The sequence below is a fragment of the Phoxinus phoxinus genome (genome assembly GCF_949152265.1).
Source record: "Phoxinus phoxinus genome assembly, chromosome: 4".
Taxonomy (NCBI): Eukaryota; Metazoa; Chordata; class Actinopteri; order Cypriniformes; family Leuciscidae; genus Phoxinus; species Phoxinus phoxinus.
Genome location: NC_136879.1, coordinates 20,647,615 through 20,791,793, shown reverse-complemented (window position 1 = coordinate 20,791,793; position 144,179 = coordinate 20,647,615). Strand labels below are relative to the sequence as shown.

Below are 144,179 nucleotides of genomic sequence, written 5' to 3'. Positions count from 1 at the left end.
ATGAATATCCCCCAAGACAAAACGGAATATTTAAAGATACGTTCAGGCAATTAAAAGACGGCTCTAAGACAGGATGGTTGAGCAAATGATTCAGTTGATTAGTTTGCCCTCAGTGCAGCAGATAATTGTACTATATTGGGGTTTTTTGAGACGTATGTGAAACATATAGCAGAAAACTAGTGAATGTTGAGTTATGACCACAACTGTGAAGTTGTTTCAAAAATAAATTCTTGACAGTAAAAAAACAACTTGGGTTTTGTTGGAATTTAAAGGGAATTACATGAACATTACCATGTAATGAAAATCCTTTCAACAGTCATGTTGTAGGCTATTCATTAAGTTGTCTTGGTTGTGTATTAATAAAGCATGAGAACAAGAAGAGCAGGAAATGATCATCATTAATGAAACTGTAGAAAATAAACTGAAACTATATGTGTCCTCACTAACAATAATACTTGACTTTTAAGAATATTATTTTAATATCTTACACTTGTCTCATGATAGGGAATTTCAAATGAACAGAAAGTCAAGCCAGGCTGTTGTTGTATGTAAATCTAAATAGGGCCAGAGTATTACCGGTACCCATATAAATATGTTTCACTTCATTTCCAACCTAATGTGCCAGTGAGGTAAATATTTGTATCCTGAACAGACGCTAAAGCATTTGGATTTTAATCTACCCATTCCTATGAGGCCAGAAATAACCATTCCTGATATATCATACCCCTCAATATGTCTTTTCAGATTGCCTGCTTTTTGGCTTGAAATAATGCATACTTCAAGGGCTGAAAAAATATATGTTTTACATATATGACATATTATGATGCCATAAAAACAACATCATAGAATAATAAAAATATTTTTTTTAAATACACGTCACTTTCCTGACACTAGCTATGTTTCCATCCACAAGTTTTTATCCAAATGAAGTGATATCTAATGAAAAATGCCTTATGGAAACCATAAGGTTGAAAATCATGAATATTGACTCAAATGAAATGCGTTCGGTCTCATCGGATTTTATCTTGATCGATATATGGCTTATGCGATAAACGTTGATGGAAACGTTATTTGCCGAATAGATAATGAATCCATTTTGTCTAGCAAAACTTAGTTCGCAAATGTTGGGCGATTCAGTGCGAAAATGAATGGAAACACTTTAAAATGTCCCAAATCAATTCGATATACCAATTTGATCGCAAAACACTTTAACCAGCTTTATTCGCATGAGTTTTTTTACCGAACTTCAGATAATTCGATTGACAAGTGGATGGAAACTTAGCTACTGCTTGACATCTGACCTCAACTAATCAAACCCAACAACGTTTTCTCCAAGAAATGTAGCATTACATAACGAAACACTTTTATCAGAATACCTTTAGGGTTGGTGGGAAACAGGATTACACACGAAGTATAACAATGTCTGTCTGTGGTCATGTTTAGTCTTGCTGTAGCATTTCTTATTACTAAGGTGTACTGTCACAAAGATCCCCATTCAATAAACCCCAAACAAAATGTCTTTTCAACCAGGTTACATGGAACAAAGTGCCAGACACACCAGGCCAATAACCTCCTCAGGTTAATAAGTTTGAAATTGCAAGACAGAAGATGAATCACTGCTGAATGAGATGAAGGTGGGATGACACGGTCACACTGGATTGAAAGAAATGCAATGTGTAAGTATTGGTCCGTCTGACATCATGGACCTGAGGTCATTTGGATTCACAAACATCCTCGTAATAGAAGTCTCATCATACAACTAAGCAGACAAATGTGACCCTGGACCACAAAACCAGTCACATGGGTCAGTTTTTTGAAATTGAGATATACAATTAGGCCTAGGATACATTATCTGACAGCTGACTAAATACGTTTTCGATTGATGTATGGTTTGTTAGGATAGGACAATATTTGGCCGAGATACAACTATTTGAAAGTCTGCAAGCTGAGGGTGCAAAACAAAACAAACGAAACATTGAGAAAATCACATTTAAAGTTGTCCATTTATGTTTGCGACTGTGCAGCATACACTCACACAAATCGTTTTTTTATATATAAATTTACAAAATATCTTAAATGGAACATGACCTTTACTTAATATCCTAATGATTTTTGGCATAAAAGAAAAATCTATAATTTTGACCCATACAATGTATTGTCGGCTATTTCCACAACTATACCTGTGTGACTTATGACTGGTTTTGTGATCCAGGGTCACAAATACAAAGATAGGTCTAACAGAGGTTTTTGTTATTGTTTAAAGTAAAAAAAAAAATACATTGACAGTTTCACATCGCTTGTGACACAAAGCGTTCCCCTTGTTGACGGAATTTTCTGGAGATCTGTGTATTCACTGTTATAAGGTAGGGGGCGCTATTACACATCTTCTGAAAGAGTACATAATCTCTGGAAGTAGAAACAAGTGAAAGAAGCATTGCTTATGCACATGTAAAATAACGTGATCATCAAACATTGAACAGCATCACAGCAAGTCAAAACTGCCAAACATATAGCCTAACTGAATGAAATGTTAAACCCATGAAGGGGTGCAGGACTGTGAAGCTTTGAGGGTGTTGATGAACTCAATCTATGTGTTTGTATCATTGTTCTGAGTCTAATCCAGATGTACTAATATATATATATATAGTATGTTGTTATTTCCCTCTGGAGTGAACTTTGAGCTTTGTAACGTTGCAGATCGTTTTTTTATGCACAAACAGCAACATTACACACTAACAGAAGTGGAAAAGCATAATAGGACCCCTTTAAAGCTAACACAAGAACCACAAGCAACACAACTTCAACTTTGATTTCATGGGGTCTGCAAGTATCTAACTTTCATAACACAAACCCAAAGAGAACAAGCCCTCTTACATCACAATATACCTGTTTCAAGTAACCAATGACGGAAACACATTTGATCTATTTCTAAATAACAGCTTAAAGCTATTTACTGTACAGTATGCCTCTACAACATCCTAGCACAAGTGTGCATTCATGTCTGAACATCACCTAAAACCACTGATTCCAAGCTGTGTAACAAATTAGAGGAAATACCATCCATTCAGTTTCAGTAATATATTTAGATTCTAGTTATCTGTTTTTCTCAGATGGAGCAGATAACCGCATGTCTAGGGAGAAGTGAACAGCTGAGAATGTACTACAACACTGTGGGCTCAGTATCATCAGTCCAGATCACAGCAAACAAACAGCCAACCAAGTCAAAATGCCATGGAAGATTGCACAAAGGGGAAAATGAGAGAAAATCTGTCAAAAGAACAAATCTAATTAATCTATAATGTTGAATAGACAAGATGCAAAGTTTTTTTTCAATAGCGGCAACACAAACAACTGCATTTGTAAACAGTAAATACATGGGCTACTGCACTTGCAAAATACAGAACAATTCAATGATAATTGTAAAATACAACTAGGCCTAGATTTAAAAAAAGAAAAGAAAAAAAGAAAAAGAGGCATTTCAGGATTTTGCCTATAAAGTAGGAGAGCATGACACATTGTTTCATTCTCTCGAAAAACTTGGAAATTGTAATGCAATTATTGAAAAAGTTACATTGTGGTCTATTCAAGACTTACAGTTACTGAAATAAGCTTGTCTGCGGAAGCCTGAAAAAAGACTAAATGCACAGGCTGTTCTGCTTTGAGGATTCTGGCTATCAATTTGAAACAGCCCTGAGGAGCAGAAGAGATCCCAAATACTTGGAAATATAGGTGTGTTAGCTTTAGCAGGAAAAAAGCCCATCGAACACATTACCTCCCCCTAATGAAGCGAAGTTCCCATATCTGTTCATGGCTACATCCATCTTATTCGAGTCAACATATTTTGGTAGTTGGTTGCATGGTTAAATGATACAGACAGCCAATGCATCAAGTGAGCGAATAACCAAAGAAATGATTCATCCTCACTAATCTATTTATAGGACATGCATATCCATTATGTCTTTGCTTAAATTGTGATGGCAAGACAAGAACCACAAGGGAAATTATTGGCTTTAATAAATTACCAGTGTTATTTGGGCTTTGAACATAATGTATATGAATCACATGGAAAAGGCAGATCTAGATGTCTCAACAAGGGATTCAGAAGGATAATATGGATTATATTACTTAATGTGTCAAAACTGGGCGTGTCTCTTGGCTTTTGCTTCCACAAGCACAGTGTTGCTGTAGGGTTAGGTTTGGTTTATATGGTTTAGGGTTAGAGCTTTGTCATAACAGAAAAATAACAAACAACTGAAACGAACAATCTGTGGATTTGACTCGGACCACAGCGCCGCACTTTAAGAACAAGGAAGTGGCCATAAAGAGCCATGCCTAAGCCATGTTGCGTCAAGATTATCAACATGATCAAAACCATAGGATGTACACAATCTTCTACATGCCTTCTGTCATCTGATTAACAAGTAAAAATGTCCACCGTCAGGTTGCGTTACATCATGTGTGTCTTTTTGCTGCAAAATCTTTTTGACTTTTATAAAGTAAAGAGTCTTTTTTATTTAAAGATGAACATTTATCACACTGAAGCCATTTTGACCATAAGACCATGCATTTATGATATGTACATGCCATGTTATGATATAAAAATGGTATACTGTTATAAGGATATCATTGATTTACGGTATATTACAAGATATCAGAATACATGGACCAAAAAAGGTGATGCATCAATATGATGCAAACATAGCCTAATAAGCATTTAGCCTAACCTTTTCTTTTTTTTAGTTTGTTAATTTTATATTTTGTGTAAAATATTAAACTAAAAAAAAAAGTTTCTGACTATCCATGTCTAACTGGTTATACCAGCAGCTCTGTTTGAAGGTTAAACTGGTCTGTCTGTTGCACACAGACATACATTTACTCACAAAAAAAGACCTTCTTCACTCAAATATCAAATTGTTCCACTTTCCTCAGTGGTATGAGCATCTGGACACTACTAAACATTCAATGACATGGACTCAGAGTTAGATATCTTGTTAAGATAATCTTTTAAATGAACGAACCATTCTCGTTCACCTCCATGAACTGGACTCGTTCATGTGTTTATTCAAACGAGTCAGTAGGATGAATCAAAAGCCCCACCACTAAGACAAGACCAGTGGTCGATGAATGATGGCGTAAGACTCGCACAGGACCTACTTGAATACAACATCACACATCAACCGTATGATAGGCTACACAGTCAAATTTACATATTCAAGTTGTGTTGTCATTTTTCTTTGACACGATAACGTTTATGATTGCGAACAATAAAGTTGACAACAATAGGGTGAATTTGTGCCGAACAATGGCACTTCAGTCAAGGTTAAGAGATTTAAAAAAATAAGATAAAAAAAAATTAAAAAACACTTACACGTTCATACGCGGCGGAACTCATGTTACTTCAGCAAACAGGCACCAAACTGAAACTTAGATCAGTTTATCCAGGCGCTATTTCTGCGTCTTGGGTGAAATATTCAAATAGTTATAGTTGTTTGTGGACCGTTCAGAGTTTGATCCAGTGAGTCCCGCGGCGTCCTCTCTCTCATCTCTCACACCTCACCTGAGGGCTCGTGATGACGCTGGAGTTTCGCTGACAAAACTACTTCCGTCACTAAACTCAGGCGTTTACAAAATACTTCGTTCTTCTTCTTCTGTTGTTTAAATGGCGGTTGGCAAACCAACTTTAAGGTGCATTTCCGCCAGAGCTCAATGTCGCAAGAGTAGCAGTGTTTTTTTATTAGCCTATTTGGTTTCAAACTTGGTCAAAATTGTTAAGAAATTCTGAACTCCAAATTAATTTTGATTTTGCTGTTTGGTAATCAAGTGAACACGCTAGTATTCCGACGACGAGAGGTGTTATTGAATATAGACTCCAGCTACCTGAAAGGTGACAATATAGCCTATGTAAATATCTGGCCGGGGCAAGTTGTCACATGTTTAAATGTTAAAAAATATTATGTCCCTCTAGCGACTCAAGCCTGAAACTACACATAAGAAGTTAGTAAAAGTAAATTAGTGAGGATCAACAGCGGCTGTAAAAGCCATTGAAATAATAAATTGTAGGCACCAAGAGGCATTTAGATGGGTGAAAAGTATAAACTAGTATGCCTACGTATTTCTCCCACAGACTTCGTTTAACCTCTTCTCTTCTTTTCTCACAGGCGTCCACACTGCATTTCTATGGATGTCCAGCAGGGGCCGCTGTTCTTCAGCAAATGGACGCCCACCCTCTGCGCAGCCCGAGCGGAGGAGGGTTTGGTTTTACAGGGGGAGCCGCAGCCGACTGTCATTCACACCGAGATCTGCGGACACAGGAGATATCTCAGCCTAACGCCGACCAGACCAGCTCGTATCCCGCAGCAGACCTGTTCAATCCCGTTGCTTTTTCTTTTGTAAATAATACAGTAGTTAAAACAGGCATTCAGAGAAATCAGCAAAGTTAAATACCAAGAAGAGAAGGACGAAGAATGGGGCAGAAAACGCCATTAATATTGATGACTTTATTGTCTTATTGCGTCTGGAGAAATGAGGTAGGATCCGAATGCGGATAACACATTTATGTCTTGTTCTAATTGTCATGTACTTGATTCAGGTTAACCTTGGGAATACATCTTTTTTTTTGCCCCATTTTTTTTTTTTGCTGGCTGTTTTTTATTTAATTATTATTATGCAGCCACATTTAAAATATAAAAACAGTGATCGTACAAATAACACAATTCTGGGGCCAGATCTGATATTTATGAAGGTTTGTCTGCGTATATTTGTGTGTGTGTGAGAGAGAGAGAGAGAGAGAGAGAGAGAGAGAGAGAGAGAGAGAGAGAGAGAGAGAGAGAGAGAGAGAGAGAGAGAGAGAGAGAGAGAGAGAGAGAGAGAGAGAACCAATTGGGACCATGGCCTGATAAATGGAAAGATAAATTAGCTGAGCATTTTTATTTCTTAGGGTGGGGCATGTTTTTTTTTTCATTACAGAATGGATGTTTAGTATAAAGATTGGTATCAATCTATTAGATTTAGTATTGCTTACTTGCATTGGTGAGGGAATTGCTGTCTTGTTGCAGATGTCCAGTATGCAACTTAATGAGTTGCCATGCATCTTAGATTGTAAAATTTCAGTCTCTGTTTCGCAGCTATAGACTATTCGCATGGGGACAATCCACTGCATCAGCAAAATGAGACATCTAAAGTGGTCTTTCTGATCAAATAGTTAGAGAAGCTGACATTAAGCAACACAGACTGTTATAGTTCTGTTGTAACCCTGATGGCTTGAATGATGTCTGGGGGTTGTTGATTCGGTGCTATTAGATATGCTGCAGCCTCGGCCTGCAGTGCTGACGAAGCCTGCTGTACCTTCAGGCCCAAGATGGAAAAATGATGTTACTCAGACATTTTTATGCCAGACATCCCATGCTTATTTATTTTTCTGTTGTTGTTTTTTTTTGCATAACGATAGGGAAATATTATTGGGTGATGAAGCGTTTTAGTGAAGGGTTGAAAATCCTTCTTGGAAATAGACCGAATAAGGGGGCAGATTTATTTATTATATAAAGACTTTATGTAACATGATGCTAGATGTGGCCACATGCAGATCAAGTGTTGTTGCATGGATCGGGATTGTGTCTGTCTGCAGTGCATGGATGTAAACGTTGTAAATCCCTTTAACCTCTTGTGAACAAATCAGGGTATAAGATCAGGAGAACACATGTCTGTAATTTCACTACATCCGAAGGGATTTTTAGTGCCACCGTTTTAAAGCGGGAAAATGTTTTAGCAGGCGATATCGGTATGATTTAAAATAATCCTAGCATGAACGAAATGTAGCATTTGTCTTCAGTAAACAAAAACAAACAGTTGCACTTTACAATGAAGTTGTATGTGTCTTCTTTATAACGCAACACAATAGTTATCATTAGAGGTCAACAGATTTAACCGATAAATCGGCACCGATAAAGGATTGCTGGAACATTCGTTTATCGGCAAAAATCCATAAAATAGTTTTTCCGGGGTTGCATCCGTTGCTGCAGCGGCTGAGAAGGGTCCGCTGTCATTATACAGTACGAGAGCGCCCCCTAGAGGCGAAATAAAAACTATCACTGACGCCTGGTGGAGTTTGTTTTGACACGTGAGACTGTGCGCTGCACAGATCTGGGCACTTCAGAAACGGATTTAGATATAATATACATATGTATCTCTATTTGCAATGGCCTTTGTATATATATTTTAAAGAACGGCAACTTTAAGCACGAATGTTTGGATTTATATGAAATAGTAACACTTTACAATAAGAGTCCATTTGTAACATTTATAAGGATAATAAAAGTATTGCTCATTGTTAATTTCAACATTTACTCATATGTTTTAACATTTTAAAGCACTGTTTTATTTTTTTATGTTATAAAGTTCAGCAGTATTTTATGCATTAAGATTGTTTTCATTCAGTATCCATTTTAAAAACTATTGGTTGATTAATCGGTTATCGGGCCAACATGGTCCAACCTAGTTATTGTTATCGGTAAAATCCACTATCGGTTGACCTCTTGTTATCTATCTATCTATCTATCTATCTATCTATCTATCTATCTATCTATCTATCTATCTATCTATCTATCTATCTATCTATCTATCTATCTATCTATCTATCTATCTAATCTATCTATCTATCTATCTCTGACTGTCTATCTATCTATCTATCTATCTATCTATCTATCTATCTATCTATCTATCTATCTATCTATCTATCTATCTATCTATCTATCTATCTATCTATCTATCTATCCAACCTTATTGTAAGGTGTTACCTGGACTGCATTATATATTTGCAGTTTTTCTTTATTGTATTTTGTTTAGTTGTTTATTCAATCATTCACAAAGCATAATCAATGACCAATAATCAATCAGCTCTGAAACGGCTCTGCTGTTAATATGAATCCCCTTTATGAAGTCACATCCTGTCTCCCAGGATGCAATCAGTTTGATTGAAGTCAGTGAAAGTAAATCTTAACTTATAGATACAAATCCTAATCTTCAAATGTCTTTAGAAACTAAATTTGATATAGGCCTATATTGTGTTAGTACTCTTCTCCGTAACCTTGCCACATTTTAAGCTAGTTTGTAGCTCTGTTTATCGATGAGTAGCTTCTAGCTTGGTGTATATCTAGCCTAGAAAACCTGTATGTAGGGCCATAAATGAAAGCACATTGGTATATCACCAGGCCATCACCAGCTCAAAAGAAAGCAGTGAGCAGAGGGAGAGGGAGGGAGAGCGGGCTGATTCTTCTGTCCCCCTCCTGCTGTCTGAATGCGTCAGCACTCACCTCGAGCTGCCGGTCCACAGATGCTGCCGCCGAGCCTCATGGGAAATGAGTAGCAGAGTCTTTAGGGTGTGTCTAGGAAACCCACTGTCACCTTCATCGTGCAGTGACCCGGTGTGTCCGTACAGTGATGGCAGAGCAGGCTAGATAAGACGGGTTTGTGGCGAGGCAATCGTGGGAGTCTATCAGGGGATACCCCTTTCTTTGTTCATGTTTATTACAGCAGTGCCGTTCGAAATGTCTGTGCACTTATAATAAAATATTAAAGAGAAAGGAAATATGATGACGTACAGTACTACAGAGTGAAGGTTTTTTTGTGGCCAGGTGTGCAAATTCAGTTCCACTGATACTCTGAGACAACTTAGCAGCACAACTGTTTTCAACATTGATAATAGTGATAAACATTTCATGATCAGCAAATCATCATATTATAATAATTTCTGAAGGATCATGTGACACTGAAGACTAGAGTAATGATGCTGAAAATTCAGCTTTGACATCACAGGAATAAAGTTCATTTTTTTAAAACATATTAAAATAGAAAACCATTATTTTACTTTTTTGTTCATGCAGCCATGATGAGTTGAGACTTCATTTGAAAGAAATTACTTCTTTTGAAAAAGTTTTTTTTCAATCGGATAAACTTGATGATTCGAAATGTTTAAAGCAAAAATAAAAGAGTAAAATGTAGTTTAAAATAATCAATACATTTGTTCCACATCGTTTTTCACTTAGAACAGAATGACAAATACGTAATCATTCATATGCACTGACATAACAATATTTATGTAATAATCAGTGTTTACCTTTGCTAAAAATGTAATATGTAAAAAGCCACAAACGTGAAGATGCTAATGAATGTATAAATGATTCTTTTGAAGTGATTCAATGCATTGGACTGATTCAGAGAAATGTACTTCCTAATGTTGTTGGCATCTTTAATAATATAATATAAATATTTGATATTGGCATCTATAATATAATATCATATCATATCATATAAATATTTGATATTGACATCTATAATTTATATAATATAATATAATATAATATAATATAATATAATATAAAATAATATAAATATTTGATCACCCAAGTCTGCTGGTATGTCAATAGAAACATTGTGTCTAATTCATGACATATGAGTGACACACATTTTAGTGTAAATGATTTGTGAAACCATTGTTCAATCCAAGAGAATGTTTTTACATTTTAATTTGGCTTAGTGCTAAAAAAGAAAAAATGATATTACGTTCACATGGATATTTTTCTTTGATTAACCATGTATCCATTCACAAATAGATTACACATGTAGCTCCATTGAAGCACACCTGCATGAGAGATGAAAGCTGGAGGGATAAGTGTGAGAGTCTCTAAGGTCACCTTGTCATGTGAAACAGTGAGCATAATTCCATTTAGCCATAATCTGGATGAGGTGCAAATCCCATCTTTTGTTATTCGAAAGTGGGAAAATGCAAAAAAAAAAGTTGACAGTCATATCCTAAGAGGATTATATACTTCTTTATGTATTAACCACCAGTGAAGATTGCTTAAATTTATTAGCCATAAACCCATCTTTCATTGTTCAATTACGCTGGGCTGGTAAGAGCATTACTGGGATTACCGTTGCTGCCAGTAACTCTGTTGTGCTGTACAGTCAGTCTTGGGCTTCATTGGTTTTGCCGTCACGATTGAGCGTGTTAGATTCCCCCTGTTTGACTCGCAATAAAACCACTTCTTAAATTTTCACCCTGAATATGTGGTTCTCAAAAAAAATAAAGCACAGTTTTTTCCACCGCACCTTACGATGTACCTCACGTAATCTTCTCTGGGAGTTGTTTCCCCTCATGAAAGCAATGTTTAGACTGTTGTGAAGAGGTTGTTTGTTGATGCTAGAAAGCAAGGATTATTCTCCTGCTTTTTTGAGGGTTTTTGAGTGCCGCAGTGCTCTTTCGTACTGTGTTTATGCACGGGGGAAACAGCTGAACTGTGGCAGCCTTGAGGAGTGTGAGATTCCTTTGAGGACATTTTGATATTGGATTTCTATAGCAGAGGAGAGACTCCACATTATGGAACCTGAGACCTGATGAAGCTGGACTGCGAAGCCCCTCGGGGACCGTAGCATGAAATGTTCCAAAAGTTGAAAATTATACAGCACATCTGGACTGAGTTTTTTTAGCAACAATGTACATTGCATTTTGATGATTGTAGGCTTCCTGGTTTATTAATTTATCACAATGGTATTTGCTGTTTATATATATATATATATACAGTATATTTTTTGAGTATATATATATATATATATATATATATATATATATATATATATATATATATATATATAAGAAGCAAATATATTTTATAACATTTATTATATATTAAAATAACATTTATTGAAAAGCCTATTGTCCAATAAATTGGTAAATTATATACATTTTATTAACACAGTTTCATATATAATGCAATTCATTTTAGGAGGATGTTTAGAATATAATTTATATCATTAATATTTAAAAATAGAACATAGAAAATATTAAATATTAATTCAACTAACTTTAATTCTAAAAACGTATTAAAATAATTACATTTTAAAATATTACATTACTATTTTTATTATTACATACACTACATATTATGTATTTATTTATTTATAATTTTAGTATGATTTTTATAATATCGCTTACATCATTAATACATTAAAATTACATAGAAAATATTAAATAATAATTTATGATTTTTATAATATAATTTGTATAATTAGAAATGTAGAATTACATAGAAAATATTAATAATAATTTAAATAACTCAAACTATATTAACTATATTTGTTAAATATTACATTATATTATTTTACCGTTAAATATAGTAAATATTATGTATTTATTTATTTATTTAAAATGAATTTTTGAGTGCTTTTTATATAATTTATATAATTAATAATTATATTAATTTTATGAATACATACATTTCATATATAATTTAATGAGCAATTTAGTATGATTAGTAATATAATTTATATAATTAATACATTAAAATTGCATATAGAATATTAAGTAATAATTAAAATATATATATATTATTAAAATTACATGATTAAAATATAAGATTATTAAAATTATAACACATTTTTATTTATGTATTTATTTATTTATTTATTTATTTAACAGTCGCTTTCAGTCCTAAAAAAGGGTCCATGACGTCCTCATGTAGTGATTGTTAGCGGAGGGTGGTGGAGGGGTAAGACAGTGTTAAACAGGTACAGAGAGAGCCACAGGGGGGAGGGAGGACCCTTGGGTGGGATGTGCTTGAATTTGTAAATTGCCCAGCATGCTCAGCTCTTCCCAGTAGACTGTGGCCTTGTCTGTACAGAGGCACTGCGGCTCTGGCTGCAGGGCAGGGGATTTGTTGAAACAGATACGAGTGTACAAGCCCCACCAGATTCCCCCTCTCTCGTTTAATTAATTTCCGAGCATGGGAGATAATCAGGTTTCACTAATGTTTTCCAATGTGCTTTGCTCCGCCATGTGCATTTGCTACAGGGTATGAAATGCACCATTTCAGTGCGTCATTCCTCTCCGCTTTTTGTATTCCTTGTCAGTGCAGAGATGAAACGTGTTCTGTGACTATGAAAGAGATACACTGCTCATTTCAAATAAATGCAGCTGAAACCCATTAACTCTCACCCATGACAGTTTGTGCATTTCAGCAATCTGGCTTATTTGGCAGCCACTATCACTTGTGTTTGTTGATTATAAAATCCAAGGCTGGTGAATTCCAGCATTTTTTTTTAATGCATATTCTAATGAGGGTCTGGCAAAAAAAAAAAAAAAAAAGCATACTAAATGCAAATGTTTAATTTTTTAGGATTTTGTAGATTGAAATGCAGGCAAGTATGGATACATCTGCAAAAGACGCCAGATCCAAATAACACAATCGTCTAAATAAATACTGAAGATTATGACTGCCTTGATTAAGCAGTTGTGAAAAAGTGTTGATTTATTAGTTTTGCAGTAGTTGAGCATTGTAAACCAATCACAGACCAGTTGTGTGCATCAATGACATTTGTATCTGTTGCTAAAAAAGAGGGACGTTTGAGCAGTATGATGTGTTTTACAATACACTTTAAGGCCCACAAAAAGTCAGTGTTGAATAAATATCACCAGACTCAGGCGAAAAGCTATTTGCTAGATGTCTTGCTGTTTGCTTGCAGTAGAAAGTGAAACACATACAATGCAATCAATGTGAAAAATCTTTAATGCTCCCATTAGGCTGCATGGCACATAGAAAGCAAGAGATTTATTGTGCAGACAGACATTTTTTTGTGCAAAAAATTTGAATTTTGCCTTTTGTGCTGCCAAGTGGTCAGTGTTCATCAAATGATGTATATAATAGCTATTCAGTTACACAGTTCTCTGCCACACTGAATATATATAGGCTGTATATATATATATATATATATATATATATATATATATATATATATATATATATATATATATATATATATAAATATATGTAATCAATAAGTTATGACAACACGTTTTTACATTGCTTTAACTCATCAAAAGAAGTTAAGCAATTTTTACTATAGGTTATACAAGACTCAACTCGTTTTTAAAGCTACACTGTGTAATTTTTAAGTTGATTCTTAGCAAAAAACACTTTGTTCTTTCACTTTTACCAACTAATCAAGTATTCTCGTAAGCGTAGAATCTGCCATTTATAATACATACGAGCGAGTCGCTTGAATGGCGGCAGCCATGTTGCGCCTCCATCTTGAAAATACATTAGCCAAAGAGGGACATACCTGGACATTCAAGCTTCGCCTTTCTCGTTTTTTTTATATTATTCGCGACTGCCAGCAGATTTGAAATAATACGGCCACCGTAGGAGTTAAAACGTCCTCGGAATGGGAGGGGCTAGAAAGTAAGTATTCAGTTGGTAGTCATATACAATTTCACAGATGGGAGTAATTCCTACACAGTGTATCGTTAAGTCAGTTTAATGTGATTTAAGTTAAAATGACTTAAATATCCAAGTTAAATATCCAAGTAAGTACTTAAATTTAAGGCAGCATTTTCTTTTTACATTGGTGGATGTGTAACCTACATAAAAAAAAAATGGCTGTCGTTGCGCTACATAAATAAGTATTTTAATGTCAATTGAATTCATTCAAATAAACACAAGTAGCTATTTTTAATCATAATTGTGCAGCCTTATGAGTGAGAATAAAACCCAGTGCAGATTTCTTGTCTGTGTCTTCAGCCTGCCCAGGGAAAAGCCTAATTGGCTCTGGTTTCTGTTCGAACTTTTCAGAGATTGCGAGGCAAAAAAAATTAAGGCTGAAGTTTTGGCTTCCCAGTTGGAGGCTTTAGTCAGACAGCCTATGGAGCTTCTGCAATAAATTGATAACACTGCTAGACTTTTGCTGGAGGGGGGAAAAAAAGTGTGAAGAAAGAGCAAGAGAGAGCGAGTTTACATAGAAAGATACAGTAATGGCAGATGAAACTGCGAGCCAGGGGATGGGAGGGGAGTGTAAGGAAGATAGAGCGATATTAGCTTTGGGAGAAATCCTAACCCTGCTGGCCCCGGTTTGTTCGCCTGATCCGATTCATCTCTGTCAGAGATCCGCACACACGTTCGGCCTGGTGGGAGATGTCGGTCAGTGGAGAGATGTCCCGAGCCTGCAAGTCTTCAGAGCACAACTCATATTATATAAAAACCATGCCGGGCGTTTCAAGGGACCAAGAACCGATTCCAACAGCGATGGGAGTTTGCGATAATGAATGAACAGCCAATGTTGGCCTTAATATAAGTATTTCTGTTGTAAATGTCAGTGGTTTTGCATTGGCAAGGTAGACCAGCGGCTAAATACAAGAGGGCAATGCAAACTGGGCTAAATGAGGAGTGATAATAGATTTATAGCAAATGGAGCAGGCAAATGGCTGTAGGCAAGATAAGATGGGATTTGTGAGAATGAAGACAGATTTAGGGCAACCTTGGAGGAATTCTGTGGAATAAAAATATATAGTCCTATTAGTCTTTCATGTGAAATGTGGGTTCACAGACTTCGCACATACCACTGAGACTCCACATGAAATAAATCCCCCAGGAAACATGTTGGTTAGAGCTGAAGCGTCATCAAACGTGTCTTGTGGAGACGGCAGGTCGATTCCATGTTTACGGAGGGCCCCTTTTTTGTCCATCGTTTGCTGGTGCAGAGTAAAATGCAAAACGCGTGTGAAAATTATGATGTTTTGCCTGTTGTTTGAGTATCACCTGGATGTAAAATGTCAAATCTCATATGAGGAATGCAGTGATTGCCAAACCTCTGTGCCGTTACTCATTATAAGGATGAAAACTGTAACCACAGAGAACAAAACAAACTTTTGCACAAGCAAGAATCATTCACATTTTGTTTAGAAATGTATCACTCGTATGTCATGAATGAGGCCCAATGTTTCTATTGACATATACCAGCAGGCCTGGGTGATCAATTATATTATATTATATTATATTATGTAGAAATGCTGAATATATTTGTTCTAAAAGATGCATTGTCTGTCTGTGTTTATTGTCTAACCACGAGTTTGCATTAGGGTTTGATGATTTGATGGAAAAAGTCAGGTGACATTAATTCTTGCCAGTTCTCTTGTCTCTGGGTTTGTGGCGTTCCGTTCAGTGTCTGCTGTTGAGATACACTCTAAAAATGCTGGGTTGTTTTAACCCAATTTTGGGTCAAATATGGACAAACCCAAACGTTGGATCAAAAATGCAATTTAAAAATGTAACCCAAAAAATGTAATTTTTGATCCAACGTTTGGGTTTGTCCATATTTGACCCAAAATTGGGTTAAAACAACCCAGCATTTTTTAGAGTGTATGGAATAATTTCTGCCTTTAGATAATTCCCCTTTTTTAGATAATTCCCGTCATCACCATCAGTGGGGACTTTTGTAGTAGAGTGGTATTACCAGGGTTGTGCACCATTCAGCATGAAAAAAATGTTTTCAACGTTAATAATAATAATAAGAAACGTTTCTTGAGCAAAAATCATATTAGAATATTTTCTGAAGGATCATGTGACACCGAAGATGCTGAGAATTCAACGTTGACATCACAGGGATAAATTATATATTTGAAATATATTATAATAGAAAACAGTTATTTTAAAGTATAACAATATTTCAAAATATCATGATTTTTACTGTATTTTTAATCAATAAATGCAGCTTTAGAAATATAGCCTACTTCTGTCATAAGCAATAAAACATATTCCCAACCACTAACATTTGAACAGTAGTGTAGATAGATTTGTATTTAAATTTTGATAATTGTATATAGTTAATGTATTTCATCGTGTTGAAGAACACTTAATATCCCTAAATGCGCTACCTCTGTTGAATTACAATGAAGTAAAGTCCACTTCCTGTCATTTTAATTCAAATTCCAAATTGATCTTCCTGCGGGGTGCGGCCAGCGCACTTCAAATTCACACTCTCGAATTGAAAGAGATACAGTTCTTCAGTTCTGAATTTTGCAGCACGCTGTTATATCAAAAACCCAAAATGTAGTTGTGTGTGACACTCGGCACATTTTAAAGCAGAAGATGGCTGGCTGCTGCAGCCCCATCAATAATGTAAGGCCTGGGAAAGGTCCGGACTCTTGCTTGTCGGATCTGCTTGTTCCTCTGTCACGCTCTCCTGTTCTCGAACGTCCCTCGTTCCACCGCCCTCTTCTCTCCTGACACCCCTTACGTTCATCCCCAGCCGACCCGCCGCTGCTTTTCCCCTCTTTTTTTCCATCATCTCAGTTTGTTTTGCAATCAAATATTTATCATCTGTGCCCACTTCACTCATTCTCCATCTGTCCATCCCCGTCTCTTCGGCTACTTCTGTCAATCTAACGGCTCTCCTGTCTCTAGAACTCCTTTCTCTCTCTCTCTCTCTCTCTCTCTCTCTCTCTCTCTCTCTCTCTCTCTCTCTCTCTCTCTCTCTCTCTCTCTCTCTCTCTCTCTCTCTCTCTCTCTCCAACCATTGCACCGCAGCATTATGGTCTATCTCGGCTTGTTCATCACTTTTAAAATGTTTGCTTTTCACAGCAGCAATTCATTTTTTCCTTTATGCTCTCTCTTTGCGGTGTGATCTTTCATACAATGTGTTTTTTTCCCCCCACAATCTTTTATCGGCGGCATATTTCACACGGGCTGGAAGTCTCAAGGACGCAGCAAGAAAATGTCATTTGTAAACACTTGCCACTGTGAGCTGAGATGAGTTCTGTAGCTATCACAATGTTACACAAGCTCAGATAATTGAATGAATTGTTGAACTGTGGTTCTCTATTCAGGACAGATTACAGAGCATTTTTCTCTTTTCAGAAATGGGAAAGTATTAAACCTCTAGGCTCGGTCTGAAGAATAGATTGGTGTATATATACTGTATACAGACAGAGGTTTTTATGTTTGTCCAATCTGACATGGTTCGCTCAGAAACCAAGCCTGACTAACAAGGTACAAATTAGACATGGACAAAATGATTTACTCTACCTTATGTTTTTCCCAAACCCAATTTTAGTTAGTGCATTAGCTAACATGGATGAGCTATATTTTTGTTAGTTGAACAAACAATCAATAATTGTAAATTGTAAATAAATATTCACCCAAAACACATATTTTATCTCTGAAACACAAATTAAGACGTTTTTTAATGAAATCCGGGAGATTTCTGTCCCTCCATGCACCAATACTTCTTTTTTTCAATAATCTATTTCTCTTGCATGTTCATCACCATTATGGATGGAAATATCTGCCGCTGTTTCCACTACATTGCAACTTTAAGATGTTATCAGTGTTATAGTGTTATTTTAGTATTTATATGCTATTCAATTATTTATAAATATTTAGAATTAACTTTTATTTTTTAATTTCCAGTGTAATTCCAGAATTCTTTTACATTTTCATATGTGTTTTTGTCATTTATATTAGTTTTTTTATTGTTTCTTTTTAGCTTTAATTTATATGTATTTCAGTTTTAGTTTTAGTAATTTTAGTACTTCAACTATTTTATTTCATTTAGTTGCCAAGCCAACATTTCTCATTTTCATTTAAATTAAGTTTTTCACCCAATGTTTATATTGTATTTTATTTCAGCTTTATTTCAATTAACGAAAATTATTCTTAATAGTTTTAGTTAATGACTAACAAAACTGCCTCACAGCTTACATGTCTTGTATAGTCAGTTGTTAAAAAACAACAACATAGTGTTACATTTTAAATGATAAGGGCTGAATCCATGCATTAATACTAATGCTAACACCACTGCTAAATCTCTGCTAATAGCAGCAATTACACATTGCAATTTGAGCCATGAGTAATATCACTCGCTAATGGTCTGTGATGAATATTTATATGAATATTAAAGGGTCCTGCGGTAGGAAGGATGAAGCGGATCTCGTATATTTCACGTGTAATGACACTCTCAGAGAGAAAGCAGGCTTGGAACGATCTGCGTAACTTAATAGGCTAATTCCCTTTTTTAAAAGGAAAACTGCGAGATGCTAATTCCAAGCATCGGACATGATGAAGCATTTAGAGATGCGGAGATTTGGGGGAAAATGCATTGGACCCATTTAGACCATTGAGATTGTTGGACATTATCTGATTTGGTTGCTCGCTCTTCTTTAATTATGTCATGAGCCATTGTGTCGAGGCGACATTAGTCACATGTAAATGTGTGTCTAAGCATCTTGAGAGGGAGCGATAGCGTTCAAACAAACAATATCAATGGGTCTAATGCTCTGTGCTCATTTACTGGTTCTTTGGGCTATATTTTTGACCTACTGAATATAAAGCATACAGGAAAGCATATTTCAGTTCAATTATGGAAAGCAGAGTGAGAGAGAGAGAGAGAGAGATGGAGTGGCTCATTTGGAATCCTGCAGGGAACCAGTTGCTACGGTAACAGGGAAGGTAGCCAGCTCCGTTGGGAGATGTTGCCACAGCAACCAGCCTCAGTGGCCAAGTGATGCTGCCGAAAGAGAGCGCGAGGTAAAGAATGGGGGAAGGAGTGGCAAAAAATGCACGCAGAAGTGTTTGATGTGAGTAAGAGAGATGGGGGAAGGGTGGCCTGGTGACGAGATAACATGGAAGAGCTGATAATAAAAGCTTTAAGTGTGTTATCGCGCGTGCCGTGATTCGAGGGAGGCTTAATTGAACCTCGCGGAAATTTCCACAACAAAGTGAACAGAGGTAAACGGTGAGAACGAGGAAGGGAAACCCAGTGCTTCGCTCGTCCGCTGAGAGCGAGATCATGCTAGCCTCAGATTTCCACAAGTTCTTCATAACCACAACAGCTCAAAGCCCGCAGACAGCAGAGCTCAACACTGGCGAGAGTTCAGATTCCTACGGTTTGGCTTTAAATCCACGAATCAAAGCATTCACATAATAGGTATTACTGAAACTATGAAGAACTGTAAAGACTGAGGAAGTCTAGAAGTCAAGTGTCATGATGAAAATAGGGGATTCGATTGCCACAAAATAAGATGGAATGTTGAGGACCATACATTCGTATGTTCTTATGAATGAAACATTTCTTTAATAATACTTTCTCATAGACAGCGATGAGATTAGATGGAGAACCAGGTGTCTATTTTTCTCATCTTTCTTGGATTTATGGTGACGCAAGTTTTCCAAGTACATTGCATGCTGGCCATGCAAGGAGAAAAAACATTCCAGTCCACCAATCAGAAATTAGCTTATATTAGTTTGGTAATGCTGCACAATTATGTTCAATTTTGATACATTATTTATTGATTTTGGTATCAGGAACTATCAGTTAACTTTTTTCAGAATGTTTAATATAGGTTAATATACAGTATTACATACAAACAAATTGGGGTCAGTAAGACTCGTTTTAATGTTTTTGAAAAAAGTCTCAAGCTGCAATTATTTGATTAAAATAGTAACAGTAGTATTCTGGAATATTATTTTAATTAAAAAAACTGTTTTGTATAATATAATTATATTATTATATAATACAGTATTATAGATAATATATTTTAAGATGTAATTTTCTATTTCATTTTCAGCATCATTACTCCAGTCTTCAGTGTCACATGATCCTTCAGAAATCATTCTAATATGATGACTTGCTACTCAAGAAACATTTCTCATTATTATCAATGTTGAAAACAGTTGTGTTGCTTATTTTATTTTATTTGTGTGTGGAAACTAATATAAATCTATTAACATCTTCATAAATGTATTTACTGTCACTTTTCATCAATTTAACATGTCCTCGCTGAATAAAAGTATTAATTTATAAAAATAAAAAAAACTATTTTGATCAGTAGTGTATATCAATACACAATTTAACATTTTGGATAAATTACAATTGTTTACTGTATTATAAATAAACATGCATTAACAATAAATAATAGTATTTGTATAAATTAACTTTAATCTATATTTAAAATTGCTGTAAAAATAAATATTTTTAGTTCATGATACCTTATGCATCAACTAATGTTAACAAATTGAACCTCTGTGCTCTCACTGTATGTCAGCAGTTTCCTCATTGCGCTCTCTTTTACTCTGGGCTGTTTCATAATCTTTGCCCATAGCTATTTTTTTAGGATGAAGCTCAGTCACTGAAACGCATAGACATCCGTCCATCCACGCTCACTGCAGTGGCTTTACACCCGCTGCAGTTGGTCATCATCTGATCTATAACACACACACGTACCTTATGCAGAAGAGATCCAGGGGACAGCAATTTGAAGACAGCAACCTGCCGCATACAAACCGAACAGATGTGCGGAGAAGCGAGAGAGTGAGGAAAACACAAGAGCAGAGAAGAAAGCGTAATAATGAACCTCACATGCAAATGTGCTTTTAAGAGAGGGCACAAGATCTCAAAACCTGTCGGCGACTCCTATATTAGCTGAAGAAACATTATTAGAGGCAGAAAGGAAACCAGTGGGGACCGTTTCAAATGTAGCAGGACGGTATTCATTTTACACACGGGTGGTTGCTGCACCAAAACAGCCTTGAGAAAAATTGCCTGAATCACGCGGGTCGCACATTGTCCTGAAAAATGAAACAGAACAGACATGCATGTTTTTCTAGTTTGCGTGTGGTACGGTGTTGACATTTCCACAGTCTTTTGGGGAAAGCCTAAAGAGCAATTCCATAAACAAATTAACTTTACTTCCACATTTCCTACAATCCATGTGTGTGTGTGTGTTTTCTCCCCATTTTTCCTTGGTAAGGTCAGTCCAGTACAACAGAATTGATAAGTTCAGTTATTTTGAGATTTTTCGAATGATAACTCTCCGAAAGAGGTCTCAACAATGTTTTAAACATTTCTCATCAAATTAGTTTAAGACTAAATCTGAGCCTATCCACATTAATTTTATAGCTCTATTCTCTTACTGGATGTTAGGGATTGTCTTATTAGTAATCCATCTATCTATCTATCTATCTATCTATCTATCTATCTATCTATCTATCTATCTATCTATCTATCTATCTATATCCATCCATCCATCCATCCATCCATCCATCTATCCACATTTATTTGTATTGGGACCAGGCCCGGTTCAAGGCATCTATAGAAGGGTGGGCTGGCAGATATCCTGGGTGGGCTCTTTTTTTTTTTTTTTTTTGGTGGTGGTGGTGGGGGGTGATAGATAGATAGATAGATAGATAGATAGATAGATAGATAGATAGATAGATAGATAGATAGATAGATAGATAGATAGACAGATAGACAGATAGATAGATAGATAGATAGATATATAGATAGATAGATAGATAGATAGATAGATAGATAGATAGATAGATAGATAAACTATTGATTTATAACACCATGATCACCTCTCCATGACAAGACCATTTTTATCTTATTTTCAATTTAGAAGTAGAGTTTAATAACCTTGCTGTGTTTTTAATTGAGAGAAGGTACACCGCCATCTTGTTGCAACGAAAGAGACTTGAACACACCAAAAGGTTGTGGTGGTAAGTGATGTGACACAAACCGAAGAAAGCCAAGAGTAGGGTTTATGGGGGTAAATGTTAGATTTTACTGATGATTTCCATGCTTAGGAAGATTGAATAAATATTCAGAGGGATAAGAGCTCAGGATATTCCCCCAGCGCCGATGAAAGTAATTCACTTGATGACTGTTATTTGGTCTTTCATTTAACGAGCTGAATTTGATAAATCGGTCTTTAAACATACACATTAGCCTTGATACGCGCGCATGCCTCGAAAGAAATGGAAAAATATCATCTTTATCCTTTCCAAATCCAATTCTCATGCCATTCGCTGATCTGCAATAACCCCTAAAGAAAAGCAAGCGATTCCAGAGCAGGATTAGCGATTTCACAGTGGTTAGAACGTCACGTCTTGCTGGCAAGCTTTCAGATGGCAAAGACACTGATTTGCTCTGGCATAAGACACCGAGCGAATGAAATGCATTGTAAGGAATACATTGAAATATAAATTTGATAAATTTGGACATATCATGTCATTATTCATTCTTCACATGCAAGGGCCGATATGCTGATGCCAAGGAAACGACCTCACAAAAGAAAGGTGCTCACTGATGTCAAGGGTAGTGGTGATTCTGTAAATCCTTTGCAGTCATTGTCTGGGGAGATTATACATAGATTGGACTGGAAGACACAAGACTTACATAAACATGTTAAATTAACGCAGCAGAGCCCGTCATCCTCTTCTGTTCTGCATCATCTGAGGCCACTCCAAAAAATGACAGATTATCTGAGTCAGCAAGCGCAAGCATTAAACAACATTTTCTTTCTTTCTTTCTTTCTTTCTTTCTTTCTTTCTTTCTTTCTTTCTTTCTTTCTTTCTTTCTTTCTTTCTTTCATGTGCAGTGACCTTAAGCTGGACAAAAGCTTAAAACTCATTTTAAATTACTAAAAAGCAGAATTTGTTTTAATAAAGCGCAATAGCTGGTTTGTTATATTGGGCAGAGTCAGGGAAATTTACTTAAAAGCAATGCGTTACAATATTATGCGTTACACAATATAAATTATTTACTCCCTGTAAAAGTAACTAAACGCATGCTCAAATGTTATACTCCCGATTTCTCTCAACATGGGGACAGAAGAGCTGTCAGTCAATGAGAAAACAAAGTTTATATAATAATATCTAATTTATATAATTAAATAATTTATTTGAGTTTTTTTTGTAAATTTTTTCTTCTATCTATCTATCTATCTATCTATCTATCTATCTATCTATCTATCTATCTATCTATCTATCTATCTATCTATCTATCTATCTATCTGTCTATCTATCTATCTGTCTGTCTGTCTGTCTATCCATGTAATTTATGTAATTACACTGTTGACCCTTCCCTTAAACGTCACCTGTCCATAAAAGTAATACTTTACTCGTTACTTGAGAAAGTAATTGCGTTACCCCAACACATTATAGTAACTATCACTCACATTTACTTTAGGAAATGTAAAATGTAGTTTTATTTTTGCCATTTTTAACACTTTTATTGATACAAAAGAGGACATAATGGGAAATGTTGCAATCTGAATTTGAACATAGTACATCGGCTACAGAGTACATGCTCTAAGAAACAGACCACATGTCTTCAGACCATCAGTTTTTCCCCAAATGCAGAATTATACAAGTTCTAAACACTAAGTAATCTCATACACATCTCGTGTGTGTGTGTGTGTGTGTGTGTGTGTGTGTGTGTGTGTGTGTGTGTGTGTGTGTGTGTGTGTGTGTGTGTGTGTGTGTGTGTGTGTGTGTGTGTGTGTGTGTGTGTGTGTGTGTGTGTGTGTGTGTGTGTGTGTGTGTGTGGACAAAAAAGATGCCAATATCCAAAATCCTTGTCCTTGTGGCGAAATTTGTTTGGTCCCCATGAGGAAAACAGATTATAAATCATACTGATGTTTTTTTTTAGTGTGAATGTTTTCAGAGGTGTGTAGGTTTTAAGGGGATAGTTTCATTCTAGAGTATGAAAATCAAATACCAGTAAAACATAAAAACCCTTCTTGTAAAAGTCAAAGGTCTACTTCTAACTGTCAGGTTTGTGTCGTTTTGAGGTCATAAAGTCCTTGTTAAGATTTACAGTTCCCACCAGAATCTTGCCAGACTTCGCTGCAATTGTCGTACGAGTGACTCTTGATTAGTACTTTTTTTTTTTTTTTTTTGGAGAGCTACCAGGACATTGTGTGTCCCTCAGAAAGACCCCAAAAACAGGCCAGTGTCTCATCGAGAGGCCTCGACTATGAACTGTTCCCAATCTGAATAGAAGTAATTGAATTTAGAAAATGAAAAAGCCTCTTTGTCTGTTAAAAAAAGATTGCTTGATGTCGTCCTTGATGTTCTCGCAATTAAGCCACAGAAAGGAAGCAGCCCACTTTTGAGTGGACAAAAAGCTTTAATGATGGCGAGGAACAGAACGGCGGGTGACAGACACAAAGAAAAAATAGAGTTTGACAGGAGATTGTTGAAAGTGGGATGTTTAGTCATACATCACTCTCTGAGTCAGACACATTTATCAGGCAATAGCTCAATGCAGAAAAACAACATTTTGCCTGCTGTTCCTGAAGACTGTTTGTATATCATAAGCATGCTCGGTTATTTAAGGTCTGGTGAGTGTGTTTGTGTGGTTTGACAGTGACTCACCTCTCGCTGCTGGTGCCCATCTGGACTTATGTGGGTGTGTAGAAACCTCTCAGACCAGTAGGGCTATTCTCGCGGTTTAGCTCACAGGCTACGTAGGAGATCTCTGGCTACGTGTGTATGGCTTCTTCTTCACAACGTGTGGTATTAAAACTGTGACACAGGACATGGACATCACGACTTCACGGCCCACAAATGCACAGTAATTCAATGAGTAAACGTTTCAGTCATGTCTAATCCATCTGCTGTGTGTGTTTGTCATTATACATTTTGTTAATGAGGTAATGAGACGTGAAAATCCTGTCATCATTTTTTTCTCACTCTCATGGACAATAATGGTCAAAAACAATCCCTTAAACTTGAATTGAACTTGCAAACTTTTGCACAAGAATTTTCTACAGAACTTTAGTTCTAGTACTGACTGTCAGGTTGTTCTGTTGGTTTGAGGCCATGAAGTCCTAGTTAAGATGTATTCAATCTTATTAAATCTAAAAGACTTTCTATCGGTAGAACACAAAAGAAGATTTTTTTGAAAAATATATCTGAGCTCTGAGTCAGTGGGGTCATAAACAGTTGAAACATTCTTCAGTTAAAAAAACTAAAAAAAAAACTTAAAAATCTTTTTTTTGTGTGTGTGTGTTCTGCAGAAGATACCGGTTTTGCAATTTTCATTTTTCACTCAGTCTAATGTAGTTTAAGACTAATGTTTGATATTCAATATGAAAACACCACCTAGGTAATTAGTTTGCTCAGAAGAGATAGTTCACCCAAACATGCATATACTTGTCATAACTTGTTAAAATAAACTGATCTACCCTGTTTAGCCTACTATGGCTTTGTTTCCTTCATGAAACACTAAAGGAAATTATTTTTTGGTTGAAAAATGACAAGAACTGTGAAGAACCATAAAAGTAATCCATACAGCACTATATTCCAATTTTTCTGAAGCCACTTTCATGGAAAAGAGAACCAGGGACATTCATCTAAAGCTGTGCTCTTTTTGTTCAATGAAAAACAATGACTTTAGGGTGAGAAAATTACCTTTTTTCTGAAGAAGAAGACGACATATAATATATTCTAAAGATGTTTTCACCCCAGTGTTCTTCAAAACATCTTCTTTTGTGTTTCAGTTTGCAGAATAAAGAACAACATGAAAGTGAATAAATCATTACATCATTTTCATTTTTGTAAACTATCCCTTTCAGTTACGTTTTGTCATTACATATCTATTATAATAATAATAATAATAATACGTTTATTTTATATAGCGCCTTTCTAAAGACTCAAGGTCGCTTTACAATGAATTACAAAAACACATGACATAGAAACATGACATAAAAACATGACATAGAAACTGTGAAGATACATATCAGAACATAGATCAGGGGTCGGGGAAACAAGTGACAAAAAGATGTTTTAAAGCAGCCCTCAGTAAGATCGGGATTTCTTTGTTGTATCCTCGCGTTTTGCTCTGAGGTTTCTCTCTAGAGCTCCCCCCGCAGCTTCGGAATAGATATTTGACAACAACTGTTAAAAACTCACTGGCTATTCTCAGACACTAGAGGTTTAGTTGATCAACGACATCAAAGCAGATGGGAAACTCTTTGCAACGTCGTCTTCATTCGGGTTCCAACAGCGTGAGGGAGCGCAATAATGACAGCATTATAGCAGATTTCTTTTTGCAGTAAAGCAATTCTTTACCTCGCGAGACTTGGGATCACACGATACTTCCAGACGGCGGGCCGCCGGCCCAAAGTTGCAAACGCTGTTTTTCCGCTCACGGGCACCAGGGGGGTGCGAAACCACCACCATTCAACCCAAAATAAGTAATATAACCATTCCAGTGACTCCGAAGTTGATCAGTTAAGGTAAAAAAGTTACTTAGTTCACCTTTAATGTGGGTTTTGAAGTCATGTAGTGATGAGAGATTACGGATGTGTTGTGGAATGGAATTCCAGAGAGTTGGGGCAGCGGTGCAAAATGCTCTACCACCAAACGATGCAAGTTTGTGCCGTGGGATTATCAACAGACCGGTATCCGAAGATCTAAGTGGCTTCTTCTTTTATGTGACATGCTGTTTGAAAATACCACTTTTACACAGGCTTAGATGAGTTTTTCACAACCAAAAATGAAAATATCTGTTGTCATTTACTCACCTTAATGTCATTGAGTAAATGATGACACATTTTAATTTTGAGGGTGAACTATCCCTTTACAATATGAATTAATTAAATTCTTAATAGGCAACTAAGTGCGAGCGCACCCTTCTGGATCCAAATGTGTGAGGGTTTGCCTTCTCTAGTGTGCAAACCCTGTCCCAGAACAAGCCCTGCAGGGGTCACCCATCATCTGCCATCTGCTACTCATCAAGGCAGCTGGAGCTCCAGTTCAACTAATCTGGGCTGATGGGAGCGTAAGCGGCGATCGTCCAGCTGCCCTGTCAGTGCAGACACCACTGCCTTCCAACCCACTGTTCGCCCCAAGGCAAAACAAACAGATATGAGAATAACTGAATCTGGAAAAAGATGTGGAGCCGGGTGACCCAACCAATCCAATCTCACAGGAAAACGTAACTTTTTTTTTTTGTAAAAAATTAACATTTTGTAGGAATTTGTATGATGCGAGTCAAAAGTAAATTTTTTCAAAAAAAAATATAACAAATTTCACTCATAAATTGGCTGTAAATTTCACTCACAAATTGCCTGTAAATTTCACAAACAATTACAAAACACATTGAATTTAAATGTGAAAACATTGAAACATAGAAAAACTGAAATAATATTTTCTTGTACACCATACTCAAATAATCTTTGTTTTGGATAAATGTATAGTTCACCCAAAACCTTCGTTCATCTTCGGAACACAAATGAAGATATTTTTGATTAAATCCGCTTTCTGACCCATACACAGCAACGCAACAACCACTTTCAAGGCCCAGAAACGTAATAAAGACATCATTAAAATACTGACTACAGGGTTCAAACTTAAGTTTGTGCACAAAAAAACAAACAAAAATAACAACTTTATAGAATAATTGATTCTCTTGTGTGTCAGTCTTCTACGCTGTTGTCGTAGTAAACACACTGCAGCGCTTCCTGGTTGTACGTCAGAACGCCGGCTTTGTATTGGCCAGCTTCTGCGTCAGCATCACACACATGGTGCTCACGTGACCAGCATCGGCCAATAGTGAAGCGCCGTTCCAAACTCGGAAAGCGCTGCACTGAGGTTACACCGTAAACAACGTAGAAGACTGACAAAGAAGAGGAGAAATTCTTCAATAAAGTTGTTATTTTTGTTTTGTTTTTGCGCACAAAAAGTATTCTTGTCGCTTCATAAACTTAAGGTTTAGTCACTGGACTATTTTAATGATGTCTTTACCATCTTTCTTGGCCTTGAAAGTGGCGTTGTTGCGTTTCAATGAAGGGATCAGAAAGCTCTTGGATTTCATACAAAATATCTTCATGTGTGTTCTGAAGATGAATGAAGGTCTGACGTGTTTGGAACGACATGAGGGTGAGTAATTATTGACAGAATTTTCATTTTCATGAACTATCTCGTTTAGTTAGTTAGACAACTTTTAACCATACGAATTATATCATATGAATACTATCAAATTAGCCACCAATTCGGCAAATTGCCATGAGATTTGTGTCGACCCATCTGCTAAACCTGAAAAGTCTGAAAACCGGCAGATCTTTTCAGCAAGGGATATTGAACTGTTTGCCCCCGTAACATCCCATTTCCTGCCGCGTTGTCCACCCTTCACACCAGCCAAGTGTGAGAATCGATGGCTCCACAGCTCGTTGCCTTTCGCTAACATTAATTACAGCGTGCAATTAGCATGGGGCGCGCAATTAGCATCAGAACCTAACAGTGGTTGCTGCTCCGACTGAAGCGAGTCAGGCCGCGCTCTTTCATCAGGCCTTCTTCACATCCAAGAGCAGGGTGGACCCAGCTGACTCTCTGCTCTCCTAATCATGGGCTGGCAGGCGAATGTAGCTGAGCACTGAATAATTAATCAGCATGATTACAATGATGAATGCACCCAAATCTTGTAGGGGCTGTTTTACTTCGGGTGGAGGAGGGAGAGCGACAGAGAGGAAGGGAGCGGGAGACAGATTGCGGAGAGTTGAGATCAGCAGAAAGCCAGAGAATATGAATATGGAGGGGGGCCGGATAGCTGCAGCCACCCACTATTAGGGCCATCTGTCCCGCAGAAAGACATTTGTGTGTAAGCGCACGCGAGAGAGCTTTGCACTTGTTTGTTTCTATTTATTCCCCAAAACTGCGGCAGAAGCCCAGTGTGCCGCTGAGCCAAAGGAAGAAGCGTTTCCAGGGACACTTCCTGACATGCTAGAGCTTGTCGTGTAATATTCAGTTATTAGACTTGGCTGAACTCCTGGGACCTGCAGCAGTTAAGGGCTTTGTCACATTTTTCAGATGAATGATTTGTGTGTATATATATTAAATACCATGTTGTATAGCTATGAACCGTAGATACTGTATTTAATTTGTTAATTTCTTAAGGTTTAAGAGTTAATAACAATTAATAACACTTACGTTTTTATAGAGACTGAGATCACAAAAGGAGATTAAAATAGAGAGATTAAGATCACAAAATATATTCAACATATATTTAAAAAAGATAAATGACAGTAAAATAGAAAAATAGGAGCCCCCCCCCCTATATATATATATATATATATATATAGTTCTTATTATATGTGTAACAGATTTTTATTCAAAACAAAAAATATACATTAAAAATAAAAAGTAGTATTCTCACTGTTAAACATTTAATATATCTTTATATTGATCTTCATTTATGCATGCATTTTGTCATAAATCTAAATTATTTCATTATATATATATATTAAATGTTTAAAATATGTATTTTGCCAGTTGAGATCAATACAATACACTGAACAGACTTCACTAATTCCACAGAACCTAGTTTTCATCAGCATCAATTCAATTATGAAGTATATCTTGACTAAGGTACATCAATACACCTTAGCTGATGAATACTGATGTTTCATTCTACATTGCAAGTGTGAAGGAACGGTGATTCAGTAGCGCACGGACAGAAAACCAGCGGCCCACTTACTGACAGTTGCATGTCTAAAATGACGTATGTGTGTACGGACTAATCCCATCACCCATGGGTACAAATGGAGATGACTGCATCTCTAATGAAAAGAGGATCCACGCACACTGTCACACACACAATCCATACATTGTATTTACTGCAGGGTGGTCTGATGGATTAAAATGAGGTTGACTTGTTAAAAGGTGACACATGATGAACTGGCGTCCTCTCCCTGCTCACTTACCCAGCAGCTCTGCACGATTGCATCATCGCCAGGCATGATGTCATCCTGCATCCACGACCAGGAACAACGAGCGGTGTAGAATATTTAATCAGAAAGCAGGACACTGTTATTGAATGAATCATATTTCATATGTTGCAGCAAACAGATGGAACACAATCTCAAGGGAAGGTAGATTGAATATAGGGCGGTTTTGTGTTTGATTTAGTCTGGTGGTCAATATACTTTGATAATACACGTTCCTGGTGTTTTTCTCTGTGATTTATTGGTGAATTGATGTTTTTCCAAAGAAAAGTTGGTAATCTTTATTGGAATATAACTTTCATATGCTTCTCATTGAACGCCATATGTCCCCTGTTGTCGGCCTGATTATGGAACAAAAATTAGTTGCAAATGCGGTTTTATGTTGTTGACTGCACTGTTGATGTGAGGAAGGTTGAAAAAAGAAAGAAACAAAAATTAAGGAATATATTTTTCAATAGTTGCATGTTTGTTTGGTTTTAAAACTTGGAGAGTCATTATGTGCTATCGTTCAAAAGTTTGGGTTCAGTAAGATTTGTTTTGTCTTATAATGTAAAATATGTTAAAAGTTTAAATATGTTACACTCTAAAAAAATGCTGGGTTGTTTTAAGCCAATTTTGGGTCAAATATGGACAAACCCAGCCATTGGGTTACATTTTTAAATTGCATTTTTGATCCAATGTTTGGGTTTGTCCATATTTGACCCAAAATTGGGTTAAAACAACCCAGCATTTTTTAGAGTGTAGGTTTAGGGTTAGGATTGTGTTTGTATAGGGTTAGTTTAGTAATAACTATAAAGCATACATAATTACCATACACTCATAAACAAAAAATGCTGGGTTGTTTTAACCCAATTTTGGGTCAAATATGGACAAACCCAAACGTTGGTTCAAAAATACAATTTAAAAATTTAACCCAATGGCTGAGTTTGTCCATATTTGACCCAAAATTGGGTTAAAACAACCCAGCATATTTTAGAGTGTAGTGTTACAATTTTTTTTAATCAAAACCCCGGTAAAACAGTAACATTTTTAAATAATATTGCAATTTTAAATAAGTGTTTCGCCTGTAATATGGTTTAAAATGTGATGATTTTTAAAGGGGCCATGGATGTTTTTATTTTATTTTAATATGTTCCTTGAGATTCTATTATAATGCACAAGAAAACAAATACATATGTGGGAAAACGATTTGTCTGAAATGAAGCATTTTGAAGGGGCGGCTCCTTTAAGGCTTGCCAGTGAACGGCCACTGTTATGATTGACTAACAACATTGCATAGGACACAGTATTAACGCCCACTCGCTATTGCAAGTGTTTTGAAAACATTAACCAGCATTTACAGACCAAGCAATATGACATGGTTTTGCGATGCAGCTGCTGTCAGATCCAATACAGTTGGCTGCTTCATCTTGCAACAAAAGTTTCTTTACAAACTCTCCATTAAATTGTGCCTCGTTTACAAAAAAAAATCTGCAGTCGAATTCTCCGAATAAACATATAATCCTCCGACGCAATCCGTAACGGCATTCAAATAAACCATTTACTTGTTCCTGATGCTGATATCCTTCTGAAGTCTCTAACATTCCCATAGGCTTCCATTAATTCTTCCATTCATCCTGTTGTCAGCAGATTCAAGTGTGTGGAGTAAAGCGCATCTGTAAACTGTATCCAGTGTAGACAGCGTCAGTGATTATAATTTGTTCTACTTGTTTTTGACGACACGAAACAGTCCGGTGTAGGAAAGTGTCAGCTGTTAAGCGACTGAATGTGGGGCCTGTGGTGCGGTGATGTAAAACTATTTGTCAAATCCAGTCTTGCTCTGAAGGCAGGCATATGCAAATGTATTTGACGTCACAGATCCCGCAATATAAAAAACATTTTTGGAGCTTGATTAAATAAATGCAGGATGTTTCAATGGTACAAAGACCTGTTATATGCAAAAGACCAAGGCAAATTTGGTTTCTCATGTCATGACTCATTTAAAAATCCAAACTTTCCAGTCTTCAGTGTCACATGATCCTTAAGAAATCATTCTAATATGCTGATTTGCTGCTCACTTATTATTATCATTGTTGAAACTAGTTTTTCTGCTTCATATTTTTATGAATACTGTTTTTTTTTTCAAGATACTTTGAATAGAAAGTTCAAAAGAACAGCATTTATTTGAAATTGAAATCTTTTGTATGATCATAAATCTGTTAACTGCCACGTTTGACCAAGTTAATGTATCCTTACTGAATAGAAGTATAAAAAAAACATTACCAACTCGAAATGGTATCTTTCTATGTCAAAGTCTATTAACTAACTAGTCTGTTCATGCCCTTCATACTAGGAAGTGTGTGTGCGTGTGCGTGTGTGTGTGTGTGTGTGTGTGTGTGTGTGTGTGTGTGTGTGTGTGTGTGTGTGTGTGTGTGTGTGTGTGTGTGTGTGTGTGTGTGTGTGTGGTTTGTTTAGGTAAAAAAAGTCATTGGTTTAAAGTCTTGAGTACTTGAGCCAAATCCCATTTCTGTGTAGGTGTTTGTCTGTGCTTTCCTTCCCTCTTCTTTGTTGTTCTGAGTCCCAGTTCTGACTGTCCTATTAAGGAGTTTCACTCGGCTAAAGCGAACACTTGCTCTCTGCCTGAATGAGCTGTGGGGAACATACAGCTTGCTGAACTTCACTTTGACGCGAAGGAAAATCGATCACGACATAAACCCTCCAAAAACAAGTACATGCTCTGTTTTGAACGGCTTGTGCTGTGTGTGCATGGCCTTTTGCACGATAACATCTTGAGTTTCCACTGTACAGATGGAGAGGGAGTATCAGTGAATTAGAGCCGGTGCTATTTGTGAATGTAGTCACGGCCGTTTAACCGGGTTTAATCGACGGTTGCTGAATGTTAGAGTTCGAGAGCACACGGGAATCAAATGGAGCTCTTCAATAGCATTACAATGGAGCTTGTGACTTGCATTATGAGTCAAATATAATTTTCTGTTTTTAAAGGTAATAGATAATAAAGCTTTTGATCTGAATTAAACTGAACTCAATGGAATGGATCAGAATGTAATCTAATTACATTTGCGAGATGGCGTGGCCCGATTAAAATGGAACAATGACTAAATCTGCATTGATGGGATTTGCTTTTTAACAAGATGTGGTATGAAATGCTGCAATTTCTATTGCGGGAGGCATGTTATGCTTTTTTTAATCGTACAGCAAAATGTTTTCTTTTACTCTGGAAGCATTTCAGTACCTCTTTTGATGTGTTTTTTTTTCTTTCATTATTATCTTTTGTTAATTTCACTGTGTGCCTCAGAGCAAAAATTCAACTCGATCCCATATCCCTGCTTCCTTTTTGTATCTAATAAAGCCGTGTTGTTGGTTCTATCTGCAGGAGTTCGCTATTAGATGTTGTTTACATGCATCATTCGCTTTGCTGCAGTTAAATCTCCTCAAGCAGAGAACTTAAAGAGAGAGTTCACCCAAAAAAGGGTAATTATTTACTCAGCCTCGTATTTTGCCAAACCCATATCTTCATGATTTTCTTTCTTTCTACATAATGGAACACGAAAGATGTTGTTTAAGAATCTGCCAGCCACTTTTGTCGGATGGATGGATGGATGGATGGATGGATGGATGGATGGATGGATGGATGGATGGATGGATGGATGGATGGATGGATGGATGGATGGATGGATGGATGGATGGATGGATGGATGGATGGATGGATAGATGGGCTACTGTAACGCAATTCAGATGTTATGGGAAGAAGGAGGCAGGAACGGGCGAATATTTAAATATTTTAATATAATAAACATTATATTGTTTATTTTGCGGACGACTGCTGGCCACACAAAACAGAAACGAAACACAACATAAAATCAGGCCTGTTTGGCCTCGATCTTTACAGTTGTCGCTCCTCCTTTATGCTTCCGCTCCTCCGTAAGAGATACGAGACCAACCCGATCTCACGCCAATTTGTACGAATTTTACGAGGTGGCTAATTTGTACCAATTCACACGACCTCACTCGTACGAATTTGTAAGATTGTTGCTAAATCGTACATATTTTACAAGTTGCCCAATTCGTATGAATTCGTACGAATAACCTACCCCTGACCCCGCCCCTAAACCTACCTTTTAATCACTCGTACAAATTTGTACGAATTGGTCGTGAGATAGCGCCGTTCTCTCACGTCCCTCGTCCTCCTCGCCACAGCTACTTTTACACATTAATGTTTTTTTTGTTTGTTTGTTAGCTTGAAAGGTCAAATTTGTATTCATTATAATCGCTTTTGAAAGTGTGACCGGTAAACTGTTCAAAATTTCTACATTTGTGTCAGGTTTGAAACGACATGAGAGTGAGTAAATGATGACAGAATTTTCATTTTTTAGGTGAACTATCCCTTTGAGAATAAGCCTTCAACTTCAACCTGTGAAGTGTTTCAAGACTGATGACATCTGTCATCAACAAGCAAGATAAAAGGCTTTGTCTTAAATATTTTGTAGTGAATAAAAGCATGCGTTCATTTGTCATCCCCAAAACACTAACACTTACGGACGTTTTTTTTTTTATTGGAGAGTTGCTGCATAGTGCTTTATTCTGCTTTGGGTGAAGAACCATTGTGTAACTCGGCTCAGGTTTTAGCAGACTGCAAGAATTAATAACATGATGCACATCATGGAGTCATGCGTATTTGCTATTCTCAGAATGCAATCTGGCTAAAGCCAAAAGACTTGGTATAACAAACCTTCTGTTTGTGTGTGTGTGTGTGTGTGTGTGTGTGTGTGTGTGTGTGTGTGTGTGTGTGTGTGTATGTGTTTAAGATCAGACCTCAGGGCTCCTGATGCACTGATATCGATTGAAGGAGCAGGATTGTACAGCATCTCTGGATATTGATCTGGGCCGTGTGTGTTTCTGAATGTGTGTTTGTGCCATGTGTGCATATGGAACTAAGAGCTCGAGAGCACGCGGGCAGGTTATCTTCTCAGATGTCCGGAAGTCTCCCATGTGGCTTTGACCTTCCTCCAGTTAAAAAATAATAATCTCATCCCATTATCTGAGCAGCGTTTCAGTAGATAGAGGTGCAGGTCCCGTATCATGCCCTGGTTTGTCCTGTGTTAAACCACACCAAAGGTCTTTAAAAAAAGCTTTTCTTTCATGGTATGTAAAAAAAAATTCGGTTCAGTGACATGTAATCAAATAGGCCTGCACAGAATCTAATCTGCTCAATTTGTTTCTGTTTTATTTGTATTTTAGTAGGCCTATAGCTCAGTTGAACCCATATTAGAGATGCATTATTGTTAAATGATAATTAGTTTTATGTTTTGCTCAAAAACCAACGTTGTTTTTACTATTTTAACTGAAGTTTTGTAGATTTGTTGATCTAATAAGGCATTAGAAATACACACACACACACACACACACACACACACACACACACACACACACACACACACACACACATATATATATATATATATATATATATTAGGAGTGTAACAATATATTGTGTCACAATATATCGCAATACAAAAAATGCAGCAATATGTATTGTGCATAGTGACAATGTGTAGCCTATTGTATCGTTCACCCAAAATGAAAATTACTTTGCTAAGTTTACAGAGTTTCCATGTCACTACTACATTAAACTACTTTATATAATGTATAATAATGGGGAAATATTTGTGGATCCTGATAATGCCAAATGTCTTATGTTACCATAAAAAGTAGCCTACATTATATGAAATATATCTAGTTAGTAAAAGAGTTAGTTAAAAAAGCATATTCGTCTAAAATAATTCTGTTTTCAGCTTTAGAATCATGAATATGTTTTATATATATATAAATATATTTACACACACACACACACACACACACACACACACACACACACACACACACACACACACACCATAATCTGTGCTTTAAATGTGGTACAATTTTAATTATACTGTACATATTCAGTTCAGTTCAATATAATATAAGTTCAACTCAAAAATAAGAGTGATGCGAGCAGATGTTGTCTTCAGAACAGTTTCGTGAGTAATCGACAGCTGAAATTCAGCGATGACTAAGCGCAAGGTCATGACACCAGGGTTCTCTCGGAGCCTTTGGCACACACGTCTGTGCACTGCAAACACTGCAGCGGCGGTACGAACTCATTCGTCAAGCCTTTTTTTTCAGCATTTTTAATCCAACAGTCCCCTAATGGCATTTGCCTGTTATTCTCAGCTCTGCTCTAATGCTGATACTCTCTCTCTCTCTCTCTCTCTCTCTCTCTCTCTCTCTCTCTCTCTCTCTCTCTCTCTCTCTCTCCTGTGGGCTCTGTATGTTTATTGTATATTTACAGCTCCAATTTATATATTTATTTCCTCATAAATTTTAATTAGGACTTCAAAGGTTTTTTTTTTTTTTTTTTTTTTTTTTTGCATTGGCCAGCAGAGGCACGGTTTTCCTTTGATCAGTTTCACATTTCGCCTTTCTCTCTCTTTTTTTTCCCTTCCCTGTGGGCATCTCCAGTCTAATTGGTTGCCTGAGTGCTGTGTGTCTGTCATTCACTCTGTCATTGAAGATTAAAGTACGCCGGGTTTCCAGTCTTTGCCAGGGTTGCTAGACTGGTGCCCTCGCTGGGGATGCCATTGAAATGCAGCGAGCTTTGGAGTGTAAGAATAAATCTGTGACAAGCTTTTAAAAGCTGTTTTTTTTTTTTGGCTTTGATATCGTCTTTCCACCTACAAGTAGCCTACAGTAAGTCGTGCAACCTCGCAACAGCACTCCCCCTCAGAATTAACGTGTGGTAGAATCATATTCATAACTGACGCACACCCGGTCTGGTGTTATAATCACATGTTGCAATGTGTTGTTTGTCATTAGTCATTACAGTTCTCTTAAAATCACTCTTGGCCACTGATCAAAATGACTAGTTGTGTGATAAAAAGGACATTCTCCTAGCTTGAATTAGCCTGACATAGACCATGGAATTGGTTTAGAATTGAAAATATGGTATTAAATTAGAATAAATGTAAACAAATTGTAGGCCTATATATTAGGGCTGGCAATCGATTAAAAAAAATAACTACAACACAGTTTGCTGTAATTAATTGCAATTAATCACATTTCCCCCAAGCTTGTAATCATCAATATTTAAACGTATCGCCTAATTAAATTAAACAACACAGAAAAAAAGGAACAAAACTAGCCCTGTATTCAAATAATATTAAACATCAATATATCAATATATTATCCTTCATTCAGTTCTATGCAACATACTAACAGATTTAACAGATTTTCTTAAAACACACACACACACAGTTCTATGGTATTTGAATTTAGCTTTGCTAACTGTACACAGCATCTTTGTTTTGTCAAACGCGCCATCAGGCAACTTTTTAAATGCAAACGCTCCTCCTAAAACTCCATCCTTGTCCTTCTCCATCATGACAGGGTGACTTGGTTCGGCACATCACAATAGCAGCCGCAACAGGAAGTCATTAAAACAAGGCAAAAAAAGTGCTGCATCAATTGCGTTATTATTGTTATTTTTTATGTGTTAAACATCTCAAATCAATCGCAAAGATTAACACGTTAAAGGAGAACTCCGGTGCAAAATGAACCTTTGGTCTAATTACACATTGTTACCTAGTCAACCGTTATCTGAGATTTGTTTTCATGATTATCGAATGTAAATAGTTTTATCTCTAAAAACAGTTTAGCCTATAACGCTAGTATAACGCTAGTATATGGGGCGTAGAGTAATGACAAATAAAAATCGCTTGTTAATACCACTAACAAGGCTCAAAATAGCCCCACACTAACACGGTAGCATAATGAAGGTCCCTACCTTCAAACCGAAGCATTGAGAACTTTGACAGTGTCCAGACAGTTTAATAAGAAGATATTTTATACATACAGTCAACTTCACGTATATAAGCAGAATCCATCTTGGAAAAACAGACTCTATCAATCGATCTACGAACCACCGATCCAAATGCGCTGAACTGTGTAGAATCTCATATGGTCCAGCGCATTTGGATCGGTGGTTCGTAGATCGATTGATAGAGTCTGTTTTTCCAAGATGGATTCTGCTTGTATACGTGAAGTTGACTGTATGTATAAAATATATTCTTATTAAACTGTCTGGACACTGTCAAAGTTCTCAATGCTTCGGTTTGAAGGTAGGGACCTTCATTATGCTACCGTGTTAGTGTGGGGCTATTTTGAGCCTTGTTAGTGGTATTAACAAGCGATTTTTATTTGTCATTACTCCATGCCCCATATACTAGCGTTATACTAGCGTTATAGGCTAAACTGTTTTTAGAGATAAAACTATTTACATTCGATAATCATGAAAACAAATCTCAGATAACGGTTGACTAGGTAACAATGTGTAATTAGACCAAAGGTTCATTTTGCACCGGAGTTCTCCTTTAATTCCCCCAGCCCTAATATATATAAATAAATAATATAAATAAAAGGGATATTGTACATCCAGCCTGTTATCTCAGGGTGATCAGGGTTTTGCATCACTCTGAAGGGGTTTATTCTGCGATAACAACCGGCTGGATGTACATTATCCCGCTTATTGCACGGGTACTTGCCACATAAGTATATATTTATACATGAAATATTGATTTGAGTTGAAATATTTTATTAGCTCTTTAAATGCAAAGCTTCTGAAGAGAGAGCATTTGCTAGCGTGGCAAGTTCAAACTAGACTAACATTTAAGGGATAAAGTTATCGTGGTTTGGAATAACATACCGCTATATAAAAATACTCTTGAATTTTTCTTCAGATGATTTTGATATCCAATTCTGGTTGTGTGTCAGGATAAGTGAAGCCAGTGCTCTGTCTGACACTTTTAAACAATCTGCCTCTCTTCAAGTCAGTGTCTGTACCCTGATATAAATTTGACTCTAATTTATAGACTTAATCCAGGATAAATCACTCCGGCGCAGACAAACCCCAGATTAATGATGCGTTTGCGTTTGCGCAGTAATTCTCTCTTCTGAAAAGCAACTGTCAGTGACGATTCTTGCGCATGTTCATCTTATTTGGTTGCCTCAAAATCTTTGTTTTTTTGTTGTTTATTTTATTATATTCTCTATAAATGATGATGGATTTAAAAGCATTATTATTTTTATTTTGCTCTTTTTCCATGCCATCTGTTTGAAGTAACATTTATATGCTCACCATACATTTCTTCACTTTCTAAATTAAATATGACCTCAGCTATATATCTGAAATGATTTGATTTGTTTTGGGATTATTAAAGTGAGTTAAGTAACAACAGTAATTTTTACATTTTCTAAGAGGATTTGGATTACATTGTCTACTACATCTAATATATACGTGTGTGTGTGTGTGTGTGTGTGTGTGTGTGTGTGTGTGTGTGTGTGTGTGTGTGTGTGTGTGTGTGTGTGTGTGTGTGTGTGTGTGTGTGTGTGTGTGTGTGTGGCTTGTCCCTATACAAATGGCATGCATATAATATAAACAAACACTCGTTTTGCAGAGGAGCGATTAGTGTGCACCGCTCCTAAGCTTTAAACAGTGAAATGGGTAGATAGATACCGAGATGAAATGAAGCCTCTCCCCTGATTAGACTTTCTCTTCTCGCCTGATCCCTTGTTTCCTGCTCTGTGTTGCTGTACTCAAATGACCTAGTGGTCAATGAGCTTGTATTAACATCTGACTCCAGCACGGGGTTACTGTTTGCTCTGCATGCGTGACTGTCCCCGGGGCCCTTCCTCCAGGAGTGCTGAACAGATTTCAGATCAATACCTGCATCCTTTGCCAAAGAGAAAGGGAGGATGTGAATGAACTAGAAACCGAGTGATGTGAGAGAGAAGGGCGAGAAGAGAACCGAACGGATCAGGAACCGAGGGTGTGTTCTCAGTGGCGGACTCTTACTATGTCACGTAGTATGAATACTGTGGGTGGGTGGGTGGGGATTGGGTTAATGCACGGAACACCTGAATACTATATTTGCCTATAGTAGGCTTACTGTATCCCACAATGCAATGCACTTAAAATTTTCAATAAGACGAATGATCCAGAATTTTTTCACGATATTGAACATACAGTTCAAAATTAATTGTTGCATACTCTGCACTGTATTTATTTATTGATTATTTAATATAGTGTTGATTTGATCATTTTATATTTATTAATGCTATTTATTTATTATATTTTGTTTATGTATTAGTAATATTATTATTATTATATTATTATTATTTATAGAGCGTATTTATTAATTTTCTATTTATTTATTTATTTATTTAAATGCTGTTCACATACAGTGCAGTATACACAGTTTTCCATTCCCAACACAGCCGGATCAAGAAGGGAATGTGGGAAGTGCACTATGTAGACAGAATAAATACCTTGGAAACATATTCACAGAGAAAATGGCAGTTTGTTTTGATGACTTATAATGTTTCTCCACCTTTATAAAGATAACCATTCCCCCTTTGCCCTTTTGAATTCGTTAACATTTTTATTTTGGCCTGATGGGTGAGCAGACATATTTGCGACTAGTATCCGTGACAAAAGCTGTTGCTGTGCACATGTGCAGCTCAATGCCCTGTCATTGCCTGTCCTCCAGTTACACGCACAGGTTTGATGGAAGATGGATAAGCTGCGTTTAGGGTTATCAGCGGGTCTGGCTTGCTGGCTCAATTTGAAATTCAATAATGAGGCTCCATGTTATATTTCCTCCTCGCTGGCAGGACAGTGATAACAACTGTACTCACTCTTCTTCCCTGTCTCCGTGTCTCTCCTCGTCCTTTCCACTTTCCTATCGCTCTGAATTTTTGCTGGCCTCAAATATTCCTTATCGCTCTGTGGTTTGCACAGTAATAACAGGCAGCCAGGCTTAACTTGTTTTTATCAGGAATGTTGGCCACTCCGAACAATTTGAGTTCTCTCACTTTCTCAATACTAAAGTTTGCATATCTTCTCTAGAAGATAAGCGTGTTGTTTACACGGTTCCTCTTTTGTTTATCTACTGTATTGTAAGGTATTTTAATATGTTGGCACTTGACTTGACTTCTTGCTTTGGTTAGTTACAAGTCTGGTTGTGCAAGAAAGCCTCATGCAAGAACATAATATATGTGTACAGCAAATGCATTGTTTTGATGTAGAATTAAGGGTCACTTTGACTTTGAATCAGCATAAAATTCTAAATCTCTCTCTCTTTCCCAGGCTCTGGCCATGACGGAGGTGAATGGACCGGTCAGCGGTCCTCGTGTGGCAGAACCTCAGATTGCCATGTTTTGTGGTCGTCAGCTTCTACACATGAACACTGAGAGCGGACAGTGGGAACCAGATCCTCAGGGGCGACAGGGATGCTTCACCCAGCCCAGCAAGATCCTGTCATACTGCCAAGAGGTGCGATTCTTTTCTTTTTTTTGCTCTATTCTATTTTAGTCTAGTCTTTTCTACTTCATTGTTGCATTCTGCTCCATTTGTTTGTGTGTGCTTTATTCTCTTTTATTTATTTTGTTTTGATATTTATTTACTACATTTTGTTTTGTGCTCTATTCTATTCCATTTTAGTCTACTCTTTTCTTTATGTTTATTTTCTATTTTTTTTTGTTTGTGCTCTATTCTATTTGTTTTGTTTTGAGTTTTACTGTTCTGAGCTTTGTTTACAGTATTTGGTTAATGTGCTCTATTCTATTCAGTTTTAGTATAAACTTTTCTATTTCATTGTTACATTCTGTTCCATATGTTTTTGTTTTGTTCGTGCTCTATTATCTTCGATTTATTTTGTTTTTGAGCTTTATTAGCAGTATTTTGTTTTGTGCTCTATTCTATTTTAATCTAGACTTTTTATATTTGTATAGTCTAAATGTTTGTTATGTTTTGTTTGTACTCTATTCTCTCCTATATTTATTTAGTTTTGTGCTGTATTCTATTTGAATCTAGTCTTTTTTATATTTGTAAAAGCAGTTTTCTGCTCTGTTCTATTCTATTTTAGTGAAGTATTTTCTATTCCATGGTTGCAATCTATTTCAGTTTTGTTTTTCAATTTGATTTAGTGAGATATAATTTGATTCCATTCCATTTTTGTTTTGTTTGGATTCCATTTTGTTTTACTTTATTTGTTTTGTGCTCCAGTTCTGTTCAATTCCATTGGCTGTTTTCTATCCAGCTGGATCACTGTTCTACATGACGTATTATATTGCGTTCTCTTCTACTTTTATTCTGTTCTTTTGAACTCATGTACTTAATTTCAGTCAAGCACAGCACATTAGCATGCACTGTGATTGGTTTAATTACTAAGTGGACAAGCATCCTCAGACAAATCTCCACTCAAGCATATTCTCAAGGTGAGCGCCGAGGGCAGCCTGCTCTAATATTAGCATTGTAAAACAAGACTAAAATGTGCAACGGCATTTATGTGCATACACAGGGAACTCGATGCAAATCTCTCTCTAACTCTTCCCGCATTAAGTGTGCAGGATAATGGCCATATTTTTCACTATCAATCAGCAGTGGAGATTTATGATCTCCGTGCGCCTCGGGCTCAAACATATTGTGCGGCTAATGTGACTGTATTCTCTGACTCCTAAGAGGATTGCAAGTTTCCGTTCCCTGTTGTCTCATCTAGAGGAATTAGGGATGAACAATGATCGCTGGTTGTTTTCCTCGGTTTTTCATCAGTTTACAGCAGCGCTTCCGAAACACGCTTCCGTGTCCCTTAAGGATATCAACATTGCAAAATAGCATTCCCCTGCATCCCTGTAGATTTACAATGTTGTACGATGCCAACTTCCATTGCATTCTTGACGGATAACGAGATTGAAAAATGCATTCTTCTGGTCATTCGATATATCTCAATTGCCAAATACAGCAATGCGTCTCGCCGAATAAGGTTTGGCGTATTTCATGGCTGAAATCAGCGCACAATACTCTAAGCCTGTATTATTGCATGACAGCAATTCTGAAAATTGAGATGTCAGCCTGAAAAAAAAAGCTGTTTTGTCTCTCCGTGCGCTAAAAGTGCCGGCAGTGTCTGTCCAACCTTGTCTGAATCAACACACTGTCCCTATAGCTCCACAGTGTAAAATCACCTCGTTGTGCTCTAATCTGGGCTGAACCAGTCAACCAGTCATTCTGACTAATGGCTTTTAAAAGCATTATTGTGCCTGCATTCTAGCCTGGCACGAAGTGGCATATACATAAGCTAGCTGGCACGAGTGACATCAAAATGGAATGAAGAGGCCAAAGAATATGTCATTCTCCTGGCTGGATGAGGTTTAGACTAGCAGTCTGCCAGTGGACCGCGGCCTCATTGCCAGAGCGTGTTTAGAACATAATAATCCCTTCCCATATGTCTGTAAGATTACACTCTCGCTCGTTTCAGCCCAGTGCCAGTGGATTCGATGCATGCATATACCCAGGACAATACTCTATTTTCAAAGAATATTTGCAAATACTACACTACATTCATTCCAACAATATGTCATAATTAAGCAGTATTGGACTCAAGGTTATCCTGTGACTATATTTACAGCTAAAGGACGTTGAAATGCAGCACATTATGCGCGTAAACCCTTTAGTTTATATCTTAGGTACAAAATATGTAAGAAGACACATTTTCATTGTTTAAGCAAATTCATTCTTTCACTAGAATATATAGTCCTTGGTAAACAAATAAAATAGGTGATAATAACAGAGGGTTACTCAATGGATTTTCACATCCATTTTATATTGTGTGTGATTCTCTCTCTCTCTCTCTCTCTCTCTCTCTATACATATAAAGAGAGAGAGAAAGAACAGAATACGTATGAAACATGTTGAATATTTACTCACAACTTGCAAGTAAAAGGCCTTTTTTATCTGTGTAACTGACCTTGTCTTGTCAAATCTGATCTATATATAAAAATATATAGTGAAACAAACCTAATGTGACCGTTTACACATGTATATTCCTGAATATACGTAAATATCTATCCATTTCCCCCTCTTTTCCTATACTCCCTCCTATTTGATTCGGTTTATGATTTTAGTTTGAATCATAAATAAATCCTAATAATATACAGATGATTCAGTATGACTCAGTGCCCCTGCAAACATGTTTTGAAGGTGAGGCGTAATTGGTTTGGAAATTCGTGAATAATACGCAGTGAGTTTTCTGACGCCTCTTGCTGGACAAACACAGAAATGTTTTTCTTCTTCCTTTTTTAATATCTGTAAAGTGCTGCAGTCCTGACTCAGCGACTCCCTCTTGTGGTAAAATTAGAGGCTTCACTTTAAACAGTAACCATCAGCTAAAATAAAGCATCCATTATGTATTTATCTGGCTTATTAATTGCATGTGTGGTTTAGCTATGGTTATATAAAAAGACTCCCATGTGCAACTGCACTGAAAAAAGATAGTTGTATATACAGTTTACACACGGAAAGTGGTAGTGAATTTCACAATAAATACAAAGAAATAGCATGACATTTTAAAGTAGGCTGAAATCGTTTTTTCTTTTAAAACATACAACTTCGAAAAATCATCTTTTATAGTGTACATATTTCAGAAACAAGATCAGAAATAATTGAATATTTCACTGTGCTGTGATGAATTGTGGCCAAATGGCTTCCATGGATCCTTATCCGGAGTGGTTTTATTTATTTTTGTCCCGTTCCTTCTCACCCCCTTGTTCTTATTATTTTCTGCATGCTAAATGTATTATTCCCCTGTCCTTCTTCCAACTGTTGTGATCCTGACTCCTGTCCCCTGCTCTTCCCTCACGTATGTTTGTGTCTGTCGTTCTCGCCGTTTGTCAGATGTATCCAGGACTGCAGATCTCCCATGTGGAAGAGGCCTCATCTCCAGTCACCATCCAGGGCTGGTGTAAGAAGGGCTTGGGTAAATGTCAGACCCGCCCCTTCATCGTCGTGCCCTACCGTTGTCTGGGTGAGTCACAAACACATCCTGAACAGTTTATAATCCCAGACATCCCATCAAGAATCCTGTAAAGACTAGATTTACACAGCATCATGCAGTTTGATGTAAACCTCAATCAATAATGTGTTCATACACATGTTTATGCGGTTAAATTCTTTGATGGAAAGTAATTAAAGGATCAGTTCACCCAAAATAAAGGTTTCATTTATTTGGTGAACAGTTATTTTAAAGTGCCCCTATTATCTTTTTCAGATATTTCCTTTAATGCCATGTGTAATATAGCTTTGTGAATGTAAAAAGTCTGAAAAGTTTTAAAGATAAAAGTGCCCGAGCCTACGCAGGGTTGTAACAAATTTGCATAATTTTTCCAGCTTATGGTCTTCATTGGCTGCCCGTGAACAACATCTACTTTGACCCGCCCTCAAACACTGCAGTTGTAGCTGAGGCTTTTAGGAGTTTAGTTTATGTTGTCGGCATATTAGGAAAGATACTATTTTCTGCTTTCCGAAAGCCAATTATCTTTGCATGCACTTCCAAAGGACGAAGACTTGTGCTTGAATTGATATTGGAAAACCGACGTTATCGTCAATGTAGTTATCACTGTCTATCAAGCGCCGAGGAAGCCTCTGGAGCTGAAATTCAGATATGGTAATGGGCTTTTCGTTTCCGTCATGCCCTGTAAGCAGTAGACAGACAACAGTCTGGGCCATCTGACCAATCAGAGCAGAGTAGACCAATGACAACAGACTGGGCCATCTGACCAATCAGACCAGAGTAGACCAATGACAACAGACTGGGCCATCTGACCAATCAGAGCAGAGTAGACCAATGACAACAGACTAGGCCATCTGACCAATCAGAGTAGAGTAGACCAATGACAACAGACTGGGCCATCTGACCAATCAGAGCAGAGTAGACTCTCGGAAAGGAGGGGTTTAGAGAGACCGAATCCTTTATCAAACAATTTAAGACACTTTTAGAAAAGAGGTGATGCTGCAGTGTATATTATGAGAACATTGAAGTGTTGTTTGACCTTGGATGCATGTAAACCTGTTGTAAGAAACCGTCAAAACTAAATTAGGAGCCTTTAAAATAATAGGGGCACTTTAACAATGAATTGTGAGAACGAACATGACGTTTATGAGATTTCTTTACTACAATATTACATCATCATTGTGTAGTACACTGTACTCTGCAATGTCGTACAAATATGTTATATCACAACCAAAAATAAATAAATAAGTTATAAATCTGTTGGCTCAGTACTAATGTTGATGAATAAGTAATGCTTGTGCAGCTGTTTGCCTCTGAGGAGCTTTTGTCCTTGGTTTCTGCTCACATACTGCACATATTTTAAGTTCCCACTTCTTATATTTGCCTTATCAGCTCACGGTGGGCATTTTCAAAAATGCTAACACCATTTTTTTTTTGTCTCCAGTATTGTCTATTTATTTTCCTCATTCTTTTGTCTTGGAATTTATTTATATATTCCAGTCATTATCATAAAAGGGGGGTGTTTTGAAAGATGCATTTATTTAATTAAAAACACGGTAAAAACAGTCACAATTTTAAATATTTTCTATTCTAAAAACTGCTTAATGTTAAAAATTGGAAACTGTATTTTTTGAAGTAATTTTTTTTTATTTTCAGGAGACTTTAATGAATAGAAAGTTCAAAAGAAACGCATTTATTTAAAATAGAAATCTTTTGTAACATTATAAATGTATTTTGTTCAATTTAATGTGTCCTTGCTGAATAAAATAATAAACTCATTACTGAGCTCAAATTTGTGAGCGCATGCTTTATTAATAATCTTAATTTTTTTTTTTAATGACTGATTTTATTATGTTTCTCTCTTTTTCTCCCTCTCAGTGGGCGAGTATGTCAGCGATTCACTCTTGGTCCCGGATCGCTGCCGTTTCTTACACCAGGAGCAGATGGATTCTTGCGAGAGCTACGTGTACTGGCACAACATCGCCAAAGAGGTAAATAATAAAAGCTCACAAAATTACAACCTGAAAAAGTATTGGAAGAACTGGAATTCAACTCTAATAGCTTCACATCTTTAATGGTTAGTGTGATGCCTGTGAAATTGCAGTCGCCCGCTGTGATCTATGATCTTCTTTTTCTCATTTCCTCTCTGCATTATTACCAGTATCTCCTGGTGCTCCAGGTTTTTCCATTTGAGCTTTATAGGTCATTTCACCCTGACATGTACAAGCAATTACAAAAAGATAAAATAGTGAAAGAAATAATGCACTTTTTTTTAAAGCACTGCTGCAGTCATTCATCTTTTGCCCTGATCATTAGGCCTGCACAGCTGACAGTCTGGAGCTGCATAGTTATGGGATGTTGCTGCCGTGCGGTGACCGTTTCCGCGGGGTGGAATACGTCTGTTGCCCCGGCAGGGCAGGATCGAGTGGACGGGGCGAGACGGAGACTGTAGACACTGTCCAAGGAGAAACAACACCCCTCGGCTCCATGGCTGGAGAAAAAGTTGTCACCAGGTAAATAAGCTTTTGCTCATATCAACACATTAAATTGGTTCTTCATTTTGATTTTATAGAGTATCAAAACGCTTTATATAGGAACCGTCCTTAATTTCACCACAACTGACTGTTAATCCATAATTTAATAATTAGCAATCATATAAGGCAATGTTTTGGGAGTGACAACAGCATTTCAATTCAGGTTTGAATCTCCTAAATCATCAGTTATGATTGACACTGATAACAAGAAGAATTGGTAACAGTTTTACAGTGGCCTTGTTACATGTTACATGTACTTACCATAGCAATAACAGTAAATAACTAGTAATTATGCATAATTACATGCAACAAACCCTCAACCAAATCCTAATCCTACCCTAACCCTATAGTAACTACATGTAATATTATTGCTCAGTACTTAAATCTATAATTACACTGTAATAATAACACCTTAAAATAAAGTGTAACCGAAGAATTTAAAGGTGCTCTAAGGCTAAGCGATGTCACGCATTTTTTAGGCCAAACATTTTTTTGTCACATACAGCAAATATCTTCTTACTATCTGCTAGCTGTCTGTCTCCTGAACACACTCTAAAAAAAACGCGGTCTCTGTAGACACCCCAGGCTCCACAAACAGCAACAAAAACAAACTGGACTACCCGCACCACGAAACATAACAAACAGTGTTCCAGCCAATAACCGACAAGAAGGATTTGGGGGTGGGGTTTGGGTTGTTAGTGCACGGATGAGGAGGAGGGAGGGTCTAGCTAGCCTCCGTTTTGTTCGAACGTCAACAAGAAGTGACGTCACCCAGGATCGTTTAGAGAACCTTTAACGATTCTGATTTCAATTCCGATTTTCAATCCTGGTTCCTTAACGGCTCCATTTATAATTATTTTAGGAATAAATATTAAGAAAATATAAATGCAATTCCATCAACAAATTATGAGATTTAAATTGTTAATTTAAAACAATTCTTGCAAAACTTATCTTAACTCAACTAATTTAAGTTTCACAGTTATTGTAGTTGTTCTTGATTCACTGAAAAGAACCGACTCAATAGAGTCATTGGTTCAGAAATCAGACAAATGGTTGCAGTGAATTTTGATTCACTAAAGAAGACCTAATAAGAGTCATCCATTCAGGAATCGGACTGTGCTGGATGAGCTGAATGTTTTTGATCATTAAAAAGAACAGACTTGTATGAATCTTTCATCTGGGAAACAGACTACACTGGTTTTGCTGTATGTTTTATTCACTAAAAACTGTCAGCTCATAATAATCATTCATGCGGGAATCAGACTATGCTGGTCGGGCTGAATGTTTTTGATCATTAAAAAGAACAGACTTGTATGAATCTTTCATCTTGGAAACAGACTGCACTGGTTATGTTGTATGTTTTATTCACTAAAAACAGTCAGCTCATAAGAATCATTAATTCGGGAATCAGACTAGACTAATTACGCTGTATGTTCTATCCAGTAAAAAGAATAGACTCTCATGATGCTTTCCTTCACAAATCAGACTACACTGTTTGTGTAGCTGTATATTTTTGATTCACTAAAAAGAACCATCTCTTGTTCGGCAATCAAACTTCACTGGTTGCACTGTATCTTTTTGATTAACTAAAATAATTGACTCAAGAATCAGACTACACTGGTTGCACTGTATGTGTTTGATTCACTAAAAAGAACCACCTCAAAAGATTAATTCATTTTAAGAATCAGACTACACTGGTGGTTGCACCGTATGTGTTTGTTTCACTAAAAGGAATCGCCTCGTAAGAGTCAATTGCTTTTTAGGAATCAGACTACACTAGTTGCAGTGTATGTTTTTGAGTCATTAAAAAGAACAAACTAATATGAGTAATTCGTTGAAGAATCAGACTACACTGGGTTCCGTTTCCCAAAAGTATTGTAAGCCTAAGTTGATTGTAGAACCAATTGCCACCAATGGTCTCTATGATCAACTCAGACTAACAATGCTTTTGGGAAACACAGCCCTGGTTGTCCTGTATGTTGGATTCACTAAAAAGAATCAGCTCAGAAGAGTTGTTTGGGAAATAGACTACACTGATTGCATTGCATGTTTGATTCACTAATAAGAATCATCTCATAAGAGTCATTCCTTTGAGAATTTAGACTACACCGATTGCACCTTGACCTACAACTGACCAAATGTGTTAAAAACCAACTAACTTCAAAAATCTTTCCGCTCGATCAGTGTGAAAACGACGCCACCCACTCCCAGTCCCTCCCCTGAGACGGATATCGAGGAAGACGACATGGAGGAAGAAGAGGAAGAGGTAGTGGAGGAAGAAGCTGAGGAGGAAGAGGATGATGAGGAGGAGGAGGACGGGAATGAGGAAGAGGCAGCTGTGGTAGAGGAAGCTGAGGAGGAGGAAGCCGCCACAACAGTAAAGGACCAAGAAGAGTATGAGTATCCCATCGACTCACATTTCCAGGGCCAAGACTACATGGACAACTTCTACTACGACAAGAACCTCCAGACTGCCAAAGCCTCCACCCAACCTCAAACGCGGATGGACAACCGTGAGTCTTTACAACTGACGTTTCATGTGTCAGGAGTCATAAATTGTCTCTCACACACACACACAGACACTCAGCAGAGGTGCATAAGGTTAAATGACGTTGCATTTTTAATGCTTCCTCTTTAATCCCTCCCTACAGTGAAGATTTAAAGTTAACACACTGCTCGTACGGACACTACTTTAGTTTCACTGAGCTGTAGAGATCCTTCTTTCCCTCTTTAATAGATTAATTGATTGAATAATCCCTGATTGGTGCTTAATCAAGTCTCTTTGACTTTCTCTCCTGCCGGTAGTGCCCACTCCTCGTCCTACAGATGGCGTGGATGTTTACTTCGAGATGCCGGGCGACGACAGTGAACATGCCAACTTCCTGCGTGCCAAGATGGACCTGGAGGAACGGCGAATGAAACGCATCAATGAGGTGAGGGAGGCATGACTTTTTAGGTATGAGTATAAGTCCTTATGTGACCCAGAAGAGTGTGTAAGAAGGAATGGGAATCATGTGACTTTATTTGTGTATCCAGATCATGAAGGAGTGGGCAGAGGCAGATAACCAGTCAAAGAACCTGCCTAAGTCAGACCGCCAGGCACTGAATGAGGTAAAATAAACACAATAATTACTATTTCAGTCATGCTTTTACACTACCGATCAAAAGTTTGGGGTCAGTAAGATGTTTCTGTTTGAAAGAAATTAATACTTGAAGTTCAGAAGAAGTGGCTGTTCTTCTGAACTTTCTGTTTATCAAAGAATCATGAACAAAAATGTCTCATGGTTTCCGCAAAAACATTAAGCAGCACAACTGTTTTCAACATTGATAATAATGAGAAATGGTTATTGAGCAGCAAATCATATAATAATGATTTCTGAAGGATCATGTGACTCTGAAGACTGGAGTAATGATGCTTAAAATTCAGCTTTGAAATCATATTAATAAATTACATTTTTCATATTAAAACAGTTATTTAAAATTATAATAATATCTCATAACATTACTGTATTTTGATCAAATAATGCTTGGTGAGCATAAGATACTTATTTCAAAAACAAAAAAAAACATTTACCGACCCAAAACGTACTATATGTGTATCTGTTAAAGGGGTCGTATTCTACACTTTTGAGACATTTTTTAAATTATTATTCTTGAAACAAAAACACTCATAATTTATTTTCTACTGACTATAATGATTGACTCTTAGATTTAAACAGGCTCTTTGTCCTACTGTTCCAATGACTGGATGACCTCACCGCATTGGCATAGTTCATGTCGTTCAAGGGTGGGTTATACGGAGCCCTGCACATGACATGAGGACAAAAATATTTGTTCGCTGGGTTAGTAAGTCGTGGCCAAGTTTGATTTAACTAAACCATTATTACAACGTGACCACGATTTAGTAAAACGAGGAAACAAATTTTTACATTGTGCACATGATTTACTTAAAACGAGGGAACGAATTAGTAAAACATGCTGAAGTGTTACTAAGTCGTGGGAACGAATTCTTAATTTGTGGCCACAATATACATCATGTTTTCCCCGCATGTCATATTCAGGGCTTTGCAGGGTCACAATCCAATCAGTTCTGAAGGATAAAATAAAGTCCCAACCTACATTTTTTTCTCTGAATTTCCAGATTTATGAGGTAAAATGGGTCGCAAACGAGATTTCACGAGTACTTAAGTAGCATACATTATCATTAAATAATGAATAAACCTGAAGAAAACTCTTCTTTCAAAAGTGGATGCTGTTTTTCAGAAGTGAGATTACATTCAGATATTGCACCATTTTCAAGTCTAATTCTAATCAAGTTCTAATTCACTCTAATCAAGTCATGTTGGACGTTTTAAGTTTTTTTCCTGTTCTCTCACAATACAAAAGTAAAATGTGTAGGGAGTGCTGCCTCATGTGTTTACAGTCATTACTGTGACACTTCTCAAATCGTTCTCCATCTCTCTCCCTCCCAGCATTTCCAGTCTGTTTTACAGACCCTTGAGGAGCAGGTAGCCGGCGAGAGGCAGAGGCTGGTGGAGACACACCTGGCCCGTGTGGTTGCCACCCTGAATAACAACCGTAGACTGGCTCTGGAGAGCTACCTGAGCGCTGTGCAGAGCGACCCTCCACAGGTACGACACTGATAGCATGTGAATGTTTTGAATATTGCGTTTCTAATTCTCCCCCACCCTCTTTTTGACATTATTTCTCTTTGTTTTTCTCCCTCACACTCAAACACACAGCCAGACCGCGTGCTTCAGGCTCTGAAGCGTTATATGGCCGCAGAGCAGAAGGACCGACGACACACTCTTCGTCATTACCAGCACATCGAGTCTGCCGACCCCCAAAAGGCTGAGCAGATGAAATTCCAGGTTTGGGACACTATCTCTATCCGTTCTTCCAATGAGGCCAATAAGATTTCAGTGTGGGCGGAGCTACCTAGCACAGCATGACAGGAACAAACCATTTTGGTGTTTGTAAACAGTGATGACATGTTTTGTGGGCGGAGCCTACCTAATGGCAGAATGTGACTGTTCTTTTTTTTTTACTTTTTTTCTCAGAATTGTGAGATATAGACACAATTGTGAGAATTTTTCTTCAGAATTTTCTTCTTTCCCAGAATTGTGATAGATAACTTTTAAACCTATAACATTTTTCATGTAAAATGTTTAATGCTGTAACTGTAGGGCAAATACATTATGCCCTCTTTGAACTGCATATGTGAATATTTTGATAGATATATTGTTTACATCAAATTCATACTTTAATATTAGGCTAATCATCACAGGTTTGCTCAGTCCAGTCTGTCTGTTAAATGGCTTGCAAACATAAAAGTCTGTGTTTAGCTTCAAAGGGCATCTTAGATGACGGTGTTCTATAAAAATAAAGACCATCATTTTTTTTGTAGTCCGATTCTGACATCCAATGGCACAACAATATTTTAGTTTCCTTGTTCCGTGGATCTCGCCCATTTTCCTCCACTTTTTTTCTGCCACCATATTGTGCACCCCAAATGATCTACTTATGTCTTGTCACTCATTGTAGACGTGTCAGATGTATTGCTTGATCTTGTCAGATGACAAAAAAATGAATAAAAAAGCAATGCAATTTCTGTTTGAAGGTGTACACACACCTGCATGTGATCGAAGAGAGGATGAACCAAAGCCTGGCTCTGCTCTATAAAGTCCCCGGCCTGGCTGAGAAACTTCACGACGATATCCGTAAGTGTTTTCGTGAATCCTTTGTTGCCTCAAAGTCTAATAATTCTCAAAATCGTTCACTCAACCTGACTGTCTCTGCAGAGGAGTTAGTGAGAACAGAGAGAGGGGACATCAGCGAACTCATGACCACTTCCTTTTCTGAGACGCGCACCACAGAAGAGCTGCTTCCTGCTGAGAGCGAGGAAGAGCGAGATGATGAGGAGGAAGAGGACAGAGCTTTCCAGAACCGCCCCTACCCGCCACGCATCGGTACAACATGCACACATACACGAAACGTGCATTATGAGGGCAGAAGTGGAGCTTAACTCAGAAATAAGCATGTTAACAGTCTGAAAATACTAACTATGCTTTATCCTTTCTCTTTATTTTTGGGCAATGTAGACCCCCAGCCTAGCGATAAGAAAGGTAAATACTAAAGCTCTGATCACACTTACTGTGATATAATCTAATCATTTCATAGTTTGTTTTTAGTTATATATTTATAGTGTATATGAAGTTGAGTAACTGTAAGGTCACTCTTCTGTCTGTCCACAGTTTCATCAGCAGATGAGTACGACTACACCACATCTGAGAGAGGACCAACTTATGAATACGAGGAGAAGGTTAGGACAAAATCTGCTCTAAGAGACACAGAATAACACATTTACATGTATATTTTGTACAGTATTGCTCAGCAAGTGCTTTTATTACTGGAGTTTTTTTATTACGGGGGGGGGGGGGGGGGTCTATTATATTTAATTTTGGATTAATCAAGAGCACTCTTCACTTCAAAAATGTCTTTTCTGGTCGTCTCATCAAATCATATTGGAGATTGATAGTATAGTCAAAAGCATTACTTTTTGGGTTGCAGTATGCAGTATGCGCTGTAGTATTTTACAGTATGCAGTATGCGCTGTAGTATTTTACAGTATGCAGTATTTTACAGTAATTTGCAGTATTTTATTGCAACAGAAAATGTGCACACTATGCACATTATGCTGTATGTACTTTGTACTGGACTAATAGAGTAGTATGTCAGTATGCTACTCTAACAAGACAGTATGGGATTTCTGCAGTTTTGCAACTTGACCACTGGATGTCACCATTTGAGTTTGAATGAACACAAACTTCATAGATGAAATTTCTCTAATAAAAATGCTCTCTGGCATAGATTTTTAAATTCCTTTTTAATACCAAGCACAATATCTCACACAATAAAGTCTGTGTTCCTCAGATCAACACCTCTGTAGAGCTGAAGCAGGTGGTCTACAAGTCACCAGGAATCCAGAGAGATGAGCTGGTGAGCGTTTAAAGGCTTTCATTTGTGAATTCATTTGTTTTATGATGTTTAATGTTAAGTTTTCTTCTTTGAGCTCTTGGAAAATTACTGCACCAAACTTGTCTCATTCTACTTTCATGTTCAGAAAGCGCATTGCAAAGGCATTACTTAAAGCTATTGGATAGGCAATGTTTTTCATAAACACTTTTTGTTATACTGGTTGAAACTCTCTTCACATCCTGATAGCAATCAATAATAGAAGTGGTATAAATATGAAAAAATATACATTTACATTTACATATACAGGAACATGTGTGACTTAGCCATGCATACTAGACCGTCTCATTCCAAAGTTCTAGGGTGGAATATTATGCTTTCAAAACTAGCTTGCTTTTGCTAGCCTCTCCAAAATTGCACACCCCTTATGAAAAGAAAATATTTCCTTATGAATGATCAATATATTAAGGTTTAACAGCATATTTGAAAATATACAGAATAATAAACTGTGTTAATATATTACAATATATTAAATTATTGAATAATGCATAAAGAATTGCCTCTTTTCATGTATTAAGAAAACATGTGACAATATATTTACTAATATATTATTATGTATGTAATTTTATATTCAGTAACAGACTTCATAATACATAGATGTATATGTGATCGAATATGGTACTGCATGTGTAATATATTGCAGATACAGTATATGTACTCATGCAGCATAAACACTCATATATATAGTAATAATAACGTACTATATTTCTTATATTTTTTAATTATTTACATTATAAATGTTTCACATTTCCAGGCTAGTTCACAATAATACAAGCACACCTGTGTGTGCGTGCGTGCGTGCGTGCGTGCGTGCGTGCGTGCGTGCGTGTGTGTGTTGTAATAAATTGCATTATATTTTGCAGTATATTCCCTTTTTTTTCTGTAAGGGTTCTGACGGGTATAAAAGAACAATAGAGCAGTAGATGATTAAGTAGGATGGATTTCCATTTTATACAAATAAAGTTATGCCCCCTCAGGTGCTAATATGTTCCCTGTATACAGTACTGTTGAATGTTAAAGTAATTTCCTCTTCTTTTTTTTCCCTATCACAGCAGCCGGACGTTTTGGAGACGTTTAACCGCGGGGCAATGGTGGGGCTGCTGGTGGTTGCCGTGGCTATCGCTATGGTGATGGTCATCAGCTTGTTGCTAGTCCGCCGTAAGCCATATGGAACCATCAGCCACGGCATAGTAGAGGTGAGAGTTCAGCTGACAGGATGTCGAAATGGCTTGTTTTTGAAGCAGTACGTTCAAGAAATGGGGTCAAACCCCGACGTCACTACGGCTTCTGGCTGTGTTTGTGTTTTTTAATGTGACAGCCTCATGTATATATCTTGACCCATTCAAGTAATAAAATTAGATTGGCTATCGATTTCCACGGAACATGAGGAAGTAACAACCAAACCCCAAGCAGCTTCCTTCTGCTATCTGTTTTGATATCTATAAATTTTTGCATTCTGATATTTTGATTTGATAGGGGAAGTATAACTGTAAAAGTTAAAACATGAAGCAGAATTTATTATTTAATCTGTACTAAAAAGTTACATATTCTGCCAAATATCTCATAATTAATGTAGTTTGTATGTGAAATTTGTAAAAGATAAATAATATAGGCCTATATGAATCATATATATAATGTCAGAGACTTGATTAGGGTTTCTTTTACCCAATAAATATTTCAATAGACATGAAATAATGATTTTAGTTAAATTATTTTGAGAAGAGATAGTGGGCTGTTTCTGCTTCAGTTCAGAGCAGGAATATATATATATATAATTAATGTGAATAAGATAATAATAAATAGTTGCATTTGTGTAATCTAAAGCTGCAGTTATGAGATATAAAACTGCAATTATGAGAAATAGTCTCAGTTGTGAGATATGAAGTCAATGTGAGATTTAAAGTCACAATCAGTAGATATAAAGAGATAAGTGACTTTTATTTATTTATTTTTTCTCAAAAACATGATGCCAAGTTTAGATGGTAGGTCATTATACACACATGGTAGATAATTATATTATGTTAAATGATGTACTGATGATAGATCATTGTTATACACAAATATTTGACAGAATAAAGCATGTATGCAATGGATAATGATGCTGTTTGTGTATTTGTAGAAACATATGCAGATTGCAACATATATGTTTTGATAAACTTATATAGTATAAATCTCCAATAATGTTACATTTTGTAATGTTTTTCCATAAGGGAAGCTTGCTCAGATGTGCCCATCGTAATGATTAAATTTTTGCTCATGGCCAACTTGTTAAAATCTTTCTGTTCATTAATTCTTCCCATTTAAATTCACTTATGCTCCATTTTAAGCGATTCTTTCCCTGTCTTGTCTCCGTCTCTTTCCCAGCAGGTCGACCCCATGCTGACCCCCGAGGAAAGACAGCTCAATAAGATGCAGAATCACGGCTATGAAAACCCCACTTACAAATTCTTCGAGCAAATGAACTGAGGAGGGTTCTGCAGTCTCAAGGCCATGCCCTCCCCTCTCGCCTCCCGTATTTTCGATTGGGGTTTCCACTGCAACCCCCCTCTCCCTCGTACTCTATGTATGTCTATATGACCGATGTTCAAAATGTACAACAAACCCGGCACGTAAATAGGGAGTTTGTAGTAAAACGTTTGCATACTACTCTCTCATCAGGGAGAGAGAACACCAATAAGAGAATCCGCAGACCACCGAGAGCTCCTTTATCCCCCGGTTTTTGCTTTCGTTCATGAGGGTGTGGCCGTGCCGAGCATGTTCGGCGGTTTTAAAATCTTGGAATATGTGTCACGCATTCTTTCCGAATGAACAACGTGTTTCAAAGAAGCTAAACATGTTCGACATGAATGGTTTGTTTTTGTCATTTCTATTTTCAAAGCAGAGTTTATTTCATGGTGAATCTGTGATATGAATGAAATAATATATTTTTGAGTTCACTACAGAAACCCGGGAGGGAAATCGAGACGTTTTGGCCCTCTAAGACAAACTCTTCGAAAAATAAACTACTAGACTCATTCTGTTTTAATAAGACTTCAAAAGGAACGAGGTTTGTATTCACATATAACTAAACCATCAAACATTCTGGTAGATTATTAGTCTCAATCACACACCGTAAGAAACTGAATCAGTGTTTTAAATGTACCACGAACGTTCATCCAACAATACTACCCGGAAGCTTAGGATATTTTTCTCGTATTGCTTCTTTAAAAATCAATTCTAAGTAATCCGAAGTCCATACGCGTAAAGAAAAGCATGCAAAATTTGGTGTATGATGCTATAACGTACTTGTGTTGGTCCTGTTTCTTGCTTTTTGATAAAAATGAAAAAATCAGTGCAACAATGACGTGTACATAACTAAAGACGTGACTCGAATAGACGTTTCTATCATTAATTTGTATCGACGCAACGTGTGGACAAAAAGATGACCTTGTGCTGCTCACACAGAGAACGAAACATTTCCTAACATGGCTGAATGAAAACGGACTGTTGTATAAACCAGCACAAGAAAATGACACGGTATCTCCTGACTGAATGTATCTTCGGTAGACATAGGCACCATTCACCGTTCCTCCTAACACACCGCGGCGGTTAGAGCGTAGGTTAGTTAGCTTAGCTAATCGCTCCGTTTTCATACAGTAGTTGAAGTAACCGTCGAGGGTTTGTGTTGCGTGACTGAAACTAGTATGTCGACACCTGTGAAAGGTGGAAAACAACTTTCACTGATTACAAAACTGGTTTAAGTTTCTACACGTGTCACTAAGGCCTGAAAATCAAGTTTTTATTTAAAATATATTAGAGGGTTATAGAGTGTCTGTTTATTGCATTTATGTTCTAGTACATGATAGAAATTTAAAATCAAACTTTTGGGTGTCCGTCGCTGTGACACAAATAACGTAAACACAACAATTTACTGTTAGCCAGTTGTAGAAAGGACATGTCTTAGTCTAAATCTTTTTAATTGTAGAGCTTACAGGTTTTTGTGAAGAATACGGAATCATCATTTATATTACGTGACATATCAACAGAAGTGAAACCAAAATGTGGGCCCAGTATGTTTGTTTTCTGTTTCTGCAGTCCAAAACTACACTTTTATATATAAACCAAACCAAACTCCGTCCTGTGAAATCGTAGCTCATATTTATTTTAGAGTTATTTTCTGAGTCAAGATGCAACAAAACAGAATGACATGGTCGTTTGTATTTGATTGTATTGCCTTTTTTTTGTCTTCCTTTGTCCTGGAACAGTCGAATTTGAACATACCTGAACTGAAACCAAACCACAAACAAATGCGTGTTCTGGAACATTTGATTGAAGGCATACTACTAATTTTTAAGGCACCATTAGAAACATAATGGTTCATAAATCTCTCCAGGTTAGACTGGCCTAATTCAACACATGGCATCAGATGCTCATGGCACTTAAAACGGATCGTGGATGGCCTGCTGTAGTCTTGATCGCTCTGAGGTGTATTTATGAATTGTGATCAGTTAACATTGTGGTTTGATGCCCTAATTTAGGACTCTTAAATAAGATTTCGTACCAGCATCAGGCAGATTTAGAACAATGTATTCAGTAGGGATTGATTTTACGTTTATACGCGTCTTCTCTTGGCTGAGATGACTCCTCCCTCTCTTATCCTGAACCAATAGAAATGTAAACGAAGTTACGGATGTTTTAACTGCTGCATTATTGCCTTTTTCAATGCTGTGTTTTGGATGTAATTATATGTATTTTTTATTTAAGTCAATATTAATTGGAGTTTGGGTCATTTGCTATATAGATTTGGACTGTAAACACTGAACGGGTCTGATCAACATCATGCTTTTAAACTAAACTAATTAACAGAGCACAACTGTATCCAGATTGACTCATTTGTGTCCATTCATCACTTCAAAATCTTCCCTTGTCTTGCTGAATTCATTACTGAAGGATCAATACAGTGAAGGTTAAGATGGAAACGCATTTAGCCTAGATCTAATGTGTTGAACATCCTATACTCCCCAGTTTTATCTTTCAAATTACTAGCATGTATTAAAGATGCAGCTTCAAATAATGTAAAATAATTGGTTACTTTAAAAGTAAAGATGTAATTTGGTGAACTGGTGCTTTAAGGAACTTTACAGAATTTGTCATTAAACTACTGAAACCAATGCAATGAAATAAGCTGATCTGGAATCATTCTGAATTTCACCAAAGACATGTTCTGGATATGATTGGAAGGCCAAATAATGTGTTGTATTTTTAATTGACATGTATTGTAAGAGCAAGCAACCTGTGAACTGATCTGGCTTGTTGTACTTGCATTAAAATGACAATAAAATTATAAATGACCCACACAATTTGACTGTGGCTTTTAACTTTTGGAATAGTAGGAGTTACTGTGTACAGACAGCATCACCCTGTCAGTACACTTCTGGTTAACAAAGAGAAATTCAACTTAAATTATGTCAGTCATTTTATTGTAATCTAGCTTATGTCAGGTCTAGTGTTTAAACATGAGATATAATTTGTCTTGTGTACTGTACATCTAACGGTCGATCTTTGGTCTCATTAATCTATAGTTTGTTCCATGGCATATCGTTTTGGCTGAGGGCAAAGTGAAGTTTCATAATTGTATATATTTAGGCTATTTAACTTTAGCTATTTTAAGCTGACTTATGTTTGACTGAATTGTTTGCTTTATTTCTCATTGTATAGCTTCTTATACCGCCTAGGCTACTTATACTTTTATACTGGATATTATTGATCATTAAAACTAAAGAGTCAGGGTTGTGTAATTTTATTTTATATATTTTAAAATATATAAAATATGTTTTATATTTATTTTATTATACATTCTCTTCACTGTATGTACATGTAAAATGACACAACCCCGTCTCTGTTAAATGTCAGTTTTAATGTTAATTGTTTCATATTTTTAAAATGAAACCAAAAAGAAACAGGGTTGTGTTTTATATTTCGTGTTGTTATAAATATATGCAGTGAAGATAATCAATGTACACGTTGCCTGAACTTCATTTGGGTGGCCATTTAATGTGTGTAAGATTTTTTTTGAATGAAAAGACGCAGAGTGGTGTTTTATACCATATTTTGTTTTATTGTTGCCTAAAATATAGCCTACATAAAGAGATAACCGGAGTAGCCAGAGCGTGCTGACTGACGCTATCAAGAACGCCGCTGTTCCATTTGCAGAATAACCGGACTTTCGTCCTCTCGTCCTCGGGAGTTCGTTCTCCTTAGTCGAACTTGGCAAGTCCAAACTACCAAGGACGCAAGTCCGAAGTTTGCGTACTTGGTATTGAGAAACCGCCCGTGTCTTGGAATAAACCATAGACAGTATATGAGATGGACACAGCGACCCCATAGATTTCAACGGAGAAAAGTGAAGCCCATTAGAAGCACTCATTTCCTGATCGCCAGGCGTACTGCGCAGGCTCAAACTGAGCAACGTGTCTGACATTTGTAAGTCTTCTAGTAGCTGTGCCGAGAGAAATCTGAATCATTCCCTTCCGAATCTCGCAGAGACGGAGAGCGTGAGTATTAGCTGTCCATGAGCTAGCAGCAGGAGCAACTTTATCACTCTCTATGGGCTTCTCCCTTGACTTTATCGGACTTTATACCTCCACGTCCCCCCGATTCCTTGCGAGCTTCTCCGCCGGTCTATACGGTAATTTCTCTACAGTGAGACAGAGAGTCGCGTGGTTATGACGCAATCGTTAGCCTATTTTTACAAAATCGGCTTCTATGGGGCCATAACGTAAGATGCAAAGTAATGGAGCCTTTTATACATTGTCGTGTTTCTTTAGAAATAAATAATGAACAAATGGAGTCTTTGGACACCTCACATGTAAAGTTATTCGCTGTCAAAGTGACGCCAAAATGAATGGGAGTCAATGGAATCAGAGAATGTCTAATAAGGGGAGAAGGTTCACTCTCGCTACACTTCCGGCTTCTGACTGGTTGCAGTTCCACTCTGATTCCATATGAGGGCGCTCACAGGACGAGTGCAGAATGAATGGAGGTCTATGGAGCTATACCCCTCAAAATCCACTTTTCTCAAGATATAATTTTTTGTCTAGTAATTTGAATGTTGTATTCGAAAGGAGATGCAAAGAAATTGCACATTGCTGGGTGTTAGATTTTTTAGAGTCACTTATTTGCTTTAAAAAGTCTTTCAAAATGTCAATGACGTCATACACATCGTACGACCAGAGATACTGCTTTACGGCAATCCTTCAGTCACTGTGGTGCTTTCGCGCTCTGCACTTTATTTTCTCTCGAGGCATCGCCAGCACAGCTGACACAGGTAAACACACGTGCTAGAAGAGTTTCTGCTAGAATACATTCTGTTCCCGCTTCAGATACCACGATGCCATCAAGCGGTATCTCTGGTCGTAACCAGTCCTTCACTGACCAATCAGCGTTCATTAGCAGAATGCTAGCGTGTTATGGGCAACAACAACTCAACCTGTAAGAAATCGAAAGGACATAAGTACTCGTTCTTTAAATTTTCGACCTATAACCCATGTTGAGCTTGCCAAACAATCAAATCTGAGATTTCTCAACGGCAATCGGCTGAAAGGGACAAATTTAGCCGTCTAGCCCCATAGACTCCCATTCATTTTGCACTCGGGGGCGATCGCCCCCAGTGGAACTCTGGTGGAACTACAACCAAAATTCGGTACAATAGGACTTAATAGGGAGTGAACAGGCTCTCCGTAGACGGGCTCTGATGGAATGCTAACAGCAGGTGATGTTCTGATCAGAACCCCGGGGAGGCTTCAGTTTCCGGCGGATGGATTACCCCCTTGGAATAAACACGATGGTATTCCCTCGCCCTAATCCCCCTCCTCCTCTTGGAGATTGACTCAGCCATGTTCAATTTCTCTTGATCATAGACGCTGGCTTCTTCTTCAGCTCCGTAAATGTAAAATAACACATTTGTTCACTGTAGAAATTAAAAATATAGTTCTTTTACGAGAGGTTTTTCTCGTATTCCGTAAGTATCTTATGCTACGGGTAAAGTCATCTTTTCTGACGCTTTGCACCCTCACACGTCAGAGCCCGCCAGAATGGGTGTGGCTTTAGCGTATAAGGAAGGGCTCGGGGGCTGCTTATCTGATTTTCATCTTCGATCTCCTGCTCAGGAGCAGACCATCGTGCCGGATTTAAGAAGCGCGACGGACCTTTCTCTGCGTCCAGTTTTTTTTTTTTTTTTTTTTCGCACGGCTTCTATTTGCCTCCGGCCCTAAGCTGTCGGCTATAGGTGCGTCCCGCTGGCGGGGATACAACGTTTGCCGCCGAATACGTCACTCGCATTTCTAGCGAGATGCCGCCGGCAAATCGCCGGCGGTCCGACTGCTTCATTTTCTCTGGCGGTTGCCTCTGTCTAATGGACTGCGGCCGGCTGGCGGCAAGCCGCTTTAAAATACTCTTAAAATAGTTTTGACATGAAGGATAGACTCAATGAAAAAGCTAAATTCTTCTTCTTAAGTTCTTCATGCTTTAAGTTAAAAAAGTTTAAAGTTAAAAAAAAACTTAATTTTTTTCCAATCTTAATGTTTTATTTTACCTTATCAGTAGTATTAATTAGCAATTGCGATCTGTACAAATGTTTAAGAAATTGTAAAAGTCCCTGTAGAGATTATTACAAAAAAATATTAATAAAATCTAAACACATTATGTCATTGATAAAACATAGAATGAATGCGCAGTTTTTTTTTTTGTGTGTGTGTGTGTTCAGAATTATTTTGGGCGGGGCTTATAAGACGGTGGCGCTATACACGGGTTTCTGTGCAACGTCATCACACAGATGCGCGCGCATCTAAGAGGCAGAAAGCAACAGTCTTTACGGCTATATCTAGCAGAAGCAGAGATGACGCGGAGCTGTTGTGCTGTAAACTAACCTAAATGCATAGGGTATGTCATGTTTTTATGATTCGCAAACTTAGTTGGACAATTTCATACTAGTCAACTAACTAACTTTTTACATAATGTTATATTAATATGCAAATGAAACACAAGCAAACAGATTCAACTCTGAAATTGCAGTTTATTATTGAGTCAACAAGAATTTACAAACAATGCGAAATCTACGTTAATTACAATGTTCTTTTACAGAACTCGGCATATAGCGGTCTTGCCTCTTGGATGCGCGCGCATCCGGTATTGTTTGTATACAAGAAACCTGTGTATAGAGCTGGTAAGTCCCGCCCCCTCTGTAAAACCCCGCTGGACCTCAAAGTTGAAAAACCGTCAATGCAAGTGAATGGGAGAAAAAAAATATTTTCTGGTCCCGTTTGAATTGTGCCATGAATGTGAACATATGTTGTCTGTGAATTTTTTATATAATCTTTCATGTTACAAGTTTGACAGTATATGGTATGATTCGTCGGCTAGCAGTTGTGGAAAAGACATAACGAGAAAGACTACATGTCGCCTATGTGACGTCACCACATAAAGTTGACTTACCCGTGGTTTTCGCCAACCTCAACGATTTTGTCCTCTCCCTGAAAGAAGGCGGTGAAGTGCACCAAAGACACAGCCATGTCCAGCGGGATCCGTGAGCTAGAGCCGTGAGCTAGTGGTGTTGACGTTTCAAACGCGTCGAAAGCAGCGAAGAGTTGTAGTCCACAAAGTGCTCTCACACAAAGTCTACCCGTATCAAACTTCTACCCGCTAAATTATAGCATTTTTCACACGAAAGATTATATAAAAAATTCACAGTCAACATATGTTCAAATTCATGGCACAATTCAAACGGGACCAGAAAATAATTTTTTTCTCCCATTCACTTGCATTGACGGTTTTTCAACTTTGAGGTCCAGCGGGGTTAGCGGAGGGGGCGGGACTTACCAGCTCTATAACAAACACATTCGCGTCATTCACTCTACTCGAGTAACGTTAGTACAGTTCTACTCGATCGCAAGTTTCTACAGCCTGCAGTTTAAACAAAGTCATCGACGTCGACTACCATCATTTAGGTAAGTACATGTTTCCTTTGTGTTTAACGCAACTGTTTTTAGTTTATATATTTAAAATCTGTAGTCATCTCAGTTCTTGTCGAACAAGTCAACGTTAGCCATGTTTACGCAAAATTGCTAGGTACAGTTAATAATAATAATGTATAGTATAGGCTAATAATAGTATAGGCTAATAATGGGCGCCAAAATTGCAGATAATAAATGTATACTTAACTTTAAATACAAACATATAATATAAAAATCAAATAATTTACTCATAAAATATGCTGGCTGGTTGTAATTTGGCGAAAGTTTCGAAAGCCGTTGACGGCCATCTTTTTTAGATGTTTATCGAGCTTTAGCATTAACGTTAGCTTAGCTATAATCGAGAGAGTCAACGCACGTATTTGCTCTGTAACGTTTGAACAGAAACAGCTGTCGTTGTAACGTTACTCTGGTCCACCAGACCCTCCGGAGGGTTTTAGAGATTTCCCCATCTGGAACTGCTCCTGGATAAAGGCCGCGTTCAGCGGTAGGTCGTATAAAAATCATCGGCCTAAAAGAATACTTATTTTGTTAACCCTTGCCAGAGCGTGAGCTTTAAATAATAACATTAAATTTGATAGTAAATTTGAACTATCTTGAAAAAATATACATCATTAGAAAGATATAATACTCAGGTTTCAGTATTTGACCATTATTTTATTCTGAGAAACAGAAACTTATAGTTACAGTTATGTATTATTTTTTTACAGGAATTATGTAATAAAAAAACCTAGACCTCAGTTGCACATAAATTAGCTGTTATTTTTACGATTTTATTCTAAATAGGAATTTTTACTGAAATGTTGTTTTTAGTTTTCAGTCATAGATACAGTTTCAACTGTGAAACACTTTAGAAATTATGGATTATAACAATGTGAATAGCCTGTCGTTAGTCACTCTAATGCACACAAAAGAATAGCATATCTACGAGCCATAAACCAGAATGGAGAAGTGCAAATGTCTGCATTGAGAGACTGAGACTAAATGGGGCAGTTTGCACCACAAAACAATGGAGACACTCGACTGAATAGATGTTTAGATGATGACAATAAACACCAGTTTTCCTTTTACAAGTCTAATTGAAATAAAGTCATAAACGTGATATTGAAAAATACTTGACTAAAGTTTTATTCTGATCGTGGCTTTAGCTGCAGTGCATTTCTAGATTGCTGCAAGCCAAATTAAAATTCAGTTGGTAGCCAAAAATTTACATCTAGAAAGCTTCAAGCCCACTTTTGAAAAATCCCCAGAAACGGTATACCCAAACTAAAACTTCATGAACCCTTTGGACTATAAACACAGTTATGATATCTTTTGAAAGCTGACACTTTGCACTTTGTTGTAAGTTTAGAATAAATTATCGTCATAATGATTTTTTTTTTTATAAATATCTTCAAAGTCTTATAAAGTTATTAGAAATTTATTTTTATGAAATATCTTCATGATAAAAATTTGAAGTGGGCATGTGGTCAATCTAGAAATGCACTGCAGCTATAGCCACATGTCTGACCATGTTATATTTAAAATCTGAACATGATAAGAATAAAACTCTTTATGTAGTTAAATATTTTTTAAGATCACGTTTTTCAAGATCTTGACTTGATTTCGATTAGACTGTAAAACTGGTGTTAATTGTCATAATCTAAACAACTATTCAGTGTAGTTTCTCTATTGTTTTGTGGTGCAAACTGACCCATTCAGTCTCTTAATTCTCTCACACATTTACACATCTCAAATCTGGTTTATTGCTATTGGTTTATTGCTATCTATAATCACCAAAGACTGGCTATTCACTGTTATAATCCCTAATTTCTTTCACAGTTCTTCAACTTCACAGTTGAAACTGTATCTAGCACTGAAAACTAAAACCAAAACATTTCAGTAAACATTCCTATTTACAATAAAATCATAAAAATAACAGCTAATATATGTGACAGGTGCACCTGAGGCTAGGTAACGTTAGCATGCTAGCTAGCCACTATACACAAATTTATGAGATTAAAACCATGTGTTTGCAAAATTACTTTATAACGCAAGTCGAGTGTTTTATATAAATTTCTGTGATCTGGTTTGGCTTTGGATAAAACAATTAGAGAGAAAATATATTATTTTCTAGTATTATGCTCAAGGATAAATTATACACGGGTTTCTGTGCAACGTCATCACATAGTTGCGCGCGCATCTAAGAGGCAGAAAGCAACAGTCTTTACGGCTATATCTAGCAGAAGCAGAGATGACGCGGAGCTGTTGTGCTGTAAACTAACCTAAATAAATGCATAGGGTATGTCATTTTTTTTATGATTCGCAAACTTAGTTGGACAATTTCATACTAGTCAACTAACTAACTTTTTACATAATGTTATATTAATATGCAAATGAAACACAAGCAAACAGATTCAACTCTGAAATTGCAGTTTATTATTGAGTCAACAAGAATTTACAAACAATGCGAAATCTATGTTAATTACAATGTTCTTTTACAGAACTCGGCATAACATATAGCGGTCTTGCCTCTTGGATGCGCGCGCATCCGGTATTGTTTGTATACAAGAAACCTGTGTATATCGATTGCCTTTACATTATGAATATAATCTCATTATAATGATACCTGAACATAGTTTGAAGAACACACATACATCGTTACAATCATGTTTATTGAGTCATAAAACATCTTTATCTGAATGTAACAATGTTTTTTTAACGCTATTGTGATTTGTAATTCTGTGAACTTCTGTACATTTTATGTTTGAGGACAATTCTGTGTTCACTTAAATCACTACACTCAATGAATACATTTTATTTTTAACACTCACTGTTCCACATTCGGCTGATCATTTTTTCCCCCACGTATATTCCTAATCCTAACATTAACAATGTGGTTTTGTTCACATTTTCTTGCAGATACCTTGACCAGAGCATAACCGGTTATCTTCACCCAAGAGACCTACTGTTGGACAATCTTTTTGGCTTTAAAGGTAAATGCATGGTTAGTCACAATGTCTAGTTACTGGGCCAAAAGGAGAAGGATATTGAAAGGAGTTGAGAGGGACAAACAGGAAATTGCAGCTGCAAACAATGCTCTACTTGCTGTTATTCCTGACTTTGACCAAGTAAATCCTCATGTTAATGAACATCTACATGGAATGGCTACAACAAGCCATGTACAAACTGTAACCCCTGAAACGACAGACGATGACAAGAAGAGAAAGCGAAAGAGAACCTTAAATTCCAAGTACAGACCCCAGGCCTCTTCTGATGAAGAGGAGTCTAGTCTTCCAGATGCACCAGCTGTTCTGAGCTTTGAAAAAATCATAACGAGTAATGGTAACGAGTTTTCCGTGCTGCCCGGTGCTCCAGAAGTTTCATTCATTCTAGAAAACCAGGAAAACGTTCAACCATCTGTAGACTTCAGAGCTGGTATGTACAATGTATTGCTGTGATGCTTAACTTGTGATCCTGCCACTAAACTATACCCTTTGTTAGATTTTCACATTTTTGTTTCCTATTTCTCAGAACAAGGTTTCTCACCAGTAGTCCAGTCTCCACTTCTCAGAGCCAACAGTTTGAGTACAAGTAAGTGATGTTATTTGTGACATTGTTTGTCTTAAACTATTGCTTCTATTTAAGATGAGGAATCCTTTTATGCATAATCTGTTTTTCATTAGGGCACTTGACTGCCCTGGATGAAAGGTGTCTAGGTGTGTTGTACAATACAGTAAATATATGCAATAACTTCTAACATATTATTATGTAAATTTATCAATAGGAGAAAGTCATCACTCAGTGATTGGCCCTTGGACTCCCCTGAAATCACGTGTACAGAATCAAGTTTTCAGCTATGAAGGTATATTCTAGACCTATATCTCTTAATATAGTGATTATTTAATTATGTTAGTCGTAAATTTGACTGACTAAACCCTGCAGAATCCCTTTTCTTTTGTTATGTAGATGTCCAGAGATTCAAGACTGAGAACCAAGCCCTGAGGGAGGAGAACCAAGCCCTGAGGGAGGAGAACCAAGCCCTGAGGGAGGAGAACCAAGCCCTGAGGGAGGAGAACCAAGCCCGGAGAGAAAGCAATGCACGAGCAGGTGAGAACATGGCACTCTTTCTTAAAGTTTACATATTTGTGTGTAATGTAGGTTCCAAATTACTATTTGCCTATCTTTTTCTAGCTTCAGATGACAGCAAGTCGCTCCAAGAGCAGGTGAACCAAGTTGGGACAATGTTGAAGACGTTTGCTCGCACTGGGCAATCAGGTACGACTTGCAAACAACACCTGTGTTTGTTAGATTAATTCCCACTGGGGCCACCTATACATGTAGTAGACCAAGATATAAATGTCATAGTTTTGTAGTTGAGGGACCAGGACTGACTACTATGTTCTTTTATTCTGGGAATCCCTTTAGGTGCAGATCAGACCCTAATCCTGCGACGTCTTGGGGAGTTTGGCGATGTTGTGCGTAGCATGGACAACAAAATGGACACCATGCTGCAACATTTCAGCGCCAATGTGTCTGTTGGAGATTTATCCCTGCCAGGTGATCTGTCACTCCCCCTAAACACCCAGGAAGATTTGGCGTTGCTTGACAGAAGTTTGAGGCAGGATAACGAGCTCCAGGAACGATTTGTAAGTGTGCTGCTATTGTTTATAATGCTGTAGGTTAATCTAAAGTCAAATTAAGATTGTACACTGCCTATTCTACAGTCTGAATTCAAAGCCTGTCACATTTTATATTTATGTATGAGAAATGTAATTTGGGGCATGTGAGAAAGTGAACTTCACTTCTCACTGTTGCGCACCCCCGCAGTGACTGTGAATGGCGTTACCCGCGAGAGCGGGAGAGACTCTGGACTTTTGTACACATGCACATACACCTATACGCTCCTTGATAAAAAGAAATTATACATTGTGTAGGTTAATTGTGTTTAAGGGAAGGCTGGCGCGGGGCTAGGCGCCATTAACGCATTCGCGTTCATGTGTATGTAGCGCGGTTAGTCCGTGATATGATTCACAACAGGAAAAACTCATTTGTCACTGCTTATGACTTCATACTTTACCACCTCCATGACATATAGTGCGGTACCCACTAGTTCATGTTCCATTTTACTCCCTATTTCTGTCTAAAATTCCTGTTTACTTCATACATATTGCCACTCACGCATTTCCTGCTTCCCGGTCCGGTTCGACTGCTCGTATACGGATGCGCGCGCCGCTATAGGGGCAGTATTTCTCCGCGTCCCACGGCAGAGGGTGCAGAGCATGGTTCACAGGGGAGTTTGTTTGTAGTAATGTCTTGTATGTTTACGTATGGTGTGAATAGGTGGTGGAAATGTTATATATGTAGTTTGTGATATGATGATTTCCTAAGAACCTGATATTATGTTTATTTTCTACTTAGTTTATAGCTTATTTATGGCCTTAGGCTAAAGATAATACCCTGATGGTTGGTATGGTCCAATTAGCCCAGGATGCTTTGGCCTACTTAAGAGGGCCTCATTGTGCATTACAGGAGAGTGAGGGTAGGTACTAGCTTGCTGTGAGGCTATGTACTAAGTGTTTGCTGTATTTTTGGGAGAAAGCTAGAAACGTTGTACTTCTTTAATTTATTTCTTTATTTTGTTTTCTTGACTTTTGAGTTAAATATATAAATAAACTTTATTCTATTTTTTGGAACAATTGAGCTCTGGTAAGCGTCTTTTTCCACCTCCACCATCTAACGCCAGTGAGCCTACTTGGGGTGACACTCGGTACCTCACATATGGTGGGACGGTACGCTGACCGACACTGGCTAATAGAGGAGGAAAACGGCGCCAGTCCCGGGGAAGAATGGCATACCGGCGGGTAGCCAAAGGTGACCCAAGGGAGGTTGAGAAGGAGACCGATGAACTCCCAGATGTCGATGCTGGGGCCCAAGCATTGGGCGGAGACCAAACAGAGGGGGCTGATCTAGCTACCCTGCGTCATCTCCTTGAGAAGTCTCTGCAGACACATGAGAGAGAGGGACCTCAGACCCCCAAGTCCCACAGCGTTCTCATTAGAGGTCGACCGATAGTGGATTTTACCGATAACGATAGCTAGGTTGGGCCATACTTGCCGATAACCGATTAATGAACCGATAGTTTTTAAAATTGATACTGGATAAAAACAAACATAACACTCCAAGTAAAACAGTGCTGAACTTTATTATAAAAATAAAAAAAACTGTATTGAACCATGAAAACATGCTAAATGAAATAAATATATAAATGTGAATAAATATTTAAGTCAATAAAAGACATTCATTCAAACTGAAACAAAAAGTAATACTCTAAATAACAAATAAAACCAGTTACATTCAAAATTTAACTATTTAACTGTTCTTTTCAAGCCAACTTAATTAATAAAAAAGTAACAAAATTTGTATTAAAGTGAAGATGAAGAAAAAAAAAATAACCGAAATCGAATGCTTTTCTGATTCGTTTATGTTTCTGTCGGCTGTATGAACATATCAGTTTGCTTACGTCTCTAGCTTTAAATATGCAACTTCTCTGCATATTTAATGCATAAAAGTGACCAGCTGGATATGAACTAATGCAAATATAGAGGTAACAATTGTGACATTAAACATTCGGGTCGGACTTACGTTTATGTTTGTCAGTGTTTTAACCGCTTGAGGTACTACTAATGTTAACGTCCTCTCAGCCTCGAAGGCAAACAAACATACTGTAGTGCTGTTCTTTCTCTACTAATGCAGCATTTAGTCAACAAATTTATCACTTTATAATGATATGACAATGTACTGTATACATACATTTGAGCTGTCGGTGCTTTAACCGCGCGTCTGATGTCAGCGCTCTCCACGCAGCATGTGCTCTCAGTGCAGCACGCAGAATCACGTGTCGAAATAAACAACACGAGGCATGAGTTATTATTACACCTCTAGAGGCCGCTCTTGTACTGCATCATGCCAGCAGACCCTTCTCAGCTCTTACACTGTAATGAATGACAGCGCGCGCTTCTCAGCCGCTCCAGCAATGGACGCAACCAGGAAAAACTATCGGTATATATTTTTGCCGATAACGATAGTTCCACCAGTCAACAATCGGTGCCGATTAATCGGCAAAACCGATGAATCGGTCGACCTCTAGTTCTCATGCATATCCTCAAAATGAGGGACAAGATGGAGGAAATGACCGAGCTTGTACGGGCTAACCTGGAGCAGGCCCAAACACACCAGAAGGCCTGGTATGACAAGGCTGCCAGGAAAAGGATTCTCAACCCGGGGCAGAAAGTTTTGCTTCTTCTACCCACCTCGGAACACAAACTGCTTGCTAGGTGGCAGGGTCCGTACGAGGTGGTGCGGAAAATGGGCCCGGCCACCTATGAAATTGACCTTCCTGGGAGAAGAAAACCCAGACAGACCTTTCATGTCAACCTCCTGAAGGAATGGCATGAGAGGGCCGTAGAGCCAGGATTACAACTCCGGGTGCAGGCGGTGATGGAGGAGAGTTCAGAACAATTCTTCCCCACCAGTCAGCCAGCATCTACCCTGGAGGTATCCCACTTGACCTCCCACCAGCAGAGGGAGCTAGAAGGAATCATCCCTCCTGACCTATTTCAGGAAAAGCCGGGATGTACTTCTGTGGTGGAACACTCCATTCCACTCAAAGACCCTACCCCAATACGCCAAAGGATGTACCGAGTTCCTGAGCGTCTTGTACCGTCTCTCAAAGCTGAGGTGGAGCAGATGTTGGCCTTGGGGGTGATTGAACGCTCTTCCAGTGAGTGGAGTAATCCTGTGGTGCTGGTACCCAAAAAGGATGGCTCTATGCGCTTTTGTATTGACTTTCGGCGGGTGAACGCCCAGTCCCACTTTGACGCTTACCCCATGCCTAGGCTCGAGGACTTGATCGAACGCCTCGGCAAAGCGTCCTTCATCACTACCTTGGATTTATGCAAGGGATATTGGCAGATACCTGTGGCCAGGACAGACCGGGCATACACTGCATTCCGGACCCCACAGGGTCTGTTCCAGTTTGTGGTGATGCCATTTGGCCTGCAGGGGGCGCCAGCCACTTTTCAAAGACTTATGGATATTGTGTTGGCAGGGACAGATTCTTTTGCTGCTGCATACCTGGATGACATTGTGGTGTACAGTGCCACCTGGGGGGAGCATCAACGTCATCTAGGTGAGGTATTGCAGCGCATTCAGCGAGCGGGGTTGACCATCCACCGAAAAAAGTGTTCCATAGCCCAGGAGGAGGTCAAATACCTTGGCCATGTTCTGGGTCGTGGTGTGATCCGGCCGCAAAAGGACAAAGTCGAGGCAGTACAGAACTGTCCAAGGCCCCAGACAAAGAAGGACGTCAGGTCATTTCTGGGGCTCGTGGGCTGGTATCGCCGATTTGTGCCGGACTTTGCCCGACGAGCAGCGCCCTTGTCGGACTTGACACGGAAGTCAAGCTCCACCCAGCTTCAATGGGGGAAAGAGCAAGAGAAAGCCTTTTTGGATCTAAAAGAGACCCTCTGCAAAGATCCAGTTCTCCAGAGCCCTGACTTTGGAGAACACTTCACTGTCCAGACTGACGCGTCTGGTGTTGGTCTTGGGGCGGTGCTGCTCCAAGGAGAGGGGGACGACAAGAAACCTGTGGCTTATATTAGCCGGAAGCTGTTCCCGAAGGAGACCAGATATGCTGCCATAGAACTTGAGTGCCTGGCCATGAAGTGGGCGCTAGACTCTTTGAAATATTACCTGCTTGGTCGAGACTTCACTCTAGAGACTGACCACCGCGCCTTGCAGTGGCTAGGGCGCATGAAGGACTCCAATGCTAGAATCACCCGCTGGTTTTTAGCACTGCAGCCGTACAGGTTCACGGTGCAGTACAGAGCGGGCAAGCAAAATACTGTTGCAGATTTTCTGTCTCGCCACCCGGTTGGTGAGACTCCAGAGGGGGAGGGAAATGTGAGAAAGTGAACTTCACTTCTCACTGTTGCGCACCCCCGCAGTGACTGTGAATGGCGTTACCCGCGAGAGCGGGAGAGACTCTGGACTTTTGTACACATGCACATACACCTATACGCTCCTTGATAAAAAGAAATTATACATTGTGTAGGTTAATTGTGTTTAAGGGAAGGCTGGCGCGGGGCTAGGCGCCATTAACGCATTCGCGTTCATGTGTATGTAGCGCGGTTAGTCCGTGATATGATTCACAACAGGAAAAACTCATTTGTCACTGCTTATGACTTCATACTTTACCACCTCCATGACATATAGTGCGGTACCCACTAGTTCATGTTCCATTTTACTCCCTATTTCTGTCTAAAATTCCTGTTTACTTCATACATATTGCCACTCACGCATTTCCTGCTTCCCGGTCCGGTTCGACTGCTCGTATACGGATGTGCGCGCCGCTATAGGGGCAGTATTTCTCCGCGTCCCACGGCAGAGGGTGCAGAGCATGGTTCACAGGGGAGTTTGTTTGTAGTAATGTCTTGTATGTTTACGTATGGTGTGAATAGGTGGTGGAAATGTTATATATGTAGTTTGTGATATGATGATTTCCTAAGAACCTGATATTATGTTTATTTTCTACTTAGTTTATAGCTTATTTATGGCCTTAGGCTAAAGATAATACCCTGATGGTTGGTATGGTCCAATTAGCCCAGGATGCTTTGGCCTACTTAAGAGGGCCTCATTGTGCATTACAGGAGAGTGAGGGTAGGTACTAGCTTGCTGTGAGGCTATGTACTAAGTGTTTGCTGTATTTTTGGGAGAAAGCTAGAAACGTTGTACTTCTTTAATTTATTTCTTTATTTTGTTTTCTTGACTTTTGAGTTAAATATATAAATAAACTTTATTCTATTTTTTGGAACAATTGAGCTCTGGTAAGCGTCTTTTTCCACCTCCACCATCTAACGCCAGTGAGCCTACACATCCCAGTACTTGGGGTGACACTCGGTACCTCACAGGGCACTTTTTTTTGGATTTTCAGCTACGTTTTTTGGCTATCAAATGTGGGAAGGACCTAAAGTCAACAGTGTGGAGAATGCTTCAGAGTGTCTTCTCTAATCGCCTTTCCGTTGATACAACTTGGACTGGTGTAGGGGAAAAAGCATGTTTTAGAGACCTGTTCCTGAAGACCATTGTTCAAAGTAAGTTAGATATTCTTTAGATATTTTTAGATAGATGTGTATGTGATGTGTATTCAAATGGAATGACAGATCTGTATTTTCTACAGGGGCCATACGGAAGAACCCGGCAACCCAGGATGCCACTGATGAGGCGGTCCAGGTTAATGTTATGCGTTACCTGAAAGGAGCATCTGACCGTGAAGGTGGAAAAAGGCGCCGCACAGCTGAGAGGGACCCACAGCCGACCCCTTAAACCTAGGCTGACTACTGACACCCCAGAATCACTGACAACTGGAACACTCACTACCCTGCAGTCTGTAACAGACTACACTCGACCAATCCACTTTTTTATAAAAAAAAACTTTTTTTTTTGTCTGGTCGATATACTTGGTAGTATTTTTCTTAATGTTTTTTTGTGATTTATTGTTTGTGTAATATGTGTTAAATTGTGAATTAAAAGCACTCTTATACAGGCGCACAAGGAATCACTGAAGATATGCTAATTTGTGTTGCCTATATTGGTGGTTGGGAAAAACCACAGAACCTGTAGTCAGACTTGAAACAATTATAATTACTTACTGTCCTGCAATTGTTAGCTCACTACGCCACGCATATCGAACTACTCCAGACATTCACAGTGTAAATCTTGTGCCCCAGATCAGCAATGCCATTATAATTGTCTATTCTACCCCAGAGCTTTACTCAATTATTGCCACTTATCCTATTGTTAAGAATTGCTTGAAAATGTGATGTTATACCTGAATTTATTTGGTATCTTGCACATTATTTGGTACCATATATCTTCATTACTTGCTATAATGTTTACTGGTAATTCTTTTCATCCCATAACTGACCTCTTGATAATATTAAAAAATATTTTAAGTGATATAATTTGCTTACAAGGCTGTTTTTAAACAATATATAATTGGAAACTTGCATGTTCTTTAGTGTGTACATTATGTATATATGTATCTTTTTTGTTATATTTCATTGAGCTGACATTTTGTTTAAATGACTATTACTGTACTTTAAAATGTGGAATTAAAACTACAAATGGAAATTTATCTGGTTTGATCAATCATTATTCTTGATAAACTGCATGCTATAATTATTATATATATATATATATATATATATATATATATATATATATATATACATATATATATATATATATAATATATATATATATATATATATAATAGCGTTTGCCTCCGGCGGGCCGCGAAAAAGCTGCCTTTGTTATAACTGCGGCGAAACGGCGGTTGACCTGCTGGCCGTCCGCGATACGAAGGCGGTAGGAAGGCGGATGCCGCTTTTAAAAAAGCGGCTGCCGCTGGCGGTGCGCCGGCAAACGTGTTTGCGATTACGCCATACTGTCGCTTCTACTACCGCTGGAGAACCGCCGGTGGCCCGCCGACTTATTGCTATCTGGGATAGTGTCAAGTGCTGCTGGTGGATCAGTACCAGCGCCAAAGCGCAAACAAAGACTATCGCTATCTGCCCCAAACTATTCATTATCCGCCTGCTGCTGCTGTTGTTGTTGTTGTTGTCTTTGGATACAGGAAAAAGAATCGAAAATGACGCATTGCGTCTTAATGTTGTCCGTACGTCCAGACGCTAACCGTGCGTCGCCGTTTACATCGGGATATTGGCGACTGATTACACATTCCATGTATACAGGAGTAACTCTCTCTGCTCACGCATGTAAACGGGTTATCCCGAATGTTTCAGAAACCCGAATAGTGACCTTAACCCGACCATAACCCGAATTTTAACAGCATGTAAACGTAGTCACTGTCATTCGTGTCCCATGTCAACAGTTGAAATTGCACATGTAGACAGACACAAACACACTCATCGCTGACTCGATCAAGTTAAAATATTTTATGCTCTTAAGCTAAACTATTATTAATAAAATAAAAAAGAGGCATAAGGAATACAAAACCAGCCATAAAGTGAACAAGATATCATGCACAACTAGACTGTAATTATACCAATGATTAACATTTAATACAATCTTTTAAAAATGTTTAGCCGCGCACTTCTGGCAACTCAAGAACTTTAAAAAAGGAAGTTTACCTTAGCAACAAATCAAGAGTAAAATCAGAGAATGTGTTTTGAATAAGATGAGCAGATTATCTTTTTTTTTTTTCTTTTTTTTTCATGCGTTTGAAACGAGATGAGCCAGATTATCTTGCTAGTTTTTTTTCATCATGTGTTTGAAACAAGTTGAGTCAGATTATCTTGCTGTTTTTTTTTTTTTTTTCACGGTTCAGAGATATGGTTATTTCTATAAATGTTTAAACAGCAGTTTTCCTTTTTTTAAGCAAACATTTTGTCTTTCGCTTTCTCAGAAGTGCGTGATTGAATGAACCAAAGGCGTTTTTGCATGTTTCTCAGTGGTTATGTAAAATATCTTTCATATTCTATTGTGTTGATCATGAGGAAGTTTGATTATCTTTCCCTCTACTGTGTACAAACTGAAGTCAATACTTTATAATGGATACATAATAATGTTGACAACATTACAATCCAAATAAAGCCTAAATGGCTAGAATTTAATTCAGCTTGAATCAAAATGAGTTTCACAAATCTGAATTCTAATAAAACACTTAAATTGCATTTAATAATTAGTGCTAAATTTCATTACATCATCAGTCCACATACTGTGACTCTTACTGACTAAGTAAAGCAAGTCGGCTTTATCTTCCAGTAATAAACACTGTATGACTAAGTATAACCAATATAAGTATAATATAAATATAACAAGTGGACAGAGAGCCGATAGATGTGGTGTATATAAAAGTGGTCAGTAAAAAAAATGCTAAGGCTATACATGCAACTTGCCAAAAAACATTTTTTTAAATAAATAAATTAATAAACAAACATACCAATACACAAGGAAATGAAAAGTAATAAATTAAAATAAACTAAAAACAAAACCAATCAAACAAATTGCCAGTACTGTTTTAAAAAAATGTAACAAACTTTATTTTTATTTTGTATCAATAGAGAGTTTACTGTAATATAATGCTTTCCAAAAATGTAAATGTAAGTGATGTTGCAGAAAAACACACAGTTGCACAACACTCAGTCCGGTAAGTGTGTTGTCAACTTATTCGACCGGTTTATTAACATTAAGAATGTTTAGTTTTACATTCCCTCAGCTCTAATAGTGTGACTTAGTCACTCAACATCACTCTGTTCCTCTTCAGCATCACTGGCTTTAATGACTTGACAGGTTGATTGAGGAATTTGCAACAGGTCTAAAACTTAATGGTAAAACCACTAATTTACTGTGAGTATTCAGAAATATATGTTTTTAGTCTTCACTTCATTCAGAAACAATTTACATTTAATAAATAAAACCTCACAACAGGCAAATCTAAAACTCTTTCCCATCAGAAATATTGCATAACCTACAATGACAGAGAATGTATGATGCTTTTCAAAGCTATAGAAAAAAGTCACACCTTCAGAAGTTGCAGATTGTGTCCAGCGATAACAGATCTCAACATTCCTCAGCTGTGAGGTCATTTGAGCTGCTGGGATGGACCTCGATCACGTCCCACATTTAATAGATGATATAAAAGTGAGAGAGAGCACCTACAGGTACAACAGTGAGACATCACAAACTCATCGACATCATGATCTTCACCATCACCTGCCTTGCCCTGGTGGCCTCTGCTCTGGGTAAGTGTCTTCTTTAGAAGTTTGCAGGAAAAGGTAAGGGTGAATATATATATATATATATATATATATATATATATTTACAAAATGCAAAACCTACACAAAGAGCTTCATGTGTCATGACCTTCTGTTCTTTGTCTACAGGTTGTGGAGTGCCAGCTATAAGGCCACAGACGATTGGCAGCAGGATTGTGAATGGACAGAATGCTACTTCTGGTTCTTGGCCCTGGCAGGTTTCTCTCCAGGTAACTGTGTATTGGTCGACTTTTATCCTGCATTTGCCTGATTTGGTCAAAGAGTAAATGTCATGTTTTCAATGCTTTTACCTCTGAAACAGCAACCCGACGGATTTCACTTCTGCGGTGGATCCCTGATCAACAAGAACTGGGTTCTCACTGCTGCTCACTGCGGTGTCGTGTTCGTGTAAGAGTCTTCAATCTGACAAACGTCACAAACAGAAGTGCTTTACATATGCTGTTTATCTTTCATTTTTACAGTTAGTTTTATCTTTTCTTTTCTCTTTTTAGGGTCGGCTATCATCGTGTCATTCTTGGAGAACATGATCGTGGCTCCAATGTTGAACCCATCCAGATCAGACAAGTTTCCAGGGTAAAGATGTTGATTTCAGCGAAGAATATCAAAATTAGAGATCAACTCATACTATTTATTTCAGTGTTCAAGAACTGAATGCTTTTTAATTGTTGGTTCATTTCTGCTTTTTCACACAACTGAATTGAACTGAATCAACACTGAACTGACTTGAGCTGAATAATGACACTATTGTGTTTTAGAGCTGCTTTACAGCAGAATGGGAATGTTTCTTATATTTTGTGAATTTTGCATCATTGATTCTGTTATTTTCCTGTTTAATATCGTGATCAATATTGTATAAAGTGCTATATAAATAAAGGTGACTTCACTTGACAATAACAAAACAAGAGTTCACTGGACTAGAACAATAAAGACAATACAAATAATATGCATTATAAATGTTCATTATGAATCCATTATTATCATTTTAAACTACTTGAAAGTTTATCCAAAAAATGTGTTTTTTTTTACCTGTTAAATTTAATTAAGTGAAAAAATAGGTATTAGTCAAATTATCTCTAGATTAACTTGTGGTCAGTGTCTGTCAGCTTTAAAGTCTAGTTTACTCCAAAAAATTAAACAAATAGATTTACAGAATCAAAATTGAGCATAGGAAAGAAAACATCTGTACCATATTCTCAAATGAACATTCGTGCTGAAGGTAAAAGGAAAAACTTGCATGAAAGGCTGAAGACGACAAGAAGAAATAAAACATAAATACATGTAGGCTATATCTTAGATTACCTTCCATAAAGTCAGCTTCCACTAGTAACCGTCCATCTTTTTCTCTCCTTTCTGTCTGTGCAGGTCATCAACCATCCGCTCTAGAGCAGCTCGACCATAAACAATGACGTTGCGTTGCTGAAACTTGCGTCTCGAGTTGTCTTCACTCGCCGTATCTCTCCTGTATGTCTGCCTCCATCAACCATCAACATCCTCCCTGGAACTCGCTGCTTCACCACTGGATGGGGCGTAACTGCCACCACATGTAAGTTAGACAGAGACCTGTTAGACAAAGACAAATTACAAAATGTACTCTTGTATATTACTTTTTTTATTTTTTTTTCATGACTCTGAACAGTCTGTCTGATGTTTTCTTTTTTAAGGGAGTCCTCTAATCCTGCAGCAAACAGGTCTGCCCATCATGAGTCCTGCTGTGTGCAGACAGATCTGGGGTCAGAGCAGTATCACTGATGCCATGATCTGTGCTGGAGCCGCTGGATCCTCATCTTGCATGGTACGTGAAGACAGATACAGACAAACACATTACATTAACGTTGCTGCTGTTTCGATTTCAAATGTGTGTTTGTGTCTGTGTGATTCCCACAGGGTGATTCTGGTGGTCCTCTGGTGTGTGAGCGTTCACGGGTCTGGACTCTGGTGGGGTCTGTGTCCTGGGGCCTCGGCACTTGTGACACCCGTTACCCAGTAGTCTACGCCCGTATCTCCTCACAGCGCACCTGGATCGACAGGACTATCGCTTCCAACTCACCGTGACCTGCCTGTTGAGTTTAATGTTTTGTTTATGGTTCATGTTACATATTACGGTTTTAAACAAAATAACAATTTCTGGTAATGAAATGATGAAAATAAAATGAAATGAATACAATAAATTGTAATGAAGTGTGATCATTTATCTGAACTTAAAACATAAGTTACCATAATCCACATAAAGTATAGCAAACAAAATTAAATATAAAATGTTTTCTTTAAAAATAAGTACTTTTTAAAATATATCTTTAAATTGCTATTTTAAAAAACTGTCTTCAACTTTCACAGTAACAAATGACAGACAAAAGTGTTGCAATATTTAACAACAGTGCATGAAAAGCTACTAGATACTAACTTCCAAATAAGTCAGTATTATCAGATGTTCTCACCTGTACAGAATCAGATCAACTATTTGCCAAAGGTAATGAAATGCACATGATGTTCTCTTACCACCAAACATACAGGCATAAATATTGATAACGACAGTCACAAAAAAATCCTTCTGATCACATGATTACGTTGAAAATCTTTTTTTTTCACTTTTGTAAACATGCCAAGATGACAGATCAATCTGTTTAATCCTCTATCCATTGTTCTGAAACCTGTGTGATGTCATGAATCAGAAGCTGAAGAGACCCAGATACAAACAGGAAAGAAACTTGTTGAAAAGCTTCCATTAGAATATGACAAACATTGATGTTCCATATACGGATTCAGACGATCATTAAAATTTAAGTCATAGCACAAGTATAATAATTCTGATTGCTTATAGATTTAGATGCACTTTTATGAGCTCTAATTTTATGACTGTTTGTTAGTCTACTGTAAGTGGATTACTTAATACTCTGTTGTTTTTCAGATTTATAAAATTAGCTTGAAAATGAACACAACTTAAGACAAATTTAAAAATAATTAATAAACTAATTATTTTAGTTTAAAAGCAAACTGTCCATTTCGATGTACAGAATGAGCAGGATCGCATCATGCACAACTAGACTGTGTATGAACAGTAATTATATCAATCATTAACATTTATTACAATATTTTCTTAATGATCCAGTTTTTTTTCATAGCCTGGCACTTCTGGCAACTCAAGTTTACATTAGCATCAAATAAAAATTTTCACGTGTTTGAAACCAGATGAGCCAGATTATTTGGTCCCACTTTATATTAAGTGGCTTTAAGTAGGCTACTATGTACTTACATCGAAAAATAAGTACAATGTACTTATTGTGTTCATGTTGTATTGTAAAACACTTTTGCTGCTATTGAGATGTGATACGGGTAAGGTTAGGGACAGGTGTGGTGGTAAGGTTAAGTTTAAGGGTGGGGTGTAAGGGAAGGGTCTACAGTGTAATTACAAATGTAATTACATACATTAATTACAGCTGTAATTATATGCAGGTATTTTAAAAATATAATTACAATGTAAAAACATATATGTACACAATAAGTCCATTGTATCAAATTAGTAATTTCAATGTAAGTACATAGTACTTAAAGGCACATTATATAAAGTGGGACCCACATGGGTCTCAGTGGTTATGTAAAATATCTTTCATATTCTATTTGTAATGATCTCAGGCTTGGCGTCTGTTCGTCTGTAGAATCAATTTGCAGAAGTTTAATTAAGCAGAAAATCCAAATCAATAGGCAAAGGAATGTTTAAAGATACAGGCTGGGTTTAGTGAACAAAATAGACAGTCCAAATAGGCCACCAACAGTAATCCAAAAATGTGCTATCCAAAAGGCAGGCAAAAGGTCATAACAAGAAGCAGTAACAAAGGCAAAGGATAGAACGGTCAGTAAGGCAGATAAGACTGGCAATACTTCGCAAATTGTTAGTGTAAAGCATGGCTCTTTATATCTAACAAACAGGAAGTGCCTCTAGAAGAAATGGAGTGATGTCAGTATTCAGATGAGGGCTCCCTCTGCTGGTTGGATGGAGCAGATGTTAGACAAACACCTCCGGTTAGAGCGTAGGTTAGTTAGCTTAGCTCTGTTTTCATACAGTAGTTGATTTAACCGTCGAGGGTTTGTGTTGCGTGACTGAAACTAGTATGTCGACACCTGTGAAAGGTGGAAAACAACTAGAAACAAGTTTCTACACGTGTCACAAAGGCCTGAAAATCAAGTTTTTATTTGATATATAATAGAGGGTTATAGAGTGTCTGTTTATTGCATTTATGTTCTAGTACATGATAGAAATTTAAAATCAAACTTTTGGGTGTCCGTCGCTGTGACACAAATAACGTAAACACAACAATTTACTGTTAGCCTGTTGTAGAAAGGACATGTCTTAGTCTAAATCTTTTTAATTGTAGAGCTTACAGGTTTTTGTGAAGAATACGGAATCATCATTTATATTACTGTCACAGTGTCTGGTTTGTGTATTCCTGGTGTCCACTAGAGGTCCTCTTCCCCACGGTGTCATCCACATTATAACTACATTTCCCATAATCCTTTGTCTGTTACCCATCAATGTTCATTTCACACAGCTGTTCCCTGTCTTCATTGTTCCCAGCTGTTCCTTGTTAGTGTCTGTGTATAAGTACCCTGTCTGTCTCAGTTCATGTCACGGAGTCCTTGTTTAATGTCCCCACACTTCTGTTCCTGTTGCTGCCTGTTACCTGTTCTTGTCTTGTGTCCTTGGATTGAATTACTGGATTTTGACCATTTGCCTGGCTGGATTGTGAGTACGGATTTCCCTAATAAACTGCTTTTGGATCTTACCTTTTCCCGTGGGTGTGTCGTGACAGAAGGACTCCGTCATGAATAGATCCAGCGGTAAGGGTTTTCGTGGCTCTTCCCCAGCCATCAAGAGGGGAGGTTCGAAGGAGGTTCCACCGCGGATGAACATTTTTCAATGTTTTGCGCTATGGGCCCATCAAACGGAGGAGATCATGGCGACCAAATCCCCTGAGCCTCCTTCAGTCAGGCAGGAATCTTTTGAGGGAACCCGCCTGGCCAAGTTTTCTGGGACCCGTGGAGGCCGCAGGGGAGGAGGTACTAGAGGTGACTTCCAGCACCACTCTTCGCCTCAGTCTCTCTTCCACCCTGGGCCGGTGATGCTCGACCCAGAGCTCCCTTCACCATTGTTTCTGTCCCACCCGGAGCCTACTCCTCGCCATCGAACACGGAGGAAGATGAAGACTTCCTGCCTCCTTAATGACCCGGAGACCGTCCTTGAGCAGATCGCTGTCGTCCCAGTGGCCGTGCCGGTGCAGCCCGCTGTCGTCCCGGAGGCCGTCCCCTCCGAGCAGCCCGCTGTCGTCCCGGAGGCCGTCCCCTCCGAGCAGCCCGCTGTCGTCCCGGAGGCCGTCCCCTCCGAGCAGCCCGCTGTCGTCCCGGAGGCCGTCCCCTCCGAGCAGCCCGCTGTCGTCCCGGAGGCCGTCCCCTCCGAGCAGCCCGCTGTCATCCCTGAGATTGTCTCGGAGCCGCCCACCATCAGTCCTGCCACGGCCAAGAGAGCGGTCTTCCTCTTTTATGCGGTGGCGGTACTGCATGCGTGGAGGAGGCACAGGATGTCTGCCGTTCCAGAGACTGTCCACTTCACGTCTGCTGTTCCAGAGCCGGAGCCAGTGTCTGCTGTTCCAGAGCCGGAGCCAGTGTCTGCTGTTCCAGAGCCGGAGCCAGTGTCTGCTGTTCCAGAGCCGGAGCCAGTGTCTGCTGTTCCAGAGCCGGAGCCAGTGTCTGCTGTTGCAGAGCCGGAGCCAGTGTCTGCTGTTGCAGAGCCGGAGCCAGTGTCTGCTGTTGCAGAGCCGGAGCCAGTGTCTGCTGTTGCAGAGCCGGAGCCAGTGTCTGCTGTTGCAGAGCCGGAGCCAGTGTCTGCTGTTGCAGAGCCGGAGCCAGTGTCTGCTGTTCCAGAGCCGGAGCCAGTGTCTGCTGTTCCAGAGCCGGAGCCGGAGCCGGAGCCAGTGTCTGCTGTTCCAGAGCCAGAGCCGGAGCCAGTGTCTGCTGTTCCAGAGCCAGAGCCGGAGCCAGTGTCTGCTGTTCCAGAGCCAGAGCCGGAGCCAGTGTCTGCTGTTCCAGAGCCAGAGCCGGAGCCAGTGTCTGCTGTTCCAGAGCCAGAGCCGGAGCCAGTGTCTGCTGTTCCAGAGCCGGAGCCGGAGCCAGTGTCTGCTGTTCCAGAGCCGGAGCCGGAGCCAGTGTCTGCTGTTCCAGAGCCGGAGCCGGAGCCAGTGTCTGCTGTTCCAGAGCCGGAGCCGGAGCCAGTGTCTGCTGTTCCAGAGCCAGAGCCGGAGCCAGTGTCTGCTGTTCCAGAGCCAGAGCCGGAGCCAGTGTCTGCTGTTCCAGAGCCAGAGCCGGAGCCAGTGTCTGCTGTTCCAGAGCCAGAGCCGGAGCCAGTGTCTGCTGTTCCAGAGCCAGAGCCGGAGCCAGTGTCTGCTGTTCCAGAGCCGGAGCCGGAGCCAGTGTCTGCTGTTCCAGAGCCGGAGCCGGAGCCAGTGTCTGCTGTTCCAGAGCCGGAGCCGGAGCCAGTGTCTGCTGTTCCAGAGCCGGAGCCAGTGTCTGCTGTTCCAGAGCCGGAGCCAGTGTCTGCTGTTCCAGAGCCGGAGCCAGTGTCTGCTGTTCCAGAGCCGGAGCCAGTGTCTGCTGTTCCAGAGCCGGAGCCACTGTCTGCTGTTGCAGAGCCGGAGCCACTGTCTGCTGTTCCAGAGCCGGAGCCAGTGTCTGCTGTTCCAGAGCCGGAGCCAGTGTCTGCTGTTCCAGAGCCGGAGCCACTGTCTGCTGTTCCAGAGCCGGAGCCACTGTCTGCTGTTCCAGAGCCGGAGCCAGTGTCTGCTGCTGTTCCAGAGCCGGAGCCAGTGTCTGCTGCTGTTCCAGAGCCGGAGCCAGTGTCTGCTGCTGTTCCAGAGCCGGAGCCAGTGTCTGCTGCAGTTCCAGAGCCGGAGCCACTGTCTGCTGTTCCAGAGCCGGAGCCAGTGTCTGCTGCTGTTCCAGAGCCGGAGCCAGTGTCTGCTGCTGTTCCAGAGCCGGAGCCAGTGTCTGCTGCTGTTCCAGAGCCGGAGCCAGTGTCTGCTGCAGTTCCAGAGCCGGAGCCAGTGTCTGCTGCAGTTCCAGAGCCGGAGCCAGTGTCTGCTGCAGTTCCTGTGCCGGAGCCAGTGTCTGCTGCAGTTCCAGAGCCGGAGCCAGTGTCTGCTGCAGTTCCTGAGCCGGAGCCAGTGTCTGCTGCAGTTCCTGAGCCGGAGCCAGTGTCTGCTGCAGTTCCTGAGCCGGAGCCAGTGACTGCTGCAGTTCCTGTGCCGGAGCCAGTGTCTGCTGCAGTTCCTGAGCCGGAGCCACTGTCTGCTGCAGTTCCTGAGCCGGAGCCACTGTCTGCTGCAGTTCCTGAGCCGGAGCCAGTGTCTGCTGCAGTTCCTGAGCCGGAGCCAGTGTCTGCTGCAGTTCCTGAGCCGGAGCCAGTGTCTGCTGCAGTTCCTGAGCCGGAGCCAGTGTCTGCTGCAGTTCCTGAGCCGGAGCCAGTGTCTGCTGCAGTTCCTGAGCCGGAGCCAGTGTCTGCTGCAGTTCCTGAGCCGGAGCCAGTGTCTGCTGCTGTTCCTGAGCCGGTGGCGTCTGTTGCAGTTCCTGAGCCGGTGGCGTCTGTTGCAGTTCCTGAGCCGGTGGCGTCTGTTGCAGTTCCTGAGCCGGTGGCGTCTGTTGCAGTTCCTGAGCCGGTGGCGTCTGTTGCAGTTCCTGAGCCGGTGGCGTCTGTTGCAGTTCCTGAGCCGGTGGCGTCTGTTGCCGTTCCTGAGCCGGTGCCGTCTGTTGCCGTTCCTGAGCCGGTGGCGTCTGTTGCAGTTCCTGAGCCGGTGGCGTCTGTGACTGTTCCTGAGCCGGTGGCGTCTGTTCCAGTTCCTGAGCCGGTGGCGTCTGTTCCAGTTCCTGAGCCGGTGGCGTCTGTTCCAGTTCCTGAGCCGGTGGCGTCTGTTCCAGTGCCTGAGCCGGTGGCATCTGTTCCAGTTCCTGAGCCGGTGGTGTCTGTTGCAGTTCCAGAGCAAGGGTCTGTCTCTGTTCCGCCTTGGTCTTCACCGCCATGGCCGCCCGAGTGGTCAAAATCTTCCCTTGTCTTGCTGAATTCATTACTGAAGGATCAATACAGTGAAGGTTAAGATGGAAACGCATTTAGCCTAGATCTAATGTGTTAAACATCCTATACTCCCCAGTTTTATCTTTCAAATTACTAGCATGTATTAAAGATGCAGCTTCAAATAATGTAAAATAATTGGTTACTTTAAAAGTAAAGATGTAATTTGGTGAACTGGTGCTTTAAGGAACTTTACAGAATTTGTCATTAAACTACTGAAACCAATGCAATGAAATAAGCTGATCTGGAATCATTCTGAATTTCACCAAAGACATGTTCTGGATATGATTGGAAGGCCAAATAATGTGTTGTATTTTTAATTGACATGTATTGTAAGAGCAAGCAACCTGTGTGAACTGATCTGGCTTGTTGTACTTGCATTAAAATGACAATAAAATTATAAATGACCCACACAATTTGACTGTGGCTTTTAACTTTTGGAATAGTAGGAGTTACTGTGTACAGACAGCATCACCCTGTCAGTACACTTCTGGTTAACAAAGAGAAATTCAACTTAAATTATGTCAGTCATTTTATTGTAATCTAGCTTATGTCAGGTCTAGTGTTTAAACATGAGATATAATTTGTCTTGTGTACTGTACATCTAACGGTCGATCTTTGGTCTCATTAATCTATAGTTTGTTCCATGGCATATCGTTTTGGCTGAGGGCAAAGTGAAGTTTCATAATTGTATATATTTAGGCTATTTAACTTTAGCTATTTTAAGCTGACTTATGTTTGACTGAATTGTTTGCTTTATTTCTCATTGTATAGCTTCTTATACCGCCTAGGCTACTTATACTTTTATACTGGATATTATTGATCATTAAAACTAAAGAGTCAGGGTTGTGTAATTTTATTTTATATATTTTAAAATATATAAAATATGTTTTATATTTATTTTATTATACATTCTCTTCACTGTATGTACATGTAAAATGACACAACCCCGTCTCTGTTAAATGTCAGTTTTAATGTTAATTGTTTCATATTTTTAAAATGAAACCAAAAAGAAACAGGGTTGTGTTTTATATTTCGTGTTGTTATAAATATATGCAGTGAAGATAATCAATGTACACGTTGCCTGAACTTCATTTGGGTGGCCATTTAATGTGTGTAAGATTTTTTTTGAATGAAAAGACGCAGAGTGGTGTTTTATACCATATTTTGTTTTATTGTTGCCTAAAATATAGCCTACATAAAGAGATAACCGGAGTAGCCAGAGCGTGCTGACTGACGCGATCAAGAACGCCGCTGTTCCATTTGCAGAATAACCGGACTTTCGTCCTCTCGTCCTCGGGAGTTCGTTCTCCTTAGTCGAACTTGGCAAGTCCAAACTACCAAGGACGCAAGTCCGAAGTTTGCGTACTTGGTATTGAGAAACCGCCCGTGTCTTGGAATAAACCATAGACAGTATATAAGATGGACACAGCGACCCCATAGATTTCAACGGAGAAAAGTGAAGCCCATTAGAAGCACTCATTTCCTGATTGCCAGGCGTACTGCGCAGGCTCAAACTGAGCAACGTGTCTGACAGTTGTAAGTCTTCTAGTAGCTGTGCCGAGAGAAATCTGAATCATTCCCTTCCGAATCTCGCAGAGACGGAGAGCGTGAGTATTAGCTGTCCATGAGCTAGCAGCAGGAGCAACTTTATCACTCTCTATGGGCTTCTCCCTTGACTTTATCGGACTTTATACCTCCACGTCCCCCCGATTCCTTGCGAGCTTCTCCGCCGGTCTATACGGTAATTTCTCTACAGTGAGACAGAGAGTCGCGTGGTTATGACGCAATCGTTAGCCTATTTTTACAAAATCGGCTTCTATGGGGCCATAACGTAAGATGCAAAGTAATGTTGCCTTTTATACATTGTCGTGTTTCTTTAGAAATAAATAATGAACAAATGGAGTCTTTGGACACCTCACATGTAAAGTTATTCGCTGTCAAAGTGACGCCAAAATGAATGGGAGTCAATGGAATGCTAACAGCAGGTGATGTTCTGATCAGAACCCCGGGGAGGCTTCAGTTTCCGGCGGATGGATTACCCCCTTGGAATAAACACGATGGTATTCCCTCGCCCTAATCCCCCTCCTCCTATTGGAGATTGACTCAGCCATGTTCAATTTCTCTTGTTCATAGACGCTGGCTTCTTCTTCAGCTCCGTAAATGTAAAATAACACATTTGTTCACTGTAGAAATTAAAAATATAGTTCTCTTACGAGAGGTTCTCTCGTATTCCGTAAGTATCTTATGCTACGGGTAAAGTCATCTTTTCTGACGCTTTGCACCCTCACACGTCAGAGCCCGACAGAATGGGTGTGGCTTTAGCGTATAAGGAAGGGCTCGGGGGCTGCTTATCTGATTTTCATCTTCGATCTCCTGCGCGGATCAGACCATCGTGCCGGATTTAAGAAGCGCGACGGACCTTTCTCTTCGCGCCATGAAAATCCGCGGCTCAGGCCATCGGACGCTGCATGACCTCGCTCACTGTCGCAGAGAGGCACATATGGCTGGCGCCAGGGGCGGCTTAAGCCCCGAATGTTTTGTCAAAAGCCTTTTAGTTTTTTTTTAAATAACTTAAACTTTGTTTGATTTCCTCTCAGTCTTTCTGACTGGAGCGGCAAAAAATTAAACAAAAGCTCTATTACCGTGCGTGGTGGCGGACTGTAATGCATTGCGCATCACTCGGCTTGTTTGCCAACTGCCAATAAAAACTAACGAAGAACATAAATCTTCTTCTTCATCGTTGTCATCAGGGGCTGGCGGGCTATTGTATGTTACACCGGCGTCGTAGCGAGCTTACTGGCTAACCGGCTGAAGTTAATATGGACATAAAGTTTTTTACCTCACCGGCCGGAGAGAGATTCAGAAGCAGCGTCGGACGAACCGCGGACAAGTGTATGCTGCGTTCACAGTACACCATACGAATTCACCTCATTCGTGCGTCCAGTTTTTTTTTTTTTTTTTTTTTGAGTAGGCCTAACTATCATCATTTTCCCAGATAGTGTATCGATTTTTAGGCGTTCTATTATCTAAAACAGCCTGAAAAATAGTGCATTTAGCTGACGTAAATGGGAAAAAAAATCTCATCGATCCCCCCAGCCTCCTCCACTGCAACAGCATCAAGGCTCGCGCCAGAGATCACGTTCATCTAGCCGCCGCAGGCCGCCTCCCCCTCGGGGACCCCGGCCTAGGATTGCGCTGAAACCTGAGCCAGCGAAGTCCTCCTAGCGTCAAGGAGGAAACGGTGGTTGAGTCCCGCTGCGGCCGGACCGCCATCAAAACTTCTCGCTCTGTCAGTCCACTGAACAAAGGCAACTGCAGATGTGTATTCTGCAGCCAACGAGCGCGTCGCGCAACCCGCTTACCTGCACACAAACGCCGTTTTCACGGCGACCTAGAGAATCTCATAAAGAGTATAATTTCTGGTTATCCGGCTCACGCCGATGGTGTTTTAAGTGTAAAAGTTGTGCCTGCTTCCCAGTGTTCACCCCTACACATAAGCACGGTTCCCCCAGTGTCATTCACTCATACAGAGCCCACTCTCATGAAGCTGGCATATGCCGCTCTAAGTGTTAAATGTAGGAAATGTGCCCACAGAACAGTGCCCAAACCTACTCACTGCCCGCTCTGTTACACCCTTGTCATGGGGAACAGAAAATATAAAGCCGACACACACCGGCTATGTCATAAGACCTGGGTCTGCTCACGGGCGCTCACGCTTACTGACAAACACTTTATTTTTGTCAGCCAGCCGCCGCTCTCAGCACGCCGCTGTATGCAAGTGCCGAGAGCGCGCTCGTAGCGCCAATGCTTCAGACTCAGGTTCAAGAGCCCACACTGTGCTGCGGTCGGGACCAGGAGACCATTCTACCCCTAGCCATACACGCAGAGGCGTGGGAGTGTCAGAATGGGTGCTAAATACAGTGAAGCAAGGCTATTCGCTGCAATTCGCTCGTCTGTTGTTACTGGATACCTCTGCTGTCTGTAAGATGTCAAGAACGCTGTGTGTCTGTGCAGCCGTTTCCCGCCTGGTTGGATTACCCAATTTTTTCACTGTTGAACTTTGAACTGAACTGTTGATAAGTTTGCCATCAGGCTGCTGCGAGCTCTCTACCCTGTTACATCCCTACCACGCTCGGCTCCTCAGGTGGGTGAGTTACCGCTCTCTCTATGCGCTGTTTGTTACTGCTTACTATCTGGGTACGTTGCCTCCTATTTAGTCAGCTGTTTTGGTGAAGTGACGTGCAGGGTTTGGCTAACGTGGTCCCTTCCGCCCATTCGTCTCCTTGGTACACTCCTGAGCTCCGTATCCTAAAGGCCACTGGTAGACGACTTGAGCGTCATTATATGAAAACTGGCCTGACTGTTCACCATTTGGCTTTTATTGAACATGTAAAAAATTACAAATTTGCCCTGAACTTGGCTCGTTCTAGTTTTGTATCTGCCACAATTAAAGGACAAGTTCGGTATTTTACACTTAAAGCCCTGTTTACAGATCATATCTGATGAAATAGAACGGTTAAGATTAAAATTTGGACACATGCTCCTGTCCCGAGAATTTTAGGTTTATTTTGCTTCCCCCCACCAGTCACTTCAGTCACTGTGGTGCTTTCGTGCTCTGCACTTTATTTTCTCTCGAGGCATCGCCAGCACAGCTGACACAGGTAAACACACGGGCTAGAAGAGTTTCTGCTAGAATACATTCTGTTCCCGCTTCGGGTGCCATGATGCCATCAAGCGGTATCTCTGGTCGTAACCAGTCCTTCACTGACCAATCAGCGTTCATTAGCAGAATGCTAGCGTGTTATGGGCAACAACAGCTCAACCTGTAAGAAATCGAAAGGACATAAGTACTCGTTCATTCAATTTTCGACCTATAACCCATGTTGAACTTGCCAAGCCTACAATCAAATCTGAGATTTCTCAACGGCAATCGGCTGAAAGGGACAAATTTAGCCGTCTAGCCCCATAGACTCCCATTAATTTTGCACTCTGGGGTGATCGCCCCCAGTGGAACTCTGGTGGAACTACAACCAAAATTCGGTACAATAGGACTTAATAGGGAGTGAACAGACACTCCGTAGACGGGCTCTGGTATTACTCCGCCTTTTACTTTACCAATTGGCAAAGGTGCATTATCGCCACCAACTGGGCTGGAGTGTCTATTATTCAAGCTCTCAACGGAAGAATCACGGGTGTGACACGTTTGGCAAAATAGGTCCACAAAAGCTAAATAAACCTAAAATTCTCGGGACAGCAGCATGTGTCCAAATTTGAATCTTAACCGTTATATTTCATCAGATACGATATGTAAACAGGGCTTTAAGTGTAAAATACCGAACTTGTCCTTTAATAAATCAAGAAACATTCCCTCTGCTTCATTCCCTCTGCCACTCAAAACTGCCGCTGTTACCCCTGTTCTCAAGAAACCCAGCCTTGATCCCTCAGTTTTATCTAATTATCGTCCTATTTCGTCCCTTCATAGCTAAATTACTAGAAAGTACTGTTGCCTCCCAGCTTCAGTCTTTTCTAGTCGAAAATAATATTTTTGATCCTCTTCAATCTGGTTTTCGCCCTCTACATAGTACTGAAACTGCACTAGTTAAGGTACTGAATGATCTGCTTCTCTCTGGTGACTCTGGTTCTCTGTCTATGCTCCTGCTGCTCGACCTCAGCTCTGCCTTCGATACGGTCTCCCATCAACTACTAATTTCTCGCCTTTCGGATGTGGGTATTTCCGGTTGTACGAAAGCCTATCTTAGGAACCAAAGTTGTTGGCCACACGGACTGATTATAGTGGGATACACAGGAAGACAGTTTGGGGAATGTTCATCTCTGTACGCTTGTTTATGTTTTGTATAATGCGTTTATGCCTCGATGTAAGTACATCTACATATTTATGTTTATAGAATGAGTGTTATTGATGTCCCGCGATCGTTCCGCGGTAACCATCGGCGAGTTTGGAGCGCCGTAGCGGCCGTAATTTGCCGCGAGAGAAATGCGCTAATCAGTATTAGCATCGCCAGTATTCTAAACTGCATCACCAATGTGTGTACATGATTAATGTACCATTGTACAGTTTATCATAAGTATTTACGTTGATAAGACTGTTATTACCGTTAATGATGCAGACTTGAGTGTTAATCATTGTTTATTGCGTTTGTTAGACTATTATGCGAGTGTGTAAATGATTCTCAGAATATGATTGTAATTATATTTCTTTATTGTTCTTTAGACCATTAATACAGACATCATTGCCTAAGAACAACTGGTTCAAATGACAACTGAAAGACGATTCAATAAATACATCTTTGTGAAGACTCTATTCTCCGACCCATGATTCTCTGACCGGAATCTCGTCCATATTTGGCCGCCTCAATCAGTGTTTTATAAAGTTGTAGCACGGCTTCGCTACACCGGTGCTGCTCTTTCTTGTTTTGTTTTTCCTATCTCTCTGACAGACAATTCTACATTTCATTTCAGGATTTTCGCTCACCTTTCGCAGATCCAGCCCTGGCTTTGCTCTGTCCCGTTCGCGCTCTGCATATGTACGTGGACAGAACTCAAAGCGTCAGGACCTCAGACCAGCTCTTTGTCTGTTACGGAGGCCAGCAGAAGGGAAAGGCTGTCTCCAAGCAGAGGATGGCCCACTGGATAGCGGATGCCATCGCCTTGGCTTACCAAGTTCAAGGCGTGCCCTGCCCGCTCGGGTTGCATGCGCACTCTACGAGAGGCGTTGCATCCTCCTGGGCGCTGGCACGTGGCTCCTCGCTAACAGATATCTGTAGAGCTGCGGGCTGGGCGACACCTAACACGTTCGCTAGATCCTAAAGCCTACGTGTAGAGCCGGTCTCCTCCCGTGTTCGCACCCTAGACGGGTAGAAGCACTGAGAGGCCCGGCTCTGTCGGCTTGCTGCACCCTACTGTGCACCCTTATTCTCCAGTGTGAAAAACCTGTGAGTCCTCCAAAAACCCTCGGGCCGGACTTGGCGGAGCGTCCGGTGCCAGGCCTTTATCCGCTGAATCCTTGAGAACCGGATTTAGACTGGGTCACATATGTGTAGGGCTGAACGATTTTGGAAAATAATCTAATTGCGATTTTTTATATTTTATATTATTCAACAAACACAAGCAATAAATCATTGTACAATATGGATGGGAATCTTTAGGCACCTCATGAGCTGATCAACTTTTTTTAAATTAATTAATCTTATTAAAAAAACTTTAATAATGATATGTAGGCTACTTTTAAAAAATAATTACACATTAAAAAACGAAATTAATACAGTTACATGTTATTTTAAATAGGCTATATAAACGAATAGCTTCAAAACATAAAAGTTATCAATAACAAAGAGGGAAAAAAACATTACAAGCAATAACCAAAGAGTGCTTTCAGTATTTAAGAGTAGTCTGAATGTTTTCCATTCAAGAGTTGTGATTAAGTGATTTTTCTTTCTCAGTTTAGATACGATAAGCTGCTTCACACTAATGCACAGATCTCTTTTGAAATATAATATGTGGTTTGTCCTGTCTGTTTAATAACTTAAGACATAACTGACTGTTTACATTAATTTCGCGTCTTAAACGCATTTTGAGATGCAAGTATAGACTATATTTAACCACGTAAACAGAGTCGCTCACAGCCGCTCTTCACAAAGCGGTTTTCATATTTTTATTTTTAATATATAAGCCAACTGCATTCCAAAAGACATATGATGCCTTTATAGCATTTGTAAGGAAAATACCGGCGGACGGGACCGCGCACTACTAGAGTAACATCAAGCAAAGCGCGCGTATTTCACAGCGCATCTACATCTAGTGCCATATGATCTTCTAGTCAGTGCAATGAAGCCCGCGAATGTCCAATTCGCTTCAACATTTCCGAACTGTATGAAAGACTATTTTTCGGAAGGTTCGAATGTGTGTGTGTGTGTGACAGAGGAATTAGAAGCAAGCAGAATACGGTTGTTTTTAAAGCACGCAGCGTCATCTGGCATCTGTTAAAACTAAGCTCAGACTCGATTCTGAAATTATCTGAATCCATACAGAATCGTTGAAGAGAATCTATAACACAATCACATAAATTAAACAAACTGTACGTTCTTTCCTGTAGCCTATGCCAGGCCTATGCGTAGCGTGCCAAGTTGATGCTTCATCTGCGGTGCAGATTGCTTTACTATCGCGTGTCACGTGACCAGAGAGTAATCGCAGCTTTTGCGATTACAAAATTGCGTTTCATCATATCGCGATATTATCGCAAATGCAATTAATCGTTCAGCCCTACATATGTGTGACCCTACGGGGATCCCATATGTGTATATTCTCCACGGCTGCTCCTAGTCGGAAGCCCGTGTCTTTCCCTTGGGCTAAGTCACCCACTACTCGTATGCTGTACAACCCTCGGGTTAGTCCATATGTTATCTCCACTTAACTCCTCGAGAATGTGGCTTCCGCAGCGTTCCCTTCCTTCAGTTCGGGCATGCTTCCCAGTGTTATCCAATAATCTCACTGTATGGGTTATCACGGAACAACAGTGACAGGTTCACTCTGTGTAAGCCTCCTCCTATCGTCCTTCCAGGCCTTGCACAGGGCGCTGGATGGGGTGCAGCAGCTGTGGCGCTTTGGTAGGGATTCCTATTTGTCGGTCACGACATACGTCGTAGTGACCGACTGATAGGGAACGTCTCGGTTACGTATGTAACCCTCGTTCCCTGAAGGAGGGAACGGAGACGTATGTCGGCTTGTCGACGTAAGCTTATCGGCTTGGCTCCTCAGCAAAAAACTACAGTGCAATCACCAGCTGCTCGTTATATACCCGCGCTGCGAGGCTGCGAGCCTTTACTTTTCGCAAACCTTGTGAGCGCGCGAACCCAAACGCTGTGACCTCGCGCCGAATGTTTATATTGGTTTATTAAGTACAAACGGGCGAGTTATGAAAAATTGAGTGTGAGGGATATGTTCACTTCACACAAAAAGATATTGGAATGTGACGGCTAACTGTTAGCGTTTAGTCCACTGTCTATAATAGACTAATTTAGAGATCACTTTTTTTTTTTTTTTTCACCGACTACCAACATTTTTGATCGGTTAACGTTGATACGGTCAACCATAGGTCAAACAGTCATCGGTTAACATCCCTACCAGGAACTCTTTGATCAGGCAGCTCATATCTTCATCCAGATACACGACGAGGCACTTCAAGAGGCACTCTCTTTTGATGTCTACGTCTTGACTGCAAAACATGTCATAAGATTTATAGCTGTTGCCTTACCAAAACAATACTTAAAGATTAGTTCACACAAAAATGTTATTTCTGTCATTAATCTCACCCTCACGTCGTTCCAAACCCGTAAGACCTTGAAGTTCATCTTCAAAACACAACTTAAGATATTTTTTATGAAATCCAAGAGTAAAAAAATAATAATATCCTAAACAGAAAGCAACGAAATTACCACATTTAAGACCCAGAAAATTAGTAAAGACACGTTACAATAGTCAACGTGACTACTACAGTGGTTCAACCTTAAAGGGGTCATGACATGTTTTTTTTTATTTTATTATTATGTTCCCTTAGGTGCAATTATAGTATTACTATAGTTTTTTTTACAAAAAACTTTTAAAATGTAGTGATTTATGACCTTTTCCCACCCTGTTTCTCATCCTCTGATTCAAACAGTCTGTTTTGGGGGTGTTTCCCCTTTAAGAGTTCAGTGTTAACGCCCACTGTTATGATTGGCTAACGTCAGTGCCTATGCATCAATTATTAACGCCCCCAGCCAGAAGGTTTGCGGATTCGGCGCAACTGTTTATTAGCGGGTGATGCATGCGAACGAAGCGATGACTCTTGCAATGATAAAACCTTATTATGTTTGAGCCGGAATCAGAGGAAAATGAACCATCACCACAACAACGAAGACTGGATCAGCCCGTTGTCCACATGGAAAGTGAAACTATTTTGAATTAATAAAAAAAAATTAACCCGAGACACTTGAAAACGGATTATTGTTGCATAATTATCCAATAGCTTCATTTGCTAACAGTTTAACATTATTTAACTAATTCCAATGAAATGATAGGGTGTACCACGGACAAAAATGCATGCACAGACAGGCCATCTTTGAAGATGCAGCATTGATAAAGGCAACATTTTTAATTTTCTATCACATGTAACGTTAGGCCTACTAGAAAGGCGACATATTTTCAAGATTCTCTTATACAAATGTGTTTATATTAGCCATGGTAAAAAGTAAGTTTGCGTCGTCGTTATTGAGCCCATAGTCGGCACGGTCTTATCTTTGAGCAACCGTTTTCTGGCAAAGCCAAGCATCATATTGGGATTTTTTCCTCAAAACAGTCATCCTTAAATGTATAGAACACTGCCGTGACTGGGACGTCCGCAAAAAATAAAGTGCATCCATTTTTCCCTGACGACTGGATCTTTCAGCGTATTTAAAAAGTAGTTTAAAGTTTTAAATACATTACTTACAGGCGTATTCAAAGATGTTGTTTGTCCACAGCCAGGATCAGCACATCTGCGGCGTCGTAATTTCCCTGTACACAGACCCATTCGCTGTCCGGCGACTGAACGCTTGTGCAGCGCGCGGGGCGCGACAACGATACGAAATGAGCGTAGTTGTCTTGCGCTTAAAGCGTAGTTGTCTTGTGCTGGAGGCGGTCTATATGCAAACGCTGGTACGTCACTTCGTACCGTGACGTCACTTCTTACCATGGATCCAGAACGAGCTGTATTTAGAGCTTGATTAAATAAATGATTCGTTTATAATGGGGAGGACGTCTTAAGCTATGAAACTTGCAGGACGTTTTAATGGTACAAAGACCTCTTATATACCAAAAGATCAAGGCAAATTTGGTTTCTCATGTCATGACCCCTTTAATATTATGAAGCGAAGAGAATACAGTTTGTGTACAAAAACAAAAAAATAATGAATTTATTCAGCAAATATGTCTCCTGTCATTCTCCAATGGTTTTTTCGTTGCAGTACTTACAGGTTCTGTTGCTTTCTATTGAAGATAAAAAAACAAAAAAATCTCTTGGATTTCATTAAATTATCTTAAAAGATAAGTTCACTTTAAAATGAAAATTACCCCAAGCTCATCCTCAAGCCATCCAAGGTGTAAATTACTTTCTTCTTTTTGATGGACACAATCAGAGTTATATTAATAAATATACTGACGTCAAAGCTGAAGAAAGTGCATCCAGCATGAAAGTGGTCCACACGGCTCTAAAGAGTTCATAATAGCCATATGAAGCGAATCGATTAATTTGTGTAAGAAAATACCCATATCTGGTCCGCCAGACCGCCTTTCATATTCAACTTACGAAAAAGTGTAGTTTGCGTAAGTTGAATACGGAAGGCAGTCTAAAAGAAGCTAGATATTTTACTTTTTAAATATATTTTTCTTACACAAACGCATAATTTTATTGCCCCCCATTTATAAAGCTTAGGAGCATCAGGGTGATTATTAAAATAACTCTTGATTGTGTCCATCAGAAAGAAGAAAGTCATATACACCTAGGATGCACTGAGGTTAAATAAAGCTAAGTAGTAGGCCTATGTATCCTGGACACTAAAAAGCTGTTATATTTTTATGCCGCAAAATAAACAACTTAACAGGACCATATCGACACAGTATATAGTCACAAAGATTTAATTAAACTTTGAACTTTTTAAAATACTAGAAATGTAAAACGTGTCCATTAATTACTTTATCCATCATTTATTGATAAAGTGTAGGCTAACTTCTCTGAGTGATATCGACTTTGAAAAATACAAATATGACAAGAGTCACAACAAGCTATGAAACGGCATAAAACCACTTAAATCAATACATTACAATTTCTGAAGGATCATGTGACACACGTGTGATATATTTCAGATTATTTAATTATTGTGACAGGCCTAATCTGAGCATGAGTCGTGACTGCCTGTCTGGTTTTTGTCAATATAGCCGGAAGGTGGCAAACATTTGACGGTTTACGGAGGCGGTCGCCTCGTAATTTTCGATGCAGAAAACCCCCCAAATTTATAATGTAAAAATATAATATGAATTAATAATCCACAAATTATCTATTACTAAAGTATTTATTAATTGCTAACTTATAACTTACAGCGTTTTAGCTAACTTAACGTTACACTAGAAATATACGATGACTCTGACCAGTCTTTAAAATAAAACAAACTGGCTAACGTTACTCAACAAAACACAGGCATTAACGCATCAAATTCTACTTTAATATCAAACAAGTGTATATGAACAGCGATAAAACTGAGGAAAAACCCCCATAAAAACGTACTCGGTTACTAACGTAACCTCGGTTCTCTCTAGGAGAGGGAACGAGTACTGCGTCGAAGAACGCTACGGGAAAGATATTTCTTTGTCGAGATTGAAGCCAAAAATTAATCCTTAATTTTGTAATATTGTAAAACGCTTTTCTGAAGCATACAACCTAGGCGGAGCAATACAGCTCACCCATTGGCTGCTCTGCCAGAAAAGCACAGCCTATGCGAGGCCAGGACGCTGACCAATGAGGACGCTTCGCGCCCTTCTGCGTCACCTCCCGCCCAAACAGGCGTGGCCTAGGCCTATAAATACGAGCATAGCTGTCTAACACGCCGATTTTCGTCAATGAAGCGACGCAGCGTGGACACGCACGGCATGAGACGCAGTACTCGTTCCCTCTCCTAGAGAGAACCGAGGTTACGTTAGTAACCGAGTACGTTCTCTTACGTAGAGTTCTCTCGTACTGCGTCGAAGAACGCTACGGGAACCCTATGCAAACCGCCGTGCGTGTTCTTGGATCGACACAGACACCTAAGGGCGCGCGCGCCCTGGTATACAAGCGCCTACCCCAAGAAGTATAGGGAGAGCGGCTAAAATAGCATCATCCCTTATAGTAGTGCCTCTTAAGGCATAATAGCATATATATGTAAATATAGATATATATGAAGGGTAATAGCATGCTCATGGGACACATTGTCAGTGAGTGATGCTTAAACATTGAAGTGACCTGGGCCGCAGCGCGGGGCAGGAACACTTATACATATTAGGCATTGAAGTGACCTGGGCCGCAGCGCGGGGCAGGAGCACTTGTACATATTACCATTGAAGTGACCTGGGCCGCAGCGCGGGGCAGGAACACTTATACATAGTCTTCTAGACCGAGAGCAGTTTAGCCTGCAACGCAGGAACCTCTAGGTTATAGAACCTAATAAATGTAGACGGGGAGGCCCAGCCTGCCGCCATACAGATATCATGTAACGAGATTCCGCTATACCAAGCCCATGAAGAGGCCATGCCTCTCGTGGAATGTGCTCTGATGCCCAAAGGGCATTCCAAGCCTCTAGATGCGTAGGCTAGCGCAATGGCGTCCACTACCCATCGAGATAGACTCTGTTTCGTTGCGGCTCGTCCCTTGGAGCGCCCGCTGAACGAAACAAAGAGCTGCTCCGTCTGTCGAAAAACAGCGGAGCGGGACACGTAAGCTCTTAATACCCTGACCGGGCAAAGGGAGCTATTTCCGTCCTCTGAGGCCGGCATGGCCGACAGGGAGATGACCTGAGCCCTGAACGGTGTGTTGAGGGACTTAGGCACGTACCCATGCTTCGGTTTCAATACGACTATAGAGTCGTTTGGCCCGAACTCCATACAAGAAGCTCTCACTGAGAGCGCTTGCAAGTCTCCCACACGCTTCACTGAAGCGAGAGCCAAAAGAAACACGGTCTTGAGAGACAGGTGTTTCATGTCAACTGAGTGAATAGGCTCGAAAGGGGCCCCTTTCATAGCGTTCAACACTGTAGAAAGGTCCCAAACGGGGACTGAAGGAGGCCTTGGAGGGTTTAACCTCCTGGCGCCTCTCAGGAAGCGGACCACCAGGTCGTTCCTGCCTAGTGAACGGCCAAGCGTTGGATTAACGAACGCTGATATGGCAGCCACATAGACTTTGAGCGTGGATGGGGTTCTTCCCTTATCCAATAGCTCTTGCAAGAAGGAGAGAATCTCCGGTTCTCCACACTGAAGTGGTGACAGACCTTGATCTGAACACCATCCAGAGAACACCGACCATTTGGAAGCGTAGAGCCGTCTAGTAGACGGAGCCCTAGCTTGTTCGATCGTGTCTAACACTCCTCTTGGGAGGTTAGCGGGTACCCGTTTATGGCCCATACGTGTAGGGACCAAAGCTCGGGGTGAGGATGCAGAATCGAGCCCTTGGCCTGTGAGAGGAGGTCTCTCCTCACTGGAATCGGCCACGGGGCAGTACTTTTCAGTCGCATCAAAGCTGGGAACCAGGTCTGATTCGTCCAGAATGGAGCAACTAGCAGTACTGAGCATCCGCTCTCCTTGATACGCTCCAGCACTTGAGGCAGGAGTGAGACAGGAGGAAAAGCATAGAGCGGGCGGCGGGGCCAGACTCTGGCCAGCGCGTTCGCGCTCTTCGAAAAGAATTCTGGGCAATGAGCGTTTTCCTGGTTTGCAAACAGGTCTATTTCCGCTCTGCCGAACGTTTTCCACAGCAGACGCACTGTCTGTGTGTGTAGGGACCACTCTCCCGTAGGAACGTTGTTCCGTGAGAGTCTGTCCGGGCCTACGTTCAAGTGGCCTGGCACGTGCATTGCTCTTAACGAGCGCAGGTTGTGCTGGGCCCACACCAGTATGCGTTCCGCTAACCTGAATAGGTTCCGGGATCTCACGCCACCCTGGCGGTTTATGTAGGCTACTACCGACATGTTGTCCGAGCGGACCAGGACGTGGTGTCCTTTTATCCGGGGACAGAAGCGCCTCAGCGCAAAGTCCACTGCCATCATTTCCAGGCAGTTTATGTGCGGTAGTTCGGCTCGCTCTGACCACTGGCCAAAGAGCGGACTGCCGTCGAGCAGTGCTCCCCAGCCTGAGGTGGACGCGTCCGTGGACACCACCTTCAGGCTCGAGGAAGTCCCCAGGCTTACACCTGACCGGTACCAGTCTGACGCTCTCCATGGTGTCAGGGCTGAAATGCATTCCTGAGTGACCTTGAGGCGATAACGACCGTGTAACCATGCTCGGCGCGGTACGCGCGCTCTCAACCAGAACTGTAGTGGGCGCATGCGCAGCAGGCCCAACTGCAGCACTGTTGAGGCTGAGGCCATGAGGCCCAGCATTTTCTGAAATCTCCTGAGTGGCACTATGTGGCCGCTGAGGAAGGATTTCGCCATTTGCAGGGTATTTTGCCTGCGCTGTGATGACAGCTGTGCTGTCATAGACAGTGAGTTCAGATCCAGTCCTAAAAAGGAGATCCTTTGACTGGGAAACAGTGAACTTTTCTCCCAATTGACTCTCAGACCTAAGCACTCGAGGTGATCGAGAATTAGGGTCTTGTGGCGGATGCGTTCTGAAGGTGATTGAGCTAGAATCAGCCAATCGTCCAAATAATTCAGAATTCGAATGCCGCGGAGTCTCAGGGGTGCCAGCGCCGCGTCCATGCACACTGTAAATGTACGAGGTGCTAGAGACAGGCCGAATGGCAGGACTGTGTACTGATATGCCTGGCCCCCGAAGGCGAATCTCAAAAATCGCCTGTGACGTGACGCAATTTGTATGAAAATACGCGTCTTTCAGATCTATTGCCATAAACCAGTCTCCTCGGCGAATCTGCGCGAGGATAGCTCTGGTCGTGAGCATTCTGAACTTTCGCTTTGTCAGCGCTTTGTTCAGATGCCTGAGATCTAAAATGGGTCTGAGACCCCCGTCTTTTTTCGGTTCCAGAAAATATCTGCTGTACAGACCCCCTTCGCTCTGAGCTTGAGATAAAGGCTCTATGGCCCCTTTGCTCAATAGCTTCGCTATTTCGGCTCGAAGTAGATGTGCTACTTCTGTTTTCACCGTAGTTTCGACTTTCTCCGTGAAACGGGGAGGGCGTCGATGAAACTGTAGCGAATAGCCTCTTTTTATAGTCTCTAGCACCCATTCTGAGACCCCGGGAAGTCATTCCCATGCATCTGCACGTGTGACTAGGGGTTGAATGTAATCTGGGCCCTGGTCGCGAAATGGCGGCGACACGAGAGCAACCGTGTGCTGTGACATGGACGCCGTGGCGTGTGAGGCGGGGGGCATGTTTAACACAGTATGCATCCCGCGCGCGCGCTCAGCTCTCTGTGTCGAGAGAGAGCGCGCGGGACGAGTCCCGTAGGGCTCGTGATGTTTGTGAATAAACGTGGGCGCTTGGTGGCGGGCACATTTATAACACCGGGAACACTGTTTTTGTGTACTGACTGACCGTTCGTTAGTTTCGTTTTTACAGAAAACCGCGGAACGTGCAGTGTGTAGTGGTTGTGGGCACTTGGCAGTGGGTCACGCTCACTACATGTAAAACACAATCGGCATGAGCCGATTTTATGTGTGCAGACCCTGTGTTGTTCAGGGCTGTGCTTGCACGGGTTGAAAAACCGGGCTCTGGTCGCGAAATGGCGGCGACACGAGAGCAGTCGTGTGCTGTAACATGGGCGCCATTGCAGCGTGATGCGGGGGCGCGCTTAATCGAGCGGGCAGCCCGCGCGCGCTCTCAGCTCTCTCAGCTGAAAGAGAGAGCGCGCGGTGCGAGCCCCGTACGGCTCGGCATGTTTGAGAATAAATGTGGGTGCGTGAACGCGGGTACATTTATAGCACTGGGAAGTACTGTCTATTAGAACTGACTGACCGTGCATTGGTTTCGTTTCATAGAAACCGTGTGACATGTAGTTTGTAGTGATTGTGGGCGCTTGAAAACGGGCACGCTCACTACATATAATGCACAATCGAAATGAGTCGATTTATGTGTGCAAACCCTGTATGTGTAGGGCTGTGCTTGTGTGTACGAATGGGCACTAGGTCGTGGGCATTACGGATACACACATTACATCATCGGCTGTGGCCGGGACACCGTGTAGCACAGAGAGTACTGTCTATCAGAACCGACTGACCGTGCATTCGTTTCGTTTTTACAGAAACCACGGGACATGCAGTGTGTAGTGATTGTGGGCACTGAAAAGCGGGCACGTTCACTAACTTACATGAGAAGCACAACCGACATGAGTCGATTTTATGTGTGCAAGCCCTGTATTGTGTAGGGCTGTGCTTGTGTGTACGAATGGGCACTAGGTCGTGGGCATTACGGATACACACATTACACCATCGGCCGTGGCCGGGACACCAGTAAATACATTTTCAGATTTACCTGGGGCGTCGTGAAAACGGCGTCTGTGTGCAGGCAAACGGGCATTGACGCCGATTTGGTGACTGCAAAATACACTGGCACGGTCGCGAATGTTGGGACTGTGCGAGCGAGACATTTTAGTGAAATCCGGCCGCGGCGGGATTTTAACACTGTAGCTTTCCTCGAAGCAGAAATGCGCATCCTGGCTGAAAACGGGGCTTTCCGGGACTCCGCGATTTCTTCGTGAATTCAGGAAGAAAAAGGCGCGGGTCGTGAGGACGGTAACGTACGTTCCTCTGCAGAAAAGCAGCCATCCAGCCGGTAAGCGCATCGATGCTGGTCTTTCTCCGTCGACGCTCACGAGCGGCGGGGGAGGGGAGATCCTCGGAGCTCGCCCATCCCTCGCTACCCGAAGCGAGGAGAGAACAGCAGTCGTCCTTCACAGACACGGCTTCATCTTCCTCATCCATGACGGACGCGGCGGCACACAGCGGCCCTTGTCCGTCGGTCAGAGAGTCGAGCGAAGCGGGCGGAGAAGCTAGCGGCAGCAGCGGCGAGCACCTCGTGGTGAAGGGAGGTTCCGGGCTCCGCTGAGCACGGCGCTTTTCACGGCGCGGCACTACAGCGGGCGGAAAAGGGTGCAGCTTCAGTAAATGAACGCCAGGCGAGTCCGCAGAGTCACCGTAGGCATCAAATCACAGTGATGGCAGCCGCCATCGACGAGAGCTGAAGCTGCGTGATACTCACAGGCAGGAAACACAAGCACGTGGTCCCCGTCGCTGAGCGGGGCTCTACACGAGCCACAGGAGGTGCGAGACATCTTGAAAAAGACGCTCGGCTCTTTTAGTGTGGAAAAACTGTGTGACGCGACGGCGAACACACACACAAAACACACACACATAATGTAAAGGATATTCCACGCCGGAGAAGCGCAGCAGGGAACGGCGGCTGAAGGCGGCGATGACCAGCGGCTTCAGGTAAGAGGCGCGTCCTGCTGAGGTGCTTGTATCCAAACGGCTGTGGCGGCTCGAATCCAATCCAACGATGCGTGCAGCTTCGTGAATTTAAGAAAATCGGCGTGTTACACAGCTATGCTCGTATTTATAGGCCTAGGCCACGCCTGTTTGGGCGGGAGGTGACGCAGAAGGGCGCGAAGCGTCCTCATTGGTCAGCGTCCTGGCCTCGCATAGGCTGTGCTTTTCTGGCAGAGCAGCCAATGGGTGAGCTGTATTGCTCCGCCTAGGTTGTATGCTTCAGAAAAGCGTTTTACAATATTACAAAATTAAGGATTAATTTTTGGCTTCAATCTCGACAAAGAAATATCTTTCCCGTAGCGTTCTTCGACGCAGTACGAGAGAACTCTACGTAAGAGAACGTATTACTCACCAACGTGGAAAATGTATCCGCACCGAGATGCAGCAAAACAAGATGTCGGCAGATCAGAAAATTCTCGTCCCAAAGTCGATGATGTCAGTAGTCACGTGGTTTGAATATGAAAGTAAAATTGTCATTTGATTTAAAGCAATTAGTTTAAATTACACCCAAACACTTAGTTTTACTTCAAGACAATTACATTAATTTACATTAGACCAACGACAAGGCAGAAAAGTGAATTTATTGAGTCAGATCAAGTATAAAAAGTTATTTAACATAACAACAAGCCATATGCACTTTTTTCAGTGTGGTTCACACCTGAGAAGACAATGACCCGCTTAATGAACCCGCATAATGAGCTTGCATAATGCGCCTTTCATTCAGGTGAGGACAAGAATGTGAGGACAAAATAAATATATATATATAAATATATATATGTATATAATCCAAATATAAATTAAAGTCAAAAGCACATTTTTAGTACATAGTCATACCATGAAACCAATCCTGTTCAAATAGGCTATATGAGCCATTCTACAGAATTGGTTCAGTTAAATTTGGAAACTTTTCTTTTTTTTCCACAATTTTTTGTATACATGCAAATTGTATAATATCCAAGGTTAACATTTCTAGTAATTGTGCAGTTAATTCTCATACTGTATTTTCAGAAAGTTTTGGAATACATCCTCTGCCCAAATGTGTCACTAATAAAAAACTATAATAAATAATTTAATGAGAAGGCTTATATTTACTTATAAAGATTATTTTACATCTACCTTGTAAATATATTTTTTGCTATTTTATTAAAAAGTGTTCACATGTAAATCAACATTAATTACAATTTTAACAATATTTCAAGTGTAATCTTTCTTTTTTTAAAGTATCATACATATTTCAAAGTTAAGGATTCATTAGTTTGATATAGCCTAACGTTACATTGGAACAAACACTATAACATCTTAGTTGATGAGTTTATTTTTGACAAAACATACTATATATTTAACATATGAGCAGAAACTGGCTAACAAAAGCTTATTTGATGTCTATTTTACAGTAAAAAGTTTATAGTCTATCCAAAACTAGTCACAACTAGTAACGTTAGCAACAGCGCGCATATATGCCGTTCATTCATCACACAAAGAAACGCAATTCATATTTAAACAGTCTTTTTGCGGTTTACAGATACTATTACATATCGCGATTAGAACAAAGCATATAAGAATAAAAAACTAACTACTAATCCTCAACTGGATCCATTGCTCCTTGAATTGAAACCAGCACTTCTGAGGTAAGTTTCCCAGGATTATTCCTCGCAAGATGACAGTACATTCATCTGATTAAACTTGGTGTGTTTTATCGAGCTGATGTGGCCGGTTTGCATGTATTGCCTCAGATCATTTGCGTTTGAATAGCGCGCGCTCTCCATGGGCGTGGTCACATTAAAAGATAACTAGCTATAATGAGCTGAAATGAGAACTCGCTCTTTTTATATAGATTACATAAACAGAGAATATTTGTTTTAGTTTTGAATTAGATAATTTAAAACTACACACTTAAATTATTATAAAGATGTATTGCTCATGCCTAGGCGAATAGTATTCGCTGAGTTTTGTTTATGTTTAGAGACGTGCACCAGAAAGAAAGTTCACGGAGACGGAGAGTATTTTTTTAGTATGTCTGACATTGAAAAGTGTTACAATGTGAAAGTACGGCATTCATTATGTGTGTTAGCCATTACTGATAATGACACAGATGATGACATTATTGCAACTTTTGAGAATTATGGGGTCATAGTGAGAGGGTCAAACTTCACTTCCAAGGTTTTTAAACAAGCGCTAGAAACCCTTGGTATATGTCACCAAACTTCTACAGCATATCACCCTGAGTCCCAAGGTGCACTAGAGCGGTTCCACCAAACCCTTAAGACGATGCTACGACGATATTGTGTGGAAACCGGAAAAGACTGGGTTGAGGGCCTTCCTTTTCTAATGTTTGTAGTAAGAGAATTTGTGCAGGAGTCCCTTGGCTTTAGCCCTGCTGAGCTGGTATTTGGCCACACAGTTCGTGGCCCTCTAAAACTGTTAAGTGAACAGCTGCTGAATCCCACATCGAAAGCTTTGCCTGTTGATGACTACGTCACTTCTATTCGTGAGAAGCAGCACAATGCCCAAACTCTCGCAAAACTTCATCTCTCTACAGCACAGATAAAGATGAAGGCTTATTTTGACAAAAAGTCTGTGAAAAGAGATTTTAGTCCTGGGGATCAAGTCATGGTTCTACTCCCCACGGCTGGTTCCATTTTACATGCAAAGTTCTCTGGTCCATACCTTGTTGAAAGAGTTCTTGAAATACACGTCTGTTGCAACTCAGACACATCATCAGTGATGTATCCTGGGTTCACTGGGTGTTTTGGGTTTCACAACATCATACACCCTCGCCTAGGCGACCCAGCCAGGGTTGATCAGACCCTGGCTTGTGTCTGAGTAGCTTGTATGATCCACGGATCGGCCCGCTTGATCCACAGCCATCTTGATGCCTTTTCGGCGGCATCCGTGATGTTCTTGGCGGCTTTCCTGATGTGCAGTCCCTTCACTCCAAGCATCTTGAGGGCCCTGATGAGTGACTGGCCGACGAATCCTCTGCACCCGACCTCGATGGGATTGCATCGGGTCCTCCACCCCCTGCTTCGGCATTCGCCTGCCAACTCCTCGTACTTGGCCTTCTTCCTCTCAAATGCCTCCTCCATCCGGTCTTCCCAGGGAACAGTCAACTCCAGTAAGACCAATTGCCTTGTTGTTTCTAACACCAGGACAATGTCTGGCCTGAGCATGGTCACTGCAATGTTTCCTGGGAATTTGAGCTGTCTCCCTAGGTCATCCTTCAGCTGCCAGTCCTTTGCTGTTGCGAGCAGCCCCCCTGATTGCTTCAGGCGCTGAAGTGGCTTCTCCCCGGCTTTAACAAAGGCGATGTTCTGTCTTGCTGGTTGCTGGTGTCTACTGCAGGTGATCCCAGTACTGATGACCTCTGCAATGACCCTCAGTACTTGGTCGTGGTGTCAACGGTAGTGCCCATCTCCCAGTGCTTTTGGGCAGCAGCTCAAGATGTGCTCCAATGATCCTCCTCTCTGGCAGAGTGGGCACAGTGGTGTGTCTGCCAGGCCCCAGCGGAAGAGATTGGATGGACTGGGGAGGACATCATAGACAGATTGAACCAGGAATTTGATCCGGTGTGGCTCAGACTTCCACAATTCTGTCCACGATATCTTCCGGTCTACCACCTGCTCCCATCGGGTCTATGCCCCCTGCTGCCGCATCCCTACTGTCCTACTGCAGCGGGCTTCTTCCACCCCAGCTCGGACCTCATCTTGGATCAGCTGTCGCCTTTCCTTTCCCTGGGCCTTGTTAAACCGAGGTCTTGAATTGCTCCCGAGTCCTGCCCGTCCAGATGCCACTGCCCCCACCAGCTCACTGTGTCGCAGCCGTGACTCAGCCTGATCTACTGCCTCTTGAGCCTTCCACTTCCTGCCGGTTTTGACCTCTATGCCTGCTGAAAGAAAGTAAAATGAGACAAACTTTCTGATTGCTACTCCTGACCGCAAATGTAAAAGCCGTGTTTGTCATGTAAACAGGCTTAAGGCCTATGTAAACAGGCCTCATTGTGAATTGACTGTAAATCAAACTCAGGTCCTCTTGCTGTCGTCCTCTGTTGCCGCAGTAGGTGTGATAGCGAATTACTCCTTAGAGGAAGATGGTTTAAAGTGTGTATGTCAGGTTACATTTTTTTTATATATATTAAATAAGGTTTAGATGTCTGAGTGAAAATGTAATTATCATTAAAATTATTACTGTAACTGCCCTACAATAAGCTTTATAGCCATTTCTGTCAAGATCATATTTTTAAAACACAGCTGAGCTGTGACGTCATATGAGGTAGACATGCCAACAAAGTTCTATTCAAGTATGGAGAGTTTTGAGTCTGAGGAGATGCAAAATCCCCCTCAAGCCTACAATGGCCACAGCCAGGCCTGAGACAGATGAGGAGCCAAACAGAAATGTAAATAATTCCTATCGAAGAAACATAAATATCTGGTGTGAAGAAGAGAACCAGTGGAGAGTTGGTCAGGTGTCTGGTAAGTATAGGCGTAACGGTATGTATTCGTATTGAACCGAAACAGTACGGGCGTCACGGTTCGGTGCATGAATAAAAAAGGGTATCAATTTTTTTTACAAACAGTCCCAGGCGTGAAAAAGCTGTCTGCTTCGAACTAAATGAGAATTGCTTGCTCTGAAGAACAGACACACTCACAACCTGGCAGATTTACTTTCCAGTAATTGTTCCAGAGCTTGTTCTGCCATAAATCCTTTACTGCTTGCCATCATAAAAGTGCTAAAACAATACAATAATAATGCTATTTACGTTATACTGTCTCTCTCTTATATAGATCTCTGTGCACTCTGTAATACTCCGCTTCGTTCGCTATATGTCCCAACGCTGTTTGTTTGTACATGTTGAAGGCTACAGGGTCCTCTGGCGAGCTAGGATACGTCATGGTAACCTTCCTCTGATTGGGTATTTTCCAGAGAACACGAAAAACGCCTAACGAAAGTCCTGAACCAGCTGAAAGAGTTTGGTCTAAAACTATCTCCAAGCAAATGCTACTTTTTCATGAAATCTGTAAAATATCTGGGACATATTGTGGAGATGTGGAGAAAGGCGTAGAAACACACCCTGAGAAAATCTCTGCACTCACCACCTGGCCAAAGCCGACAAATATCAGTGAGCTGAAGTCTTTTTTGGGGTTCACTGTATTATCGGAGGTTTGTCAGAGACTACTCCAAAATTGCCAAACCATTAAAGGGGTCATGACATGAGAAACCAAATTTGCCTTGATCTTTTGGTATATAAGAGGTCTTTGTACCATTAAAACGTCCTGCAAGTTTCATAGCTTAAGACGTCCTCCCCATTATAAACGAATCATTTATTTAATCAAGCTCTAAATACAGCTCGTTCTGGATCCATGGTAAGAAGTGACGTCACGGTACGAAGTGACGTACCAGCGTTTGCATATGACCGCCTCCCGCACAAGACAACTACGCTTTCAGCGCAAGGCAGCTACGCTCATTTCGTATATCGTTGTCGCGCCCGCGCGCCGCGCGCCTCACAAGTGTTCAGTGGACGGACAGCGAGTGGGTCTGTGTACAGGGAGATTACGACGCCGCAGATGTGCTGTTCCTGGCTGTGGACAAACAACATCTTTGAATACGCTGCGAAAGATCCAGTCGTCAGGGAAAAATGGATGCACTTTATTTTTTGCGGACGTCTCAGTCACGGCAGTGTTAGTTTAAGCGTTTGTTCTGAAGGATGACTGTTTTGAGCTTTGCCAGAAAACTGTTGCTCAAAGATAAGTCCGTGCCATCTATTCTGGGCTCAACAACGACGACGCAAACTGTAAGTAATGCATTTAAAACTTTAAACTACTTTTTAAATACGCTGAAAGATCCAGTCGTCAGGGAAAAATGGATGCACTTTATTTTTTGCGGACGTCCCAGTCACGGCAGTGTTCTATACATTTAAGGATGACTGTTTAGAGGAAAAAATCCCAATATGATGCTTGGCTTTGCCAGAAAACGGTTGCTCAAAGATAAGTCCGTGCCGACTATGGGCTCAATAACGACGACGCAAACTTACTTTTTACCATGGCTAATATAAACACATTTGTATAAGAGAATCTTGCAAATATGTCGCCTTTCTAGTAGGCCTACATGTGATAGAAAATCAAAAATGTTGCCTTTATCAATGCTGCATCTTCTAAGATGGCCTGTCTGTGCATGCATTTTTGTCCGTGGTACACCCTATCATTTCATTGGAATTAGTTAAATAATGTTAAACTGTTAGCAAATGAAGCTATTGGATAATTATGCAACAATAATCTGTTTTCAAGTGTCTCGGGTTAATTTTTTTTATTAATTCAAAATAGTTTCACTTTCCATGTGGACACGGGCTGATCCAGTCTTCGTTGTTGTGGTGATGGTTCATTTTCCTCTGATTCCGGCTCAAACATAATAAGGTTTTATCATTGCCAGAGCCATCGCTTCGCATGCATCACCCGCTATTAAACAGTTACGCCGAATCCGCAAATGTTCTGGCTGGGGGCGTTAATATTGATGCATAGGCACTGACGTTAGCCAATCATAACAGTGGGCGTTAACACTGAACTCTTAAAGGGGAAACACCCCCAAAACAGACTGTTTGAATCAGAGGATGAGAAACAGGGTGGGAAAAGGTCATAAATCACTACATTTTAAAAGTTTTTGGTAAAAAAAACTATAGTAATACTATAATTGCACCTAAGGGAACATAATAATAAAATAAAAAAAACCATGTCATGACCCCTTTAAACGCACTAATAGTTGGCTATTGTCCACCTCGAAGGAATGCAAAGGGTTTTAAGCCTGTCTCCAATCCATATTTCAAGAAACCTTTTGGTGGTAGATGGACGCCTGAGTGTGACACCGCATTCCAGACACTAATTCAGAAGCTGACCACAGCCCCGGTGTTGGGATCCGAAACTGCCGTACATCTTACATACAGATGCTAGTCTCCATGGTCTTGGCGCTGCCTTGTACCAGGAACAAGATTATCACATGAGGGTGATTTCATTTGCCAGCAGAGGGTTGCCTTAAAGTGGGCAGTGGCAGATAAGTTTTATGAGTATGGGGTCGAGTTCACCATCATGACCGATAATAACCCCCTCACATATATATTACAGTTTTTCTCAATTGTTTACACACAATTACTGGTATTTGAGACACAATGACCACAACATGTAACTGATTCACCAACCCACTGAACCAATTCTGCACATTCTAAAGCACAATTCCTGCTTTACACTCAATTTGCAGTTCTAAAACACACTTTTTTCAAAACACTACACACAATTCTCTGCATTTGGCACAATTTTCATGCAGAAAATATCTTGTTTTCACAAGGAACACACTGCCATTCAAATATGCATACTGACTCATCACATGGTCAAACACCCTTCACACAGTTTTACAATTAGCAATCGGAGCTTTAGCATAAAAGGGCAATAGGTGAGCTCTTCAATGGAGCAATGGATGCCAACATTGGAATTTTTCTTTTTTACTACTGTAACTGTATACAGTAAATTCTTCTGTTGTTTTGTATGTACAACTTTGTGTTGGGATGTATACTGTGTACGTTGTTTTTGTGGGAAAAATTAAATATATTTGTTACCGTGTATTTGTGTATTCTGAGTATAAAAACAATATTCTCAAATATTTTACAACACACTTACTGTATGTATGTACTGTCTGTAGTAAGTGTAACACTGAACAAAAAAAGGCTTAACCCTCTGGGGTCTAAGGTGTTTTTGGGGTCCTTGAGATGTTTTGACATGCCCTGATATTTGTATTTTTTTTCAGTTGCTTACAGTATTTTTGAATTGCTAAAACACTAAAATCCATTCTCTGAACCCAATGCTCAGTGGCCTAACCCCATTTGTCGAATCAGTCACTTTGTAGGCAAAACCTAAAACAAGTTAATGTAGTTAAGACACTGTTTGCAAATGTCATCCACTCTTTTTGCAAAACTCTAAACACATTCTTACTCACTAAAACACATTTTGCACTGTGTTGCAAAATGGTAAATACATGTGGCAAAAGTTAAACACAACTACAACACAGCTGTCATCGTTTACACACAACAACTCAAAATTGTTCACACTTATTTCTAATGATGTGATCAAATCAGTTGTCTAGAATATAAGCCAGTACAGGTGGCCCAGGTACATTGAGTGTTGATACCACAATGGATGGAAACAATGTGAGAGGAAGAGGAGGACGATGAGGAAGAGGAGGAAGAGGAGGAAGATGAGGAAGAGGAGGAAGAGTTCGAGTAAGAGGTGGTGGACGAGGAGGAAGAGTACAAGGACAACGAAGAGCAAGACCAAGAATAGTAATTTCAGATCAAATTCGGGCAACTGTGATAGACCATGTTCTTGTTCATGGAATGACAATGAGGGAAGCAGGACAAAGAGTACAACCCGAAAAGAGTTTTTCTCTGCGTGGTGATGGAAGATGTATGACCGTAACCCATATACAAGGGTAAATCTTTTACAGGCAATGGATTAGGCCTGTGATGACATAGGTGTGGAGTGTTGTCAAGGCTGGATCCGGCACACGAGAGGGTTCTTCCCCCGTTGCCTAGGAAGGGACAACATTGCATGTGATGTGGACGAAGTCCTCTGGCCGGACCCAGCACGAAGACGGGATGCTGAGGCAGAATGAGTCTCTCATTGACTTTGATTTTGCAATTGCACAATATTTTGTGTAATACGCTTTTCATTTAGAGTTGTCTTTGTTGAAAATATGAAAAATACAGAAATTCAATACTGTATTACTTGCAGTACTTACAGTATGCAATATATTTGCTGTACTGAGTTGAGAATTATTTACTTTTATTTATGGCAAAATTATTTTCTAAATGCAATAAAAAAATAATATCTGTAACTACATGCCCTGGGCGCTGTGTTGTCAATTTTTTGATGTAGTGTCTAATGAATGCTGATGAGTGTTTATATATTGACTGGCTGTGTTTATGTTTTGAAAGCATTGTTTGATTTTGAGCACAGATCAAATGGTTTTGAGGCAAGTGTTTGATTTTGCCAGAAGAGTCAGGGGTTTTGTGAATGTAGTTTAAATACTGGGGTTTGTGTTTAAAGTTTTGAGAATATGGGTGAAGGTTTCAAGAAATGTGTTTTAGCAATTGTGAAATACTGTATAAACATATTAATGGCAAAGGTGTAATTACACTCTATTTAGCACGAACATGGCTATCATAATATGTGAGCAACATGTATGTACATGTTTGCATCTTTTAGAGAATATTATTTATGCATGGTTATTCAAAAAACTCAAACTTAAATTTTCTGATATAAGACCACAAACGACCAACTTCACATATTCCCACAATACTTTTGACCAATGGAAGTTGTCGGCTAGAGTTTTTACTTCAAAATGATCTGAAAATCATCCGGGCTAATCGTTCACATTAAACAATAGATTGATTTAAATTTTGTAAGACACTTTTTGTTTGGAAAGGCAATATGCAGGTGGGCGTGAATGATCCAACAAGGTCATGATGAATAATGTCCTCATTCACACCTGAGGAGACAAAGACCTGCTAATGCTGCATACTAATGAGCCTTTCATTCAGGTGTCACTGAGCACAAGAAAGAATGCAAAGACAACACACACACACACACACACACACACACACACATATATATATATATATATATATATATACATACACACACACACATATATATATATAAATTACTACAGAATTGGTTCAGAGTTGGAAACATCTTGAAAAAAAGAGTATTTTTCCACAAACTTTGTGTGCTTGCAAATTGTATAATATCCAAGGTAAACATTTCTAGTAATTGTGCAGTTAATTCTCATTCGTATTTTCAGAAAGTTTTGGAATATGTAGGCTATCCTCTCCCCAAATTTGTCACTAATAAAACACAAAAATAATTTAAAGAGAAGGCTTATATTGACCTTTTAAGATTTTGTTTTTACCTTGTAAATTAGGTTTTGATGGGGCAGTAAAAACTTTATAATCTATCCAAAACGAAATGTTGTCTTTCATATTTCGTCTGTAACATATCGTATTTTATAATATATATTAGGGCATAAATGTTAATTTGCAGTTTAATATGTTGCTTATACGAAGACATTTTATTTCAACGTATTCAGTCGATTTTTACTCATCTCAGTTAGGCAATATAGATAGTTTGCTAAAAGCTAAATTCATTCACACAGACACGCGAGCTGTAGTAAACAACAGCATGCATATGTGCCATTCATTCAAACACAGAAACGCGATTCAAATTTAAACAGTCTTTTGCGGTTTACAGACACCATTTCATATCGCGATCAGAACAAAGCACTTACTGATCATCTGCAGCTGGATCCGTTGTTAGGCTACTCCAGCACGTTTGAGGTAAAATTTCAAGGATTATCACGATATTATTATTCCTCACAGTGTGTTTTCCAGCTGTTGTGGGCGTTGACTGGTTTGCATGTGTTGCCTCAGATCATCTACGTTTGAATAGTGCGCGCTCTCCATGGGCGTGTCACATTAGCAGAGTAATGAGCTGCCAGAACGATAATGAGAACGGCTGATCTCTCGCTCTTTTTATATAGATTACATAAACAGAGAATATTTATTTTAGTTTTGAATTAGATCATTTATCATCATTTATATATATCTCATGTCTGAGTGAATAGTATTCGCTGAGTTTTGTTTAAATTTAGAGACGTGCTTCAGAAAAAAGGTTCACGGAGACGGAGAGGCATAAAGCACTCCCTGTTTACTTTCTTTATTTTACAAAAGCACAATGTTTTATTTCGATTGTAAGTGAACCAAAACTGACGGAGTATTTTAGGTCTATTTTGCTGCTATGTAAAAAAAAACCGATAAAAACGCGCCCGCGCGTTTGCCGACCCCAGAGGGTTAAATCATTATGATGAATGGAGAAGTGTTTTCCATTCATCATAGTGTTTTACATTGAGCACATCAGTGTTCAAGTGGTTCTAATCACTTCATATGTCTAATCATATGATGATGATTTGTGTGTATCATTTGAAAACAAAATACTATTTTGAGAAGAAATAACATTGTTTTGAATGTAAAGTTTCATTTTGCAGGAGAATTGAGGGGCTTTGCCCATTGTGTGTGTGTGTTTTTGATTTGTGTGTAGAGTTCTGAGAATATGAGGCATGCTTTCAGAAAATGTGTGTAAACAATCGAGAAAAACTGTAACATCTGCCAAGCTTGACGCTGCAGGACACAGGTGGCCCTGTCTACTTTTAACTTCAGCATTCGATACAGAGCTGGAAAGAAAAATCAAGATGCTGACAGTCTCTCCAGGTGACCACATGATCAGGTAGACCCCGATAACAGTTCCCAGGTTGAAGATGACCGCATCTGCCAGTTCATCCTCCGGTTTCTGAATGAAGAAAATAGGATTTTCTTTCCTAAGGAAGCAGTGGGAGCTGTTTGTCAAAAGCATCAACTGTATGGACGCACTGTGGCAGACAAAGATGCCAATTTACCAGTTTTTCTGGAATGTCTTGCTATTGATGCGAATGCCATCCCAGTTGAATTCTCCCAAGCTGAATTTCTTCCTGGTTCCAGCACCCTTCCCAGGATGTCCCAGCAGGATTGGGCTGCAGAGCAAGCAAATGATCCTGTCATTAGCAGAGTGACTCACCTCTTGAACACTGGGAAACGTCTCTCTTACCGTGTCAGACAGCAAGAAAACCGAGAAGTCCAACTAATGCTTCGACTGATTCACCAACTTGTAGTTCTCGATGGAGTCCTCTACAGGAAGCGTATGAACAGAGGAGAGCCCTTCTTTCAGCTAGTTCTACCTATAAGGAAGTTGTCTTAGAAGCTTTGCATGACTCAGTAGGTCATATGGGAGTGGAGCGGACTTTAGATTTAGTTCGTACGCGTTTCTATTGGCCAAGGATGTCTTTGGATGTCGAAATCAAGGTCAGTACCTGTGAGAGGTGTATCAGAAGGAAGGCAAAAGCAGAAAAAGCATTTCCCCTTGTTAACATCGAGACCAGCCGACCTTTAGAACTAGTCTGCATGGACTACCGTTCTCTTGAGTCAGATGGTAAAGGTACCAAGAACATCTTAGTCATCACTGATCATTTTAAAAACTATGCGGTAGCAGTTCCAACAGTTGATCAAAAAGCAAGGACAGTTGCTAAAGCACTTTAGAGTAACTACTTCATTCATTATGGGATACCAGAACACCTGCACAGCGACCAGGGTCGAGATTTCGAATCTGCTGTGATAAAAGATCTTTGTCTCCTACTGGGTATAAAGAAGACTAGGACCATTCCTTACCACCCACGTGGAAATCCCGTGCAGTGGTTTAACCGAACTCTTCTCCAAATGCTTGGAACTCTTCAAGAAGAAGACAAGATCAAATGGCGTGATTTTGTGCAGCCTCTGGTACATGCCTATAACTGTACGAAAAATGACACCACCGGGTTTTCTCCGTATCATGTTTGGGAGACAGCCAAGCCTTCCCATAGATGTAGCCTTTGGTATCAAGCCTGAAGGGGAAAAGAGAGTTAGTCATGCAGAGTACGTCAAAAAGCTTCAAGAGAGTCTGCAAGAAAGCTACAAGATTGCGGTTGAATACAGTAAGAAGACAACTCTTGCAACAAGCAATGATATGATCTGAAGGTGAGAGAATCCACTTTACAAGCTGGAGACCGTGTTCTCATCAAGAATGTTGGCATAAGAGGCAAGCACAAGATAGCTGACCGATGGAGCAAGACCATCTACCAAGTAGTCAAGCAAATAACTGATTCTCCAGTTTATGTTGTAAAGCCTCTTACTACTGACGGACCTGAGAGTACCCTCCATCGAGATTTACTCTTGGCCTGTGGTTTCTTAACCCCCACCTATTCCAGTGATGAAGACAACAGGATGGAGGGAAAGGAAAAAACAACTTGTTCTAGGGAAACACAAATAGTTCCAGAGGATGACGTTGAACAAGCGTATGATAGTGATGGAGAACCAGTTTTCTACTTCCACAAATAATGCATTATAAGACATATCCTACCATAATGATTGTCAAGGACGTGCCCTACATAAAAGAGGTGGAAGGAAGTTCCTGTGAGACAACACTGAATCCAAATGCACAACCATTTGAACCTTCTGGAGGTGTGGAAAGTCTTGATGTTGAAGTTGAGCATGTGCAATTAAATAGTAGAAACGCAGAGGAAGAAGTAGCTTTATCTGAAAATGGCGAAACAAACTTACCTGAGGGCACCCTGGAAGAGAATGTGGGAAACTCACCTGTCAAGGAACTGGATTCCGAGGCCATTGATGTCAACGATGATGAGTGTACTGAGCAGTTGATCAGGTATAGAACGGAACCTGTTGAGGGAAAAAGAGATGGAATAAGGAAAGAAGACAATGACAGTGAAATACTGATTGAGGAGAATGTTGAAAGAAATGGAAATACCCTGTGCAGGAAATACCAGAGCCAGAGTCCAGACGTTCTACTAGAATCAAGGAGCCACCTGATAGGCTAACTTACAAATCATTAGGAAACCCCTTAGTGTTAGTCATGCAATCCCTGTTAGGTGGTTTAAACAAAGCCTTCACACAAGCCCTTGAGTCAGATGATTTCCCTGAGGTTAGGATACTGACCCATAGATAGATCAATGATTTTATAGGTACACTGCATGCAGAGCCGCTTGCAGGTTCAGGAGGGGATGATGTAACCCCTTCATTACATGTAGGAATGTACATTCATATTTTTTATTTATTTTTAGTCCTAACATAAATTTATTTTGTAACTACTTTTGATTTGTTTACCATAAAGAAACTCCTGTATATTTGGTGCAGTACCATGATTATTACCACGGTTAACTCTGCAGTATGTTGAGAGTCGATTTATATTGAATTCAGATGAAGAAGCCAGCTGAACATGCACGCACGAGGTTAGCGTGAGATTGCACAAACGATTAAATTTTGACATGTTTCTTCGTTTCTATGTGTATATTCTTTTATAAAGAATGTTATTAATCGTTCAGGTTGCTAATTCATCCTGTTACTGAGGGGGAAAACCGGTCAATGCTTTTGATGGTCTTTCTTCTATGAGAACTCTGGTGAGTTTTGCTTGATTATGCATTACTTTAACTTTCAAATTGAAATTCATCTTTCTCTATATATGTCCAAAAACCAATCAGAGTTATATATGATGTTTAAGAATGTATTTTTGTATATTTAGAAGGTGAAATTGGTATAGAGTTAATTAATTTGTGTACGACGCTAGTTTAACTGTTTTGGGTAAATGATTGCATCATCTATAAGTATGTAAATGCAAGCAAATGGAAAAAATATGTTGAACAACGAGATATGTTGCATATTTAAACACTTTCATGTGTTTAAGCGTGCTTATTTGCACTTGTGTTGTCACGTGTTGAATTAACATTTGTACTCACGGACATTTTGTGCAGCTGATAGTAAATGTCTGTGTAGAAATGGTTGACATTGAGAAATGTTTAATGTGACTGCATTGTTATGTGCAGATTGTTTTTTTTTTTTTTTATGCTGATTCTGTTTGAGTGATTCACCTTTGAACGGCGAGCCAGACCCTGATCTACGATTCAAAAGAATCATAGTGATTCATCACGGATCCGAACTGAGAGCTAAGCACACTCCACCTGGGGAGAAAACACAAAAAGGCCTTTACACCCATGGATATTTGAGTATTACACACAAACACACACACAAGGGATCCAGAAGGACTATTGAGACTTTTATTTTATTTTAAATAAAAAAATATATATATATTTTATTTTTTTCCTGGACTTCACATTCAACTTTGGACTCTATGAACCATTTTCTTGTTGGTTCATGATGTTGAGTGGAAACCAGACAATTGTGTATTCATGTTAATTGTGAAGAATTGTTTACTCAAAGTTTTTTAATTGTTTTTTTATTTTAATTGCCGGCTATTAATTGCTTGAATTTAATTTGGCCCAAACTTCTACTTTTAAATCCGAACCTACGCCTTATTTAACCTCTGTTGGGTAAAATACACTGAACACTTAATCTGTTGTCCCCGTTACATTTAGTTTTTTTTTCTTTTTTATTAAATCTGTCATCAATTTTACAATAAATATACATTGAGACTGTAAAGGATTGCCTAAAGGACATGGACATTATGGTGGCTTTTAATCTTGCATCAAATAGTGAACTGCATACTGTATGCAGACTTGTTTTTACAAATCACCAGCAGTAAATATTGTGCCAGTACTAGTATTGAACTACAAGAAGCAAGACAGTTGCAAGCCTTTGATTAGAGTTATGTAAAGCTTTTGATGGGACAGTTAGGTCCTAGAGATGTGGTGACAACAGCTGCGCAGTGGGGGCCAATTCGATTTTTTTGTCATGGGGCCCACAATTCCTGGTGGCGCCCCATGACAAAACTAAGTGAACCAAACATGTCCCCTCCCGGTCACTGTACTTACCACCAAACAGATACAGGCATACAGATTGATAAAGACAGCCAGAAAAAAATCCTTCTGATCACATGATCATGTTGAAAATCTTCTTTGGTATTGTAAACATGCAAAGATGACACAGATCAATCTGTTTAATCCTCTATCCATTGTTCTGAAACCTGTGTGATGTCTTGAATCAGAAGCTGAAGAGACCCAGATACAAACTGGAGAGAAACTTGTTGAAAAGCTTCTATTAGAATATGACAAACATTGATTTTCCATATACGGATTCAAACAATCATTAAAATTTAAGTCATAGCACAAGTATAACAACTCTGATTGCTTATAGATTTAAGTGCACTTTTTATGAGCTCTAATTTTATGGCTGTTTGTTAGTCTACTGTAAGTGGATGACTTAGTAATACTCTGTTGTTTTTCAGATTTATAATATTAGCTTATGAACACTGTGACAATCAGCGTCTGGAGTGCCCGCGTGAGCCACTGGGGGGCACTCCTTCTCTAGTTTTCATTCCTCTTTATGTTTTACCCTGGACTGATTATGGTTGATTTTATGCACCTGTGTTTTATTATCTTGTTTAGCGCACCTGTCTTAAGCCTGAGTGGCCCTTTGTACCAGTGCTCAGTATTGTATGTGTGTGACTGCATTACCTAGCGTTTTCCCAGTTCCTTAGTGTTTCCTAGTTTCACCGTTCCTGGACTCCCTGCCTGTATCTGGTTTTCCCGTTTGCCTTCTCCCTGCATTGTATGATTGCCGATCTGGACTGCTTACCTGGTTCTCTTACGTAGAGTTCTCTCGTACTGCGTCGAAAGAACGCTACGGGAAAGATATTTCTTTGTCGAGATTGAAGCCTAAAATTAATCCTTAATTTTGTAATATTGTAAAACGCTTTTCTGAAGCATACAACCTAGGCGGAGCAATACAGCTCACCCATTGGCTGCTCTGCCAGAAAAGCACAGCCTATGCGAGGCCAGAGACGCTGACCAATGAGGACGCTTCGCGCCCTTCTGCGTCACCTCCCGCCCAAACAGGCGTGGCCTAGGCCTATAAATACGAGCATAGCTGTCTAACACGCCGATTTTCTTAAATTCAACGAAGCTGCACGCATCGCTGGATTGATTCGAGCCGCCACAGCCGTTTGGATACAAGCACCTCAGCAGGACGAGCCCTTACCTGAAGCCGCTGGTCATCGCCGCCTTCAGCCGCCGTTCCCTGCTGCGCTTCTCCGGCGTGGATATATCCTTTCAGTTTTGTGTGTGTTTTGTGTGTGTGTTCGCCTACCGCGTCACACACTTTTTCCTCACAAAAGAGCAACGAGTGTCTTTTTAAAGATGTCTCGCTTTTCCTGCGGCTCCTGCCGAGCCGCGCTCATCGACGGGGACCACCACGAACTATGTGTTTCCTGCTTGGGCGAGGAACATGCAGCTATCGCTCTCGGTGATGGCGGCTGCCATCACTGCGACATGATGCCAATCGCGACTCTGCGGACTCGCCTTGCATCTTTCGCCGAAGCTGCTCAACCGCCCCCTGTAGCGCCGCGCCGTAAAAAGCGCCGTGCTCAGCGGGTCCCGGAACCTCCCTCCACGAGGACCTCGCCGCCGCCGCCGCTAGCTCCTCTCAACGTTTCGCTTGAGTCGCTCACCGACGGACAACAGCCGCAGCACGCCGCTTTGTCCGTTATGGAAGACGACCAGCAAGCTGTATCAGAGGGAGATGATGATTGCTGTTCGCTTCTCGCTTCGGAGAGCGAGGGTTGGGCGAGCTCCGTGGACCTCCCCTCCCCCGCTGTTCGGGAGCGCAGAGGAGGGAAGATCAGCATCGAGGCAGAACTGATGCGTCTGCTCACACAGGCCGTGTCGAGCCTCGGCCTCGATTGGTCGACGCCCGAGCAACCTGCACTCAACCGGCTGGATGGCCGCTTCCTCTCTGGAGACCGCGCTGCGCCCCCCTCCAGACACGCACCGTTTCTTCCTGAGCTTCATGAAGAGGTAGCGAAATCGTGGAAGGCGCCATTTTCAGCCAGAGTACGTACTTCTGCCTCGCCAGCATTCTCCGTAGTGGACGGTGCTCGAGACAGAGGCTACCACGCTCTCCCTCCGGTCGAGGAGGCTGTAGCGACTCACCTTTGCCCACCCTCTGCTGGACGGCGGGCTAAGGGAGTCCTACCATCCAAAGCTGGATTCGTGTATTGGTCGCGTGTATTCCGCCGCCGGACAAGCTGCATCGGCGCTGCACACCATGGCGGTGCTTCAAATCCACCAGGCCAACCTCCTCTGCAAGCTAGACGAGGAAGGCCCGGGCGCGATCAGTGTTCCGGACTTACGTAGCGCCACAGACCTAGCTCTTCGCGCTACAAAGTCCGCCGCACACGCCATCGGCAGGATTATGGCCACAGCTACTGTTTCCGAGAGACATTTATGGCTGACTCTCTCTGAAATGGCGGAGTCCGAGCGCTCTGCGTTCCTCGACGCCCCCATTTCACCGGCTGGCCTCTTCGGATCCTCCGTGAAGGACTTCGCGGACCGATTCGCCGAGGTACAGAAAACTTCGCAGGCCATGAGACATTTCCTGCCAAAGCGCTCCAGTTCCGCAACAGGCCGCCCTAAACAGCCGCCTGCCCGAACTCAGCAGCGCCCCGCGCCCGCCGCACCGGCCCAGCAGCAACAGGCCCGAGAGAGACCACGGTCTCGCTCCGCCGGACGCCGCCCGCCACCGCGTGGTCCTCGGCCCAAGATTTCAATCAAGCCCGAGGCCTCGGCGCCATCCTAGCCCTGCTAGGAAAAAGACGGTGTTCGGGTCCCGCTGCGGCCGGACTTCCACCAAAGATTCCCGCTTGTACAGCCCTAAGTTCCGCGTTTGTACCAGTGTACTCAGCAGCCAACAAACCGGCCGTAAAGCCCGTTTGCCTGCACACAAACGCCGTTTTCACGGCGACCCAGATAAATCTAAAAAAGAGTTTAATTTCTGGTGTTCCGGCCAAGGCCGATGGTGTAATGTGTGTAACTGCAATGCCCACCCAGTGCCCATTCATTCACACAAGCACAGCCCCGTTCAACACAGGGTTTGCACACATAAAATCGGCTCACACCGATTGTGCTTTACGTGTAGTGAGCGTGCCCACTGTCCAGTGCCCACAACCACTACACACTGCACGTTCCGCGGTTTCTGTAAAAACGAAACTAACGAACGGTCAGTCAGTACACAAACACAGTGTCCCCGGTGTTATAAATGTGCCCGCTACCAAGCGCCCACGTTTATTCACAAAAATAACGAGCCCCGTAGGGCTCGCCCCGCGTGCTCTCTCTCAACTCAGAGAGTCGAGCGCGCGGGGGACGCATACTGTGTTAAACATGTCCCCCGCCTCAGACGCCACGGCGTCCATGTTACAGCACACGGTTGCTCTCGTGTCGCCGCCATTTCGCGACCAGAGCCCAGATTACATTCAACCCCTAGTCACACGTGCAGATGCATGGGAAGGACTACCCGGGGTCTCAGAATGGGTGCTAGAGACTATAAAAAGAGGCTATTCGCTACAGTTTTATCGACGCCCTCCCCGTTTCACGGGAAAAGTCGAAACCACGGTAAAAACAGAAGTAGCACATCTACTTCGAGCCGAAATAGCGAAGCTATTGAGCAAAGGGGCCATAGAGCCTTTATCTCAAGCTCAGAGCGAAGGGGGTTTGTACAGCAGATATTTCCTGGTACCGAAGAAAGACGGGGTCTCAGACCCATTTTAGATCTAAGGCGTCTGAACAAAACGCTAACAAAGCGGAAGTTCAGAATGCTCACGACCAGAAGTATCCTCGCGCAAATTCGCCGAGGAGACTGGTTTATGGCAATAGATCTGAAAGACGCGTATTTTCACATACAAATTGCGTCACGTCACAGGCGATTTTTGAGATTCGCCTTCGAGGGCCGGGCATATCAGTACACAGTCCTGCCATTCGGCCTGTCTCTAGCACCTCGTACATTTACAGTGTGCATGGACGCGGCGCTGGCACCCCTGAGACTCCGGGGCGTTCGAATTCTGAACTATTTGGACGATTGGCTAATTCTGGCTCAATCGCCGTCAGAACTCGCTCAACCACAAGACACTAATACTCGATCACCTCGAGTGCTTAGGTCTGAGAGTCAATTGGGAGAAAAGTTCACTGTTTCCCAGTCAAAGGATCTCCTTTTTAGGACTGGATCTGAACTCACTGTCTATGACAGCACAGCTGTCATCACAGCGCAGGCGAAATACCCTGCAAATGGCGAAATCCTTCCTCAGCGGCCACATAGTGCCACTCAGGAGATTTCAGAAAATGCTGGGCCTCATGGCCTCAGCCTCAACAGTGCTGCAGTTGGGCCTGCTGCGCATGCGCCCACTACAGTTCTGGTTGAGAGCGCGCGTACCGCGCCGAGCATGGTTACACGGTCGTTATCGCCTCAAGGTCACTCAGGAATGCATTTCAGCCCTGACACCATGGAGAGCGTCAGACTGGTACCGGTCAGGTGTAAGCCTGGGGACTTCCTCGAGCCTGAAGGTGGTGTCCACGGACGCGTCCACCTCAGGCTGGGGAGCACTGCTCGACGGCAGACCGCTCTTTGGCCAGTGGGCAGAGCGAGCCAAACTACCGCACATAAACTGCCTGGAAATGATGGCAGTGGACTTTGCGCTGAGGCGCTTCTGTCCCCGGATAAAAGGACACCACGTCCTGGTCCGCTCGGACAACATGTCGGTAGTAGCCTACATAAACCGCCAGGGTGGCGTGAGATCCCGGAACCTATTCAGGTTAGCGGAACGCATACTGGTGTGGGCCCAGCACAACCTGCGCTCGTTAAGAGCAATGCACGTGCCAGGCCACTTGAACGTAGGCCCGGACAGACTCTCACGGAACAACGTTCCTACGGGAGAGTGGTCCCTACACACACAGACAGTGCGTCTGCTGTGGAAAACGTTCGGCAGAGCGGAAATAGACCTGTTTGCAAACCAGGAAAACGCTCACTGCCCAGAATTCTTTTCGAAGAGCGCGAACGCGCTGGCCAGAGTCTGGCCCCGCCGCCCGCTCTATGCTTTTCCTCCTGTCTCACTCCTGCCTCAAGTGCTGGAGCGTATCAAGGAGAGCGGATGCTCAGTACTGCTAGTTGCTCCATTCTGGACGAATCAGACCTGGTTCCCAGCTTTGATGCGACTGAAAAGTACTGCCCCGTGGCCGATTCCAGTGAGGAGAGACCTCCTCTCACAGGCCAAGGGCTCGATTCTGCATCCTCACCCCGAGCTTTGGTCCCTACACGTATGGGCCATAAACGGGTACCCGCTAACCTCCCAAGAGGAGTGTTAGACACGATCGAACAAGCTAGGGCTCCGTCTACTAGACGGCTCTACGCTTCCAAATGGTCGGTGTTCTCTGGATGGTGTTCAGATCAAGGTCTGTCACCACTTCAGTGTGGAGAACCGGAGATTCTCTCCTTCTTGCAAGAGCTATTGGATAAGGGAAGAACCCCATCCACGCTCAAAGTCTATGTGGCTGCCATATCAGCGTTCGTTAATCCAACGCTTGGCCGTTCACTAGGCAGGAACGACCTGGTGGTCCGCTTCCTGAGAGGCGCCAGGAGGTTAAACCCTCCAAGGCCTCCTTCAGTCCCCGTTTGGGACCTTTCTACAGTGTTGAACGCTATGAAAGGGGCCCCTTTCGAGCCTATTCACTCAGTTGACATGAAACACCTGTCTCTCAAGACCGTGTTTCTTTTGGCTCTCGCTTCAGTGAAGCGTGTGGGAGACTTGCAAGCGCTCTCAGTGAGAGCTTCTTGTATGGAGTTCGGGCCAAACGACTCTATAGTCGTATTGAAACCGAAGCATGGGTACGTGCCTAAGTCCCTCAACACACCGTTCAGGGCTCAGGTCATCTCCCTGTCGGCCCTGCCGGCCTCAGAGGACGGAAATAGCTCCCTTTGCCCGGTCAGGGCGTTAAGAGCTTACGTGTCCCGCTCCGCTGTTTTTCGACAGACGGAGCAGCTCTTTGTTTCGTTCAGCGGGCGCTCCAAGGGACGAGCCGCAACGAAACAGAGTCTGTCTCGATGGGTAGTGGACGCCATTGCGCTAGCCTACGCATCTAGAGGCTTGGAATGCCCTTTGGGCATCAGAGCACATTCCACGAGAGGCATGGCCTCTTCATGGGCTTGGTATAGCGGAATCTCGTTACAAGATATCTGTATGGCGGCAGGCTGGGCCTCCCCGTCTACATTTATTAGGTTCTATAACCTAGAGGTTCCTGCGTTGCAGGCTAAACTGCTCTCGGTCTAGAAGACTATGTGTAAGTGTTCCTGCCCCGCGCTGCGGCCCAGGTCACTTCAATGTTTAAAATGTATAAGTGTTCCTGCCCCGCGCTGCGGCCCAGGTCACTTCAATGTTAATATGTATAAGTGTTCCTGCCCCGCGCTGCGGCCCAGGTCACTTCAATGTTTAAGCATCACTCACTGACAATGTGTCCCATGAGCATGCTATTACCCCTCATATATATCTATATTACATATATATGCTATTATGCCTTAAGAGGCACTACTATAAGGGATGATGCTATTTTAGCCGCTCTCCCTATACTTCTTGGGGTAGGCGCTTGTATGACAGGGCGCGCGCGCCCTTAGGTGTCTGTGTCGATCCAAGAACACGCACGGCGGTTTGCATAGGGTTCCCTTAGCGTTCTTTCGACGCAGTACGAGAGAACTCTACGTAAGAGAACGTACTCGGTTACTAACGTAACCTCGGTTCTCTCTAGGAGAGGGAACGAGTACTGCGTCTCATGGCCGTGCGTGTCCACGCTGCGTCGCTTCATTGACGAAAATCGGCGTGTTAGACAGCTATGCTCGTATTTATAGGCCTAGGCCACGCCTGTTTGGGCGGGAGGTGACGCAGAAGGGCGCGAAGCGTCCTCATTGGTCAGCGTCTCTGGCCTCGCATAGGCTGTGCTTTTCTGGCAGAGCAGCCAATGGGTGAGCTGTATTGCTCCGCCTAGGTTGTATGCTTCAGAAAAGCGTTTTACAATATTACAAAATTAAGGATTAATTTTAGGCTTCAATCTCGACAAAGAAATATCTTTCCCGTAGCGTTCTTTCGACGCAGTACTCGTTCCCTCTCCTAGAGAGAACCGAGGTTACGTTAGTAACCGAGTACGTTTTGACTTCTGTCTGTTATCTCGTACCTGTTTCTGGATCTTCCTCTCAATAAAGCCTGCATTTGGATCACCACTGTCTGTTCCACGTGCAGTTTCATGACACACACAACTTAAAAAAGATATTTGAAATGAAAAAAAGAAATGGGTTGCATTTTACAGATAGGTGGCCATTGTCAATAGAACAAAATGCCTTTAAGGGGGTAAAATTAAATTTTGATTGTTTTGATTATCTGTCCATTTTGATATACAGAATGACCAGGAGCTGGAACATTATGACATTAAATAAAGATGTGTAAAGTTTGCCGTCTCCACTGGTGACAGAAACTCAATGATTTTCCAGCAAGCTGCAGTATTTTTAATTAAGATCCTTCCTTGAGAAACTTCCTTAAAATCTACAAAACCAAATCCTCCTTCTCAAAGTTAAACGTTTAAAGACGTGCAACAAAAAACTGCAACTAAACTCACTTTTAGCTGTACTCGTATTTTAAATTGAATGATCTTAAAGAGAAAGCACAATAATTAGGCTACTATTTTTTGTGCCATGTGGAAACAAACAATAGTTTTGTGAAGACTTACAAACTGTTCTTCACTGACTACGTTTACATGCAGCCAATAACCCGTTCAAAACCGGGATATTAGCTATAACCCGGTCGCGCACGGCCATGTAAACACCGGCAAAAACCCGGATGCTCATATCCCGGTTTTTAAAAACCGGGATATTATACCGTGCAGTATAGCGGAAGTAAACAAGTCGAGGTTAACATGGCAAGACGCAGCACAGCACCACACTTTTGGAGCGAGGAGGAGACCAATTTCTTTATATGTGTGGCACAGCTCCAGCTACATTTCCAATCTCTTGCTCAATTTCTCTCCTTCTATTAATGAAGACCACGAGGCACAGTAGTGTCAAGTGCTGCTGGTGGATCAGTACCAGCGCCAAAGCGCAAACAAAGACTATCGCTATCTGCTGCTGCTGTTGTTGTTGTCTTTGGATACAGGAAAAAGAATCGAAAATGACGCATTGCGTCTTAATGTTGTCCGTACGTCCAGACGCTAACCGTGCGTCGCCGTTTACATCGGGATATTGGCGACTGATTACACATTCCAGGAGTAACTCTCTCTGCTCACGCATGTAAACGGGTTATCCCGAATGTTTCAGAAACCCGAATAGTGACCTTAACCCGACCATAACCCGAATTTTAACAGCATGTAAACGTAGTCACTGTCATTCGTGTCCCATGTCAACAGTTGAAATTGCACATGTAGACAGACACAAACACACTCATCGCTGACTCGATCAAGTTAAAATATTTTATGCTCTTAAGCTAAACTATTATTAATAAAATAAAAAAGAGGCATAAGGAATACAAAATCAGCCATAAAGTGAACAAGATATCATGCACAACTAGACTGTAATTATACCAATGATTAACATTTAATACAATCTTTTACAAAATGATTTTTTTTTTTTTTTTATAGCCTGGCACTTCTGGCAACTCAAGAACTTTAAAAAAGGAAGTTTACCTTAGCAACAAATCAAGAGTAGAATCAGAGAATGTGTTTTGAATAAGATGAGCAGATTATCTTTTTTTTTTTTTTTTTTTTTTTTCATGCGTTTGAAACGAGATGAGCCAGATTATCTTGCTAGTTTTTTTTCATCATGTGTTTGAAACAAGTTGAGCCAGATTATCTTGCTGTTTTTTTTTTTCACGGTTCAGAGATATGGTGATTCTATAATGTTTAAACAGCAGTTTTCCTTTTTTCAAGCAGACATTTTGTCTTTCGCTTTCTCAGAAGTGCGTGATTGAATGAACCAAAGGCGTTTTTGCATGTTTCTCAGTGGTTATGTAAAATACCTTTCATATTCTATTGTGTTGATCATGAGGAAGTTTGATTATCTTTCCCGCTACTGTGTACAAACTGAAGTCAATACTTTATAATGTATACATAATAATGTTGACAACATTACAATCCAAATAAAGCCTAAATGGCTAGAATTTAATTCAGCTTGAATCAAAATGAGTTTCACAAATCTGAATTCTAATAAAACACTTAAATTGCATTTAATAATTAGTGCTAAATTTCATTACATCATCAGTCCACATACTGTGACTCTTACTGACTAAGTAAAGCAAGCCGGCTTTATCTTCCAGTAATAAACCCTGTATGACTAAGTATAACCAATATAAGTATAATATAAATATAACAAGTGGACAAAGAGACGATAGATGTGGTGCATATAAAAGTGGTCAGTAAAAAATGCCAAGGCTATAAATGCAACTTGCCAAAAAACATTTTTAAAAATAAATAAATTAATAAACAAACATACCAATAAACAAGGAAATGAAAAGTAATAAATTAAAATAAACTAAAAACCAATCAAACAAATTGCCAGTACTGTTTTAAAAGTATTTAACAAACTTTATTTTTATTTTTTATTAATGGAGAGTTTACTGTAATATAATGCTAAAAGTAAATGTAAGTGATGTTGCAGAAAAACACACAGTTGCACAACACTCAGTCCAGTAACTGTGATGTCAACTTATTCGACCGGTTGATTAACATTAAAGGACAAGTTCGGTATTTTACACTTAAAGCCCTGTTTACAGATCGTATCTGATGAAATATAACGGTTAAGATAAAAATTTGGACACATGCTGCTGTCCTGAGAATTTTAGGTTTATTTAGCTTTTGTGGACCTATTTTGCCAAACGCGTCACACCCGTGATTCTTCCGTTGAGAGCTTGAATAATAGAGTTGGTGGCGATAATGCACCTTTGCCAATTGCAAGCAAACCACGGGCATATACACAGAAGAAGCAGAAGATCGCTGTCATCATTGAAAGCATTACAAACAGACAGCTAATAATGTGGCGAATTTGTGCAGTTCCGAATTGCGGGAAGATTCGTGCATGGCAAAAGGAACACCACCAAGTGCCTGTAAGCTTTGAGACAGCAGCAGCTTCGGCAATAGGCCACTGGACTCCGTTGTCAACTGCCGTTCAAACTCTGCCTTTCTTTGCAGAAATTCCTCCTCTGAATATTCAGGCTCAAACCTATAACCCTGTCCATCAAAATCGATCTCAAAACCGTCATCCTCCCATATAAATCTCTCGGAATCCATTTCTAAGTTGACACCGATAGCTTCGATCTTGTAAAAATGTTTAGATAGCTTAGCCTACGATACCGCGTCCGCGACTGCATAAGACTACAAAAAGCATACAAACAACCCCATTTCCGTTTCCCGCGGCGGAGTAATACCGTAACGTTACCTCACACAGCGAATCCAATACAACTTAATGGAGTTGGACAAAAACTACGATAAAACCTGTTGGAATGCATCTTTTTCAGCGATTTTTGAGTGCACATACCAGTGAACACCCCTGACCACTCGGTGAGTTTCACGTCTTTGTAAACGAAAGTTTAATGTGTTTTAGGAAGGAATCTTCCAGTGCACATAGACAACCATTGTGGGGGTGTGGGGGGGAAGCGAACTAAACCTAAAATTCTCGGGACAGGAGCATGTGTCCAAATTTTAATCTGAACCGTTCTATTTCATCAGATACGATCTGTAAACAGGGCTTTAAGTGTAAAATACCGAACTTACCCTTTAAGAATGTTTAGTTTTACATTCCCTCAGCTCTAATAGTGTTACTTAGCCTAATCAGTCAATATCACTCTGTTCCTCTTCAGCATCACTGGCTTTAATGACTTGACAGGTTGATTAAGGAATTTGCAACAGGTCTAAAACTTAATGGTAAAGCCACTAATTTACTGTGAGCATTCAGAAATAAATATTTTAATCTTCACTTCATTCAGAAACACTTTACATAATACATATAATAACCAAAACGGTAACACTTTTTTTTGATGGTCCCTTTTGAACATTCTGTTAACTATAAGTAACTGTGCAACTACATGTCAACTAACTCTCATTAGAGTATTAGTAAACTGTCTGCTTAATATCTGCAAACTCTTTGTGATGCTCCTCCAACAGACACTCTACTGACTATAAGTTCCTTTGCAATACATGCCAACTTATTCTAACCCTAACCCTACCAGTCTACTAATGCTCTACTAACACTCTAATGATATTTAGTAGACATAAAGGGGCAATGTTACCTATATACAACAGAATGTGTTAAAGGGACCATCCAAATAAAGTTAAACCAATAAAACCTCACAACAGGCAAATCAAAAACTCTTTCCCGTCAGAAACATTTCATAACCTACAATGACAGAGAATGTATGATGCTTTTTAAAGCTATAGAAATAAGTCACACCTTCAGAAGTTGCAGATTGTCTCCAGCGATAACAGATCTCAACATTTCTCAGCTGTGAGGTCATTTGAGCTGCTGGGATGGACCTCGTTCACGGATACTTGGTACAAAAAATGGTAAATCTTTATTAAATAATTAATTTAGTTAAAATGTCTCACTCGATCGAGCAATCATGAAAAGGATCAACCAGAACAAACCACTGGCACGGTGAAATAAATTTATCAGAAATGAAAAAATAAACAAACAAAACAACCCAAGAGCTGGGGCTTACCAATCGTGAGGCAGGCTAGATGCCGGGCTTCAATGATGCCTATACTAGTAAGTACCCACACGTGCACCAAACCACACTCACACACTAAATAAATTCACTGGAAATCCACACCACTTTGGGAATAGGGCTATTTCCATACAGGATCGACAAGTCTGCCTTCCTCAGGCCCCCAGCTCCAGAAAAAAAGGAAGAAAGACAACAAAATTTAAGAAAATACAGCATTCACCAACCAAAGGTCAAGAAAATTAGACAGAAGTATTGAATGTAAAACAAAACAAAATGAATCAATACAAAACAAAAATAATAAATGCAAAGGCAAATGAAAAACAAAACTGGTAAATGCACAAGAAACAAGGCAAAACAAACTGGTAAATGCAAAAGAAAAAATACTAAATGCAAAAGCAAATGAAAAACAAAACTAAATGAAAACAAAACAGCAGTGTTGGAGCTGCACACCACGCTGTAGACCATGCTACAAGCCAGGCAAACCCGGACGCGGTATAAATGGCATGCTCACAGAGTGGTTAAAACACCAGGATACGGATACATACGGATCACGGCATCCATCCAGCAACCAAACCTTTATGGTAATATGGTTCACATATAGACAGCAGCAGTCGCCCAAAGAGGCACCATAAAACAAATAGCCCGCAATTCCCCGATGCAGAGAACGCTCGGCAACAAATGGTGATCGAGCATACACGGGTGCAGCAAGCGCCCAAACAAGTGCCAGTCTCACGTAGGGGCCCTCGTGCAAAACAGCGTGGATCCGGAAATGCGATCAGCTGAGTATGACGCAACACCTGCTTGCCTTACCTCAAGCCTTTATATACGCTCCCCTAACCAGAACTTGATAACAAATGGTTACCTAGGGGGCTTGGTCGGAAAGACAGCCACAAACCAACGCAACAACTGCATTTCACCACATTCGCATGAAAAGCTAGATACTAACTTCCGAACAAGTCAGTATTATCAGATGTTCTCATCTGTACAGATCAACTATTTGCCAAAGGTAATGAAATGCACATAAATATAGATACGGACAGCAACAAAAAAATCTTTCTGATCACATGATCACGTTGAAAATCTTCTTTGGTATTCACTTTTGTAAACATGCCAAGATGACACAGATCAATCTGTTTAATCCTCTATCCATGGTTCTGAAACCTGTGTGATGTCATGAATCAGAAGCTGAAGAGACCCAGATACAAACTGGAGAGAAACTTGTTGAAAATCTTCCATTAGAATATGACAAACATTGATGTTCCATATGATTCAGACAATCACTCAAATTTAAGTCATAGCACAAGTATAATAATTCTGATTGCTCACAGATTTAGATGAACTTTTAGCTCTACTTTTATGGCTGTCTGTTAGTCTACTGTAAGTGGATGACTTAGTAATACTCTGTTGTTTTTCAGATTTATAAAATTAGCTTATGAACACAACTTAAAAAAAATATTTGAAATGAAAACAAATAAAGGGGGGGGGGGGTGCATTTTACAGTTAAGTGGCCATTGTCAATAGAACAAAATGCCTTTGGGGGAAAATTACATTTTGATTGTTTTTGATTATTTCTGTTTAAAACCAAACTGTCCATTTCGATGTACAGAATGAGCAGGAGCTGGAACATTATGACATTAAATAAAGATGTGTAAAGTTTGGTGTCTCCACTGGTGACAGAAACTCAATGATTTTCCAGCAAGCTGCAGTGTCTTTAATTAAGATCCTTCCTTGAGAAACTTCCTTAAAACCCACAAAACCAAATCCTCCTTCTCAAAGCTAAACGTTTAAAGACGTGCAACAATGTGAGGACATCATTGTTGTCTTGCATTGTTGTCACAGAACATTTGTGAATATCTGAGATGTAAATGATGATAAAAACTGCAACTAAACTCACTTTTAGCTGTACTCGTATTTTAAATTGAATGATCTTAAAGAGAAAGCACAATAATTAGTCTACTATGTTTTGTGCCATGTGGAATCAAACAATAGTTTTGTGAAGACTTGCAAACTGTTCTTCACTGTCATTCATGTCCCATGTCAACAGTTGAAATTGCACATGTAGACAGACACAAACACACTCATCGCTGACTCGATCAAGTTAATAATAGTTTAGCTTGAGAGCATAACATATTTTAATAAAATAAAGAGGCATAAGGAATACAAAACCAGCCATAAAGTGAACAAGATATCATACACAACTCGACTGTGTATGTACAGTAATTATACCAATCATTAATATTTAATACAATCTTTTACAAAATAATCCCTTTTTTTTTTTTATAGCCTGGCACTTCTGGCAACTCAATAATGTTAAAAAAGGAAGTTTACATTAGCAACAAATCAAGAGTAGAATCAGAACATGTGTTTTGAATGAGATGAGCAGATTTTTTTTTCATCATGTGTTTGAAACAAGTTGAGCCAGATTATCTTGCTGTTTTTTTTTTCACGGTTCAGAGATATGGTGATTCTATAAATGTTTAAACAGCAGTTTTCCTTTTTTTAAGCAGACATTTTTTCTTTCGCTTTCTCAGAAGTGCGTGATTGAATGAACAAAAGGCGTTTTTGCATGTTTCTCGGTGGTTATGTAACATATCTTTCATATTCTATTGTGTTGATCATGAGGAAGTTTGATTATCTTTCCCGCTACTGTGTACAAACTGAAGTCAATACTTTATAATGGATACATAATAATGTTGACAACATTACAATCCAAATGGCTAGAATTTAATTAAGCTTGAATCAAAATGAGTTTCACAAATCTGAATTCTAATAAAACACTTAAATTGCATTTAATAATTAGTGCTAAATTTCATTACATCATCAGTCCACATACTGTGAGTCTTACTGACCAAGTAAAGCAAGCCGGCTTTATCTTCCAGTAATAAACACTGTATGACTAAGTATAACCAATATAAGTATAATATAAATATAACAAGTGGACAGAGAGCCGATAGATGTGGTGCATATAAAAGTGGTCAGTAAAAAATGCCAAGGCTATAAATGCAACTTGCCAAAAACCATTTTTAAAAATAAATAAACAAACAAACATACCAATAAACAAGGAAATGAAAAGTAATAAATTAAAGTAAACTAAAAACAAAACCAATCAAACAAATTGCCAGTACTTAGTCACTCAACATCACTATCTTCCTCTTCAGCATCACTGGCTTTAATGACTTGACAGGTTGATTGAGGAATTTGCAACAGGTCAAAAACTTAATGGTAAAACCACTAATTTACTGTGAATATTCAGAAATATATGTTTTTAGTCTTCACTTCATTCAGAAACAATTTACATTTAATAAATAAAACCTCACAACAGGCAAATCTAAAACTCTTTCCCATCAGAAATATTGCATAACCTACAATGACAGAGAATGTATGATGCTTTTCAAAGCTATAGAAAAAAGTCACACCTTCAGAAGTTGCAGATTGTCTCCAGCGATAACAGATCTCAACATTCCTCAGCTGTGAGGTCATTTGAGCTGCTGGGATGGACCTTGATCACGTCCCACATTTAATAGATGATATAAAAGTGAGAGTGAGCACCTACAGGTACAACAGTGAGACATCACAAACTCATCGACATCATGATCTTCACCATCACCTGCCTTGCCCTGGTGGCCTCTGCTCTGGGTAAGTGTCTTCTTTAGAAGTTTGCTGGAAAAGGTAAGGGTGAATATATATATTTACAAAATGCAAAACCTACACAAAGAGCTTCATGTGTCATGACCTTCTGTTCTTTGTCTACAGGTTGTGGAGTGCCAGCTATAAGGCCACAGACGATTGGCAGCAGGATTGTGAATGGAACGAATGCCATCTCTGGTTCTTGGCCCTGGCAGGTTTCTCTCCAGGTAACTGTGTATTGGTCGACTTTTATCCTGCATTTGCCTGATTTGGTCAAAGAGTAAATGTCATGTTTTCAATGCTTTTACCTCTGAAACAGTACCCCAACGGATTCCACTTCTGCGGTGGATCCCTGATCAACCAGAACTGGGTTCTCACTGCTGCTCACTGCGGTGTCGTGTTCGTGTAAGAGTCTTCAATCTGACAAACGTCACAAACAGAAGTGCTTTACATATGCTGTTTATCTTTCCTTTTTACAGTTAGTTTTGTCTTTACTTCTCTCTTTTTAGGGTCGGCTATCATCGTGTCATTCTTGGAGAACATGATCGTGGCTCCAATGTTGAACCCATCCAGATCAGACAAGTTTCCAGGGTAAAGATGTTGATTTCAGCGAAGAATATCAAAATTAGAGATCAACTCATACTATTTATTTCAGTGTTCAAGAACTGAATGCTTTTTAATTGTTGGTTCATTTCTGCTTTTTCACACAACTGAATTGAACTGAATCAACACTGAATTGACTTGAGCCGAATAATGACACTATTGTGTTTTTAGAGCTGCTTTACAGCAGAATTTGAATATTTCTTATATTTGGTAAATTTTGCATCATTGATTCTGTTATTTTCCTGTTTAATACCGTGATCAATATTGTATACAGTGCTATATAAATAAAGGTGACTTCACTTGACAATAATAAAACAAGAGATCACTGGACTGAACAATCAAGAAAATACAAATAATAAGCATTATAAATATTCATTATGAATCCATTATTATCATTTTAATTTACTTGAAAGTTTATCCAAAAATTACGTTTTTTTTACCTGTTAAATTTAATTAAGTGGAAAAATAGGTATTAGTCAAATTATCTCTAGATTAACTTGTGGTCAGTGTCTGTCAGCTTTAAAGTGTAGTTTACTCCTAAAAAATAAACAAATAGATTTACAGAATCAAAATTGAGCATAGGAAAGAAAACATCTGTACCATATTCTCAAATGAACATTAGTGCTGAAGGTAAAAGGGAAAACATGCATGAAAGGCTTAAAACGACAAGAAGAAATAAAACATGCTTACATGTATATCTTAGATTACCTTCCATAAAGTCAGCTTCCACTAGTAACCGTCCATCTTTTTCTCTCCTTTCTGTCTGTGCAGGTCATCAACCATCCGCTCTACAGCAGCTCGACCATCAACAATGACGTTGCGTTGCTGAAACTTGCGTCTCCAGTTGTCTTCACTCCCCGTATCTCTCCTGTATGTCTGCCTCCATCAACCATCAACATCCTCCCTGGAACTCGCTGCTTCACCACTGGATGGGGCGTAACTGCCACCACATGTAAGTTAGACAGAGACCTGTTAGACAAAGACAAATGACAAAATTTACTCTTGTATATTACTTGTTTTGTTTTTTTCTACTTGACTCTGAACAGTCTGTCTGATGTTTTCTTTTTTCAGCGAGTCCTCTAATCCTGCAGCAAACAGGTCTGCCCATCACGAGTCCTGCTGTGTGCAGACAGATCTGGGGTCAGAGCAGAATCACTGATGCCATGATCTGTGCTGGAGCCGCTGGATCCTCATCTTGCATGGTACGTGAAGACAGATCCAGACAAACACATTACATTAACGTTGCTGCTGTTTCGATTTCAAATGTGTGTTTGTGTCTGTGTGATTCCCACAGGGTGATTCTGGTGGTCCTCTGGTGTGTGAGCGTTCAGGGGTCTGGACTCTGGTGGGGTCTGTGTCCTGGGGCCTCCGCACTTGTGACACCCGTTTCCCAGTAGTCTACGCCCGTATCTCCCCACAGCGCACCTGGATCGACAGGACTATCGCTTCCAACTAGAGCGCCAGTCTGAGCATTTACCCTTCAAAGGAGGCAAAAGCAGAGTTTAATCATTAATCTGTATCAGTTGGTCCTTGTTGATGATCTTTTTGTTCATGACCTTTGGACTTGTGTCAGTCTGGGCTCCCGTGACCTGCCTGTTGAGTTTAATGTTTTGTTTTTGGTTCATGTTACATTTACGGTTTTAAACAGATAATGACAATTTCTGGTAATGAAATAATGAAAATAAAATTAACTGAATACAATACAATAAATTAAGTGTGATCATTTATCTGAACTTAAAACATAAGTTACCATAATCCACATAAGGTACAGCAAACAAAATTAAATATAAAATATTTTCCTTAAAAATGTAAGTACTTTTAAAATATACATTTAAATTGTAATTTAAAAAACTGTTTTCAACTTGCACAGTAACAAATGAAAGACAAAAGTGTTCCAATATTTAACAACAGTGTGTGGCAACACGGAGGTGTTAGGTGTGCACTCAATTATTCTACTGATTCCACAAGCAACAACTACACCACCCGGGATTAAAGGATAATTCCGGTATTTAACACCTTGAGTCTATATTGTAGTTTGTTTTGGATGAACAAGAGTGGTGGACAACATTTTTTTGACAATGGTTCCTCTCTCGAGTTTTTGACTATATAAGAATTGGCCATGGACCCATTTAACATTGGAGTCAATGGGCATGTCCGAAAATGTCATTAAAACAACCTTTAACATTAGTTTTCAAAACTGTGCAACTCACCGAGTGTCAGGGATCAATCAAGCTCGTTTCAAAACACCACTCAAAGATCACTCTCTCCAGAATACTAATTTCAGACACCTGTTAATCATGAATCAACTCATCAGCCTACTCATAAAACACTCACTGCTATTTCAGTCTTTGTCAAGCCTCCAACAGGAACAGATCATGATCCATTGTCTCCTGAGCTTTTGATGCATCCAGATTCCGAGACGTAACGTATACTCACCTGTGAAACTCTAACCTCTGTGTCATTGTTCTGCTGTCTTCAGAAATCTGGTTCAATTCCATGGTGCCTGTGATCTGGTACTCTCCTGAGTTTCCAGTATTTCCTCAGAGTTTGCTTGCTATCGACTGCATCTAAAAGAGAAAGGACAAGTATTAATGACCTGTGACGACTTATCAACAAATCTGAAGTTAACATGCTTACCTGCAATCTGCCCCGCACTGCGTGATCTTCACAGTGATTACTCACCTTGCACCCTTGTCAACTTAAATAAAGCTGTGTTTGGATTCACTTACCTCTGTCTCTGTGCCTGAATCCTGACACTGAGTGATTAGTGATGTTAGTTGATGTTCCAGAAACAAAAAGTGTTGCGAAATACAGTTTCTGTCGTGTTTTATTCGTCATTTTGTAAAATCCCATTGAATTCTGTTGAAGGACTGAGTGCTCGTTAATATAAATGCGCTAACGGAAGTGGTCGGGAGTGTGCTAACGCTTCAGATTCAAATATTGAGCGGAAGTTACACGGTTGTGAAGTGTCTGAAAAAATAGTTCCACTATAGCAAAATAAACGGATTGGAATCATATATAGAGTGCCGAAGTTATGACGTCACTTTGTAGGCCAACCCGGAAGTTAGAGGCGAATGGGTTCCCTCGATTGAAAAGCTATGCATTTTCCCCATAGACTTTTGGAAAATCGCCAAAAATAAGATCTGTGTTCAACAAAGAGTTGACCCTAACACGTTTTGTCTATCAAGATAATCTTTACAAGTTAATCCAAAATGTATACATTTTGAAAGCCTCAATAAAGCAGTCAGATATAAAATGCTAACGGTAGGCTTTAAACGGACTACAGCACACCACTCTGACCATGGTCGCGGATCAACGTCATCAAGCTTCCTCAAACTTTATTTAAAAAACACGCTCGCTCATTATGATCTGCGCTGTTTATGAACCCTATGGTATGAACACTTATCCACTTTTTCATGAGAAATATTGCCCAGTCGTTTTTTCCAAAAAATGTTATTTTTATAATTTTATTAGAAAAACTAATTTTGTTTATGCGTGCCTCTCTGAGATTTTTTTATCTTTTGTTAATGTTTTTTTTATTCGTTTATTAGTTTGTTAGTTTATATAAACCTTAATATTATTTTCTTTGTGATTAAGATTATTATGCCTGATCATTGTGCCCCAAATAAACTTTAATAAAGATTATCTTTCACTGTATTATGTTTGCACACCATTTGCTAATTCGCCAGAAAAAAAACACACGCTTTTACCATCTCAGAAGCACTAACGTAAGCTATGGCCGTATCAATTTCCAATCTTATGTTCGACATTCGACGACTTGTGGTTGCATGATCTCGGGACAAAACAAAACACCATTGTCGAACAGTCTCTCCACAGAAATAAATAACGTGAGGCTGAAACGCGGGTTAGTAGTGAGAGATTTCCTGTTTGTCATGATGACGTCTAAAGTCCCCGCCAAAGGATGTAGTCCCTTTTAGCAACTTGTTAGCAACCACCGTTTTTTAGTCACAATAAAGTTTTAAAAATCACAAGCAGGTTATAACTGGTGTGTTTTATGTCATAGGTCAAAACGTGAAAATATTTAGAGGCTTTGTTAACCACAGACCTTATTTCAAGCGATTTAGCAAAAACCCATTCAAAAAACCCATAGACTTTAGGGCGAGGGAACCAGAAGTGCTAAAATGCTAACTCACTTCCGCGTTTTGGCCTACAAAGTGACGTCATAACTTCGGCACTCTATTGCGACGATATATTGTTTATAATCATCAACGAACACCACTAACCACTCGGTGAGTTTAACAGTTTTGTAAACGAACATTATTGGCTGTTTTAATGACATTTTCGGACATGCCCATTGACTCCAATGTTAAATGGGTCCATGGCCAATTCTTTTATAGTCAAAAACATGAGAGAGGAACCATTGTCAAAAAAAATTTGTCCACCACTCTTGTTCATCCAAAACAAACTACAATATAGACTCAAGGTGTTAAATACCGGAATTATCCTTTAACTACCTGGGAAAGACCTAAAAAAGGCCCACAAGTTGATGACTCAGAGACATGGATACTTGGTACAAAAATGTTAAATCTTTATTAAACTATTTATTTAAAGGGGGGGTACAATGGTGTTTCATATATTCAGAGTTGTTTACAGTGTTAAAGAGATGGATTCTCATGCTAATAATGGCCAAAGTTTGAAAAGTTATTTTGAACGAATAACAGAGAATTTCTGTGCTGAAAATCATACTTCCGGGTTGCAACACGTTTCGGCTGGTTTTTTTCTATCGTAGATCTAATGACGTAGACCAGAGTGGAACTCCTTATATGAGCATTGCTCTCGGAAAAGCGCGTTCACGCACACGTCGACCAGAGGAGAGAAAGACCGCGCTCATCGACGCGTTACTACCGGAAATCATCATCTGCAGCGCTAAATAGGAATGGTTGATGTCAAGAATGTCTCCAAAAAAGTGTGTTTTGGGATGTGAGGGAAAGTTTACCTTGTTCAGCTTCCCAAAGAACCCAGTGTTACTGCTGGCTCAAGCTGCTCCCGCTTGACTCTATAGCTCCGCCCACGCCCAGAATCAAGGACCTCGGCTTTTTCCGGATAGAATCGGAAAGCTGTATTTTTATTTTATAAATATGATGAAACTAAAGACTTTTTGGAGATATGAAGGACGCACTATTACTCTATAGGTACTCAAGATTAACATGAGATTGACTGAAACTAAGTATTTTACCCCCCCTTTAAAATGTCTCACTCGATCGAGCAATCATAAAAAGGATCAACCACAACAAACCACTGGCACATTGAATTAAATTGATCTGAATGGAAAATATAAACAAACAAAACAACCCAAGAGCTGGGGCTTACCAATCGTGAGGCAGGCTAGATGCCGGGCTTCAATGATGCCTATACTAGTAAACAAGGTACAAAAAAGTACCCACACGTGCACCAAACCACACTCACACACTAAATAAATTCACTGCAAATCCACACCACTTTGGGAAGAGGGCTATTTCCATACAGGAACGACTAGTCTGCCTTCCTCAGGCCCCCAGCTCCAGATTTTTTTTTAAAAAGACAACAACATTTAGGAAAATACAGTATTCACCAACCCAAGGTCAAGAAAATTAGACAGAATTATTGAATGTAAAACAAAAGAAAATGAATCAATGCAAAACAAACGCAAGCAAAAAAAGATTAAGAAAAGCACAAAAGATTCAGACAAAACAAAACTGGTAAGTGCAAAACAAAAATAATAAATGCAAAGGCAAATGAAAAACAAAAAATGGTAAATGCACAACAAACAAAGGCAAAACAAACTGATAAATGCACAACAAATGAAGGCAAAACAAATTGATAAATGCAAAACAAAACTAATAAATGCAAAGGCAAATGAAAATGAAAAACAAAACGTACTCGGTTACTAACGTAACCTCGGTTCTCTCTAGAAGAGGAACGAGTACTGTGTCGAAGACGCTACGGGAAAGATTCTTTCTCGAGATATTGAAGCCAAAAAGTTCATCCTTAATTTTGTATTAATGTAAAACGCTTTGCAGCAGCATACAGCCTCAGGCGGAACAGCTTGCGCGCCTATTGGCTGCTCTGCAGAAAAAGCAGCAGCCTATGTGAGGCCTCTCATGACGCTTGACCCAATGAGTCTATGTCACGTCCCGCCAGAATGGGCGTGGCCTAGGCCTATAAATTTCCGAGCACGGCTGTCATAATCTGATTTTCATCGCCGAAGCGACCCAGAGCGTGATGCAGGCACGGCACAGAGACGCAGTACTCGTTCCTCTTCTAGAGAGAACCGAGGTTACGTTAGTAACAGAGTACGTTCTCTTTCGAGAGTTCTCTCGTACTGCGTAGAAAACGCAACGGGAACCCAGTGCAAAACGCTGTGCATGCTGAGACCCTACACCAGAGACCCAAGGGCGCGCGCGCCCGGGGCACACATAGTGTATGATCACCAGAAAAAAATCACACAGAGTTCCAGGAAAGAGGGGCTAGAATAGCATCATTCCTTTATAAGTAGTGCCCTGAGGGGCATTTTCAGCATATATATGTATATAAATATACATGGTGGGTCAAACATTGCTCATAAGACATAACTGTCAGTGAGTGATGCTTAAAACAACTTGGCAATCTGGGCCGTAACAGAACGGGGCAGAAACACCATGGGCCCTATTTTAACAATCTGAAACGCAAGTGTCAAAGCGCAAAGCGCAAGTAACTTTGTGGGCGGATCTTGGGCTCTGTTGCTATTTTCCCGGCGGGATAAATGCCTCTTGTGCCCGGCGCAAATCTAAAAGGGGTTGGTCTGAAGTAACTTCATTATTCATAGGTGTGGTTTGGGCGTAACGTGAACTAAACCAATCAGAGCGTCCTCTCACATTCCCTTTAAGAGCAGGCGCGCTTGTTCCATGGCGGATTGCTATTATAACGCCGGATTTGCCAGCGCACGCCAGGAGCGGTTCACAGCCGAGGAGACCGACGTTCTCGTCGGGGCCGTAAAACACAGAGAAGTGACATTGGGGATGATGGGAGAAACCTAACCAAATTAGATTCGGTTAAACAGGCGTATAATTTGGGTAAATGTGTAGCCTAATCTAGATTTTTTTTTTTATCTAGATAGATTTTTTTCATATCTTCACGGACACAACAATGATTTCCCTCGTGTGTTAATATTTTCCCTTGTAATAATGTATGATTTGCAAGAATTAAAACTGCTCCGTCTGTTTAGATTAGAGAATCAAAGTGTATACGCGTTAACACGCTACATTATAGCCAAGCACGCGCCCTTAAAATACCATATGACTAACGCGCAACGCACCACTGACTTTAGAGTGGGTTTTTCCTGGTCAGTGGCGGAATTGCTTTCTAAAACTGGAAAATAGCACCAGCCAACTTTTGTGCCAGAACACGCCTCTTCTTTTCGCCGAACCGCCCCCGCAAGCGCAAGTTCATTCCCTAATTTACCGACGTGCTTCTGTGGAGGGAAAAGTTCGCTGTGCGCGGGTGCAGAATAGGAATGATACATGCGTCGGTGTACAAAGTCAATTGCGCTGGGTGCAAGATAGGGCCCCATATGTGTCTGTTTTAGACCGAGAACAGTCTGGCCTGCAAGGCGGGAACCTCTAGATTATAAAACCTTATAAATGTAGACGGGGAGGCCCAGCCTGCCGCCATACAGATATCTTGCAAAGAGATTCCACTAGACCAAGCCCACGAGGAGGCCATGCCCCTCGTTGAATGTGCTCTGACGCCCAACGGGCACAGCAGTCCTTTTGATGCGTAGGCTAGCGCTATGGCATCCACTACCCATCTGGACAGGCTCTGTTTCGACGCAGCTAGTCCCTTGGAACGTCCGCTGAACGAAACAA

The 144,179-nt window shown here is 40.3% G+C and overlaps 5 protein-coding genes, 1 long non-coding RNA gene and 1 pseudogene across 8 annotated transcripts in view; 5 read left to right on the top strand and 2 right to left on the bottom strand.

Moving 5' to 3' along the window:
* st14 (ST14 transmembrane serine protease matriptase) overlaps positions 1-5,973 on the bottom strand; it is a gene marked incomplete at its 3' end in the record, with an annotated part of 32,409 nt that extends 26,436 nt beyond the window's left edge. Inside the window, exons 1-2 of the mRNA XM_079610795.1 lie at positions 5,558-5,973; positions 5,369-5,457 (exon numbers count right to left, since the gene is read on the bottom strand). Coding sequence (XP_079466921.1) covers positions 5,369-5,392 — 24 coding nt within the window. The 5' untranslated portion in view covers positions 5,393-5,457; positions 5,558-5,973. The remainder of the gene's footprint in view (positions 1-5,368; positions 5,458-5,557) is intronic.
* Positions 5,974-6,261: 288 nt separating this feature from the next.
* On the top strand, positions 6,262-60,118 carry aplp1 (amyloid beta (A4) precursor-like protein 1). 2 transcript variants are annotated; one of them, XM_079610538.1, is made up of 17 exons: positions 6,262-6,527; positions 41,514-41,699; positions 45,096-45,225; positions 47,089-47,201; positions 47,527-47,723; positions 49,929-50,257; positions 50,550-50,677; positions 50,781-50,855; positions 52,217-52,375; positions 52,487-52,615; positions 53,365-53,464; positions 53,546-53,713; positions 53,846-53,869; positions 53,999-54,066; positions 54,678-54,743; positions 55,832-55,975; positions 57,144-60,118. In XM_079610538.1, the coding sequence occupies exons 1-17, from the start codon at positions 6,465-6,467 to the stop codon at positions 57,243-57,245; spliced, it is 2,181 nt and encodes a 726-aa protein (XP_079466664.1). In that variant the 5' UTR covers positions 6,262-6,464; the 3' UTR covers positions 57,246-60,118. The 2 variants fall into 2 exon arrangements, with proteins under 2 accessions (XP_079466664.1, XP_079466665.1); XM_079610539.1 differs by having other exon boundaries at positions 6,264-6,527; positions 57,147-60,118.
* A 4,567-nt stretch (positions 60,119-64,685) lies between these two features.
* On the top strand, positions 64,686-75,892 carry LOC306997875 (uncharacterized protein). The gene is made up of 9 exons (XM_079611437.1): positions 64,686-64,762; positions 67,688-68,203; positions 68,300-68,359; positions 68,553-68,630; positions 68,735-68,875; positions 68,960-69,043; positions 69,194-69,414; positions 74,760-74,919; positions 75,006-75,892. The coding sequence occupies exons 2-9, from the start codon at positions 67,783-67,785 to the stop codon at positions 75,149-75,151; spliced, it is 1,311 nt and encodes a 436-aa protein (XP_079467563.1). The 5' UTR covers positions 64,686-64,762; positions 67,688-67,782; the 3' UTR covers positions 75,152-75,892.
* Positions 75,893-78,057: 2,165 nt separating this feature from the next.
* Positions 78,058-80,774, top strand: LOC306997758 (chymotrypsin B-like; annotated as a pseudogene). The gene is made up of 7 exons (XR_013800681.1): positions 78,058-78,594; positions 78,736-78,836; positions 78,929-79,014; positions 79,119-79,200; positions 79,990-80,170; positions 80,289-80,419; positions 80,512-80,774. The product of XR_013800681.1 is annotated as a chymotrypsin B-like (transcript).
* LOC306997762 lies at positions 80,084-137,182 on the bottom strand. Its single transcript, XR_013797444.1, has 3 exons — positions 137,044-137,182; positions 136,041-136,152; positions 80,084-80,187 (listed from the first exon to the last, which is right to left on the bottom strand). It is a non-coding gene; the product is annotated as an uncharacterized lncRNA (long non-coding RNA).
* On the top strand, positions 124,549-126,967 carry LOC306997757 (uncharacterized protein). Its single transcript, XM_079611222.1, has 2 exons — positions 124,549-126,775; positions 126,828-126,967. The coding sequence occupies exon 1, from the start codon at positions 124,801-124,803 to the stop codon at positions 126,679-126,681; it is 1,881 nt and encodes a 626-aa protein (XP_079467348.1). The 5' UTR covers positions 124,549-124,800; the 3' UTR covers positions 126,682-126,775; positions 126,828-126,967.
* Positions 135,636-139,348, top strand: LOC306997759 (chymotrypsin B-like). Its single transcript, XM_079611223.1, has 7 exons — positions 135,636-135,741; positions 135,859-135,959; positions 136,052-136,137; positions 136,242-136,323; positions 137,107-137,287; positions 137,407-137,537; positions 137,630-139,348. The coding sequence occupies exons 1-7, from the start codon at positions 135,696-135,698 to the stop codon at positions 137,789-137,791; spliced, it is 789 nt and encodes a 262-aa protein (XP_079467349.1). The 5' UTR covers positions 135,636-135,695; the 3' UTR covers positions 137,792-139,348.
* Positions 139,349-144,179: the final 4,831 nt, after the last annotated feature.

Coding starts and splice junctions, on each gene's coding strand:
- LOC306997759 (XM_079611223.1), top strand. CDS start 135,696: ATGATCTTCACCATCACCTGCCTTGCCCTGGTGGCCTCTGCTCTGG. Junction 136,324..137,106: donor AGATCAGACAAGTTTCCAGG/GTAAAGATGTTG, acceptor CTGTCTGTGCAG/GTCATCAACCATCCGCTCTA. Junction 137,288..137,406: donor GGGCGTAACTGCCACCACAT/GTAAGTTAGACA, acceptor TTCTTTTTTCAG/CGAGTCCTCTAATCCTGCAG.
- LOC306997757 (XM_079611222.1), top strand. CDS start 124,801: ATGGTTACACGGTCGTTATCGCCTCAAGGTCACTCAGGAATGCATTTC.
- LOC306997875 (XM_079611437.1), top strand. CDS start 67,783: ATGTCTAGTTACTGGGCCAAAAGGAGAAGGATATTGAAAGGAGTTGAG. Junction 69,044..69,193: donor TGCTCGCACTGGGCAATCAG/GTACGACTTGCA, acceptor GAATCCCTTTAG/GTGCAGATCAGACCCTAATC. Junction 74,920..75,005: donor CCTGAAGACCATTGTTCAAA/GTAAGTTAGATA, acceptor TATTTTCTACAG/GGGCCATACGGAAGAACCCG.
- aplp1 (XM_079610538.1), top strand. CDS start 6,465: ATGGGGCAGAAAACGCCATTAATATTGATGACTTTATTGTCTTATTGC. Junction 41,700..45,095: donor TCCTGTCATACTGCCAAGAG/GTGCGATTCTTT, acceptor GCCGTTTGTCAG/ATGTATCCAGGACTGCAGAT. Junction 47,202..47,526: donor GGCACAACATCGCCAAAGAG/GTAAATAATAAA, acceptor CCTGATCATTAG/GCCTGCACAGCTGACAGTCT.